Below are 144,179 nucleotides of genomic sequence, written 5' to 3'. Positions count from 1 at the left end.
ACTTATATTTTATTGGAACTTTCCTGGTGGTCTAGTGGTTCAGACTCTGACTCCAATGCAGGGGGCACAGGTTTAATCCCTGGTCCAGGAAATACATTAGATACAGTCATTTTAGGCATAAATTTGTAAGCTGAGTTTAGACTTTGATGTAACTTAATCTATCTATCTATCCGTCAGAAGAGATAATTGAGGAGTCCTCTATATACGTCATGAGCTTCCCAGGTGGCGCTAGTGGTAAAGAACCTGCCTGCCATTGCAGAAGATGTAAGAGACAAGGGTTTGATCTTTGGGTCTGGAAGATCCCCTGGAGGAGGGCATAGAAACCCATTCCAGTATCTGCTGCGTATGTGACCCAATCATCAGGTCTTTTTAAGAGGAAGTAGCATATAATTTAATAGTCATAATTAATATGGTATTTTAACAGTAACTCAGTAGAATTTAATTTAATAATAATCATTTAATAATAACCATTATTCATGAAAATAAAAAATAATTAAAAATTACATTTTCTTCTGGAAATTGTACCACAGCAATATTGTAAAGGAAGTAAGGGATTTCCAAGATAAGAAAGCTGAGTTAAGTGCCAAGTCCATAACTGGAGGAAGTGCATGCATCTGACACATGTGGCATGTGTGTGTGCAAAGTTGCTCAGTCATGTCCAACTCTTTGTGACCCCTATGGACCATAGGGGTCACAGGCGCCTCTCTCCATGGGTTTCTCCAGGCAAGAATATGGGAATGGGTTTCTATGCCCTCCTCCAGGGGATCTTCCAGACCCAAAGATCAAACCCTTGTCTCTTACATCTTCTGCAATGGCAGGCAGGTTCTTTACCACTAGCGCCACCTGGGAAGCTCATGACGTATATAGAGGACTCCTCAATTATCTCTTCTGACGGATATACGATAGATAGATTAAGTTACATCAAAGTCTAAACTCAGCTTACAAATTTATGCCTAAAATGACTGTAACTAATGTTCTGAGGATTAGCAATACTTCATATTAAATAATGAAATTCCAATTCAGGAGACACAGGAAGTATCTAGTTTACTATGCAACCAGTGCTTTCAAGAGAAGAAAAATGATCATCTCTGCTTCCAAGCAAAAAAAAAAAAAGCTTAAATCTGACTTTCTGTAAGTAATTAATAGTTTGAATTACATAACACTTTAGGTGGACTGAAGTAAGCTTCAAGTCAGAAGATCTGTGTTTAAATATTTGGATCTACTTTTACTAGCTATGTGACAATGGGCAAGGCCACAAATCCTTTGAACTTCAATGTGATCACCTGGGACGTGAAGTTAATAGTAAGAGTTATATCTGCCTGTGTTCTTCCAATGAGTATGGATAAAATGCAACAAAATCATTAATGGGAATTTCTTTGTAAAGTACTTAAACTTATAATTGTTTAATGAACTATTACAGATAAAATAAAATGTAGCAATATAAATGTAGAACTTCATATTTTATGCAAACTTTGTGAACTATACCCAAGTTTTTACATGATTATACTTTTGAGGATAATATGATTTATCTGAAAAGACATATAAACAAGACATATAGCATTCTTCCACTAACACCATGTCAGCATGTATAAATCTCTAAAGCTCTGTGGAGTTCAGTTTCCTCAGATATAAAAAATATTGGTTTGGTGGCTTCCATGTTTTCTTGAAGCCCTAAAGCATGATTTGAGGAAAAAAATCAGAAGGGAGCTGGCATTTGAAAGTGTGATTTGGCATTAAGAAAGCAAAACAGATGCTAGTACATCTGGCTTTAACTGCAGATAAAATAATGAAAGGAACAGTAGAATGTGGTAGTATATTTAAATCATATAGTTTGTAAGAATAGTGGGTAGAATGTCTATATAACCTGCATACGAATAACAGTCAATATGAAACCCTCATGGAAATTTATCATAACCATGACAACCAAATTCCATATTGCTAACTTCTTATGAGTTTCTTTCAAAATTCAAAGGACTGTAAGATACCACACAGAGCTCCTAAGTTTTCAATTAGACTCTCAACTCTGGGATATGTGTCTCCATAAATCCATGAAACAGACACTGTACTTTGCACAGGGTCTTGTGATGCTGTTTTCAGCAGCCAGAGCATGAAAATTCTGCAAGTAGATCAGTCCTAGTCTGTCAGGCAGAACAAGGCATGACTACTCAACCTTGGGGAGCTGGAACCCCCACCCGAGCTAGATGGAACATTTCGTATATTATCTCATATGATGCTGCTAAGTAAGCTCAGTAGGTAGACTACTCCACTGTTTCCTCCATCCTTCTGTTTTATTCTTTTCTTCCTTCCATCTTCCATATAATAACATATGAAGGTGACTGCTAAGTATAGACCTGACCCAGGGGAACTCACTCTCTAGCTGAGGCAAGAGCCCATGTACCTGTTAAACCACCAAATATAAATAAAGAAGAGCAACGAGTTACTGAGACAGAGATCATGGAGAACAGTTCCCTAAGAAACACCGGAACTTACCCTTGAAAATTTACAAATTACATGACATGGGAGGAGCCAGAGTACATTTTGTAAATTTCAATTCAGTCTCGCTAATTTCTTTGCCTCTGCTGCCCCCTCTGCCTGAAAGAGTCTCCGGACCAACCTCCATTCCAAAGCTGCTGACTTTTTCTTTGAAAGTCAGATCAAGGGTAACTTTGTAAATCCTCTGTGAAGCCTTCTGTGGCTCCCCCAGACAGGTTGGCTTGCCACACTGTAGCCGCCCCCACTGCAAGCTTACGTAACTCCGCAGTATCCGTCATCACATCGCTGGTCCACACGTATCCGTGCTGTGTCCAAGCTACACTGCGTGTTATTCCTCGTTTAAATCTCAGACCATCAACAGCGCAAAGCGCTTAATAAATATGCAACATGTGTTCCAGGAATCAATAAATTGTGCATAAACATTTGTTAACTGTGTGTAATTTGGGTGGTGGATTAGTGGCTTTAAGCGTTAAGGGCTCCGTCTAATTCAGGTTATTCTTGAAAATACTACCATGTGGCTTAACCTATAATAAAACAGTTACAGAGGAATGGTTTGAGACTGCTAGACCCTCACCACTGAATGAACTATAGGCAATGCAAATATTAATTTCAAACAAGCATAAATATTCACAGAATGAGATAAATGAGGCAACGCATACAAAAACAGCATCTGAGTCTTCTGAGAGTGGTTTGTGAACACAGGATGCTTTGGAACACTATAAATAGAAGATAAAGCTATAAGAGCATTAGGTAGGTGGGTAGGTAGGCAGTACAGAGAACCTGTAACAAAGAGAATATTCACATTAGTATTCAGAAATATCTCAGGTAAAGAATTCATTTCCTGGTGAGAATGAAAATGATTCTTACTAAAAGTAGACTCATATTTACATATTGACATCTTAAGCACATTCTGTGCACTGCTTTTAAAATAAAAATGGAGCATTCTCTGATGGAAAAGGAATTTCACACAACATGTCAACCAACATCTAGAGATTGTGTGGCAGTGAGAACATAAATGTTTTCCAGCTTCACAGTAGGTCACAGTCCAGGGAAGCCTGCACTGAGAATAAAACTGAGTGTGTAAGAGGTACCCGAACTCACATGTGAGCTGACTTCCCAGTCCACCCTGCAGGAGAGGAGCTCCTTGCTACCCTAAGTAACAGGGAGGGAATAAAATCATCAGAAGTCAGAGCTGCAGCATTTATGGGGATCATCTTCTTTGGCTATACTTACGTTCAGATGAAGAAACCTTTTAGAGACCAGGAAGGTGAAGAAACTTAGCAGGTAGTAAGGGCTAGAAAATGTCAGAGTTGGAGCTAAAATCTTAGATCTCTAATTCTCAGTCCAGTATTCTTTATTCTAACCTGGTCGCAAAGAGTCGGACACGACTGAGCGACTGAACTGAACTGAAGCTATGTCAAAATCAGGCAAAAAAATAAAATCTTAAGGCTACTAGGATTTACATTCAGAAGAGTTTCTACAAAGAAATAGATTCTGCTGCATGTTTCAATGTCAAGTTTTGTTTCCTTCTTGTTAACAGAAAGAGAGATACGGACCACAGTCTCCTAGTGACATCTGGCGTCTAAATCTGGGTAATACAAAAAAACAGGAATAATAAAAAGACTTCTGTATTTATGTTTATTAACATTAATAACATTTGGTTATTAAATCCAAAACTTGGAGAGTATTTTAAAAATTTTGAAGATAGTCTTTCATGGTTTGCCTGCTCAGTAATATGTTCATAAACAGAGCTGTGTTTTATAGTAATTTTCTTTTTAATAATAATGAATTGTTGCCATGTGTGTGCTCAGTCATGTCCAGCTCTTTGCGACCCCAAGGACTGTAGCCCACCAGGCTCCTCTGTCCATGGAATTTTTCAGGCAAGAATACTTGAGTGGGTTATCATTCCCTTCTCCAGGGGATCTTCCTGACCCAGGAATCCAACCCAGGTCTCCTGCATTGAAGGCAGATTCTTTACCATCTGTGCCACCATGAAGGGCAATACTGTGCCATCTCAGCCTAACTACACAATCTATTCCACAAAGTTTTATGAGAACTTACAACATGACAGAAACAGTTCTAGCAACAAGGGATGCAAAGATAGATATCTATTACCACTTTCTTCAGGAAACTCACTGCTTATCTGAAGAAATAAACTCATCAGTTCAGTTGCTCAGTCGTGTCCGACTCTTCGTGACCCCATGGGCTGCAGCATGCCAGGCCTCTCTGTCCATCACCAACTCCTGGAGTTTATGGAGGGAACTATAATAAGTGTGATAAGGGCTAAAGTTAAGATACATACAAAATATGATGAGAAAGGAGTGACTGGGAAGTCAGGAAGTTTTCAGAGAAAATGGGATATTTTGACTTAATTCTTGAAAGGGGTTAGAATCCACCCAAATTAAAAAGCAAAATGTCTCAATTTATTCTCTCAATGTAAAAAAAAAAAGCATCTAAATATATTTTCATTACATTTGATTTCATGAGTTTGAATGTCACTGATATTTCTTTAGTACTGATCAACTTAATCTTTGTAGAGAACAAGAGTATGCCATTATTTCTGGTCAATGAATTCTTGGTATTCTTAATATTTCTTATCTGGTAAGTAGAGGAGCTGGGAGACAGAAACCAGAGTTGTCTGACTTTGAAATACTCAAGTGTTATTTATTGAGTGCCTACTATGTATCAGATATTTTCTGTGTTGCTAAATTAGTAAACAAAAGCCATGCCCTCATTGCACTTACATCCTACAGGGGAGGACAGTCAATAAATAAATAAGTAAAATATAAGTTAGTCAGATCACTATGGATATTACTAGGGATGGAAGATGGATAGTGGTGTGCTGTTCTCTGTCACTTCAGTCGTGTCCAACTCTTTGCGACCTCAAGGACTGTAGCCCACCAGGCTCCTCTATCTGAGGGATTCTCCAGGCAGGAATACTGGAGTGGGTTGCCATGCCCTCCTCCAAGGGATCCTCCTGACCCAGGGATTGAACTCATCTCTCCTGCATTGCAGGCAGAATCTTTCACCACTGAGCCACCAGGGAAGCCCCAGATAGTGCTAAGAAGGGTATTTATTTTAACTATGGTAGTCTGGGAATGCCTCCCCGAGAAACTGACATTTAATTAAAGACCTGAAGGAGGTCATGGAGGGAGATATGTGGATATTTAGGGGAAAGTGCTCCAAGTAGCAGGAACAATAAAACTCTGTGTGGGGAGAATGGACTGAGTATGAACACCAAGGAGCACATGTGCCTAATGAGTTAGACCTGGAAAAGAAGAATAAATTAGACCTGAAAAAAAAAAAAAAAGGAGGTCAGATCATGTAGGGCTTTTGGCCATTGTAAGGAGGATGGTGGGGAACCGTCCTGGAGTTCTGGGTTCAAGAGTGACATAACCCAATCTGATCTAGCTGCCATGTGCAGAACATACCCTAGAAGAATGGCAAGTGATGAATCAGAGACCCCAAAAAGACAGTATTGTATTTATCCAGGAAACAGATCAGGGCTACCTGGAAGAATTAGTGTAGGAGTGAAATAAGCAGATTATTTTTACATTTTGCAGGTATAATTAGCAGTATTGACTGATGGACAAAATGTGTATTAGAAAAGAAAAGTCACTTGTGGCGGGGGCAGGGTAACTCCAAGTTGCTTAAGCAACTGGAATAAGAAGTTGACATTAAATAAGATCAGGAAATGTACAGTATGATCGTGTCTGGAGGAGCTGGCTATCAAGAGTATAACTTTAGTTCAGTTCAGTTCAGTTCAGTCTCTCAGTCATGTCTGACTCTTTGTGAGCCCATGAATCACAGCACGCCAGGCCTCCCTGTCCATCACCAACTCCCGGAGTTTACCCAAACTCATGTCCATCAAGTCTGTGATGCCATCCAACCATCTCATCCTCTGTCGTCCCCTTCTCCTCCTGCCCCCAATCCCTCCCAGCATAAGGGTGTTTTTCAATGAGTCAACTCTTCGCATGAGATGGCCAAAGTATTGGAATTTCAGCTTGAGCATCAGTCCTTCCAATGAACACCCAGGACTGATCTCCTTTAGGATGGACTGGTTGGATCTCCTTGCAGCCCAAGGGACTCTCAAGAGTCTAACTTAGGATATACTAACTCTGAGACACTTTGCAAGTGAGGATGTCCAGTAGCAATTGAATAGAATCTTAAGGTCAGGGGAAGGTTTCCCTGGTGGCTCAGTGGTAAAGAATCTGCCAGTGCAGGAGACACAGGTTTGATCCCTGATCTGGGAGAAGGTCATATGCCACAGAACAGCTAAGCCCGTGCTCGAGAGCCCAGGAGTCACAGCTACTGAGCCCACATGCTGCAACTACTGAAGCCTGGACTCCCTAGAGCACATGCTCAGGCTCCACAGTGAGAAGCCACGGCAATGAGAAGTGTGTGCAGGGCAACTAGCAACAACCCCTGCTTAACGCTACTAGAGAAAAGCCTATGAAGCAATGAAGACCTAGCACAGCCCAAAATAGCTAAGCTCAGGAGAAAGAACGTTTGAGCACATCAACATACAGATAATATTTATTTTATTTATTTAAATTTTTTTAGTTCTACCAGTTTATTGCTACCAACTCATCACCCTCCACCCTCATGCACACATGCTCAGTCACGTAACCCCATGGACTGCAGCCCGCCAGGTTCCTCTGTCCATGGACTTTTCCAGGCAAGAATACTGGAGTGGGTTGCCATTTCCTTCTCCACAGATAATATTTAAAGCCATAAGAATGGATGACATCACCTTGGGAATGAGTGTTGATAGAGAGGGGAAGAGATCTAAGAACCCAACCTCAGTTCAGTTCAGTCACTCAGTCGTGTCCGACTTTTTGCGACCCCATGAATCACAGCAGGCCAGGCCTCCCTGTCCATCACCAACTCCAGGAGTTCACTCAGACTCACGTCCATCGAGTCAGTGATGCCATCCAGCCATCTCATCCTCTGTCATCCCCTTCTCCTCCTGCTCCCAATCCCTCCTAGCATCAGAGTCTTCCAATAAGTCAACTCTTCACATGAGGTGGCCAAAGTACTGGAGTTTCAGCTCTAGCATCATTCCTTCCAAAGATATCCCAGGGCTGATCTCCTTCAGAATGGACTGGTTGGATCTCCTTGCAGTCCAAGGGACTCTCAAGAGTCTTCTCCAACACCACAGTTCAAAAGCATCAATTCTTCAGCGCTCAGCTTTCTTCACAGTCCAACTCTCACATCCATACATGATCATTGGAAAAACCATAGCCTTGACTAGACGGACCTTTGTTGGCAAAGTAACGTCTCTGCTTTTCAACCTCAGTGAACCTCAATGGAGAGATGAGAAGAATTAACAGAGGGAGCTATAAGATGCAACCAATGGGGATAGGATAACTGAAAGAGGAGCGTCCAGAAGCCAAGTGAAGAAAGCATTTCAAGAAAAGAGTCATCTGGAACTCAATCAAAAATCGGGCAGAAGACCTAAATAGACATTTTCCCAAAGAAGACATACAGATGGCCAATAGGCCTGTGAAAAGATGCTCAACATGTTTATCAGGGAAATGCAATTCAAGTCTACAGTGAGATATCACCTCACACCAGTCAGAATGACCATAATTTAAAAATTCACAAATAATAAACCCTGGAGAGGGTGTGGAGAAAACGGAACCCTACTACTCTATTAGTGGGAATGAAAAATGGTGCAGCCACTATGGAAGTTCCTTAAAAAACTGAAAATAGAGTTACCATATGATCCAGCAATCTTACTCCTGGGTATATATCCAGAGAAAACTCTGATTCTAAAAGATATACGCACCCCAATTTTCAGGGCAGCACTATTTACAATAACCAAGACATGGAAGCAACCTAAATGTCTTTTGACAGATGAATGCCCTTTGCAGCAACATGGATGGATATAGAGATTGTCATACTAAGTGAAGTAAGTCAGACAGAGACAGGCGAACATCGTATAATATCACTTATATGTGGAATCTAAAATATGATACAAGTAAACCTATTTAGAAAACAGACTCACAGACTTAGAAAACAAACTTATTTTTACCAAAAGTGAAATGTGGGTAGGGGTAGATTAGGAGGATGGGAATAACATATACACACCACTATAGATAAGATGAGGGCTTCCCAGGTGGCCCAATGGTAGATAAACTGACTGCCAATGCAGGAGACGCAGGACACATGGATTCAGTCCTTTGGTAGGGAAGATCCCCTGGAGGAGGAAATGGCAACCTGCTCCAGTGTTTTTGCATAGAAAATTCCATGTACTGAGGAGATGAGTGGGCTACAGTTTATGGGGTTGCAAAAGAGTGGACTTGACTGGGCATGCATGCATGCATAGATAAGATAGATAACAAGGTCCTACTGTATAGGACAGGAGCTATATTCAGTATCTCATAATGAGCTATATAGAAAAGAATATGAAGGGAATATATATATATATATATATAATTGAGTCGTTTTGCCATATACCATAAACTAAGCTATGGAGAAGTTAATTAAGAGAGAGACTGAGGATTTACCATTGAATTTAGCACAGTGGAAGTCATGCATAAACTTGAGAAGGTCTCCTTTTTTGTGTGTGTGGAGCCCTTTTGGAGTAGGTTCAAGAGAGAGCTGGAGAAGAGGGAGGGGACAAAGTGAGAATAAGAAATCTCTTTCAAGGAATTTTTGATGTATAAGGAAGCAGAGAAATCAGGTAATAGTTGGAGATTGTTTAAAGCCAGGGGTTATTTTTTAAAACCAGAAGATACTATGTATGTTTGTGTTGGCAGAGTGCGTAATTTCCTCAGTTCAGTCTCTCTGCAACAAAGATTTGGAACTGGTGGACCAGTGTTCAGCTCAGTTACAGGTCAGAGATTTACTTGGTAAATAAAGGATAATACACCCCCAAGGTGTGAGGGGAGACCAACCCTGAAGAGAAGGCCTCAGCCCATCTTGGTTCCCTCTTTTTATACTTTTTGTCTTCTTCCCTGTTCCAGCTCCCCCCACCACGCCTCCTCTATGCAAATTAGGGCTAGCAATCATCACTAATCAGGAAGAGGGTGAGTTTCACCTGAGGTTCCCACTCCAGTCCACGGATTTCTCCTTTGTTCCCTTTATTTGGGCTTTCCCCTTTTTTTCTCTTTTAGTTATCACCACTTTGGACTCCTTGTTCATTTTCTAACTGCTTAACTCCCTCCCTCAAGAGATAGGAGGGCCAATTCTTTAGGAACAGGGGCATTGAGGTCTCTCTGGCTACTTCCTGCTGAGCTGGGATGGCGAGGGGCTTTGGGCCTCTCCCTCTCGCCAGTGTCAAGCCTGAGAGTCCTTATAGTGGTGTCTGTCTAAGTACTAGGGAGTTTCCTTGGCTAAGACAGAGAGACAGCAATGTAGCCCAGGCTGAAGCAAGAGCTCTCCTGATAAAGTTTATCACCAGAAACTTAATTTTTTGCCTGTTCATTACAATGGCACTTATTTGTAGTCCTGAATAGGTAGCAGAGATCACCCAGGGGCTCGCAGGTGTATTGAGTGTCCTCTTCTGTGTTTTTCCACAGCTTAATGACTGAGTAGTGAATCCAGGAGTCATGTGCCCTGGTACCTTGACTGCTGTGGGGGTAGAAAGCATTAAAGGGTAGGGGCCCTTCCATGTGGGCTGGAGTTGAACCTTTGTGGACCCATCTTTCCAGACCTCTGTGGTCTTGAAATTGGAGACTGCTGCATATACTGCTCTCCTTTTTCCATCTAAGACAAAGGTGCTTCCATCAGTGTGCTGATTTCCTCAGGATTGGTCAGAGGATCTTCTGATAATCCCTCTGGGGGTTTTTGTCCAATGGCCCAAAGTTTCTAGGCAAGAGTGAAAGGAGAAAGAGCCCTCAGGGGGATAGGCAGGATAGGATAGGTTAAGAACCTCACAAGGGGATATACTCAGTACAGGATTTTCCATCAGCATTGTCTGGTATTTGAGGATCCTTTGATCAGACATAAATAGGTGGCCTTTGTCATTCAGAAGTTGTTTCATTTGGTGGCTAGTAAAAATAGCTTTCTCCCAAGAGTTTTACAGCATCTTCTATTAGGATTGCAATAGCTGCAAGATTTCAAAGACAGGGAGACCAGCCTCAGGTGATTGGATTCAAGCCTCTTGCATAAGTAAACTATTGGCTGGAGCTCAGGTCCCAACCTTTGAGTTAACACTCCCAAGGCTATTCCTTCCTTTTTGTGGACATACAGTTGGGCTGTGGACATACATTTGGGCTTTTTCTGGATCTGGCAACATAAGGCGGTGCTTGGGGTAAGGCCTGTTTTGTGTAGCCTCTGCCTTCTTTTGAGGAGGTCCTCATGTCAGTGGGATTGAATCGTCCTGTCACTTTAAGTTTTTATATCAGGGCTGAGTGATTTGGCCATAGTTGGGTATCCAGAGTCTACAATAACTGGTTAGCCCCAGGAAAACACAAATGTTTCCAAGTCACAGGGGAAGGCAACTGGAGGATTCTTTGTACTGGCCAGAGAACAGCCTCCTGGACCTGTGTATAATCTGAAAACCCAGATAAGTGACCTTTGTCTGGAGCACCTGTGCCTTAGCACAGGAGACTTTATGTCCCCTCTCTGCCACAAAGTTTAGAACCTGAATTGCATGTTGTTGGGCATTTTCCTCATCTGGAGAGCAGATTAGTAGGTCATCTACATATTGCAATATTTTCCCATTAGGTCCCAGGTCCAGATCTAGAAGATCTCAGCTAAGAACCTGTCCAAAGAGGTGGGAGCTATCTCTGAATCCCTGAGGTAATACTGTCCAAGTCATTTGTTGTTTTTCTCCTGGAGTCTCCCACTTCAGGCAAAAGATATTGGGATTCTTTAACCAGTGGAATGCAAAAGATTATGTCCTTAAGATCCAGGACAGTAAACCACTTGGCATTGGGTGGGATATCTCCCAGATTTACATAGGGATTTGGTACCATGGGATGCAGAGGAACTACAGCTTCATTTATGATCTGGAGATCTTGAACCATTCCCCAGGCCCTGTCTTTTTTCTTTACAGGGAGGATTAGGGTTACATGGTGAATAGATGGGGACCAATAGCCCACAAGCAAGGAATTTGTTTATTAGAGGCTGTAGTCCTTCCTGAGTTTCTCTTCTGAAGGGGTATTGTTTCCTACTTGGAAACTGAATGGAAACTCAGAGGATAATGACAACCAATTCAGCTTGATGGGCTTGTCCAGGTGTCCCCTGGTTCCACACTTGGGGGTTAATTTTGTTCTCCCATAGTTTTTAGTCCCTCTCTATTGGAGAGGGCATAATGGGTTTCTCAGTAGTAACCAGGAGTTGAAGGGCTCTAGGGGCTGAAAAGTTTCCCATCACAAGGGTGGTCCCCAGCTTGGTGAGTATAGCTCTTCTCAAAAAGGGAGTAGGGCACTCAGGGACCATCAGAAACTGATGGGATAATATCTGTCCATCCCAGCAACAAAGAAGTGCTTGGGTGAATATTTTTGTAATTGTTTTCCCTGTAGTACCCAAAATGGTACAGATTTGTGGGGAGAAGGCTCTGGAGTAGGAGGTCAGGACAGAGTATGTAGCCCTGGATGTCAACCAAGAAATTTTCAGAGCTACTTGCCACATTCAGTTGCACCCTTGTCTCCAACCCCTAGATGGTCATCCATGACAGGTGGGCTGGCTGGTGTGGGCTGCTTCCATCCTCTTGAACCATCATAAGTGAAGGCTTGGCACTTGACGTTGAGGCTCTTGGGTCCCCAGGGCAGAGTGCTGCCCAATGTCCCAGTTGATGGCAATTGTAGCAAGCCGTTTTAGAAGACTTGTCATGGTTTGGCCACTCTTTGGCCCAATGCCCCACCTGTCTACAGATTAGGCTTTTCTCTCCTGCCTTGTCCTTCAGGGACTCGGGGTTTGCCACAGGGCTTCTCTAGAGGGCAGCCAGCATTTGGGTATGCCTTGTCTCTTTCCATTTCTCCCTTTCCTGGCCTTTGGCCCACCTCTCCCACTCTCTAGTATAAAAGTATTGGTGGCTTTCTGGACCATCTGGTCTAAAGAGACAGCTAGGTCCTGTTGCTGTAGCTGTTGTAACTTTATCCTTATGGCTGATGCGCACTGGGACAGGAATTTGTCCTTTAAAATCACCTGTCCCTCGTAAGAGTAGTCCAGATTGGTAAACTTTTGGAGGTCCTCTTTTAGCCTTTCCAGAAAGGCAATGGTGTTCTGGTTGGGGTCATGAGTTATTGCTGAGACCCAGGCACAGCACCACAACTAACAGCTTTCCTAACAGGGTGGATTTCCTTAGGGTGCGTCTTAATGAAGCTGATCCAACCCAGTACTGTTACCTCCTGGGAGCAAGACGTCCCCAGGTCAGGGTGCAGATCCCCAAGCAGATTGTGGCCTATCAACCTCCTGGAGATCAAATCCTCAGGCTGGTCAAGGCAGGTCAGCCTCCCAGGAATTGAGTCCCTGGGCAGGTCGAGGGATGTTGACCTCCTGGGACCCCCGAACTGATGGATCCCTGAGCAGGTTGAGTCATGGCAACCTCCCAGGGACTGGATCCCTGGGAATGTTGCTGCAGGCCGACCTCCTGGGATCCCCAGGCTGGAGTTGGGCTTCCCCAAGATCTCCAGCATGACTCGTGCTGGGAAGGATGAAGGGGTTATAATCAGAGCCAGGCATTCCCAGGTCAGGAACTGGGTGTCCCCAGGGATTCCAGCAGAGGGGTGTTGGATGGGCCTGACTCTTTGCTGCTTTGTCCACCTGGATGGGAATAAATAGCATGATGTAAAGCAATCTAAGCTTGTGGCCTGATACTGGGAACCTGGCAAAACAGCCACAAGACTAATTCTCTTATCACCGTGAAGGAATGTATGTCTCTGACTTCCTCCCATAGTCCTCCATTAGATCAGTTTAGGGTGGAGATTTCATCCAGGGGGTACATTCACAGCTTTAGGAAAAGAGTTGTTTGGGCCCAAATGGCCTGCAGACGTAACTCCCACAGCAGCAAACATTGTTTCTGGAAGCTCCGTTGCCCTCGAAGGGATGTCATCAGCAGGTGGACTTCTAGCAGGCATTGGGTGCCTGCCACCTGTCCAGCAGGTCCACTGAGAGATGCTCTTTTCATACATGTTGTAGGGAACCTGGACGTGAAGGCCTGACTCTCCTGACTCTCTAGAGGGATTGGGTAGTATACAATATTTCCCTTCCAAGGGCCAACCATTTTCTGGTTGTCCTGCCAGAAAGTTGCAGAGGCAACATTGTGGGTCCCGACGGGGCTCATGAAAAGAGCACACCTTCCGGAAATAAAAAGTGGATAACCCTCCCAATGCTTTGCAGAGAGTGGCATTGATGGAGGCAGGAGCTAGAGGACAGGAGGAGAAAGCAGCCAGAAGACCGTGCTGAGGAATCCCCTTCACAACCTGACGGGAAAGCAGCTAAATGCCTGACCTGTGCCCACACAGTTTTCATTGGCCTGAACCTCGGCACAGGGGAGATTAAGGCCAGAAGAACCCTCACCCACTTGGGCAACAGCTACTGGGGTGAATGGACAGTGGGGCCTTCAGGACACGCTGCGGAGTAGTCCCTGCCAGAGCCCCTCAGTTACATCCACAGCTGCTCGCCTGCTCGCTGAGTGTTGAGGAGACAAGAAACGAGCAATTGTCAAGGAATTACGATTTTGTTAGCCATATGGTTCTTCCAGCCATAGAGGCGAGGACCTCCTATCTTAACCAGAGGTCTTCTGGAATCTGAGACTGAGCTGCAGGAGCCTTCCGCTGAGTATGTTTTTGCGCTGCCAGTTCCTGCCACGTTCTGCTTCCTGTCACTTCCGCTGCGCTTGGCTTCCTCTGCGCTGGGTTTCCGCCGCTTTCGTTGGACTTTTGCTGCAGTCGGTTTCTACTGTGTGAGCTTTCATTGAATTGGGCTGGTTGAGACAGAGAACATTGTGTAAAGAAGTGTAACTGTCTAAGTGGAAGGGATTGAGAACCAGTGTACAAATGTTAGCAGACAGGATCATGGTTAGTTCATTCACAGTAACACGAAGGAAGAGAGAATATACACACAGGGCAGGTTAGTTGACATGGTGGTAGCAGAACAGAGGAGATATCTGTCAATTGTTCTAGGTTACAACCAAGGACCTGCGTAGCTGAAGTAGAATGGAAGTGAGAAATGGAATATGTCCTGCCATATCAATAAACAAAACGTCGCTGTCATCAACGATTGCATCCACCACCAGTAGCAGCCAACACCGATGGTGAGCTGATGGGCCCTAAGGGAACTTAGGAGGCAAAGAATACCTGCCATTCAGCAGCCATCAGACTTCAGTCTCTTCCTGTGTGTTATTAATTGCTCATTTGTGTCCGACTCTTTGCGACCCCTTGGACTGTAGCCCACCAGGCTCCTCTGTCCATGGAATTCTCCAGGCAAGAATACTGGAGTGGGTTGCCATTTCCTTTTCCAGGAGATCTTCCTGACCCAGGGATCGAATCTGGGTCTCCCACATTGCAGGCAGATTCTTTACGATCTGAGCCAACCAGTGAAGACTGGCACTCCCTACAGTGTGCCCTGAGGAAATTCAGGATGTGAGAACACAGGATACTGGTCCCAGAAAACTTATCTGCATATCAAAAGAATGACTTCAGTGAGCCCAGACTCTTGCATCTTCCCACACAGAGAAAGGATTGATGTTGAAGCTGAAGCTCCAATACTTGAGGCACCTGATGCAAAGAGCTGACTCATTAGAAAAGACCCTGATGCTGGGAAAGATTGAGGGCAGGAGGAGAAGTGGACGACAGAGGATGAGATGGTTGGATGGCATCACCGACTCAATGGACATGAGTTTGGGCAAGCTCCAGGAGATGCTGAAGGACAGGGAAGCCTGATGTGCTGCAGTCTATAAGGTCTCAAAGAGTCAGACATGACTGAGTGACTGAACACTGCAATACACACATAGAAAACCATTAAATACTTTAATTTGAGATATCTGGTTTTCCTTTAATAACAATAATCTTTTGACATTCATACTACCGGTCCTCTGTTGCAAAACTTCTATATAACCTGAGCCCCCACGCCACCCCCCTCACCTCCACCTCCTCAGGGCAGTTCTCTCAAGGTTGCTTGAGATGCTGCCTCCTGGGCTTGAAGTCCTAAAAATTCCTGCTGAATAAAACAGAACTCTCAACTGTTAGGTTGTGAGTATGTTTTAAGTTGACAGAAGTTCTCTGAAGAGGTCAGGATTTTGGAAATTTAATCCACGGACATTTATCCAGATTTACAACAGGAGTGTTGCAAAGGCTGATATGACACGCAGGAGTGTTGTAAAGACACACATGATACAATCCTGAGGCAATAAAGAAAAGTAAAAGTAATAAAATCTGATGACATGAGCGAGCATCATGCTGGGAGATTTTTAAGACAGTCAGAGGGCAAATGATCTGGAAGGGTCCAGTAGGAGAAAGAAGGACAGATAACCTCTCCACGTCTAGGTCCTGTGACAAAAGAGGCATGGGGAACAGCGACCCCTTGAGAGCACGTATGCCCTAAATTGGTTATTGATATCTTTGAACCAGCAAATGTTACTGTCCAAGGTTTTTTTGGTCACCGCACAACAGGCCAGTAAATCAGAGATGAGATGTTGAAACAAGGAATAATGACTTTATTTGGAAAGCCAGCAAACTGAGAAGATGGTAGACAAAAATCTCCAAAAGACCATCTGGGGGTCTGGATGCCAGTATCTTTTACAGAACAGAGAGGGGGAGGTGAGAAAGTAAAGTAAAAAGGCCATTAATCTTGCAAATCTCTCTTTTGAATGGTCAGCCCCTAAGGAGGGAATATGTTCAGGCAGAGAGGCAGAGTCCCTGGAGGCAGACCATTATGTATAGACAGCATTCTTTTTGCAAACAAAGGCAATGAGAACCAAAAGTTAAAGAAACAGATCCTATACAGAGTCAGATTTTGTTCTTCCCTGTGACAGAGATATTTATTGGAATGCCAAATACATCGACATCAATAAATGAGGGCAAGGGCTTCAGCATTGTTTGCTCCTGCATTTAATGTTTCACTCTATTCATATGCATTGGACTCTATCCATATGTGTGTTTTAGAGAAGATGGACACTCACATCCCTGCGTTCTAGTGAATTTCCAACTCAGGAAACCGTATTGTGCTTCTCTACATGTCTTTCTGCTATTTCAATGGAAAAAAACCCTCTTCTCTGCTTCCTCTTTGGCGCTCAGCAGAAAGAATGCTGCCTACATGTTTCCAGAGAGGGAGGCCCTAATCAAATGGAGCTTTTTTGTCTCCTAATCGTGACGCAGTCTTTTCAAAGTGCTTTCAGAGTCTGTAGAGGAAAACTACCCAGCAGACATAAAACCTGCTAGGAACTTAATCATGCACTCTGAGCAGCAGATCACTCAAATATAATTGGCTTGAGATTTCATTTAACCTTGTTTTGTTGGACACATATAGCCATCCCTGTACCCCACGTCTTCTCTCTCCCAGATGGACAAATAGTGTTTTCTTGAATGTGTTCTCTTTTTCAATTCAAACAATTCTAATGATTCTTCTTTGACAAGAGTCTTTCACTTTGACGGTCCAATTCGATACATCCACATGGTTATTATGAGCAAGATCTCAGGTCCTAGGGGAAAAAATGAATGAAAAGATGAATGAATTCTGGTCCCTGCAGGCAAAAGCTTGCTGTGAAGAAGGAAATGTAGTTCACACTGCTTCACTAATCTCTTGGCTAAGTGAGAACAGAATATTGTCTCAAGCCTCCTCACAGCAACAATTCCCTGGGTAGTGACTGGAAATAGGAATTATTAACAGACTCCTCAGATGCTTCCTGTGCACATTAAGCCATTCTAATACACCTGTATTTCTCATCTGGATCTTCCTTTTATTAAGACCTAAGGGATTCTATTCTCCTCAATTCATTCCTGCCTCAGTGTTTTAGCATGTACATCATTTGGCCACCTGATGCGAAAAATTGACTCATTGGAAAAGACCCTGAAGCTGGGAAAGATTAAAGGCAGAAGGAGAAGAGGGGAGGATGGGGATGAGATTGTTAGATGGCATCGCAGACTTAATGGATGTGAATTTGAGCAAATTTTGGGAGATAGTGAAGGACAGGGAAGCCTGGCCTGCTGAAGTCCATGGGGTTGAACAGAGTCAGAGGCGACTTAGTGACTGAACAACAAAAATACTAAAACACATTAAAGGTCATGTTATCATTTTGCCTAAGTTCTATTTCTCCCTTTGTTTACTCTAAAGTAAACTTTACAGGCTTTATCTAGGAATAAAAAGTATTCTAAAAATCTACTTGCAACCTATCCTCTGACTTTATGGCAAGGAGCAGGGGGAACAGCCCTCTTTCAGGAATAAACAGTGCATTGGAATTAGAGATCTCCTTAAAATCATAGTTATTCCTTTGAATCAGTCTTGATGACAAGTAGTGTGGTATAAAAATGTTGCTGAGAAACCCAACCTCTATTCACCAGTGCCAAATAGAAATAAGGAGACAGAACTTTGGAGGAGTAGAAAGGAGTAGCTTCATTACTTTGCAAGCAAAGTGGCCATAGCAAGCTAATGCTAAGACTGTGCCCTCTTACCTGGGAAGCTGGAAGAAGCCTTATGGTTTTAGGATGGAAAATAGGGCTGTAGATAAGGATCAAGGCTGATGTAGTCTTGCACACTTCTTCTCTAGAAGGAGAAGGGGCATTGAGACCATTAGGACTGGTGTCTGGTGATTCCAGAACAGATTCTGGTGGTCCTTGGGTTACCATCCCCTGACATTCCTTCTAGAATGAAGAGTGCTCCTAAACAATTTCCTTTAAAAACTAGAAATAAAACTACCACGTGACACAGCAATCCCCTTTCTGGGCATATACCTTGAGAAAACCACAATTAAAAAAGACACAAGTACCCCAATGTTCATAGCATCATAATTTACAATAGCCAGGACATGTAAGCAATCTAGATATCCATTGACTGATGAATGGATAAAGAAGTTGTGTTATATATATACAGTTCAGTTCAGTCGTTCAGTCGTGTCCAACTCTGCGACACCATGAATTGCAGCATGCCAGGCCTACCTGTTCATCACCAACTCCTGGAATTCACTCAAACTCATGTCCATCGAGTCGGTGATGCCATCCAGCCATCTCATCCTCTGTCGTCCCCTTTTCCTCCTGCCCCCAATCCCTCCCAGCATCAGAGTCTTTTCCAATGAGTCATGTATATATGTACAGTGAAATATTATTCAGCCATAAAAAGGAACAAATTTGAGTCAGTTCTAATGAGGCGGATGAACCTAGAACCTGTTATACAGAACGAAGTAAACCAGAAAGAGATGAACAAATATCATACATTAATGCATATATAAGGGAATCTAGAAGAATAGTACTGACGAACCTATCTGCAGAGCAGGAATAGAGATGCAGACACAGAGAACAGAGTGGTGGACACAGTGGGGGGAGGAGAGGATGGGAGGAACTGAGAGGGTAACATCGAAACATATACATTAAGATATGCAAAATAGATAGCTAGTGGGAAGTTGTCGTATAACACAGGGAGTTCATCCCAGTGCTCTGTGACAATCTAGAGGGGTGGGATGGAGAGGGGATGTGGGAGGGATGTTCAAGAGGGATGGGATATACATATTCTTATGTCTGATTGATGTTGTTGTATGGCAGAAATCAACACAATATTGTAAAGCAATTATCCTCCAATTAAAAATTAAAAAAAAAAAAAAAGAATACTCCCAGAGGAAAGGAGTGTTAGGGAATGTTGTCTTGGAAGGGGTAAACAGCACGCTCACAGTACAACTTTAACTGGAGGGCAAACATTTTCACTGTGCAATTAAGCAAGAAAGAGAGGGAAAACAAACATCTGTAGTTTGAATAGGTGGAGAGAATAAGGGCTGAATAAAGGCTAACATTATATCTACTACTGTGGGCAGGAATCCCTTAGAAGAAATGGAGTAGTCATCATGATCAACAAGAGTCCAAAATGCAGTACTTGGATGCAATCTCAAAAAGGACAGAATGATCTCTGTTCGTTTCCAAGGCAAACCATTCAATATCACAGTAATCCAAGTCTATGCCCCAACCAGTAACACTGAAGAAGCTGAAGTTGCATGGTTCTATGAAGACCTAAAAGACCTTTTAGGACTAACACCCAAAAGAGATGTCCTTTTCATTATAGGCGACTGGAATGCAAAAGTAGGAAGTCAAGAAACACCTGGGGTAACAGGCAAATTTGGCCTTGGAATACGGAATGAAGCAGGGCAAACGCTAATAGAGTTTTGCCAAGAAAATGCACTGGTCATAGCAAACACCCTCTTCCAACAACACAAGAGAAGACTCTACACATGGACATCACCAGATGGTCAACACCGAAACCAGACTGATTATATTCTTTGCGGCCAAAGATGGAGAAGCTCTATACAGTCAGCAAAAACAAGACCAGGAGCTGACTGTGGCTCAGATCATGAACTCCTTATTGCTAAATTCAGACGTAAATTGAAGAAAGTAGGGAAAACCACTAGACCATTCAGGTATGACCTAAGTCAAATCCCTTATGATTATACAGTGGAAGTGAGAAATAGATTTAAGGGACTAGATCTCATAGACAGAGTCCCAGATGAACCATGGACGGAGGTTCATGACACTGTACAGAAGACAGGGATCAAGACCGTCCTCATGGAAAAGAAATGCAAAAAACAAAATGGCTGTCTGGGGAGGCCTTACAAATAGCTGTGAAAAGAAGAGAAGCAAAAAGCAAAGGAGAAAAAGAAAGATATAAGCATCTGAATGCAGAGTTCCAAAGAATAGCAAGGAGAGATAAGAAAGCCTTCCTTGGTGATCAATGCAAAGAAATAGAGGAAAACAACAGAATGGGAAAGACTAGAGATCTCTTCGAGAAAATTAGAGATACCAAGGGGACATTTCATGCAAAGACAGGCTCGATAAAGGACAGAAATGGTATGGACCTAACAGAAGCAGAAGATTTTAAGAACAGATGGCAAGAAGAACTGCACAAAAAAGATCTTCACGACCCAGATAATCATGATGGTGTGATCACTCATCTAGAGCCAGACATCCTGGAATGTGAAGTCAAGTAGGCCTTAGAAAGAATCACTACGAACAAAGCTAGTGGATCCAGGTGATGGAATTCCAGTTGAGCTATTTCAAATCCTGAAAGATGATGCTGTGAAAGTGCTGCACTCAATATGCCAGCAACTTTGGAAAACTCAGCAGTGACCACAGGACTGGAAAAGGTCAGTTTTCATTCCAATCACAAAGAAAAGCAATGCCAAAGAATGCTCAAACTACTGCACAATGGCACTCATCTCACATGCTAGTAAAGTAATGCTCAAAATTCTCCAAGCCAGGCTTCAGCAATATGTGAACTGTGAAATTCCAGATGTTCAAGCTGGTTTTAGAAAAGGCAGAGGAACCAGAGATCAAATTGCCAACATCTGCTGGATCATCAAAAAAGCAAGAGAGTTCCAGAAAAACATATATTTCTGCTTTATTGACTATGCCAAAGCCTTTGACTGTGTGGAAAATTCTGAAGGAGATGGGAATATGAGACCACCTGACCTGCCTCTTGAGAAACCTATATGCAGGTCAGTAAGCAACAGTTAGAACTGGACATGGAACAACAGGCTGGTTCCAAATAGGAAAAGGAGTATGTCAAGGCTGTATATTGTCACCCTGCTTATTTAACCTCTATGCAGAGTACATCATGAGAAACGCTGGACTGGAAGAAGCACAAGCTGGAATCAAGATTGCTGGGAGAAATATCAATAACCTCAGATATGCAGATGACACCACCCTTATGGCAGAAAGTGAAGAGGAACTAAAAAGCCTCTTGATGAAAGGGAAAGAGGAGAGTGGAAAAAGTTGGCTTAAAGCTCAACATTCAGAAAACTAAGACCATGGCATCTGGTCCCATCAGTTCATGGGAAATAGATGGGGAAACAGTGGAAACAGTGTCAGACTTTATTTTGGGAGGCTCCAAAATCACTGCAGATTGTGACTGCAGCCATGAAATTAAAAGATGCTTACTCCTTGGAAGGAAAGTTATGACCAACCTAGGTAGCATATTGAAAAGCAGAGACATTACTTTGCCAACAAAGGTCCATCTAGTCAAGGCTATGGTTTTTCCAGTGAACATGTATGGATGTGAGAGTTGGACTGTGAAGAAAGCTGAGCGCCAAAGAATTGATGCTTTTGAACTGTGGTGTTGGAGAAGACTCTTGAGAGTCCCTTGGACTGCAAGAAGATCCAACCAGTCCATTCTAAAGGAGATCAGTCCTGGGTGTTCTTTGGAAGGAATGATGCTGAAGCTGACACTTCAGTGCTTTGGCCACCTCATGCGAAGAGTTGAGTCTTTGGAAAAGACCCTGATGCTGGGAAGGATTGGGGGCAGGAGGAGAAGGGGACGACAGAGGATGAGATGGCTGGGTGGCATCAGTGACTCGATGGATGTGAGTCTGAGTGAACTCTGGGAGTTGGTGATGGACAGGGAGGCCTGGTGTGCTGCAATTCATGGGGTCGCAAAGAGTCAGACACGACTGAGTGACTGAACTGAACTGAACTGAACTGAAAGGCAGGGGAATGGAATGGCTACCCACTCTAGTATTCTTGCCTGGAGAATTCCATAAACAGAGGAGCCTGATGGGTTATATAGTTCATGAGATTGCAAAGACTCATGAAATATATATAAATATATATATACACACCCACAAGTATATATATATATATATATATATATATAGAGAGAGAGAGAGAGAGAGAGAGAGAGAGAGACATACAAAGATATATATATATATATATATATATATATATGTGCTGCTGTTGCTGCTAAGTCGGTTCAGCAGTGTCCAACTCTGTGCAACCCCATAGACAGCAGCCCACCAGGCTCCCCCGTCCCTGGAAAGAACAGTGGAGTGGGTTGCCATTTCCTTCTCCAATTCATGAAAGTGAAAAGTGAAAGTGAAGTTGCTCAATCATGTCTGACTCTTAGCGACCCCATGGACTGCAGCCTACCAGGCTCCTGCATCCATGGGATTTTCCAGGCAAGAGTACTGGAGTGGGTTGCCATTGCCTTCTCCATATATATATATATATATATATATATATATATACACATACATACATAAACACACACAAAGATACTCGACTGAGCAAAGAGTCAGATATGACTGAGTGACTAATAATATTCAACAACAAGGGCTAACATAATGGGGTGCCTCAACTAGTTTCTGCTACAATAGCTTGAAATCAAAGCAATGTTTGAGCAATCTTCAAAATCCTCATCTGTAAATTGAGACAATAGGACATGTAAAAAGCCTGTGAGAGTAAATAACATAATATAAACCTTTATTTCAGTTTCTGGCACTTCAGGTCAGTGGCTCAGTCAAGTCCAATTCTTTGTGACCCCATGAACTATAGCATGCCAGGCTTCCCTGTTCATCACCAACTCCCAGAACTTGCTCAAACTCATGTCCATCTCATCCTCTGTCATCCCCTTCTCCTCCTGCCTTCAATCTTTCCCAGCATCAGGGTCTTTTCCAATGAGTCAGTTCTTCGCATCAGGTGGCCAAAGTGTTGGAGTTTCAGCTTCAGCATCAGTCCTTCCAATTAATATTCAGGACTGATTTTCTTTAGGATTGACTGGTTTGATATCCTTGCAGTCCAAGGGACTCTCAAGACCACGGCTCAAAAGGATCAATACTTCCGTGCTTAACTTTCTTTATGATTCACCTCTCACATCCATACATGACTATTGGAAAACCAGAGCTTTGACTATGTGGGCCTTTGTTGGCAAAGTAATGTCTCTGCTTTTTAATAAGTTATCTAGGTTGGTCATAGATTTTCTTACAAGGAGCAAGTGTCTTTTAATTTCATGGCTACAGTCACCAATTGCAGTGATTTTGGAGCCCAAGAAAATAAATTCTGTCACTATTTCCATTGTTTCCCCATCTATTTGCCATGAAGTGATGGGACCAAGATGCCATGATTTTTGTTTTTTGAATGTTGAGTTTTAAGCCAGCTTTTTCACTCTCCTCTTTCACTTTCATCAAGAGGATCTTCAGTTCCTCTTCACTTTCTGCCATAAGGGTGGTGTCATCTGCATATCTGAAATTATTGATATTTCTCCCATCAATCTCATTTCCAGCTTGTTCCAGCTTGTGCTTCATCCTGCCTGGCATTTCGCATGATGCACTCTCCATAGAAGTTAAATGAGTAGGGTGACATATAAAATTTTTTATTTCATATGATAAATATACTAAAAGTTTTAAATATAAAATTTATAGTGTTCATTTTATATAATAAAAATATAAAATTCATAAAAGTTTTTATTTTATATTTTAATCTGTAACCAAACTAAATATTGTCATGTATATCTAGAATATTGCTCACTTAACATTTCAGTTATTTTCAGTTACCCATGTCAGTGATTTTTTGCAACTCCAGACACATAGAAAATAAGCAATAACTGTTATAACATCTTTATTTCTGTTATTCAAAAAAAATTGTCATTACTATGTGCTGTTTTATTTTCAAAGATTATATCAGAATTTTTACAGCAGCTGTTACAGCTTGTTAAGGAAATAATTAAGAATGAAAGTACTAAGAAATTTAAGTAATTTTAAAAGCGAAATAGTTAAAAAGTGAGAGGAATTGACATTATTCTATTATCACTTCTTTTATACCACAGCACTTGATTCCTGGTGTGGTGTTCTTTTCATTAAACAGCAAAGTCCAGTTAGTTGGCTTAATTCTTCAACCATTCTAGAGAATGTCACTCTCAAGTCTTTGTCACACTCCCCACTCCTCTCCCCTCTCCTATGATTCACTTGCTATGAAAAGGAAGAGCTAGAACAGAAGAACAGATTAAGTTCCTCAACAGAAAGAGCAAAAAATAATGATCTGGATTATAAACATTTCATTACTATCACTTCATATGATCATGTCAGAGCCACAGTAGATGAGCCAACGCTGAGGAACAGCTTGATTTTCCTGCCACTTCTGAAGGATAAAGAGGTCTTTCTCCTCCAAAGCCATTCTAGCTAGTAAACTTATAATGCACAAAGAACATTTTTTTTAGCATATTATTGATCAATACCTCAAAACACTTCTTGTTTGGTTCAGTTGCTGGAGGAAAAAAGCATGGAAATTCATAAACTTTCTTAACCAAGATATAGTACATTTTGGAAATGGACTCAATCATAGTACAGATGTTTCTGAAGAAAATAACAAATATTCTAGTGCAGGAGGGCATTGAGTACCCCAAGTACCCACAGAAAACTGTGAAACAGGTCACAAACAACCTCTTCTAAGCCCTCAAACGATTGCTTGATAAACTACTACTCCAACAACAACAACAAAGTCCTTATAAGCCTAAATAACTTGCATGAGAGATATCATTGGCAAGGGACCCTTGCCTGATACTGACTTGACTTGCAATAAAATCCAAAATCCTGAACAGATAGATGAGCAGTGGCCATTAGAGTTTGTGGCCCTATTTCATGGTGGCCCATGTAAGCAAAGCCAAATCTAGTCCTATAAATGCTTCAGTCAAAATGCTAAGCACAACCAGTCATAAACAGGGAGCAAACCTCAATCTATACCCAAGGAGTAATTGTCTTACTTCACTTCCACCTTTTCTCTAGAAAAGCTTCTCCCTGTACTCCTGTCTGTGGAGCATTCCTAACCACTTCTGGTTTGGTGCTGCCAGATTCCATTTGATTTTTGCTCAAATTAACTCTTAAAATTTTTAATATACCTGAGTTTATATTTTAATGGTTCTGGTATCAGAAGAGGGAACCAAAGGAGATTCCCTTCAACTAAAGCTCCCAGGAGCAAGAAGCAACCAACCAATCAAAAGTAACTGCTGAGACCCCTGAACTCTCTGCTTTATCAGTGTCTCTAGAGATGGTGGGTTGTTGTTGTTACATAGTCATGAAGTCATGTCCAACTCTTTGTGACCCCATGGACTGTAGGCATGCCAGCCTCCTCTGTCCATGGGATTTCCCAGGCAAGAATAATGAAATGGTTTGCTATTTCCTTCTCCAGGGGATCTTCTAGACCCAGGGATTGAACTCTCATCTCCTACACTGGCAGGCAGATTCTGCGCCACCTGGGAAGCTGGAGATGAGAGTTACTTCGTCTTTAATCCTAGCTCTGCAGCTTTTATAGAATTAGCTTCCAGACTTTATCTGTGCATTTCTTTTTCCAGATCAGGTCCAGAAATTGGCCAGAGTCAGATTGGGTTTGACTAACTGGACTGGATCTGGAGTTGGGGTGGGTCTGAGTTAAGTCTTGGTAAGTAAATTTTGTCCTAAGGCTGAACAAGCAGTTAACCTTACCAATGAAACTTCTGAAGTACAGTGACCATAGTGGAGTAACTTTAATTTATATAAACTTATCTATTTATGAGGTGTCTTAGAGAAAAAGAGGTCTCAGCTAAGAACTCATCACAAAGGGTAGAGGGAAAATTTTTATTCCTGTTACCATTTCTGGTGACCAAGATGGGACCTGCTAGGACATCCTGTTATTTCCAGAGCCTGCAGGTGGGATCTTAGGAAAACTGGCAGAAGCCAGCAAAGGGTGAGAATTCTTACCTAAGTCAGCTCTCTCATATCTCTGCCTGTGGTGCTTGGTAGAAAGAAAAGTAAATTTTACATTGTTACCTCCTTTCCAAATTCAGATTTGAAGGAAAAAATGGTAAGAATTAGATCTTTGAATTTTGATTCATGAATTTGCTTTCAGATACTCACTGGTTGTCAGTCCTTTCTTTCCCAGGAAGAGCTATTATCTTTTTTCTGTCTTGTCTTGTGTCCTGAGAACTTGGTTTGACAACTGTCAGGTTGGTCCCCCCACATATGGCCAGAGAGAAATGTGAGTTACACTTTATTTGTGGCTGGATATAGCGGAACAGCCTGGAGGAAGGAATGGCAACCCACTCCAGTATTCTCGCCTGGAGAATCCCATGGACGGAGGAGCCTGGTGGGCTACAGTCTATGGGGTTGCAAAGAGTCGTACAGGACTGGGTGACTAAGCATAGCAGAGCATAGAGGAACAGAAATGTGGGTTGTGCTTCATTTGTAGCTAAGGTCCTACCATCGTTTGAAGTGGCTCTGGATATCAAGAACATAGTATCTTTCGCATCCCTTTGGGTCATCAGGAATCAGGAGGACACTGAAAAATGTTAGATGGCTGAAGGTATCTGTAAACACTTAAGTTTGTGACAGTCTTTTTTCCTAAGTCCTAGCTTGCTTCAATAATAGCAGAAATTAGGAGGACTTTGGTTTTGTCTGGGAACTTCAGGTTTGGGAATCTTCATTTGATGGAGTTGAAAATTAAAAATTTCAGCAATCTTTTTCTTAGATGACTCATCTTGAGTACAAGTGAGCTGATTTGCCAAGTTTACTAAATCTGGAGTGGACATAGTTTCTTGTTACACCCTGGTCCTTTTAGCTTAAAAAGAAAGATGCCAGTTCAGCATGTTAACAAACAAAGAGTTAAAGACTACCCAAGTAGATTCAACATCTGAAGGAAGATGAGACTTTTCTCTGAAAAAAATCTGGTTGATTATAATAGCTATGAGATGGTTCATTGGATTTTTGTGTGCTAACCTGAATTTTGTTCCAATCAATAGGCTTAAGAAAAGCCACTCTAAGAGCTGGGTCGATTTCTCAAGAGAATGTTCTAGCTTCTTGCCAAAAGTTAGGAATTTGTTTTTCTAAATCTCTTTCAGGAAGTTCTCTCTGGACAAATTTCATCCAATGTTTAGCTTGACTCTCACCAAAAAGCATGTAAAGTAACAGACATAGATCAGAAAAAACAAACAAAAAACAGGTTGGAAAGTTTGATAAACAAGTTAAGTTCTTCAGCAAACCTGTGGAGAGGGTTTGGTCCTTCGTTACTTTTGGAAACTCTTTAATTATGGCTCACAATTTGGCCTTAGTCCAGGGAACATAAAAAACTTGGGGTTTGTTTGGCTTCTCAGAAGAGTTAACTTTAAAGGACAGGTTCTAATAAGTCCATAGGAGGAGGAAGTGGGGAAAGGTTTAGGGGAAAAAAAGGGAAATTTGGTGAGAGAAATGGAATGAAGAAGCAGAAGTTATAGAGAAGGTGTAGACAGTGCAGAACAGAAAGAGAAAGATGGCGGTGGAGGGGGGCCTGAGCACAAATACGGCGGCCATGCATCTGGATAAAAAGATCTGGGGCAGGGGGACGGAGAGAGAGGCCTCAGAAGCCATCTTGTCTTCAACTATTTGTTTGCCTCAGTTAATTTGAAAATTGTATTTTGCAGAGAGACAATTTTAGATGTCTGGTAACACCTGGAAGCCTTGAAATACCAATTGAAATAAGCATCCCATTCAGTTCTGACAATTTTAGAGCCATGGCTGTCTAATTTAGGTTTAAGAAAAGTAGGTTTGGGGAGTTCAAAAAGTTCCCCATAATAGAGATCAATGTTCTACATTACTTTTGGTTAAGTAGGTCCATTTAGATAGAAATTTGCATGAGGAGGGACTATTGTTTTTATTCATAAAACCAGCTGGAGTCTCTGAAATGAGAGGGCAAGATCAAAACTTTTAGATAACTTGGACTCCATTTCTTAGAGGTTTTACTCTAGAGAAAAAAAAAAAAAGAAAAATCCTAAACAGCATAGTTTCAATAGGAACAGCCTGGTTCCAAAGGAATCCGACCAAAGGCTTAGCACACATTTCCAATAGAAGCAGCCCAGTTTCAAAAGATTCAGGTCAAAGTGCCAAATGAGTACTCACAAAAAAGGCAAAGCCTTTAACAGAAGGGACAAAGCCTTCAAAAAAAAAAAAAAAAAAAAATCAGGTCCCTTAAATAAAGACTGGAAAGTTTTAAAATGCAAATAGAGCAGAGCTCCAGGGTCTGCAAAAAAAAACCCCAATGAGTTTGAACACAATTTAGATCCAACTATTACTCTTCTAAACTTGTGAGTTTTGTATTATTATATTGTTACCAAAAAATAGGATTCGCCTCCTGGTGGGTGTCAGCCAAATGGCACAACCATTTGTTGTGGGGAGTGAAGAGTGGGGAGAAGGAAGTATTTATTACTAGCAGCAAGTACGGAGAATTCTGGGGATCTTTCTCCCAAGGAAGTTTCTTTCTGAACAGCAAAATAGGGCAACTTGTAAGCTAAGGGTACATACATACTCATGAAGGGATTTGAGCAGAGGAGAATTCAGTATAGAATTGGGCAAAGTTTGACAGAATCCAAGTTGTAGTTGATGGAGTTCAGAAAGGGTCAACATCATCATTTCTTAGGTTCCAGCTGATTAAGTGATTGAGTCCTCAAGGGGGTTTGAATTCTGCAAAACAGCTCAAAAATGTGTTTCTGGTTAATCTTTACCATTGTAACAGTCTTTACAACTAATTTATTATCTTCATTATTGTTACTTCTCCTGCCTGATAGCAAGAATTAATTTGTTCTTATAAGATCATTAATTACTGATACCTGTCCAAGAACAAGCATTGTGGCCAAGCTTCAATCACAAAAATGGCTTTTCTTACATAAAGAAATCCTTGTCTGGTTTTCTTTCTTGAGGGACCCCTACCCTATCTGCTTCTTGGCTAAAAGTTTAGAGCCATAAGGTCTGTGTTTGTGTCTGCCTGTACATTTATGTACATCTATCGACAGAGGATGAGATGGCTGGATGGCATCACTGACTCGAGGGATGTGAGTCTGAGTGAACTCCTGGGAGTTGGTGATGGACAGGGAGTCCTGGCGTGCTGCGATTCATGGGGTTCGCAAAGAGTCAGACACGACTGAGCGACTGAACTGAACTGAACTGATGTATGTATAAGTGTGTGATATTTTTCTACTTCCAATGATATTGCCAAAGTTAATTTTTAAAGAACTCTATTTGATTGGCTTAATGACAAACATTTCTATAAATTAGAAATACTCTCAAAATAGAGACTAACTCAAATAGTTTTCAGAATTAAAAGCCATTCCCGCATAAAAGCCATTCCCGCACTTGAGTTAGTCTAATATGAAAGAAAAGCTTTCTAGAGTGATTTCATTTCCTTCACACTGTAACAGATATGTAGGTGGCATACTACAGCAACACAGAAAATGAAAACATCTTCTTACCAAAGTCCAGAAAAAGTGGAAAGCAGAGATGATATTTGAGAAGAACCTTAATGTGTAACCAGAACACTCCCAGAAAGTTAAGTGGTAATGGACATTTGAGGCAAATGAGACAAATTTTACAAAGTTCAGTGCCACAAAACAGCCAAGAATGTTTCAGAAACCACTTACAATTCTGTGTGACAAGTTTTTTATGATAGGTGATAGCAGAGGAGAATGGGGGAGTAGTGTTGAATAAGAGATGTGGCTGGAGAGCTTAATTATTGAGGATTAAATGTTGCTAGTAAAATAAAGTAAAGTTAGTTTCACTAAAAGGGAGAGTGGGCAAAGGGTAGGTGTTTATTATGAGGATAAATAAGAGTATCTCTCAGAACCCGAAGGTAGGAACAACACTTGGTCTCAATAAAACCTGGAATCAAGATCTTGAAGGTCAGGAGTTAAGGGAATACTCCATTTCTAATACTATTTCTGCTCCTCCCTGGTCATGTGCTTTATTCTACTTTCTAGTTAACCTTAGTTCTCTGTGAACATGTGGTAGCCAGAAGCTGACTGGGTACATACATAACCCTTCCAGCCACCTCAATTTCCAATTCAACACCACAGCAAAGAAAGACCTTCCTCTAAGCTGAATTAGGCATCTATTCTTCATTTAACTATTAATAACTGCACCCAGAAGCATGAGGTTTTCAAGGTGTCCACTATAAGAATAGATTTGTATAAGGTCTTGGGAAAAAATTATATATATATCTTGATGAAAAAAATTACAGTTTATTTTGTAGGGAAAAAGAGTAAAGGTGAAGATTTTCAAGCAAGAAATCAAATGTGAAGGACTTCCCTGGTGGTCCAGTGGCTAAGACTCTGAGTTCTCAAGACAGGGGGCCCAAGTTCAATCCTCAGGCAGGGAACTAGATCCCACATGCTGCAAGTACAAATCCCATGTGCTGCAACCAGGACCCAGCAAATCCAAATAAAATAAATAAATAAAACAAATATTTAAAAAAAATCAAATGTGATTGTATATATCTTTTAGGAGGACCCTGTTGGGGGTCAGGTTTGACTGAAAGAGAGAAGAGCTACCAGGTTTATTTTGTTTACTGTTGTATATGCTGTACCTGGCATACTTCCTGATGCAGAGGAGACTCTCAATAAATATTTCATAAGTAAGTGGATAAAGAATGACTTTGGCGTTTATCCTGAACAACAATGGAGAATGGTGTCATTTATTCAGATAGAGCCAACAGAGAAGTCTGGCTGGAGATGGGGTGATGTTGGAGAGCGGAAAGTGAAGGTGTTGGGGGTGGTGGTGAAGTGAGTGATCAACTTAACTGGACTAAGGGATGCCCCCAGAGCTGCAGAGCATTAGTACTGGTTGTATCTGTGAGGGTCTCTCTGGAAGAGACTAGCATCTGATCCAGTAAAATGAGTAAAGATTCACTTTTACCAGTGTGATTGGGGTCTTAATTGAACAAACAGGTGAAGGAACGGTGACTTTCTTCTTGCTCATCTTTTCCTGCTCTCAGCTATCAGAGGAAGTGGTTCTTGGGCCTCAGACTTGAAGACTAGAGACGTATCCCCCCACACCCCTTCTCAGGCTTTCAGACCAGGACTAAATTTTAACATCAGCTCTCCTAGCTCTCCAGCATTCAGACAGCAGACTGTGGGACTTCTTGACCTCCATAACCATATGAGCAAATTCCCATGATAAATCTCCTCTTCCATATATTTCTACATAGCCTTTTAGCTTTGCTTCTCTGTAGAACCCTTACTAACACTGATTGTCAGTCACTCAGCTATGCTCTGTTCATGTGAAGTTTGAGTGGCCTGGTAGACGCTCAGGTGGAGATCTCAATTCAACAATGGAACGTTTAATTCTGGATCTTGGGTGTGAAGTCTTGGCAGACAACAAATGTGAAAAACTAGAGGATTCTATCGAGATAAGTGAAACTTAGTGACACTGACTTCTGTAATGTATCTATTGGATTAAAAAATTAGAAGTTTTTTTTTTTTATAAAGTCCAACGGACATTCTTGAGTGCTGGTCATTCCTCCAAACAGTGATTCAGAAATTGATGCTTTTTGTATTTTGAGGCTATACCATTCCCTAGAGCCTCTGATATCTCTGCTAGATCTTGCGTATTCAGCCACATAATTGAGGTGAATAGAGAGAGGATTATGTAGGAAGTATTAGCTTGGCAGTGGTATATAATACTTTCTTGTATATTTTATTATCTCTTACACAGTAATATAGGCCTACTTAACTTCAAGGGAGAATGAGACTTGTGGTCTAAGTTGTATGCCTAGGAAATAGGAAATATGTTTGGTGAGCAGTTTCTGCCAGGGCATGATGGTGCTTGGAGTTTAAAATCACCTCAAGGGATGCTACAGAAAGAAGAGAACCCAGAGCCAAAGGCAGAGGCTTAAGGCAGCCTAACAGTTAAAGGGCTGGTAAAGGAGGAGCTGGCAAAGGAAACTGAGAAGGAATGCCAGACAGTTTAAGAGAAGTGATGTCATCTAGTCCGGAAGAGAAAGTGTTCATTGGGGAACTAGCATTTCACCTTACTAAACTCTCTGAGGATCTGTGTTGCAATATTTTAAAAATCTTTTTAAATGTCCTTAAGGGAAGGTTTTATATATATTAAAAAATCTATTCAGAATTTTACTTCAACTTTTATAATTATTATTTGGTTGATTGAAATTAGAAATAAAAAAAAAACTTGTTCTTTAACTTCCTTAATTTCTGCATATGTATCTTATTCAATTTGTAAATCTAATAAATTTTAACAATAACTCTGGGATCTTTTATAATTTTAGTATTATGTTTACACACTTAGTTAATTAAATACTATTAAACATTTTAAGCAGCATTTATACATGTAATGTATTCTGTTAATTTTTAGGCAATTCAATCATCTAACAAATCTTATCAGGAACTTAAAATTAATTCTCATCAGTCTAAAATTTTAATTTGTAATTATGGAGAATATTAACTTCTTTTACATATTTCAGAAAAAAACTGCATATAAAGATAGTAGGTAACTGAATTATTCAATTATATAGCTTATATTAGAATCAAGTCTAATTGAATAGACCAAATTCTCTTAAATATCACAAACCACAGTTTTGAAATACTAAGTAATTAATGGAATAATACATAATCTGATTACCTAAACATTTCTATGTTTAAATCTAAATATTCTAGAGTTTAAAATCTACTTTCTCAAAAATGAAACATTGGTGTCATTTCAAAGATTCTTCAAGGATACTCTTATGTGTTTGGCGTATTTACCTGAAATGCTGACCAAGACACTGTGCCTATAATGCTCTATGTGTAGTTACTATAGCAACTCATATAACAGTCTTGTAGATCTAATAACCAACAGAGATTACATACTTGGGTTTAGATTGTACTTAATTTTTCATCTCACAAGACTTTGCAACCTGTTTTTGCCAAAGTTCCAGGAGTAAGAAATCCCAACTGAAGCAAAGAAAAATCTTATTAGTTTGGTGTTTGTGACCCAGACCAGTTCTTGGCCCTTGGTGTTAATTTTAAGAAATGCTTTTCAGAATGAATAAAATACCTTTATGAGCATATAATAGTAAAGGACAAAAATACTTTTTCTCATTACTGAATTAAATAATAGATAGATTGTATTTTGCACTATACTGTTTCTTGTTTAAAAGAGTTTTGTAACTAGGTAGTAACTAGTCATCATCTAGTAGTTGCTGTACACTTCATGCATTTAAAAGCTTTTATTGTATAAGTATTAGGTGACAGAGTCTTCCCAGGCGGCACTAGTAGTAAAGAACTTGGCTGCCAATGAAGGAGACATAGAAAGACCCAGGTTCAATCCTTGGGTCAGGAAGGTCCCCGGGAGGAGGGCATGGCAACCCACTCTGGTATTCTTATCTAGAGAATCCCATGGACAGAGGAACCTGGTGGGTTACAGTTGATAGGGTTGCAGAGCTGGACACGACTGACGCCACAGCATGCACGCATTATGTGAGAAGCGCTCTGCCAGGCCCGACAGGCGGAGTTTTCAGTCGAGAGATGCTGTAAGACTTGGTCACTAATACAGATGCAACTACTACGTTTTCATGTACAAACACTATACTTGCGAGTGCTGTTTCCTTCATTTAATATTTCTATTCTAAATATATTATTTCATGCACCGGAAGATGAAGAGGATGGTCAGGTCACATTTTAGCTTATCTTGTTCACCTACCTAAAAAGTTATGCCACACAATTTTTGTGTGTATGGATGGGCATATGACACTATGAAATATTTCAAGGTATTCTTCAAACAAACACTAATGAGGTTAATATGAATCATTAGGTATAAATGTGGAGCCCATAATGCTTCCTGAACATCAGCTATTGCTATTCTTCTTGGCTCATAATCTTTGCTTTCTGGTATTGTAATTTATCTGTCTATTTAGGCCTTATCTTCCTCCTTTGAATAAAGTTCTTCAGTAATAGAAATCATCTCTCATACCTCATAATTGCTTCAACTCTTAGTATAATGTCATCCAATCATTCAAAAGGATGTTTCTATATACAAAGCATTGTGATAACTCTGGAAAATAGATGGGAACATGATATTGTTCCTGGTACCAAGAAGCTTAAAACCTGAAAGGGAATAAGAGAATAAAATGTGCAAAAAAAGGTTAACACATAAAATTAAGGAAAACTAGAGATCAGTGTGTTCGGAGAAGGCAATGGCACCCTACTCCAGGACTCTTGCCTGGAGAATCCCATGGATGCAGGAGCCTGGTGGGCTGCAGTCCATGGGGTCGCTGAGAGTCGGACACGACTGAGCAACTTCACTTTCACTTTTCACTCTCATGCATTGGAGACGGAAATGGCAACCCACTCCAGTGTTCTTGCCTTGAGAATCCCAGGGACGGGGGAGCCTGGTGGGCTGCCGTCTATGGGGTCGCACAGAGTCGGACACGACTGAAGCGACTTAGCAGCAGCAGCAGCAGAGATCAATGTGTTAGTAGCAAATGTCTATGAATATCAAGAACACAACATAAGTGTTTTTAAGCAGGCTCTTAAGAGAAAATATTATGCATATAAAAGTGGAAATAAGAGTTGTATTTTGCAACTTGTTTGTATTTGTTTTTCCTTGGGAATTTGTGAATCATAATCAATGTGTGGAGGAAGTAAGTGGTTCAAGGTTGGGGAGAGTATCGTATGAAATCAGTGCTTTTGAAAACTCAAATAGGTACCCAGGCAAGGTATAGGGATGACAGACTCTTCATTTGTCACTAGGTGACATATTACATAGTGAATTAGCAAGCAAAAGGCTTTCCTTTTTAGCATTAAAATTGTTCTTCAATCATTCATTTATTTGTTTAATGAATGCATATTTATCAAATAGTTATTTTGTGCCAAATATTATGGGTATAAACATGTGTCAAATAAAGTACCTGACCTCGAAAAAGATCACAATATTCAGGAAGATAAACATATAAACACAGTTACAATATAGAATGATAAATGTTATAATCAAGAGAAATAAGAGCATGTTCCACTGGATTTTGGACTTTTCTACAAGTCCTTATATAAAGGTCATCTATAATCTTTCCTCAATAGTCAAAGAAAGAAGTATAATGTGATCCAACACTTATCAAAGAAAACACGTGTGTTTTTGTAGGGGAGGGAGTAATTTAACTTCACTAAAGCTTAGTTTCTTCAGCTATAAAATGGAAATAATAAAAATGACAATAGAAAAATCTAGTGTGGCTTGTAAAAGCAGTTCTTAGAGATTTCAAATTCTTTTGGGCAAAATCTTGGTAATCAAATAAAATTACCTTTCAAAGCATATAGTAAGTGCTTACCATATAGAATGTGCTCATGATATTAATTAGTCATTAATTACTCATAAAAGCTTTGTCTTTCCTGCTAAACTGTATGCTTCATGAGGGGAGAAGGAGTCCTTTCTATAAGATGACAAATTATCATTATCAAATGTAGCCTACCTCATCATAAAGGGTATTAACTAAATTGTCATGTAGTTCTTACATTGTTCAAAAACACTTCTTGTATTTAATAAATATAATTTGCCTCATTTACAGTCACATATGACCTTCAGAACATCTTTATCAACAGTTCTTAATAATGTTATTAGATGATCGTCTTTCTTTTTTTTACAAATGAGATGATACATTATGTCATTCTTGAGGATTTAGGGTTTAGACAGGACCAGAACTGAAGCTTATGTCCAAGTCTTCTGACTTCAAGCTCAGTGCTCCTCCCAATATAAGCAGAGCTCTTAGCAAATATATCCCATGCTCAGGGTAGACAGGACAGTGATTTAGAGTAAGATAAGCATTGGATTATGTTTTAGCTTTGTGACTTTGAGTAATTTATTCCATCTAATTAAGTTTCAGTTTTTCTATGTGTAAAATGAAAAAAGTGATAGTATCAACTATGAAACGTACCAATGATTAAACAAGTTAATGTATATATAAAGTGTCTTGTTTAGAAAGTGCTCAGTGAGTATTTCTTCCACCATTCTTGGTTAGATTTGACAACAAGAACATTAGGCAACATTCAAGAAATAAAAGGTATTGTTAGAAAGATATTAAGGGTTAGGATTAGGGTTCCCTAACCCTAACCTGTCCTAGGTCATCTAGTAGTTGACTTGGTTCACTGTTGACATTTTAATTCTCCCATATCTCTTCACTTAGCTCAGAAATTCTTTATATACAGTACCTGAGACTCTCTACCATCTAGCCCTGCCTCTCCTCACTCTCTGCCTTTCCCAAAGTAACCTGTCTGCTTTCCTTGACTACCCCTCCAGCAGCTCCCAGGGCCCAAAGTTTCTTGTTATCTCCAGCAGGTTCAAGCTCTGCTATTTCCAGGATTTGTTAATTACAATGTTCCCATTAAGCACTCCCAGCTAAAGGCCATGCATGCAGTTTCCCTTGCAGATTTTAAGAACATCATTGATTTTATAAAGCCTGTGGTTATTGTCATCCTTTAGATACCAACTGTTTATTTAACTTATATGCAGAGTACATCATGAGAAACGCTGGACTGGAAGAAACACAAGCTGGAATCAAGATTGCCGGGAGAAATATCAATAACCTCAGATATGCAGATGACACCACCCTTATGGCAGAAAGTAAAGAGGAGCTAAAAGCCTCTTGATGAAAGTGAAAGTGGAGAGCGAAAAAGTTGGTGTAAAGCTCAACATTCAGAAAACGAAGATTATGGCATCCGGTCCCATCTCTTCATGGGAAATAGATGGGAAACAGTGGCAACAGTGTCAGACTTTATTTTTCTAGGCTCCAAAATCACTACAGATGGTGACTGCAGCCATGAAATTAAAAGATGCTTACTCCTTGGAAGGAAAGTTATGACCAACCTAGATAGCATATTGAAAAGCAGAGACATTACTTTGCCAACAGACGTCCGTCTAGTCAAGGCTACGGTTTTTCCTGTGGTCATGTATGGATGTGAGAGTTGGACTGAGAAGAAGGCTGAGCGCCGAATGCTTTTGAACTGTGGTGTTGGGGAAGACTCTTGAGAGCCCCCTTGGACTGCAAGGAGATCCAACCAGTCTATTCTGAAGGAGATCAGCCCTGGGATTTCTTTGGAAGGAATGATGCTAAAGCTGAAACTCCAGTACTTTGGCCACCTTATGCGAAGAGTTGACTCATTGGAAAAGACTCTGATGCTGGGAGGGATTGGGGGCAAGAGGAGAAGGGGACGACAGAGGATGAGACGGCTGGATGGCATCACTGACCCGATGGACGTGAGTCTCAGTGAACTCCGGGAGTTGGTGATGGACACAGGGAGGCCTGGCGTGCTGCGATTCATGGGGTCGCAAAGAGTCGGACACGACTGAGCGACTGATCTGATCTGAACAAGGGTAAAATTATGTGCGATGTCGCACAGAGTCAGACACGACTGAAGCGACATAGCGCCAGACTTGCCAGGTTAATTCAACAAAGACTGATTTTCACGCCCACAACGTAATAGAGGGCCAAGTGCAGCTGGGATATGAAACGAGATAAAGTCGCCGCCTTCAGCAAATACCAGTATCATTTCTTAAAAAAAAAAATGGCTGTGTAATGTAAAGGCAGGAATAATTTCCTAATAGTTTATTAATATCAGTGATCTTCACTAGGAAAAACTGCAGAGCGCTAACTCACATTGACATCAAAGTTCACTCCCTGAATCCAAATCAGTGCCAAAACAGGGCACCACCGTTTTCTACTGGATTTTCCTCATTCAGTTCAGTTCAGTCGCTCAGTCGTGTCCGACTCTTCGCGACCCCATGAATTGCAGCTCGCCAGGCCTCCCTGTCCATCACAAACTAATTACAGGGCTGTAATAGTATTTAATGGGGCTCCCGTGATGGCTCAGTTGGTAAAGAATCCGCCTGCACTGCAGGAGACTCCGGTTCCATATCTGGGTTGGGAAGATACCCTGGAGAAGGGACAGGCTACCCACTCCAGTATTCTGGCCTGGAGAATCCCGGTTTCTCCAGGAAAAAGTTTATACAGTTTACGGGGTCGCAAAGAGTCGAGTGGGATCTCAGGTCCGAGAAAAAGTTCTTGAGAAATAATTTAGCCTACCAACTAGCCTGGAAAATGTGTTTTCCTAGACAGAAAAAAATAGAGGACCCTTCCATTGAATTCCGCTTGAAGCAGTTTTCTTTCTGTCCATAGGACTGTGGCCTGGGAGTGTAGAAAGGAGAAGCGTTTGTCCTCCGCTTCCTCCTTCCCTTTGTTCCTCCTTTTCCTTTCATTTTAAAATAAGGGCTAGAAATCCTCAAGCTAAACTTTTTCTCTTTTTTAAGCACCTCTCCGCGGAGTCGGGGTTTGCTCCGGGACGGCTCCTCCTCTCGCTCTCCCGGATTGGTTGAGAATCGAGCGGACCGAGTCTCGGGGCGGAATCCGCGGAGCCCGGGCGGGGAGCGCACTCCCGGCGGCCGGGCTGATCCGCGCGGGGCGGGGAAAGGCGCTCTTGCCCAGCCGCCCACGAGGCTGCAGCGGTGCCGCCGCAAGGTCCCGGAGGCCCCGCTGCCGCGCGCCGTGATGTGGAACCCGCTTCACGAAACCGACTCGGCCTCGGTGGCCTGGCGCCGTCCGCGCCGGCTCTGCGCGGGGGCCGTGGTGCTGGGCGCCGGCCTCTTCGTCCTCGGCTTCCTTTTAGGTACGAGGGGAGGACGGGGGTCCGCGCCATGCTCGGCCCCCGCCCGCCCGGCTGCCCCGCGGCCCGCCGGGCTCCGGGGCCCCCTGCCACGGGGGATACTGCTGCTGGGCTCCGGGGCGGGGATCGGGCTGGGGGGCGTGCGGACCAGCTCCCGCGAGTTAGGTGGGACTTAGTTGCCGGGGACGGTGCACGTTTGCGTTCTGAACGGGCTGCTGTAGGACAGGCACCCAGGGTCAGGAGGAGAGTGCAGAAACCCTGAAACTGAACTTGAGAAAGTTCCACCGGCTGCAGGCCTGCGAGAAATTGGCACCTTTCTGCAGGATCTGGGGGGCATTTGCTAGGTTGTCCAAGAAGCTTTGTAAGAAACGACTCTTACCTCTTCGGGGTCTTTATCTAGTCTTGTGTACATTGAGGAGAGCGCTGAGCATTGCTTCTCAGGAGCCCCTTTCTCTCTTTTTGGAAGTAAGTAATAGAGGAACAGTTAGTAACTGGCTGACCTTATTGTCAGTGCTCTGAACAGAACTTTAACAGCAGTGCTTTCAAGTTTTCCCCTGTGTACTAATTTGCAGACCTAACCCAACTCTCCAAGGTAATCAGGGAGCAACGCTGAGATTTTTCTTAAAGACTCTGCAACTTCTTCCTGACCTTGAGCAAGTGAGGAAGTCTCTTAGCCTCAGTTTGTCAATCTTTGAAAGAATAATATCTGTAACTTACTGGGAATAGTAAATTGGCACTTTATTCTTTCCTGGTGAGGAGATGCTTCTAATTGTACTTCAATGCACAAGACTAGTGTAAGGTATCCCCAGGTAGTTTACCCCTACTATGAATTCTGGGCTCTCTTTCTGGGATTTAGAAGACCAGGGCATAAACTTGCTAGGAATAGTAGTTTAGTCGCTAAGTCATGTCCGACTCTTGCAACCCCATGGACAGAGGAGCCTGCCATGGGATTCTCCAGCATAGAATACTGGAGTGGGCTGCCATTTCCTTCTCCAATAAACCTGCTAGGTTGGCTCGAACTCAGTCTCTTTTTGCTTGCTTTGTGCCCTTTGAACCACATTGTGCTCATAACTAATGTGGATATCAGGGTTGCTGTGGGGCTTAGGTGAGATAAGTGTGCTCATTAAGGACACCGGCCACCTTGAGTTTCACTTGTCTCAACTGAAAATGTGGGAAATTCACTCGGCAAGATTAGCACAAAGATTAGGATTTTATGTGTCTTTTTTTTTTTTTTTGGCCACAATGGGTCTTGCTGTGCTCGAGCTTTCTAGTTGCCAGGAGTGGGGGTCACACGGCTCAACAGTTGGACCTCTTGGCTTCTAGGTTCAACGGTTGTGACACTGAGGCTTAGTTGCCCCTGGCATGTACAGTCTTCCCGAACCAGGGATCCAGCTTGTGTCTCCTGTGTTGGCAAGTGGATTCCCATCCATCGTACCACCAGGGAAGTCTTCTCTGTCTTTTAGAAGCATTTTGTGCTTCTTAGTGTTGCCCTTGTGCTTCCCAGGTGGCTCAGTGGGTACAGAATCAACCTGCAATGCAGGAGACTCAGGTTAAATCCCTGGGTTGGGAAGATCCCCTGGAGGAGGGCATGTCAACCCACTCCAGTATTCTTGCCTGGAGAACCCCGTGGACAGAGGAGATTGGCAGGCTACAGTCCACGGGGCTGTAAAGAGTCAGACACGACTGAAGCGACTGAGTGTGTACCCAGTGTTGCCCTGGCCCCATACAGTGGCTTACACAGAGTGCATTCTTTATTAATGTTAATTTTTCCCTAGGATTCTCTGCTCCTTCCCTCCCACAGCCTCCATCCTCTTTATCCAACTCATTTTTCAGATCTCGATTCAAGCATTTCATCCCCCATGTGCTCTGATCTTAAAGTCATTTCCAAGTCCCTTTTTTCGTTTGTTAAACATACTGGTGGAACTGTATTTCCATTTGCTGCCAACCGTTTATTTCAATACACATGTATATATGCATGTGTGTAGCATGTATGTGATTAATAATTGGAAAGCTCCATGAAAGCTAGCTGGGTGGTTTTGGTAACCATTTATGCACAAATCGTATCATTTAGCTGAATATCTGTCATGAAGCCAACTACAAGGGATCATGGTCTTGGGCGAACTGCCTGCCCGTTGCCTCTAGCCTCTGTCTTGCAGAGATGTTGGGTGTCTTGCAGTTTCATTGTAGCTCTCTGAAGTTGGACTTCTCAAGCCTGCCTTCAACTGGAAGCACAGAATATTTTATCACACTTTGTTTTAATGTCAGAACCAGAACAGATTACAAGACTGAATTGCCTTCAACTCTTTGAAATGATTTATGTACATGAAATATGTTCATAATTCATTAAACATCTACTAAATATTTCTTCTGGGTCAGCAGAGGAGTAGTCACTGGGGATAGAAGCTTGAAGGAGAAAGAAGGTGGATCTCCTTTCGGCTTTCCTTTTCCCCATTAGTTGAAGTGTATTTAATTTTAGTGCTAATATCATAAAGCATTTCTTAGAATAACAGCAATACATAATGAAATTGGATTAAAATATATTGTGACTGATTTGTAATTAAGTCTGTCTGCATGATTTTTTTTCCGATGGAGGTAGGCAAGAGAAAACTTTAGGAAATCTCAGTTAATGCCAGAGGTCATGGACAATTTGTGTTTTACATATGATAAATAAAATAATAAGGAAAAATATGCTCTGTCTGTAAGCTCATACCCCATTCCTATATTTGTTTGTCTTTTGCAGGATGGTTTATAAAGTCCTCCAATGAAGCTACTAACATTCCACAGCATAATGTAAAGAAAGCGTTTTTGGATGAGTTGAAAGCAGAGAACATCAAGACCTTCTTGTAGTAAGCAGATACTTCAAAGTTTATATCAAGTTGAAAAATTTTGTTATTCTGTTTAGAAGCTTGATCCATTATTTCATAAACAGAAACTGACTTTAAAAAAAAGTCTTATTATTGAAGATCTTGTATCACATTTCATCTCAAAAGGATGGTACCCTCAGCTGAACTTTATCATGATAGATGTTTTAAAGCAGGTGTCAGCATACTTTTCCTGTAAAGAGCCAGCTTAAAACATAGTTTGCTGACTCCTGTTTTAGAGGAAGATAATGTATTTAAGTCAAAAGAATAAATTTGGACTTTGAAGTCGGACATTGACAAGTTTAAATTCCATCTTTGCCTATTGATATTAACATAACTTTGAGTGAATATGTAACCTTCCTGAGCTCTCATTTTCACATCTGTAAAATGGGAATAGTGATACTGTTATGATAAGCATGAAATTAGAGAGCATATGTGTGACCTAGTGTAAAAACCTGCTGTCTATTTCCTGAAATAGCTATCCCTGGTATGGAGAAAAAGAGTAAATGAATAAATTTAAAAGGTATTTGCAAGACAACTAAAAATAAAACACTTTTATTGAGTAATTGATTGGAATACTTAGACTCTTTCAAAACAAAATACTTGAAGTCCTGATAATGATTAAAGGATTCCTTTATGAATGCAAGTTATGCTATGCTATGCTATGCTAAGTCGCTTCAGTCGTGTCTGACTCTGTGCGACCCCATAGACGGCAGCCCACCAGGCTCCGTCGTCCCTGGGATTCTCCAGGCAAGAATACTGGAGTGGGTTGCCATTTCCTTCTCCAGTGCATGAAAGAGAAAAGTGAAAGTGAAGTCACTCAGTCGTGTCCGACTCTTAGCGACCCCATGGACTGCAGCCTACCAGGCTCCTCCATCCATGGGATTTTCCAGGCAAAAGTACTGGAGTGGGGTGCCATTGCCTTCTCCAGTGCAAGTTATAATTTTATATAAAAACAGGCAAGTGAACAGATAGATAGATAGCCAATGCAGCAGACCTGGGTTTGATCCCTTTGTTGGGAAGATCCCCTGGAGAAGGGAATGACTACATTTTCCAATATCTTGTCTAGAGAATTTATGGATAGAAGAGCCTGGTGGGCTGCAGTCCATGGGATCACAAAGAGTTGGACATAACGAGGCAACTAACACCAGAGAGAATATACACATAGTCTTTAAATTTAAAACTATGAATAAAATTTGCTAGGGCATCTGTCAAGTCTTTATAAGGGCCATTTCTGGTGAGAGATATGGAATTAAAAATTTTTTTTTGTGGAAATTTTTCTGCCTCTTGCATGTCTTTTACTGTAGTTATGTATAATAGATGTAATGAAAGTGGAAGTCTGGCTAGACATAATCTTCACTCCTAGACAGGTGCTACCTCTGCTTCCTTTTTCCTTTTCTGACCTGTGACACGGTTGTTGTTATTCAGTCGCCAAGTCATGTCTGACTCTTTGGGACTCCATAGACAGCAGCACGCCAGGCTTTCTTGTCCTTCACTATCTCCCGGAGTTTGCTCAAACTTATGTCCATTGAGTCAATGATGCCATCCAACCATCTCATCCTCTGTGACGTGGAGTGGCCAGCAAAGAAGAAAAATGAATACCTTCTCACTTTCTGGGCCCTCAGCTTTTTGCTTATTCTCCATGGCCTTGACCAAGATCTTCTGTTTATGTTGCCAAAATCTTGCCTCTCTGTGTACCGATGATGAACAGGAATATGGAGACAGTTATGGAGGAGGAAAGAGTGACTTTATTTCTTTGGCAGGCAGAGGGGGAGTACCTCAAAAACTGTGCTCCTCTCCCTGGAGAATAGTATAGTGTATAGGGTTAGTCGCTCAGTCCTGTCCGACTTTGTGACCCCATGGACTATAACCTGCCAGGATCCTCTGTCCATGGGGATTCTCCAGGCACAAATATCGGAGTGGGTAACGATTTCCTCCTCCAGGGGATCTTCCCAACCCAGGAATCGAACTCGGGTCTCCTGCCTTGTAGGCGGACTCTTTACCATCTGAGCCACCAGGGAAGCCCTGGAGAATGGAAAAGGTTGAATAGTCAGATAGGGTTATGTGACAAGGATCAAGGTATTAGCATTCTTCTGCAAACTGACAAGGTTAGGATGTGTACAGGGTCTCAGGTGGTTGGGTCTCCTAAACTTGATGAGTTTTTCTGGTTCCTTTAATCTCACCATATTTCAGGTGGTTTCCTGGCTGTTCCTCTCTTAATTAGCAGCTGTTTGAGTCTGCACTTTGGAACTCAGGGAAGGTCATGAAGGTAGAGTCTTGCCTAGAGAAGTGGGGGACAAAAAGGCCTCCATGCCTGAAACCCCGCAGGGCCCTGCTTGGCATCATTTAGAACTCAAGAATTTTCACCATTAACACAAAAAGAGATGAAGAGAACCCCCACTCACCCCTCCAAGGGCCACAGACTTTCCAGAAGCCTCCTGAACTCCCCATAATTCCAGTTTGCCATTTGTCCATTGGAGCTGTTCAGTCTGTTTATACCTGTAGGTCAGGGGTCATTAAAGGCTCAGATCTGTCTTTTCCCCTTTTCTAACCCTTTGCTTTACTGCTAAAGATTCTTTACTGTTTCGAAGTTACTTGACTCTGGGAGGATTAAGGACGGACTGCCTTTTCAGTCTCCCTTGGCGTGCAAGGTTGTCCTGTGTTTTCCTTTTGTTTTGTAATACCTGGTAAGAGTCTCAGATTTGTTCATTATTTTGCATTCTTCCTCCACGTGTTATAAAGGACAAGGTTATTTTAGAGGAATGTTTTAGAATTTCACTGATCTGCATTTGAAAACCGGTTCTACCTTTCACTGGTTGTCTTTAAGTCACCTAATGTCTCTAAGCATTGTTCATTCATAAACCAAATGTAGTGTATTAAAACATACATCAATAGCTCCCTTTATTAATTGAGATGACATAATGATACTTAGGACATATTTAAAGTTTTTTAGCCAGACAGAGATGTATGTGCCTATTTTTTAAATGCATGATGTTAGCTATTTTGGATAGTTAATAAATTATTCAAATAAATTAAAAAATAACTTGATATTCTAGTAGGTCAAGAAATTGTGACACACTTCTCAATTGATTAAAACAAAAAAATAGGAACTTCTCATTGAGCCTCAGATCTTTGTGTATTAGTGAGGTAGCAATTTTCTCCTTCTGTATGAATGAGAGGGCTTCTCTGATGGCTCAGAGGGCCAAGAATCCTGTCATCTGCAATGCAGGAGACACTAGAGCCTTGGGTTCCATCCCTGGGTTGCGAAGATCCCCTGGAAGAAGAAATGGCAACCGATTCCAGTATTCTTGCCTAGAGAATCCCATGGACGGAGAAGCCTGTGGGCTACAGTCCATGGGGATCTTCAAGAGTCAGACATGACTGAGCCACTAAGCACTCACAATGAATGAGAAATTTAAGACATGGCCAGGATCATATAACAAGACGGTGGCAAAACCTGTAGTACACCGATTTTGTGGCAATTGATTTTATTTATCCTTGGAAACACATCTTTTTTTCCTACTTGTTATTTTTAGGATCAACTTTTCTCCAAATGAATGGATTCTAACGCTGATCATAGCATGCTTGTTGTATGTCAATTGATAACAACAGAACTTTTACCAGGAATTTCACTCATCATGTTACCTGATGAAACTTGGGTCTGCTAGCCTGATGGGCAGCAAAGTCAATCTACTGACACTGGGTTGAGGAGAAGGAGTACGGTGTTTATTATAGGGTGCCAAATAGAGAAAACAGACACCTCAAACTCAAATGACCGGAAATCATAGATGGCTTTCAAGGGGAGGGTTTTTAAAGACAACATTTGAGAAGCTGGTTGCAGCTCATGGACTTTCTTCTGATTGGTTGGTGATGAGGTAACCAGATGTTGTTTCAGAAATCTGAATCATCAACTTTGTGGTTCTAAGTAGTCTCAGGTCTATGTCCTTGTGGTCAACACATAGTCACCATACTCCAGCTATGTGGGGGTCTCAGTTTCTGCAGAACAGCTCAAAGATATGCATCAGATTGTTATATTGTTTCAACTATCATTACTTTTCTTGCTTTACCACTTTTCCTTTATTTCTGTATTCGCTCACTTCCATAATGGTAATTTCTTGTGTCTGCTCTTTGGAACTCAGGGAAGGCCTAGGAGATTAAAGCCTTTTACTACAAAATATAAATGGGGGCACCGTGGGGCTTTTGTATCTGGGAGGGCCCTTCGAGGTTCTGCTTGGTTTCAGTCCGCCTTTTTCTTTGACACTCCTTAATGCTGACAGGAATAGAGACCAAATGTGAAAAAGGAATAAAGTTTTTTGGATAGAGAGGTTCATCATGAATTTGGCAGGGGAATTTAGTTTTAGGGGAGTCATTTCGATAATAAAGTCTGATAATGATCTCCTGTGTGTGTGTCTGTGTGGGCAGGATCAAGCCTCTCATAACAATTCTTTCATGTAAGAATAGAGTTATAGCTATGACTTCAGGAAATTTGCAAACTTTGCATCTATTTTAGTTATGTTACAGTTTGGATTTGTGTAATAGGGAATAAAATAGCAACATGTTGGCTGTGTAATGTTTTCTTTCCAGGTCGATGAGGAAATGCATAGATGCCTCAGCTGCCTCTTAAAATTGTGTTCTTTTCATTACTTTATTTTGCAAATACACATTAGAAATCCTGTGTAGGGTTTTAAACTTCTAAATATTTATTGAATGAGAATTGTAATACTGTTTTTGTAAATAACAATTTAAATGATTTTACTCTAATTATAAAATTAATCCCAGGACTCCCCTTCCTTCCTTATTTTTTTTTTAAGGGATTCAACACTTGAAATTAGGATGACTCTAGCTATGTTAGTTATTCGTTTTTTTTTTTTTAATCACTGTAAGAATGGAAGTAGATTGAGTTTAGAAAAACCTACATAATTAGAATAAGAAATTCATGAAGCTCAAGACATTTATAAGCTAGAAATGAATAAATGTCGTTTCATGACATATGATGCTTTGTCATATGGGATTTTTTTTCCTTGAAATGATTTAAATTGAAAATAACAGTGAACTGAATCTTCAAGAAAACAACAAATTTCCAAGAAAGAGAACTTTAAAACAAAAGCCCCAGTATCTACACATACTAAATGAGAAATTAGTCTATTCTTGAAAATATTTGTGATAGCTAAAATTTTAGCCCCATAGTTTGTTATTTGTTAAAGATATTCTTGGTCAGACTAATTCTCATTGTTGATTTTTAGTATTATACTTAGAATGCATGGTGATTGGAATATAAAAGATTCAGTTTGAGCTTGTGTAAATATGTCCAAATTACTTCTTAAAGAAGACAGTTTAAAATGGCTGCTAATCAAAAGGTTTCTCACTTGGCTATAATGTTCATTATTTTAAAATAAATGTGATTATCAGTAGTTCTTGGAATGTCACAGCTTGATCTTTGGCTGAAAATATTTTTTACTTTCCAATTATATTTTACAAGGTGAAATAAATAGATAATTCCATGAAAGTTCAAATATGCCTGAGTCTTAAGGAAAGAATAGAACACTTTCCTCATCTAATATGGAGAGATCCTCTACAGGTGTACACATACCAATTCTCTATGAAGATCAGTTTTTCTGATTTTTCTCTTGAATGAGTACAAATTAGAGCATGAAGATTTTAAAACACTTTATAATCTATTTGACGTCATAATGGTACCACTTTGCTTTTTTAAGGTGTAGCATTTGAAAGTATTTTTTTTAATGTAAATCTGCTTTATTTGGTTGTTAACTTAAGACAAAGGCTGACTAAACAATTTCTAACTACTTTCAATTTTTGTTCAACAGTAATTTTACACGGATACCGCATTTAGCTGGAACAGAACAAAACTTCCAGCTTGCAAAGGAAATTCAAGCTCAGTGGAAAGAATTTGGCCTGGATTCTGTTGAGTTAGCCCATTATGATGTCCTGTTGTCCTATCCAAATGAGACTGTTCCCAACTACATCTCAATAATTGATGAAGATGGAAATGAGGTAAAAAGAAAGAAAAAATAAGCTCCCCCATCTTCTCTTTTGAAATGCCTTCTGTAAAAGAATGCCCTGTGCCATCTCCAAAGGCTGATAGAAATCAGTATTGACACTTGTGAATGATGCCTTTAATGATCTTACTATTGGTGCCAACTCTTTCTTAATGATGTTTGAATATAACGTGATGTTGAAAAGATTCTGAGAAATTGATGCTTGATGGCAGTTGCTATTTTCTTCTTTTTAACTATTGTTCACTAACAAAATATGATATGTTAGTAAACTGTGGCTAAATTAGATACACTTTTGATTGGTTCAGATGATAAAAGATCATGCATCAATTTGAGGATGCTAGGAAATTGAGAGATGTGTTGTTTGAGCCAGTAGGTTTTTATTGGTAATTCATGATTATATTTCCTATGATCATGTATTCAGCTGTGTACCCAGAACTTGGGTGTGGGCATTTGGAAAGAAGAGAGTTTGGAGAGAAACACTCGAGAATTACATCTATGCTAAAAATTTGCAATCTTCTTTGCTAGTTAGGGCACATAATTGGAAAAGAAGATGATACAAGTAGTTGAGATATTTCATATCATGATGTATATTCAATATGAAAACTCATAAAATATAACTCACATATTCATCACTATTTGCCTTAGAGCTACCATATCCATATCTAAAATAGCCCTTTTCCTCTAGATAGCTTTCTTGAGTCCCCTTCGCTGGAGCTTCTAAATTGCATATAGCTTCAAATGTATCCAGTTTGATTGGTCAGCACAAAATATCATGTGATTTTTGTACATACAAATTTTTAATCACCTCCTCTTATTGACTAATGAATCAGCCTTGTCTTAATGATTAATATGCTATTTTGTAGTCAGTGATATAATCCCATGGTAAATTTCCTAATATGAGTTGAAACTTTACATATTCACTCTTTTTAAATTATAGTAGTTAATACAGTTTAACTTTTAAAAATACTGTCAAACCATTTCACAATTATAAAAATATTTTTAAGGTTGGTACGGGGAATACCAATATACTCCATAAAATTCCGTAGCCTTTATAAGTGGTGACATTATCTATATAATTATTAAAGAGTCTTTAAAAGTATATTTAGGAAGAGTATTTGATCACGTAGTAAAATGCCAGTAATATTAAAAAATACGTGGAAACAGTGGGGGAGGGAGAGAGTGAGACGAATGGAGAAAGTGGCATCAACATATATACACTATTGGTTTAAGATGGACAGCTGGTGAGAAGTCCCTGTGTAGCACAGGGAGCCCAGTCTGGTGCTCTGTGATGACGTGTATGTATAATTAAGACTGATTTGCATTGTTGTATGTCAGAAACCAAAACTACACTGTAAAATTAAAAAAAAAAATTAAGGTTAAAAAAATACAAGGTTAAAAAAATGCATTAAACCAAATTTGATTTCTCAAGTTTGGTGATTGTATACAATGAGGAAAATAACAAACTTTCATTTTTCTTCTCTTTTCTTCCTCTTCACTTCCCAGTTTCATCCCTACCTTTGCTTTTATTCCATTTCATTATTTGTTTTTCCTATTATAAGCATTTATGAAATTTCTAAAGCCTGTCGCATAACATAAACATATAATTAGAAGTTTCATTTTGGAGGTTTTCCTGAATGGGGTTAGCTGCCAAAAGCTTATTAACTTTTTTGAAAGTTATATCATTAATTCAGTTTTGTTTTTATCCAGTTATACCTGCACATAAATATTCACACAGTTCTTCAAAGGGCCTTGCTTCTTCCCTATTTCCCTCTTCCCTGAGGGAGTCACTGTGCAGCCCTGAGTTGATTCTTTTGATGTATACCTCTGCTTCTTTAAATGATGCGCTTGTAGTGCTTGTGTTTCAGATTCAGGCATTTTCTTTTGACCTGGTGACAGTTCAGCTCTATTCTCACCCCTCTGCCAACTACAGATACTCTCTTACTGGGTCCCCATCTCCCAGATCAGTTAATGTGACTGACCGTTCATAGCTAAGCTAGGTAAACGGCGAACTTTACTGTCCTGCGTGGCACAGGCATGTTCTCCTTCCCACAGACAACAAATATGATTAATATTTTATAGATTCTACCAGAAATGTTTTCAATACATATTATGCATTATTTTCTCTTTATTTATGTAGGGACAATGTGCCATATAGATTGAACTATATATATATATATTGCCTTTTTATGTTGCAAAAGTTAAATAAAAATTTGTAAACCAAAATTATTTTAGTTATACTCAGAATACATAGTTTGAGGCTATGTTAGTGAATGTTGGATAGTGAACATTGCTCAAGGGTGTATTGTCTGTCTTTGATGAAGTCACCCAAAAGAGTCATTTCCTTGACCATAAGAAACTTTTCCCAGTTGTTGGAATAACTCATAAACTGGATGTGAAGTCCACCTGCTCAGTGGTGCTGTAAAATTGAAGGTTACCATAAAGGCAAATCAAGTGAGACCAGGTTGAAGACTCCCTTGACTGAAAGACTTGCTGATGTGATGACTTTGTCTCAAGGTGGATTCTTATTGCACTTTAGTATAGTTTTTCTTAGACTCTCCCCCAGTGATTCAGTTCAGTTTGTTCTCTATTACAGAGAAAAATTACAGGAAAAATGGAAGATGTGGGAATTTTTGAAGAGTAGTAGTTGATTTGGTTTCATTTGAGATTCTGTCAGCACCTGAAGTAGGTAATTGGTGCTTCAGTATAGTGTCAGCTCAGATTTTCTCTACATCTCCCAGCACCTTTAAATTACTGCACTGGCCAGGACCTATAGTTTAATATTGAAAGGAAGTGAAGACAGCAGGTGTCCTTGACTTGAATGTCTTTAATGTTTCACCTTAATTTTGATATTTATGTCAGCTTACCTTAATTCAGGGCTTTCCAGGTGGCACTAGTGGTAAACAACCCGCTTTCCAATGCAGGAGACATAAGAGACGTGGGTTCGATCCCTGGGTCGGGAAGATCCCCTGGAGGACGGCACGGGAACCCGCTCCAGTATGCTCTTCTGTCCCGGGGATCACAGAGATTGGAGACAACTGAATCGACTTAGCACAGCATGCTCTAATTCACTTTACAAGTTCACCAAGACTTTTTTGTCATGAATTTATATTGAATTTTATCAGAAATTTTTTCTTTTTCTAGATAACTTTCGAGATGAGCATATAAGTTTTCTTTTTCACAATGATAATTATAATAAATGATGTACTATTAGATTAGTTTACATTTTTGAAATGTATAATATTAGTCTGTAGTAGAGTTTTCAACTCATATCTGTATACATTTATTATATTGATAACATGTTTGGCCTGTATTTCTGCAATTTGCTTATTTGGTTATAATTTCTAGATTATACTTGTCTTATAAAATGAGTTTTTAATCTCTGAAATAGGTTGTGTTGTATTTAAAAAATCTTTTAGTATTTCAGATCAAAGGAAAACCACTTGGTTTTGATACTTTGTTTTATGGAAGATTTTAAGCTACTGATTCAATTTCTTTTTTGTTATGGGACTATTTAGATTTGTTTAAAATGCACTGTTATGTCAGTTTAATTTTTTTTAAATGCATTTTTCCATTTCATCTAAGTTTTCAATTATTGGCATAGTTCTTCCTAGTATTTTCTTACTATCTTTTTTGCAAGATCTATAGATATGCCTGTTTTTCTACTCCTAATACTATTTATTTGTATTACATTTTTTTCTCAAGTTCCCCTTTTACCTTCCTAGTCTCTATTTTGCTGTTTTTTGTAAATTTTCATTTGAATACTTAATTTATTGATGTTGGACCTTTCTTCTTTTCTAATATGAGTATTTAAAACCATACATTTCCTTCTAAGAACTACTTCAACTAGATCTCACAAGATCTGATTTTCTAAATTAACTACATTGTGAACAAATAATTGCAATTTGTATGACACTAATCCTTTGCAGTCATTTCTTTAGTCTATTATGTCATCAATTTTTATAAATGTTCTCTTGTTATTTGAAAAAAATATTTTCAGTTGTTGAGTTTAATAATTTTATATTTGCTTATTAGTTAAAATTTGTTAATTGTTTGGCTAAAATATCCTTTATCCTTGATGTGCTCTCATTTTGTCTATTTTTATTAATTACTGGGAAAGGAATATTAGATTTTCTCACCATAATGGTGGATTATTTTTATTTCCATTTTGAATTCTGTCAATTCCTGTAGTTTGGAGCTCTTCCCATTAGATATAAACAGTATTTGTTTAGTGTTTCTTTTTCTGCATTGTTACTTTCAGACTTACTGTGATCATATGTTTAAGTAACTTCTTGTAAAATGGTACACAGTTGAATTTATCTAGTCTGACATACTAAGCTTTTTTTAAAAATTAAAAAAAAAATTTGTTATACTGACTTACAGTAATACTACTTATATGAATTTTACTTTTACTTTTTCCCCCTAATGTTCCTTTTCTCTCTCCTTTTTTAAAATTTTCTTCTTTTTGGGGGGTGGGGTAATGGTTAATTTTATTAATTTTATTTCTTTTAGTAGTTTGGAAAGTAAAATAATATTGATTCCCACTTAACAGTGTCAGTGATACACTTGAAAAATTATGTTTGGTTAGAATTGAATTTAACCTTTAATTTGTTTATAAGTAATTAGCTTAACATTTTTATAAGTGAGTAATAACACTGCTGCTGCTGCTGCTAAGTCGCTTCAGTTGTGTCCGACTCTGTGCGACCCCATAGACGGCAGCCCACCAGGCTCCCCCGTCCCTGGGATTCTCCAGGCAAGAACACTGGAGTGGGTTGCCCTTTCCTTCTCCAATGCATGAAAATAAAAAGTGAAAGGGAAGTTGCTCAGTTGTGTCTGACTCTTCATGACCCCATGGACTGCAGCCTATCAGGCTCCCCTGTCCATAGGCTTTTCCAGGCAAGAGTACTGGATGGGTTGCCATTGCCTTCTCCAACTAATAATACTATATGATGTTATTTTTTTATTTGGAAAGTGAACTTTTCCTTCTAAATCAAAAGCTGGTGCTTGTAGACCCTCTGAGGGTCTGTAGTTTATTCACCTCTTGAACTCCTCACAGCGTCTAGCAGAGGTCTGGCTCTTTGATTTGCATCTTTAAAATACAGAAATCTTGATTAACCCTCTCCTGGCGAAAGAGATGATACACATTTCTTTGCTTGATAGTAGTAATTAAGCTTTACCTGATTTGATTCTAATTATTATGTTTTGCTTCTCTAGATTTTCAACACGTCGTTGTTTGAACCGCCTCCTCCAGGATATGAAAATGTCTCAGACATTGTGCCACCCTTTAGTGCCTTTTCTCCACAAGGAATGCCAGAGGTAAAAATGCATGTGATAAAAATAACAAACAGAACTCCCTTGTTCATGCAGGCAATAGTTAAAGGGGTATTGTGGAGGTTTTTGATGTAATCCAAATTTATCTTTTTCTACATTTAAGAAATAGAATGTCTTAGTAATAAGAAAGAATATACATTTTGCATTCATAGTGTTTTTTAGGATAAAATTTACCACACTGAGATGGGGATATCCAAAGTGAACATTTATTTGACAAATGCATTCACCTATGTAATTAAAGCACCATCTACACATAAAATATTACTGTCACTTCAGAATGTACTTCTAAGCCCCTTCTCAGTCAGCCCCACACACTCCCAAGGCAGTCATTCTCATTCTCCCATGTTTTGTTTTTTTTTTTTGGCCACCTTTGATTAGTTTTGCCTATACTAGAAATTCATATAAATGGAATTGATAGCATTTGTAAGTATAGGACCTGTGAAAATTCACATGTTTTGCACTTATCCATAGATTGTTCTTTTTTTTATTGCCAATTAATTTCCACTATATGGAAATACTACATATTTTGCTACCATTGTAAGACTTGGATTGATTTTATAAAGAACCTGAATGAGAATTTGAAATTGTTGCCATTTTCAAATGAAGAATACAGACATCCTTTTTAGAAAATTTGTATGGTTTACTTAATAAGGCAGTGTGCATATTTATTATCTGAGTTTTCACGGTAGATCCCTAGATTCTTAAATAGTACTTTGTTTTTTATAAGAAAGCTAAACTTGAAAGAGTTGAATATAATTTATTAATGTCTTTTAAAATGTTACCTCTCCTGCTATAGTATTTGACATCAGATAGATTCAGTTTTCGGAGAAGGCAATGGCAACCCACTCCAGTACTCTTGCCTGAAAAATCCCATGGACAGAGGAGCCTGGTAGGCTGCAGTCCATGGGGTCGCACAGAGTCGAACAGGACTGAGCGACTTCACTTTCATGCATTGGAGAAGGAAAGGGCAACCCACTCCAGTGTTCTTGCCTGGAGAATCCCAGGGACGGGGGAGCCTGGTGGGCTGCCGTCTATGGGGTTGCACCGAGTCGTACATGACTGAAGTGACTTAGCAGCAGCAGGTTCAGTTTTGGACATATAGAGTGTGAGGTACCTAGGATATTCCAAGAAGTTGGAATATTGAAGTATCACTCAATAGAGAGATAAACACTTGACTATTATCAGAAACATCCCTAGTAAAAAATTTACATTTAGAACTGAATTGATATTTAAAGCTCCAAGGAAATAGCAGCCCACTCCAGTGTTCTTACGTGGAAAATCTCATGGACAGAAGAGCCTGCCAGGCTACAGTCAAAGGGGTTGCAGAGTCAGACACAACTGAGCGACTAAAACACTTCACCAGTCAGTTAATGTTTATTGTAAAAACATAGGCAATAAACCTATGTTTTTAATTAATTATTAAACTATGATTTAATATTAGGCAATGCTATATTTTTTAATATGAAAAGTTTAAAAACATACTCTTTTTTATTATTTTCTAATGCATTTGATTAACTTATATTTAAAAACTCTCACAGGTTTAGAGTATTTTCTACAGTTGTATGAAATTTGTTTCAAATGAATAGTTAACATCATAGTTAATGGCACAATATTAGAAAAATTCTCCCCCAAATTTGTACATAAATAGGTTCCTTACAGTCATTGTAGTTACTTTGTAATTGACATGACATAGAAATAAAGGATATAAAAACTGGGAATGAAGAGATAATATATTTTAGATCTCAGGTGTCTAGAGTTACATAGACTTTATCTTCTGGGTAAGGCACATTACCATCATGGGTCCATGTAAGATTCCTAATTTAATTTCTTACCTTTCATCTTTTATCCTTATTTTCAATCTCATTCCTTATCTCCACATCCCCTATACCCTGCCATCATCCGTAATGTATTTATACTTTTAGGAATATATGTATTCTTATAAAAACATGGGCTTATTAGTGATTGGTATATTTTGAATATATGCAAATACTATATCTTAGGTCTTGGTCCATGACTATTTTCAATTAGCTATTTAAAAAAAATCTATTTTATGTCAGAGTGGTTCATTACTTTTTACTGTTGCATAGTACCCCCATGTTATGTGCACACCACATGCAGCTTATCCATTCTCTTAGTGGCAAACATGTGGTTTGCCTCTAAATCTAAATTACCACAAACAGTGTTGGAGAGCATGTGCTCATACATGCCCCTGTGTGGGCTTGCAAGGGTTTCTCTGTGTACAGTAAACCAGTAGTGGGATTGCTGGTTTGTAAGGAACACTACATTTCACAGTGTTCAGACTGCAGCCGTTTATCGCTCTTTGCAACACTATATATGAGCGTTCCTTTTCCCTCACATTTTCATCAACAATTGAGGTTATATAACTTTCTAAATTTTGCCTATCTAATTGTGTTCTTTTGTTAGTTTGGGATTCTCAAGGCAAGAATACTGAAGTGGTTTGCCATTTCCTTCTCCAGTGGCCCACGTTTTGTCAGAACTCTCCACAATGACCCATTCATCTTGGGTGGCCCTACATGGCATGGCTCATAGTTTCATTGAGTTAGACAAGGCTATTATCCATGTGATTAGTTTGGTTAGTTTTCTGTGATTCTATGAACAAAGCTAGTGGAGGTGATGGAATTCCAGTTGAGCTATTTCAAATCCTAAACGATGATGCTGTTAAGGTGCCGCTGCACTCAAATGCCAGCAGATTTGGAAAACTCAGCAGTGGCCACAGGACTGGAAAAGGTCAGTTTTCATTCCAATCACAAAGAAAGGCAATGCCAAAGAATGCTCAAACTACTGCACAATTGTACTCACTTCACACACTAGCAAAGTAATGCTCAAAATTCTCCAAGCCAGGCATCAACAGTACGTGAACTGAGAACTTCCAGATGTTCAAAATGGGTTTAGAAAAGGCAGAGGAACCAGAGATCAAGTTGCCAACATCTGTTGGGTCATAGAAAAAGCAAGAGAGTTCCAGAAAAACATCTATTTCTGCTTCATTGACTACACCAAATCCTTTGACTCTGTGGATCACAAAACACTGTGGAAAATTCTGAAAGACATGGAAATACCAGACCACCTTACCTGCTTCCTGAGAAATCTGTATGCAGGTCAAGAAGCAACACTTAGAACCAGACATGGAATAGTGGACTGGTTCCAAATCAGGAAAGGAGTTATGTCAAAGCTCTATATTGTCACCCTGCTTATTTAGCTTCTATGCAGAGTACATCATGCGAAATGCTGGGCTGGATTAAGCACAAGCTGGAATCAAGATTGCTGGGAGAAACATCAATAACTTCAAATATGCAGATGACACCACCTTTATGGCAGAAAGTGAAGAGAAACTACAGAGCCTCTTCATGAAGGTGAAAGAGGAGAGTGAAAAAGCTGGCTTCAAACTCAACTTTCGAAAAACAAAAAACTATTCTGTTTTTGTATTTGGTCCAGTCACTTCATGGAAAATAGATGGGGAAACAATGGAAACAGTGACAGGCTTTATTTTCTTGGGCTCCAAAATCACTGCAAATGGTGACTGTAGCTATGAAATTAAAAGACGCTCCTTGGAAGAAAAGCTATGACAAACCTAGACAGCATGTTAAAAAGCAGAGATGTCACTTTGCCGACAGAGGTCCATATAGTCAAAGCTATGGTTTTTTCAGTAGTCATGTATGGATGTGAGAGTTGGACCATAAAGAAAGCTGAGCACCAAAGAATTGATGCTTTCAAACTGTGATGCTGGAGAAGATGACCCTTGAGAGTCCCTTGAACACTAAGGAGATCAAAACAGTTAATCCTAAAGGAAGTCAATCCTGAATATTAATTGGAAGGACTGATGCTGAAGCTGAAACTCCAATACTTTGGCCACCTGATGTGAAGAACTGACTCATTGGAAAAGACCCTGATGCTGGGAAAGATTGAGGGCAGGAGGAGAAGGAGACCACAGAGGATGAGATGGTTGGATGACATCACTGACTTGGTGGACATGAGTTTGAGCAAGCTCCAGGAGTTGGTGATGGAAAGGGAAGCCTGGTGTGCTGCAGTCCTTTGGGTCACAAAATGTTGGGCATGACTGAGCAAATAACTGAACTGGATTGTGTTATTGTTGTTCTGCTGTGAAATGATTACCAGCCATCTTTTCCTGTTGAATTTCTGGCCATTTTCTTACTAACTTCAGTGGTTTCTTAAATATTTTAGTTATTCGTCCCATATTGGTTTAAATATTGCAAACATCTTCTAATTTTATTCATATTTGTTCATGTTGTCTATAATGCTTTTTACTGAAAAGAATTCTTTTATTGTGACATTATCCAGTGTTCTCTTTATATTTTCACACTTTGGGTCTTTCTTAATTTCCTCATTCTTTATTTACAGTGATACAGTCAGAATATCCCCAAAATACTAATAGCTCTTTATTTAAAAATAGCCATGATATTACCAATTAAATATAAGGACAAATGATATGTAATAGCAGAAAATATAACAAATATGTAGTTTAAAATAGCCCTCAAATATAAAATGAATTGTAAAAATTATTAAATGAGTGTGAACTGGTTGAAGAACAGTGAAATTTTTTGAGCAGTGACAATATTATGTATGAAGAAGATCATGTTTCTGGCTGGGAAGACAGAGTTTTATAAGATAAGCACTCAGTTTATAGGTTTACTCTATAATCAATGAAAATTCCCCAATTAGTTTTGTACATTTTTTTTGTTTCTTTTTGTTTTTTCATTTGTTTTCTTCTAGTTTTCAGTTGAGTTCAGTCGCTCAATCATGTCCGACTCTTTGCGACCCCATGAATTGCAGCAAGCCAGGCCTCCCTGTCCATCACCAACTCCTGGAGTTCACCTAAACTCATGTCCATGGAGTTGGTGATGCCATCCAGCTATCTCATCCTGTGTTGTCCCCTTCTCCTCCTGCCCCCAATCCCTCCTAGCATCAGGGTCTTTTCCAATGAGTAAAATCTTCACATGAGGTGGCCAAAGTACTGGAGTTTCAGCTTCAGCATCATTCCTTCCAAAGAACACCCAGGACTATCTCCTTTAGAATGGACTGGTTGGATCTTCTTGCAGTCCAAGGGACTCGCAAGAGTCTTTCTTCTCCAACACCACAGTTCAAAAGCATCAATTCTTCGGCGCTCAGCCTTCTTCACAGTCCAACTCTCATATCCATACATGACCACTGGAAAAACCATAGCCTTGACTAGATGGACCTTTGTTGGCAAAGTAATGTCTCTGCTTTTCAATATGCTATCTAGGTTGGTCATAACTTTCCTTCCAAGGAGTAAGCGTCTTTTAATTTCATGGCTGCAGTCACCATCTGCAGTGATTTTGGAGCCCCCCAAAATAAAGTCTAACACTGTTTCCACTGTTTCCCCATCTATTTTCCATGAAGTGATGGGACCAGATGCCATAATCTTAGTTTTCTGAATGTTCTAGTTTTACTGAGATATAATTGGTATCTCAATAAGACTATAAGTTTGGGGCTTCCCCTGTGGCTCAGTAGTGAAAAATTTGCCTGCAATGCAGAAGACATGGGCTTGATCCCTGTATCAGGAAGATCCCCTGCAGAAGGAAGTGGCAACCCACTCCAGTATTCTTGCCTGGAGAATCCCATGGACAGAGGAGCCTGGCGGGCTACACTCCACAGGGTGACAAGACTCAGACACGACTCAGCAACTAAACAAGAACAACTGTACGAGCTTAAGATACACAACATAATGATTTGACTTTACATACATCATGACAAAATTATGACAATAAATTTAGTGATAAAGGTACAAAGAAATAGAAAAAAAAATTTTTTTTCTTGTGATTAAAACTCTTAGTATTTACTCTCTTGACAACTTTCCTATATAAGATAACAGCAGAATTAATTTTATTTACCGTGTTGTACATTTCAAGTCTAGTACTTACTTATCTTTTAACTGGAAGTTTATACACGTGGACTGCCTTTCTCCAGTACCCACTACCCCTTACCCTCCATCTCTGGTAACCACAGATCTGATCTCTATGCATTTGTTTTTGAAGTACAGTTGACCCATAACACTCTATTAGTTTCAGTTATACAACATGATTCATTATTTTTGTATATTTCAAAACGATCACCACAATGAGTCTAGTTACCATCTCTCACTACACAAAGATATGATGTATTAATAGTTACTGATTATATTCTCCAGACGGTACATTTCATACCTGTTTCTTTATTTTGTACCTGGAAGTTTATACTTCTCAATCTCCCTCACGTATTTCTCTCATCCTTTCACTCCCTCCCCTTTGGCAACTACCAGCTTGCCCTCTGTATCTATGACTGTTACTGTTTTGCTTTGTTTATTCATGTGTTTTTTAGATTCCACATGTAAGTCAAGTCATCAGGTGTTTGTCTTTCTTATTCTGACTTATTTCACTCAGGTGAATACTCTCTAGGTCCATCCGTGTTAATGCAAATGACAAGATTTCATTCTTCTTATGGCTGAGTAATACTGCATTGTAGATTATATTATATTTACCACATCTTATTTATCTATCTTCTTTGATGGGAGTTTAAGTTGCTTCCATTTCTTGACTATTATAAATGATGATGCAGTGAACATAGGGTTGCATGTGTCTTTTTGAATTGGTGTTTTTGTTTTCTGATAAATATCAGGATTGGATATGCCCCAGGAGTGGAATTCCTACATTGTATGGCAGTTCTATTTTTAATTTTGGAGGGAACCACCATGCTGTTTTCCATGGCGACTGCCCATGCCAGTGTGTGTGTGTGCTCAGTTGTGGCTGACTCTTGGCAGCCCTATGAACTGTAACCCGCCAAGCTTCTTTGTCCATGGGATTTTCCGGGCAAGAATACTGGAGTGGGTTGCCATTTCCTCCTCCAAGGGATCTTCCTGACCCAGGGATATTTTCTTGCATTTCCTGCAGTGTCAGGCAGATTCTTTACCATGGAGTCACCTGGGAAGCCCACCAACTGTGCCAGAGTGTTCTCTTTTCTCTGCATCCTCACCATCACATTATTTGTTGTAATTTTGGTGATAGCCATTCTGATAGGTGTAAAGTGTTATCTCACTGTGTTTTTTCTTTTTTTGGCTGTACCTCACAACATGTAGGATCTTAGCTCCCCGCCTGACCAGGGACCACACCTGTGCCCCTTCAGTGGGACCATAGCGTGTTAACCACTGGACTGCTTGGGGACTTTAGTCCCTCGTTGTGGTTTTAGTTTTCATTTCCCTCATGGTTAATGATGTTAAACATTTTTTCATGTGCCTGTTGGCTATCTGTATGTCTTCTTTGGAAAAATGATTATTCCATTTTCTGCCCGTTTTTTCAATCGGATTGTTTGTTTGTTTATATTCTTTGTATATTTTGGGTATTAGCCTCTTATCAGATGTATCATTTGCAAATACATTTTCCTATTCAGTAGACAGCCTTTTAGTTATATTGAGAGTTAGTTCCCTTTGTTGTGCAAAACTTTTTTAGTTTGAGGTCGTCCCATTTGTTTACTTTTGCTGTTTCCCTTGCCTGAGGAGACCTATCCAAAAAAATATATTGCGAAGACAGATGTCAAAGAGTGGGCTACCTATGTTTTCTTCTAGATATTTTATGGTTTCAGGTCTTACATTTAACTCTTTAATCCGTTTTGAATTTATTTTTTTTAATGGTATGAGAAAGTGGTCCAGTTTGATTCTTTGAAATGCAACTGTCCAGTTATGACAGAATTATTTTACTCATAAGAAAATTATATTATAGAGATGATTAACTCATTTCTTTCAAGTAGATTTAAACTTTCTATATTAATGCAAGGCTGGAAGATACATGGGATTCTCCAAGGGATTCTCCAAGGACTTGTGTATGTTCAAATACTAAATTGGTTTGCTGGCTGGTGTGTTTCATTGGATTACCTATAACCCAGGCAGTGGAATGTTAGTTTTGTTTTTTAATTATGTACGTCTGTATGTGTTCTTAGGATATTTCACCGTGAGCGTCTATGGATCTCGGGTAGCTCAGCTGGTTAAGAATCTGCCTGCAATGCAAGAGACCCTGGTTCGATTCCTGGATAGGAAGTTGCCCTGGAGAAGGGACAGGCTACCCACTCCAGTATTCTTGTCTGGAGAATCTCTGTGGACAGAGAATCCTGGTCTTAACTAAGCGACTAAGCACACACAGTCTGTGGATCTACATCTGAATTCTCTGAAAGTGAAAGTCGCTCAGTCGTGTCTGACTCTTTGCGACCCCATGGACTATACAGTCCATGGAATTCTCCATGCCAGAAAGAATACTGGAGAGTTTAGCCTTTCCCTTCTCCATGGGGTCTTCCCAACCCAGGGATCGAACCCAGGTCTCCCACATTGCAAGGGGATTCTTTACCAGCTGACTCACAAGGGAAGCTCAAGAAGATGGGAGTGGGTAGCCTATCCCTTCTCCAGAGGATCTTCCTAAACCAGGAATTGGACTGGGGTCTCCTGCATTGCAGGCGTGTTCTTACTAACTGAGCTATCAGGGAAGTTTTGCTTTAGGTTATTTGAAATTAGCAATTCAACAATGTCTGTAATTATAGTTTAATTCAGTGGTTCTTGACTGTAGCTTGTATCACAGTAATCTAGAGGGCTTGTAAAACACAGATTCTGATTCACACCCCCTAAATTTCACTAGATCTTGGGTGAAGCCTGAGAGTTTGTTTCTGGTAAGGTCCTAGATGGTATTGACTCTGGGTTCAGGAACCATGCTTTGAGAACCATTGATCTTATGTCCCAATTCTGTCTCTATTAACAAGAGCAGGAAGATGGAAGCTTGAAAGAAATGGAAAATTCTAACAGTGCAACATTGTTAATTATTTCCAGTTATAAAACAATTGTGCAGTGTAAATTTTACAAGAAGGTCATTGTCTGAAAACAGAGATTTTTTCTAACTAGCAGTGACAGCTTGCATTTGTGAAGTGCCAAGAGGACCTGTCTGCCCACACTTGTTTTCATTTTCAAAGTTTTCTGTCATTTTCAAACTAATTTCTTCTCCTGTGCCTTCTCCATCCCAATTTGTCCTGTGAGATGTGCAGATTAAAAGGTAGCTACAATTTACAGGCATTTAAAGAAGTAGTCAGTTTTCCCAAAGTTGGTGATACTATATATGAATAAATTTCAAGTAGAACATTTATGCTAAACAGAATTCACTGGAACCAAATTGGTTAATGGCTATGTATTCACAGTTGGAATAAAAGAGTGCTCTAGAGAAGGCTAATGATTATAAACCAGACATACAGTGCTATCATCAATAGTTTGTTAATCTTGCATCGATCTTGGGAAGAAAAATAATAGCTAAAAGTAATCCTTTTCCTGGAGCAAAGATTCAAATGTCACTTTCTCAATAAGCTTTCTTCATTGTTTTTGGAAATTGCACACAGCTGAGTACAAGGTCTGTTTGCTGACTATATTTAAACTTAATTTTTTTTCTCTATAGAACTCATCACCTTTTAATATGGTATACAATTTGCTTTCACCAGGACTTCCCTGGTGGCTCAGACGGTAAAGCGTCTGTCTACAATGTAGGAGACCTGGGTTCAATCCCTGGGTTGGGAGGATCCCCTGGAGAAGGAAATGGCAATCCACTCCAGCACTATTGCCTGGAAAATCCCATGGATAGAGGAGCCTGGTAGGCCCCAGTCCATGGGGTTGCAAAGAGTCAGACATGACTGAGCAACTTCACTTTCACTTTCACAAGTTGCTTATTACTTTTATGATTTATCTCTGCCTTCCACATGAACACAAGTTTCTTCAAAGGCAGGGATTCTCTGTATCTGCAGTTCCTAGAATGATATGTCTTCAATATATTTGTGGAAGGAATCCGAGAGTCAGCTTGGAAACAACCTTATTGCAATACATTATAAATCTGTTGTGCACGTGTTATGAGACATAGTCAAAGAGGAAAACAATAACCAAAATAAAATGATGGGAAATAGTGTGAGACAGGAATAGGATATAAGAAATAGTATAGGATGGGGACTTCAAACACTAGGGTATGTAAAGACTTTCCAAAGGCAGATATAGGATCATTTAAAATAAAACAGTCGCATTATTTGTTTCTCAGTAGACTCTTCATGGAATTGAGAACTAGCCTGTGGTAAGGCTCTGCTGGTCCCCTGTTCCCACCTCCCTGATTTACAATTATTTATTTCTTATATTATGAATGAGAGACATCACTCATCCATCCTGAAACATATCTCTGAGTTGTAAAAAAAAAAAAAAAAAATCTCTAGGCCTCCAAACAAAGATGCTAGTGACAGATTCTAATAGCTAGGTGACAGAAATTTGTCAAGTCAAATGGTTTATAGTAGAACAAAATTAAAAATGAGTCTAATTGAGTTTCCAGCTAAAACCATTAGAATTAACTTGGATAACAGATCAGTGTGAGATTTAGGGGTTGTAACTTGGAAAGAGTTAAAATAATTCAGGGAAAATTCCATAACAACTTTTTTTTCATTCATATCCTAAAATTTCTCAAAACATGTCTAACAATGAGAAATGTGAATAGAACTGATAGTCCTGACTTATTCTGGAAATAATTTATTCATCCATAGATCCATGACCAAATGTTTTAACATCCCATAGCACTGAAAGCTGTATTTCAAGCAAAATTTTATGCTTAGGCATTGTTTATGAAAGTGTAATGATGCTTAGACTCACTTTGATACTGCTAATAATTATAATAGTAAGTCACTTGAAGAATTTTCCTAAAATGTACAGCTTGTCATAGGAAATAAATATTTTTAAACACTATACACATGATTCTTAATCAAGGCAGGTTTGGCAGTGATTAAGATTTACAAGCATTATCCAGATTTCTAGGCAGCAGAAACTGAAATGGAATTTGCCATGCTAGGTGTTAATTAAGGAGTGTTCTCTTGGGATCAATATCTGTGGCAGGGAGGGGAAGGAAGCTGGAACAGACAGAGGGAGAAATTGCAGTTCAATGCCAGTTCAAGGACAGCCTCAACTGACCCAGTGGGCTGCTCTGGAGTCAGAATAGCCCTTCAGAATGCCCTGGGCTGGACAAAGATGACCAGATCTTTCTGTTCCCACATGGATCAGTCATTGAGCATGTGTATCCTGGAAGGGCATGATCTCGAGCAGCGTGGCTGTGTGTATCTGGTTTTGAGCAAGGGCTGACTTTGAAGATGGCCTGCAGAGAGCCTTCCTTCCCTGGAGCAAGGACATCTTCAATGAAGAGGAATCTAGGCAGCACACCCTGGTGTCACCTTAGTATATAGTAAGATGCTTTAGGCAAGGGGGAAGATACAAGTTCAAGGAGAAAACTTGATGATAAAATTCTGACTGAAGAGTGTGGCTTTACAATGTTGTTGAATGATGTTGAATAATAAATCATTATAGTATTTAAATTCTTTTGGATGTAAATAAAAGAGGTAAAATTGCTTCTGAAAATGTTAATGTTTATAATGTGCTGGAAATTGTATTCTTTATGGCAACTTAAAGATATGACAAACAATTTCAGATGTGAACCTAAAAATAAAGGAGAGATACATTGCTTTTCAAAATTAATTTAAGGAGTAGGTAAGCAAAAAAAAAAAAAAACTGTGTGAAGAACACTGATCTAATCTAGCAGGCCATTTTACAAATGATAATGTTGAGACTCAGAGATTTCCTTGTGATTATTATAATGATATGAAGCCAAATTTGTAAAGTAGTGGCATTACCTGACCATTATTTCTTACCTGGTTGTGTGAAGATGCATTGTGAATATACTTCAAAGAGAATAAAGCTCCCATGAAGGGCTTTTTAACCTAGGGAACCTGGCCCCCTCCAAATTGCATAGGACAGTGTATATATTTATGTGCATTTTCCTGGGGAATGCTTCTCTGTAGTTTTATAGTCACTACAGAGGAGACATTTACATAAACAAGACTTAATATTTAATTAATTAAGTCTCTACCTAGCTAATTGCCTTCTCAATTCAAGTTCATTTCTCCCCTGAATCTCTTATCAGAGGCTTTTTTGACCCTCTTACGTATTCTTGCTTCTTTTCTCTTTCAAAAACGCAAAACAATCTTCATGCTGAGAAACCTCTTTTATGAAATCTTTCTTGTACTAAGTCATCTATGTTCTCAACAGGGTGACCTAATATATGTTAACTATGCACGAACTGAAGACTTCTTTAAACTGGAGCGGGACATGAAAATCAATTGCTCTGGGAAGATTCTGATTGCCAGATATGGGAAAATTTTCAGAGGAAATAAGGTAAAAAAAAACACAACTCTTTGTTTTTCTTTTCAATAAAAATAAAAAGTTATATTGTATCTTGGGCTTTCCTGATGGCTGAGACGGTAAAGAATCTGCCTGCAATGCAGGAGACCTGGGTTCAATCCCAGGCTCGGGAAGACCCCCTGGAGAAGGGAATGGCTATTCACTCCAGTGTTCTTGCCTGGGGAATCCCATGGACAGAGGAGCCTGGTGGTCTGCAGTCCATAGGGTCGCAGAGAGTCAGACATGACTGAGGGACTAATGCTTTCTGTTTTTCATATTGTATCTTACATGGGTAAGATACTTAAAATTTTTTGATGACCATGATTTTCCCATACTCTTTACCATTCCCGCCTAATAGGGAGGGTACATGTGCTAGTTTATAGGCAGGTTTTAACCTGGGTCATTGGAATTTGGCCTCTGTAGAAGTTCAAGGAGAACAGCACAGGTTTTTCCATATCTACACATTGTCCCTGTGGTCTATGAAGTAGCGTGCATTGGATTTGGTGTTAGTCTTTAGTATCTTTAAATATCATCTTTGAAATATTTGCTAAATTAAATTTTGGTGTTAATTCTTTGTTAGAGGTAATGAGACAAGCCAATCTATGCACAGCAGTTTTGAAAGTTACCAGCACTTGATCTGGGGCTTCCCAGGTAGGATAGTGATAAAGATTGCGCCTGCCAGTGCAGGAGATGCCAGAGATGGGGGTTCGATCGCTGGGTCGGGAAGATCCCTTGGAGTAGGAAATGCAGCCCACTCCAGTATTCTTGCCTGAGAAGTCCCATGGACAGAGGCGCCTGGTGGGCACAGACCATGGGGTCACAAGGAATCAGATACGACTGAGTGACTGAGCACATAGAGCACTTGATTTTTTTTTTTTCCTCTTTTCTGGGAAATTAATTTAAAAAAATATTCTCTTTCAACCATAGAAGAAATGGGAATCTAGTCTGTGAAATCTACTTGTTTATTGTGCTTCTAGACTAGAGGAAGGAAACAGCAGGTACCTGTTACCACTGATAGGTACATTAAAAAATATCTGCGCCAAGGGCTAATCCAGCCCTGGAAACTAGGTTTCAGAGCTTGCATAAGAAAAAGACAAAACCAATTCTGTGAGACGTCCTTTGTTGTAAGCATAAGGATTAAAGATAAGGACTGAAGATAAGTTTTAGTTACTTATTTAAGTGTAATTTCAAACAACCAACCTAAAATAAGAAAGACTGTTTTCCAGGTTAAAAATGCCCAGCTGGCTGGGGCCAGAGGGATCATTTTGTACTCAGATCCTGCTGATTACTTTGCTCCTGGGGTGGAGGCATATCCGGATGGTTGGAATCTTCCTGGAGGTGGTGTTCAGCGTGGAAATATCTTAAATCTTAATGGTGCAGGGGACCCTCTCACACCTGGCTACCCGGCAAATGGTGAGTGATCAGGCTTCAGTCAACACAGAAACTTTTAACATTTTGAAGTGATTTTATCAAAAGATTTCCTTTGACAAAAGGATAAAGTATGTCATTTTTTTACTGTCTTTGCATCTAAGAATAAATTAAAGGGTTTTGAAGTTGGAAAATTATTGGTTTGGGTCCCTTATCCCTTGTTTGGAACCATTGCATCTGGTAGGTTTTGAAATGCAGACATTTTCAGATATTTAAAAGTAAGATGGTGCATATACCTTACTGCATAACATTCACATAGTCTGGGACAAAATGTGGGAAGCAAGCATGTAAATATTTTACAGTAAAATGTATGAATAATCATTTTAAGCAGAGGGTACATAAATAATATAAATAGCCTCAGGTCTGTTCAAGTTAGATCTTGCTGCCAAATTAGTTTATATCAGATCATGTTTTGTTGCCAAGTATTAATAAATGCCCTCTGACCAGTTAATGGATTTTACAGTTTTTTAAAATTTCTAATTGTAGATAAGGGACAGTAAAACAAACTCTATAAATCCCTGAAATGGCATATTTTGAACACAGAGTCTGGAAAATGCTTATTGTGTCATTACTGTGTAAAGACAATAGTGATCACTTTCAAGGAGTATTTCCAAAATTCTAGCTTTTAAATGCATTAACGACCCTATAAGCTTTGTTGTATTATTATCTCTACTTGACAGATGGGGAATGTGAAACCAGAAAGAAGTAAACAGTTGCCTTGTTCATTGCACCATTAAGTGAGGAGTGGGGATTCAAATTCAGATTATCTGGCTCCAGAGTCCATGTATTTGTCTCATGCTGAAATGCCCTGCTGTATAATTATTAACAAGAGAACTTGGAGCATGTTTTTAATGTACTCAGCTATTTGATAACGTTTACAAAAATCTGTCATCATTTAGTTTGTGTGGTTTAAAATTAATAAAGGTTTATAACTTGGATAAAGTAGGTTACCCAAGTATTGGTGGTATTTCCATATTTATTTTTCATCTTGGATCCTTCTATCTAATTGTAGACTCCTTTAAAGCTTATGTATTTGGCTTTGTAAGTTTTTAAACATAGTACATTGTCATAGTTTTTTTTAAGCAATACGTATTATCCTGTGATAAAATCATGTGTCTACCTGAACTTTACTAACTTAGCCTTTTTATTCCCAAGTTTTGAAAAATGCAACTTCTCCTAAGCTCTGTTTGTTATAAAAAGCTAAAATTATGAACATAAAATAAAATCAACTGGAATATTTCTGTTTACTATGCTCAGATTTAAAAGATGACATTGTAGAAATGTTATCCCTATGAAGCTTCCATTTGTTGAATTCCCTTTTGTGTCCTATTCTTTCTTATTTTTCTTTTAATTTCACTCTTTATTATGGGATAGTTCTGACACAAAAAATTAGAGATAATGAATACCATTTTGTCAATGTTATTTTGTCTATTCATTGCCCTTTTTTGATTATTGCTCTAAATTAAAAAAATCCCATGTAATGTATTATTATGTCATTTTGCCATAAAAAGACTAGCTTTTACGATCACCTACATCAAAAGAATTCCAGAAAAACATTTACCTCTGCTTCATTGACTACACTAAAACCTTTGACTATGTGGATCACAACAAACTGTGGAAAATTCTGAAGGAGATAGGAATACCAGACCACCTTACGTTTCTCCTGAGAAACCTGTATACAGGTCAAGAAGCAACATTTGGAACCAGACATGGAATAACACACTGGTTCCAAATCGGGAAAGGAGTACATCAAGATTGTATGTTGTCACCTTGCTTATTTAACTTATATGCAGAGTACATCATGTGAAATGCCAGACTAGATGAAGCACAAGTTGGAATCAAAATTTCCGGGAGAAATATCAATAACCTCAGATATACAGATGACACCACCCTAGTGGCAGAAAGCAAAGAAGAACTAAAAAGTTTTTTGATGAAGTTGAAAGAGGAGAGTGACACAGCTGACTTAAAACTCAACATTCCGAACGCTAAGATCATGGCATCTGGTCCCATCCCTTCATGGCAAATAGATGGAAACAGAGGCAGATTTTATTTTCTTGGGCTCCAAAATCACTGCAGATGGTGACTGCAGCCATGAAATTAAGAGATGCTTGCTCCTTGGAAGAAAAGCTATGACCAACCTAGACAGCATATTCAAAAGCAGAGATATTACTTTGCCAACTAAGGTCTGTCTAGTTAAAGCTCTGGTTTTTCCACTAGTCATGAATGGATGTGAGAGTTGGACAGTAAAGAAGGCTGAGTGCGGAAGAATTGATGCTTTTGAACTTTAGTGTTGGAGAAGACTTGAGAGTCTCTTAGACTGCAAGGAAGTCAAACCAGTCAATCCTAAAGGAAATCAACTTGGAATATTCATTGGAAGGACTGATGCTACAATTGAAGTTCCAATATTTTGGCCATTTCATGTGAAGAGCCAACTCATTGGAAAAGACTCTGATGCTGGGAAAGATTAAAGGCAGGAGGAGAAGGGGATGACAGAGGACAAGATGGTTGGATGGCATCACTGACTCAATGGACATGAGTTTGAGCAAGCTCTGGGAGATGGTGAAGGACAGGGAAACCTGGCATGTTGCAGTCCATGGGGTCGCAAAGAGTTGGACATGATTGAGCAGCTGAACATTAACAATAAATTTCTTGTGATTTGAAATCTTGGAGAAAAAAATGGAAAAATAGCTTTTATTTTTCTTAAATCTGGAGAAATGACAGGATGTGTGTTTTTATTTTGAGGTAGAGTTTACATGTAATGACATGCAAAGATCTTAAGCATTAATTCACTACATTAAAAAAGTTGTATGTATCTGTGTCACTCAAAATAAGATATAAGACATTTCTGTGACTTCAGAAAGTTCTCTGGTGCCCATTTTTGGTCAGTTTTTACCATAGCCCCACCCCTAGAAGCAGCCATTTTCTCATATCTTTTGTCATTCATTAGTTTGGTTTTGAACTTCATATAAATTGAATCACATTATATCTGTTCTTTTGTGTGTTGACAGAAAATCAAGTAACAGTAAAGCTAAGAAGAAAGAAAAGAGAATGTTATTTATGCCAAACTGAGGAGTATAATCCAGGGAACAGATTCTCAGAAGCTCTGAGAACCATTCTACTGGTTGGGAGTTAGAGATGCAATTTTATACGTTTTTGAGAAAAGAATTTATGCATCATACTGACAGATTAGATTTGTACATAAAGTTGACCAAAGATATTTTGATTCAGTAATGCATGTATAGAATAGGCCTTTGGTCAATATGACTCCATGTATGGTGTGAAAAAGAAATATTAACCTTAAAATGTCAATACTGACATCATAAGAAAGGATCCATTTTTCTCAGAGGTTGATATTATTCTACTTTGAGGAGGTCTGGTTAATGTACTATGCAGATGCACATTTAACACTTGCAAAGACTGCCATAAACAGAGCATGTTATCCTTTTTCCTTCTCAGTTTAATTGTCTTGTCATAGAAAAATCTGTGATTTTTTTCCTCATCATTTGTTTTGCTGCATTCACTCAGTATAACAAGTAGAGATTAGTCATGTTATTGTGTGTATTGATAGTTCCTTCCCTTTAATTGCTGAATAGAATTCTATTATGGGACTCCTTTATAAATTGCTTATTCATTCTCCTGTTTGTGAACAGCAGGATGGTTCCCAGTATTGGCTACCCAGATTCAGCTGCTATGAGCAGTCTTGTGCAGGTCTTTCTGTGAACATATGTTTCTGTCTTTCTTGGGTAAATACTAGGAGTGTAGTTGTTGTGCCATAGGGTATAATTTTCTGAATAACATTAATTTTCAAAGAAGTTGTTTAAAGTGACTATAAAGAGTATATACACTCTTAGAAGAAATGTATGCGAGTTTCAGTTGCAGCACATTTTTGATAACATTTGAAGCTGTCTTTTTAACAGTTCTAGTATATGCAATTTAAAAGTGTGTTTAGTGTGGTTTGGCTCAGCTGGTAAAGAATTCTGTAATGCAAGAGACCTGGGTTCGATTCTTGGGTTGGGAAGATCCCCTGAAGAAGGAAAAGGCTACCCATTCCAGTATCCTGGCCTGGAGAATGCCATGGACTGTATAGCCCCTGGGGTTGCAAAGAGTCAGACATGACAGTGACTTTCACCTTATTATTATTTTTTTTTTTTACTTTCACCTTAGTGTGATTTACAGAGAACGTTTTGAAAGGGACTCCATTTTTATTAGAAATATGTTCAACTTTTTCAGAATATGCTTATAGACGTGAAATCGCAGAGGCTGTCGGTCTTCCAAACATTCCTGTTCATCCAATTGGATACTATGATGCACAGAAGCTCCTGGAGTAAGTTTGTAAGAAACAAGCAGATGGTTATTTGAGTAATTCTCTTTACCGACATTCTTCAGGTGTCATGCTTTTGTCTTCATTATTCCATACCAAAGTTCTCTGTGGTGGGTGGAATATACAATTTTAGCACTGTTTTATACAACAGTGATTCTAATCTGGGATTTGCTTTAAATACTGATAATAAAGTGAAATACCACCATGAAAGTGAGTCTTTCCAGATCATCAACTTCAGGGATTGTAACAATCATTTGATCCACTGTGCTTTTTTTCTTTTTTGGTTTTTTAAAAAATTAATTTATTTTAATTGGAGGTTAATTACAATATTGTAGAGGTTTTTGCCATACACTGACATGGATCAGCCACGGGTGTACATGTGTTCCCCATCCTGAACCCTCCTCCCACCTCACTCCCCAGCCCAACCCTCTGGGTTGTCCCTGAGCACCCTGACTCAGGCAAGGAACCTGGACTGGTAATCTGTTTCACATATGATAATATACATGTTTCAATGCTATTCTCTCAAATCATCCCACCCTCACCTTCTCCCACAGAGTCCAAAAGTCTGTTCTTTATATCTGTGTCTCTTGTGCTGTCTGGTATATAGGGTCATCATTACCATATTTCTAAATTCCAGATATATGCATTAGTATACTGTATTGGTGGGTTTCTTTATGACTTACTTCACTCTGTATAATAGGCTCCACTTTCATCCGCTCATTAGTATTGACTCAAATGCATTCTTTTTAATGGCTGAGTAATACTGCATTGTGTATATGTACCACAGCTTTCTTATCCATTCATCTACTGATGGTCATCTGGGTTGCTTCCATGTCCTGGCTATTGTAAACAGCGCTGTGATGAACATTGGGTTACATGTGTCTTTTTCAATTCTGGTTTACTTGGTGTGTATGCCCAACAGTGGGATTGCTGGGTCATATGACAGTTCTATTTCCAGTTTTTTAAGGAATCTCCACACTGTTCTCCATAGTGGCTGTACTAGTTTGCATTCCCACCAATAGTGTAAGAGGGTTCCCTTTGCTCTGCACCCACTCCAGCATTTATTGTTTGTAGACTTTTTGATAGCAGCCATTCTGACTGGCGTGAAATGGTACCTCATTGTGGTTTTGATTTGCATTTCTCTGATATTGAGTGATGTTGAGCATCTTTTCATGTGTTTGTTAGCCATCTGTATGTCTTCTTTGGAGAAATCTATGTTTATTTCTATGGCCCATTTTTTTATTGGGTCCTTTATTTTCCTGGTATTGAGCTGCATGAACAGCTTGTATATTTTTGACATTCTTTGTCAGTTGTTTTATTTGCTATTATTTTCTCCCATTCTGAAGGCTGTCTTTTCACCTTGCTTATAGTTTCCTTCATTGTGCAAAAGCTTTTAAGTTTAATTAGGTCCCATTTTTTTATTTTTGCTTTTATTTCCATTACTCTGGGAGATGGGTCATAGAGGATCTTGCTGTGATTTATGTCAGAGAGTGTTTTGCTTATGTTTTCCTCTAGGAGTTTTATTTTTTCTGGTCATATATTAGATCTTTAATCCATTTTGAGTTTATTTTTGTGTATGGTGTTAGAAAGTGTTTTAGTTTCATTCTTTTACAAGTGGTTGACCAGTTTTCCCAGCATGACTTGTTAAACAGATTGTCTTTTCTCCATTGTATATGTTTGCCTCCTTTGTCAAAGATAAGGTGTCCATAGGTGTGTGGATTTATCTCTGGGCTTTCTATTTGTTCCATTGATCTATATTTCTGTCTTTGTGCCAGTACCATACCGTCTTGATGACTGTGGCTTTGTAGTAGAGCCTGAAGTCAGGCAGGTTGATTCCTGCAGTTCCATTCTTCTTTCTCAAGATTGCTTTGGCTATTCGAGGTTTTTTGTATTTCCATACAATTTGTGAAATTATTTGTTCTAGTTCTGTGAAAAAATACCATTGATACCTTGATAGGGATTGCATTGAATCTATAGATTGCTTTGGGTAGTATACTCATTTTCACTATATTGATTTTTCAGATACATGAACATGGTACATTTCTCCATCCATTTGTGTCATCTTTGATATCTTTCATCAATGTTTTATGGTTTTCTATATATAGGTCTTTTGTTTCTTTAGGTAAATTTATTCTTAAGTATTTTATTCTTTTTGTCACAATAGTGAATGGGATTGTTTCCTTAATTTCTCTTTATGTCTTCTCATTGTTAGTGTATAGGAATGCAAGGGATTTGTGTGTATTAATTTTATTTCCTGCAACTTTACTATATTCATTGATTAGCTCTAGTAATTTTCTGCTAGTATCTTTAGGGTTTTCTATGTAGGGGACTTGTCATCTGCAAATAGTGAGTTTTATTTCTTCTTTTCCAACCTGGATTCCTTTTATTTCTTTTTATTCTCTAATTGCTATGGCTAAAACTTCCAAAACTGTGTTGAATAGTAATGGTGAGAGTGGGCACCCTTGTCTTGTTCCTGATTTTAGGGGAAATGCTTTCAAGTTTTCACCACTGAGGATAATGTTTGCTGTGCGTTTATCATATATGGCTTCTATTATGTTGAGGTAAGTTCCTTCTATGCCTGCTTTCTGGGGAGTTTCTATCATAAATGGATGTTGAATTTTGTCAAAGGCTTTCTCCGTATAGATTGAGATAATCATATGGTTTTTATCTTTCAATTTGCTATGTGGTGTATCACATTGATTGATTTGTGAATAGTGAAGAATCCTTGCTTCTCTGGGATAAAGCTCACTTTGTCATGATGTATGATCTTTTTAATATGTTGTTGGATTCTGTTTGCTAGAATTTTGTTAAGCATTTTTGCATCTATGTTCATCAGTGATATTGCTCTGTAGTTTTCTTTTTTGTGGCATCTTTGTCTGGTTTTGGTATTAGGGTGATGGTGGCCTCATAGAATGAGTTTGGGAGTTAACCTTCCTCTGCAATTTTCTGGAAGAGTTTGAGTAGGATAGGTTTTAGCTCTTCTCTAAATTTCGTTAGAATTCACCTGTGAAGCCATCTGGTCCTGGGCTTTTGTTTGTTGGAAGATTTTTGATTTTTGTTCTTGTGATGGGTCTGTTAAGATTTTATGTTTCTTCCTGATTCAGTTTTGGATAGTTATACTTTTCTAAGAATTTGTCCATTTCTTCCAAGTTGTCCATTTTATTGGCATATAGTTGCTGATAGTAGTCTCTTATGAGCCTTTGTATTTCTGTGTTGTCTGTTGTGATCTCTCCATTTTTATTTCTAATTTTGTTGATTTGATTCTTCTCCCTTTGTTTCTTGATGAGTCTGGCTAATGGTTTGTCTATTTTATTTATCTTCTCAAAGAACCAGCTTTTAGTTTTGTTGATTTTTGCTATAGTCCCCTTTGTTTCTTCTCATTTATTTTTGCTATGATTTTTATGATTTCTGTCCTTCTACTAACTTCATTTCTTCATTTCTTCTTTTTCTACTTGTTTTAGGTGTAGAGTCAGGGCATTTATTTTTCTCTTTTTTCTTTAGGTAAGCTTGTATTGCTATGAACCTTTCCCTTAGCACTGCTTTTACTGAATCCCATAGGTTTTGGGTTGTTGTGTTTTCATTTTCACTTGTTTCCATGAATATTTTGATTTCCTTTTTGATTTCTTCTGTGATTTGTTGGTTATTCAGAAGTGTGTTGTTTAGCCTCCATATGTTTGTATTGTTAATAGTTTTTTTCTTGTAGTTGACATCTAATCTTACTGCATTATGATCAGAAAACATGCTTGAAATGCTTTCAATTTTTTGGAATTTACCAAGGCTAGATTTATGGCCCAGAATGTGATCTATCCTGGATAATGTTCCATGTGCACTTGACAAAATGGTGAAATTCATTGTTTTGGGGTGAAATGTCCTATAGATATCAATTAGGTCTAACTAGTCCATTGTATCATTTAAAGCTTGTGTTTCCTTGTTAATTTTCTGTTTGGTTGATCTATCCATAGGTGTAAGTGGGGTATTAAAGTCTCCCACTATTATTGTGTTACTATTAATTTCTCTTTTCATACTTGTTAGCATTTGCTTTCAGTATTGAGGTGCTTCTATGTTGGGTGCATATATATTTATAATTGTTATATCTTCTTGGATTGATCCTTTGATCATTATATAGTGTCCTTCTTTGTTGCTTTTCATGGTCTTTATTTCAAAGTCTATTTTATCTGATATGAATATTGCTGCTCCTGCCTTCTTTTGGTCTCCATTTGTGTGAAATATTTCTTCTGCCCTTCACTTTCGGTCTCCATGTGTCCCTTGGTTTGAGGTGGGTCTCTTGTAGTTAGCATATATAGGGGTCTTGATTTGTATCCATTCAGCCAGTCTTTGTCTTTTGGTTGAGGCATTCAACCTATTTACATTTAAGGTAATTATTGATAAGTATGATCCCATTGCCATCTTCTTTGTTGTTTTGGGTTCAATTTTTTTTTATGTATACATTTTTTTAAAATTTTATTTCAATTTTATAAAACTTTTCTTTGTTTCCTGTCTAGAGAAGATCCTTTAGCCTTTGTTGAAGAGCTGGTTTTGTGGTGCCGAATTCTCTTAGCTTTTGCTTGTCTGTAAAGCTTTTAATTTCTCCTTCATATCTGAATGAGATCCTTGCTGGGTATAGTAATCTAGATTGTAGTTTTTTCTCTTTCATCACTTTAAATATGTCCTGCCATTCCCTTCTGGGCTGAAGAGTTTCTATTGAAAGATCAGCGTTTATCCTTATGGGGAGCCCCTTGTGTGTTATTTATTGCTTTTCCCTTGCTGCTTTTAATATTTGCTCTTTGTGTTTGGTCTTCATTAGTTTGACTGTTATGTGTCTTGGGGTGTTTCACCTTGGGTTTATCCTGTTTGGGACTCTCTGGGCTTTTTTTTGGATTTGGGCGGCTATTTCCTTCCACATTTTAGGGAAGTTTTCAACTATTATCTCAAGTATTTTCTCATACCCTTTCTTTTTGTCCCATCTGGGACACCTATGATTCAAATGTTTGGGCATTTAACGTTGTCCCAGAGGACTCTGAGGTTGTCCTCATTTATTTTAATTCTTTTTTTCTTTTTCCCTCTCTGCTTCATTTATTTCCACTATTCTATCTTCCACCTCACTTATCCTATCTTCTGCCTCAGTTATTCTGGTTCTGTCCAGAGTCCTTTTGATCTCAGCTATTACCTTATTCATTATTGATTAACTCTTCTTTATTTCTTCTAGGTCCTTGTGAAACATTTCTTGCATCTTCTCAATCCTTGTCTCTAGTCTATTTATCGGTAACTCCACTTTGTTTTCAAGATTTTGGATCATCTTTACAATCACTATTCTGAATTCTTTTTCAGGTAGACTTCCTATCTCCTCTTTTGTTTTGTTTGGTGGGCATTTATCATGTTCCTTTACCTGCTGAATATTTCTCTGCCTTTTCATTTTGTTTGGATTGCTGTGTTTGGGGTGCCCTTACTGTAGGCTGGAATTCGTGGTTCCTCTTTATTGTGGAGCCTGCTCCCTGTGGGTGGGTTGGACTAGTGGCTTGTCAGGGTTTCCTGGTTTGGGGAGTTTGCACCTGTGTTCTGGTGGGTGGAGCTGAATCTCTTCTGTCTGACATGCAATGAAGTGTACAGTAATGAGTTTTCGGGTTTCTATGCATTTGACATGGCTTTGGGCAGCCTGTCTTTTAATGCTCAGGGCTTTTAATGCTTTGCTAGAGAGTTAGTGTGGTATGTTTTGCACTGGAACTTTGGAATTTGGGTGGAGCTTGGTTTCTGTGTAGGTATGGAGACTTTTGGGTGAGCTCTTGTCTATTAATGTTCCCTGGAATCAGGAGTTCTCTGATGTTCTCAGGTTTTGGAGTTAAGCCTCTTGCCTCTGACTTTCATTCTTTCTCTTACAGTAGCCTCAAGACTTCTCCATCCATACAGCACAGATGATAAAACATCTAGGTTAGTGGTGAAACAATTCTCCACAGTGAAGGACACCCCAGAGAGGTTCACAGAGTTACATGGAGAAAAGAAGAGGGAAGAGGGAAATAGAGGTGACCAGGAGGAGAAGAGGGGAAGTCAAAAGGTGAGAGAGCAGTCTAGCCAGTAATCAGTTCCCTAAGTGCTCTCCACAGTCTGGAATACCCAGAGAGATTCACAGAGTAAGTAGAGAAGAGAAGGGGAAGGGAGGAGATAGAGGTGACCTGGGGGAGAGTCAAAAGGGGAGAGGGCAATTAAGGCAGTAATAACATCCCTAATTGAAAATCAGTACTGGAGATTAGATTCTTAAAGGTACAAAATTGATAACAAATACCAAAAAGCAAAGATTAAAAATCTAGAGTAGAGGTTAGACTCTCAAACATACAATATAAAAAACACAAAGCAAAATCAATCACAAAATTTAAAAAGCATATATATATGAAATTTGCTTTTAAAAGTAGGGTCTTCTGTTTGCAAGGTAATAGTAGGTTATAAAAATGAAAATTAAAGGAATTATAAATAAATTTAAAAAATTAAAAAGTGATGATAGTAAAAATATATCCAGGAATTTCTCTGGAGCTATTGTGGGCAGTGTGGGGTGAGTTCAGTTGCAGATAGTTCCTTTTTCCAGCTTGTACTTCTTCTCAAGGTCTATAGGCCCCTCCAAAGCTTAGTCAGTGTTAGCTACAGGGTTTTAATGTGTTGCACCTGTCACTTCCAGAGCAATTACCTCCTCTTTGTTTATTTTGCTTCCTCTGTTTTCAAGTCTCTTCAGTGTCTAATTTGCACCCTGACACAAGGCACACTTGTTCAGTTGTGTTGTGGGGAGGGAGGAACACTGTAAACAAATATTGTTGGCATGTGTGAGGAGTGCTCGCAGTGTGTGGACCATACTGGGTTTGCACCAGCTCATGGAAGTGTATGCTTCCCGGGTCTACACTGCTCAGGCTCCAGGGTGCTCTGCAAAGGAACTGTCCAAAGCGGGCCCTGCGTATCGTGCACTTCCTAGATCTAAGCTGCTCAGGTTCTTGGGTACTCTGAAGGGCACAGACTCAGTTGGGCCTGCGTTTTGTGCTCTTCCAAGGTTCAAGCAGCTTAGGTGACCAGGTGCTTGGAGAGTGCACTGTCCCAGGTGGGCTGTGCATCTTAATCACCTTCCTGTTCCTGGCCGCTCTGTTTCCTGGGTGCGCTGCGAGAGCACCATCTCAGGTGTGCCGTGTGTCTCCTGTGGAAAGCTGATCTTAGGCTGCGACCCTCCTGGCAGATGTCAACCATCCAGGATCCCAGGAAGATGTGGTTAGCAACTGGGAGCCTGCTCACAGTTTGGTGGAGAATGCCATCTCTGGGGCTAAGATTGCCCCTTGCCTTCCAGTTCTGGCTGTCGCCCACCTGCCTCTCTGCCTCCAGCATGGGGAGGGGCCTGTGTGAAGCCGGCCAGCTCTCCTTTGGTATTCATTCAGTCCTTTTTTCTGTGAGCAGGCCAGGCTGCGTGTTAGAGCCTTATGCAGGAAAATTCAATTTTTTTTTTTCTTTCTGGTGATTCCACAGTTTGGGTTGCTATCTCATGTTAGCTCCCTCAGATTGTCCTCAGGGCATTCAGGCCTGGTCCTTACCCTAAGCATGCAGACCGTGCCTCCCTGTCCAGCCCCCACTCACTTGTGGCAGACATGAGCATCTGTGCTACTTCTCCACTGACGGTTGTGGTTAGGCATGTATTCTGTAGGTTTTTTTTTTTTTTTTTCCCTCCCAGTTATGTTGCCTTCTGAGATTCCAAAACTCCCCACAGACCCACCTGTGAGAGGGTTTTCTACTGTGTCAAAACTTCTCCTTCACAACTCCCTCCCAGGACAGGTCTCCATCCCTAACTCTTTTGCCTTTCTGTCTTTTATATTTTGTCCTACCTCCTTTCGAAGAGAATGTGTTGCCTTTCTGGGTGTCTGGTGTCCTCCACCAGTGTTCAGAAGTTGTTTTGTGTACATTGCTCAGCATTTAAATGATCTTTTGATGAATATGTGGGGGAGAAAGTGGTCTCCCTGCCCTATTCTACCATCTTGGGACCACCCCTCCACTGCATTTTTTAAAATTAATCTTTGGCTGCGCTGGGTCTTCGTTGCTGCACATGGGCTTTCTCTAGTTGCTGCAAGTGGGGGCTATTCTTCATTGCAGTTCATGGGCTTCTCATTGTGGGGGCTTCTCTTGTTGAATAGCACAGGCTCTAGAGCGAGGATCAGTAGTTGTGGCTCCTGGGTTTAGTTGCTCTGCTGCAGATGGAATCTTTCCAGATTAAAAAATCAAACCCACATCCCCTGCATTGGTAGGAGGATTCTTAACCACTGGACCACCAGGGAAGTCTGCTCCACTGTGCTGAAGCATTGTGCTAAATCTATCACCCCCTATTTGTGTCAAGGCCATGCTTCCATTATATGCTCCCAGTCAGGAACTAGATGCCACAAGGATATTAAATGAGGCCCATTACTGGGAGACATGGACTCCTCTGATGGGAGGGATAGAAATGCTGAGAGCAAGGCTCCTGGGATTCTGCCACCAACAATCTTCTCTCTTTTACTCTCTATCTGGCTTTCTTGGCCTTTCCTAGCGTCCTTGTTATTTCTTTCATTGGCCTTTCCCCTGATAAATCTCTTACTTATTGAATTCTCTTATTGACTATTTTTTCATGGACCTAGAATAACACCCTTTGAAAGCATCTTCCATTGATTATCATCTTAATTCATTCCTCTTCCTCCTCTGCTTTCATCACTGAAGCTTCTTCGAAGTTGTTATTGTTTAACCTGATGTTGGAACTCTTTCCTCTTTCCTGTCCTGCTTTCTACCGTCTTTCTGTCCTTTCTTCTCCATTACTCTCGAGCAGGGTTCAAGAAGTCATCACTGATTTCTCTAGTGATTTATCACTAGATACCAAAGCATTTGGCTAATTTCTTTTCTTTGAATTCAAGGCAGTCTTAGTAACTATTTTAGAATGTATGAGAAAACTTTTCATGACCTAGTGCAATGCCCTCATTGTAAGTGAGGAGGCTGTCATCAGACAGCTGGAGGAATTTGTCCAATTTAACGAGGTTTCCCAGGTGGCGCTAGTGGTAAAGAACCCACCTGCCAAGGCAGGAGACATAAGAGACTTGGGTTCAATCCCTAGGTGTGAAGATCTCCTGGAGGAGGGCATGGCAACCCACTCCAGTATTCTTGCCTGGAGAATCCCATGGACAGAGGAGCCTGGTGGGCTGCAGTCCAGAGAGTCACGAGGAGTTGCATATAACTAAAGCTATTTGGCATGTACTCATGCATGGTCCATTGAAGGGCAGATTAAGAAACAGCACCCTGGTCTGTTTTTCTGTTGAACTCTTAACTTTGCCATGTGGGTTAAGGCTCAGGATGGAGCACAGTTTTTGAGGGCACCATAGACTATGTATTTGTCTAAATATAGAGTCTAAATATTCATTGCATTTAAAAGATGAGTGTGATTATAGCATTACTTGTAATAGTGGAAAACTATAAACAATACAGAACTTCAATCATTGATAAGTAGTTAAATACATTGCTATGATAGTACATGAAGCTATTAAAATATATATTGTACAAGAGTATTTAATGATGTGGATATATGCTTATAGTATTGAATGGGAAAAACAGTTTCAAAAATATGTATGGTGGTGGTTTATTGGCAATGTCGTGTCCAACTCTTCTGTGACTCCATGGACTGTAGCCTGTCAAGCTCCTTTGTGGGATTCTCCAGTCAAGAAGACTGGAGTGGGTAGCCATTCCCTACTCCAGGGGATCTTCCTGACCCAGGAATCAAACCTGGGTCTCCTGCATTGCAGGCAGATTCTTTACTGACTGAGCTACAAAGGAAGTCCATAATTCTAAATGCTGTACAAAAGTAAACCTGTATTATTGTAGTTAGAAGAAGAATGCATGGAAGGAAAAAAGAAGGGATTTTATGGAATTAGACATGAGGTTTGTTTAATCTAGTGTCTACCATTTGACTAGGGTAAACTAGTCAAATTTGGCTATGCTCTAACTGTGTTACTACAGTAATTACTTAATGAAAAAATTACCAAATGTGTTTAAGTCAGCTTTAGTAAGTCATTTTGTAAATGCAGTCATTAATATCATAACTGCTATGGAAGTATACTTTGCATTCAAGACAGTGATTAAAAATGAATTTTGGAAAGTACAACATAATTTTTGGAAGGAGGCAATGATCTGCATATACAAAGGCAATAAGATAGTTTCCATTTCTCCATCCATATATATACTTTGTAAGGGCTTTCCTGGTGGACAGTAATACAGACAAAAAAATCGGAGTCAGACACAACTGAGCGACTAACACTTTATTTTATACTTTGTAAGATATAATGAAACACTATACATGATTAGAATTTAATCTTATTAAAAATGTAAGAACATACAATTTGTGAATTTCACTGTGAAAATTTACTCCCTCTGCATAATTAAGGAATGTGGTATGTGTCCCTGATGGTCAATTCTCATATTCCCACAAATGGTTAGCAATGTAATACTATGAACTAATTAGAAAAGACAGTATTTTATAAATTAGATATATCATAAAATGAAAGTTTCTTAATAAATGTTTAAGAAGAAAAGAGACATAAAGTTATATAATGGCCCAGGAATGCTGAGAACTTTATAAAAAGTTGATGAAATTTGAGTTATAGTAAAATTTTAATTTACCTGGGTGGGATGTTCATACTCTTTTTTACTCTTTTATACTAAAGTGAATGTGGTTATATGGCTTCTGTTTGCCTCCCTGAGTAACTACCAGGATTGTGACAGCAGGAGCAATCATAATAAAGACAGGGACAGTAGCATTAACATACATAAAGTGCTCATTAGGCTCTAGCACTTACACTCTGCTAAATGCTTTACATATTTTTTATCAATTTACTTATAAAACAGCCACATGAGTTAATATTGTAATAACTTATTTTACAAATAAATCAAAGTTCAGAGAATACGTGGTAGATCTGGGATCCAAATTCATGTCTGATGTAAAAGTCAACTTTGGTGGTGGTGTTCAATTGCTCAGTCATGTTTGACTCTTTGCGACCCCAGAGACTGCAGTACACCAGGCTTCCCTGTCCTTACCTATCTCCTAGAGTTTGCTCAAATGCATGTCCATTGAGTTGATGATGCCATCCAACCATCTCATCCTCTGTTGCCCTCTTCTCCTCTGGCCCTCAGTTTTTCCCAGCATCAGGGTCTTTTCCAATAAGTCGGCTCTTCCCCTCAGGTAGCCAAAGTACTGGAGCTTCAGCTTCACCTTCCAATGAATATTCAGAGTTGATTTCCTTTAGGATTGACTGTCTTGATCTCCTTGCTGTCCCAGGGACTTTCAAGAGTCTTCTCCAGCACCACAGTTTAAAAGCATTAATTCTTTGCCACTTAGCCTTCTTTATGGTCCAACTCTCACATCCATACATGACCACTGGAAAAACTGTAGCTTTGACTATACGGACCTTTGTTGGCAAAGTAATGTCTCTGCTTTTTAAGATGCTGTCTAGTTTTGTCATAGCCTTTTTTCCCAAGGAGCAGGCATCTTTTAATTTCACATCTGTAGTCACCATGGTGTAAGGGTTAAATGGTATATCCTATGCAAATTGTACTAGAAGCTATTATAAGCAGGCATTCAAGAAAGCAAGTTCAGGGACTTCCCTGGCAGACCAGTGGTTAAAACTTTGCCTTCCAGTGCAAGGGGCACAGGTTTGATTCCTGGTCAGAGATTAAGATTCCACATGATGCACAGTGTGGCCAAGCAATCAAACAAAAACAGAAAGCAAGTTCTTTGACATTTTAACTTATAACCTCAGAATTAACTATCAGCTAATAATATTTTTTTATGTTCAACAGAAGAATGGGTGGATTAGCACCCCCAGATGACAGCTGGAAAGGAGGTCTTCAAGTGCCCTACAATGTTGGACCTGGATTTATTGGAAACTTTTCTGCACAGTTAAGAGATTGTTTTTATTGTAACCCTCTTTAGGGGGAGGAAACCTTTTTTCAAAAAAAGGTTTTTTTTGAAAATTTTAGAGGATGACTCAAAAGTAAAATCTACTATCAGCAGGAGATATAACAACAGGTTGGAAAGGGTATCACAATTGGACAATTATCGCTTATGTGAATTTAGAAATATTCAAAAAATAGAAGATTTAGAAAATGTGGGTGGCAAGCTGTTAACCAATATTGTTAGCTTGTGTCCTCTATTTTTGCATTAGAAAAGTCAAGATGCATATCCATTCCAACAATAAAGTGGAAAGAATTTACAACGTGATTGGAACGCTCAGAGGGGCAGTGGAGCCAGGTAATTTAGTCATTTGTTCAGCAAATATGGATTGGGCAATTCTTTGGTGCCAGATACTGCGCTGAACTCTGGGAATGTAGAGTGAACAAAGCAAGGCAACTCTTAGTCCTAATGGAACTCGTGTAAACACAAAACAGATCCATAGGAGGTAATTTTGCATTGTGATGCATGTTGTGAGTAAAGGTTGGGACTAGATTGGTCAGATGAGCAAGCTTGGTGAAAAACTATACATGCTTCAATTAAAGGAACAAGGGAGGAGGAGCAGGGAGAGATCGTTTCTAGGTGTTTAATCTGAGCATTTTTTCTTTTTAAAGAACTCCAGTTTTCTTTACTGCATATTTTGCATGGAGAAATATCTTCATAATAATGATAAATAACACTCTTACGAAGTTAAGATAACTTCAAGTTAATGAATCCTGTACATGGATTTATTTTTTTTTTTTACACTGAAATTGGTAAAATGCATAAACATGTGATTTTCATATGATTTCAGATAACCTGCTCAGTGATACATTTGAAAATAATCTTACTTTATTATGTTTTGATTCCTTAGGACCTATAAATTTATAACGAAAATAGAATTAAACTGCATATCTTTCATACAAGCAGCCAGTATTTTCTTTCAGGGGTAAAGAATATTGATATGCCTTCCAGTGAGCACTAAGTGATAAACAACTATTTATTGAACCTCACTGAGTACATGTTTTGTGCCAGCTCTGTGCTAGGCTTTGGGGATGGAGGGATTTTTATAAAAGACCCAGACCAGGGACAAGGAGCCCCCTACATTTAAGTGTGGTAAATGCTTTATCAACATGAAAAGACTGCCTTGAAAGCAGGGTAGTGGTGTGATTCCCTCTCCCTGTAGAAATGGGAGCAGATTATAGAGAGGTAGAATTTGTGAGCTGTACCTTAAAAACTAAGTAGAAAGAGTAGAACGTGGAGAACTCATTACATGGCCACTCTATTCTTTTACTCTGAAAATACTGAAAGCAGTGTAAATTGGTAAAAGAGGAGCAACAGAGAAGTAAAGAGGTGGAAAAGGATACTTTTATATTCACTTATCATTACTTATATAGTTATAATTACTATAATTCATTGAAGTATTTACATTTGCTTATCACATGTATATTTTCTTCATACATCACATTCAGAATAGTGATATATTTATGTAACTCTTTAGGAATGTTGCTATCTTGAGTCCTTAGTGCCTTGTGTTTAGATGCTATTGAGTCATTTGCTGTTTGCTCTGTTCTTGACCTGGAATGGCAAGTAATTTTGCAATGATGCTTTCTAGACAGATACGTCCTTCTTGGAGGCCACCGTGACTCCTGGGTATTTGGCGGCATTGACCCTCAGAGTGGAGCAGCTGCTGTTCATGAAATTGTCAGGAGTTTTGGAAAGCTGAAAAAAGAAGGTAATGTAAGCAAAAAGTAAAAAGACCATTTTTTCTGAATCTCAGTTTGGTCTTCAGTAAAGTGAGTGTAAAATTACCACCTCAGTGGTTTGTGTGAAACAGGAGAGGCTGCATGCAAATTAAATCATAGTAGTAGCATACAATACATAATAGCGGTTAGGAGCAGAGAGTAGCTTTCAGTAGTTAGCAGCTATATTACTTGTGTTCAGTTACTTAGTTGTGTCTGACTCTTTGCAACCCCATGGACTGTAGCCCACCAGGCTTCTCTGTCCATGGGACTCTCCAGCCAAGAATACTGGAGTGGGTTGTCATACCCTCCTCCAGGGGATCTTTCCAACTCAGGGATCAAACCTGCATCTCCCGCATTAGAGGTAGATTCTTTACCAACTGTGCCACCTTATATTGGTTAATAATATTGTTTATTCTTTTATATATTTATTTGTAATAATTCCTTTATATATAATATTCATATTACTTATGTTTAGATATTAAATTATAATCTGAAATAAAGGAATTATACTGTTCATGGTTTCTTTTGGCAACAAAGAAGATGGAAATGGGTTTCTTCGCTGGAGAATAGCCATCAGAATTAGATTATAAGCCACTGTGTCCTGGTCTGAGAAGTGTGAACAGGAGTTCCTTGGTCTCTTCCAGCCTAAGGCCTCAGGTCAAGGGCACTAAGTGACTGAGGAGATGAAAGCTTATTCAGAAAAATGCTGGTCTTCTTGCTTAATAGGATGCTGTCAAAAGTTTCATATCTGCATTCTCACATTCCAGCTTTGGTTTCTTTCGCGGACTTTCAGATTATACTATACTATTAGACTGACCATTACTTCAGTCATTTTAGAACATTTTTATGAAACCAAAATAAAATTTAGTTCAAATGGTTGTTTTTTAAAATGAACATTGCACACTGAGAACAGAAGGTCTACTTTGTTTACTGCTCCTGCAGACAAGGTGTCTGTGGGCTGGAAATGTGATCCATAATTTTTCTTTTTTCTTAGCAACAGTGAAAACAGTAAAAATATGTTAAGTTTAGTAAAAATATGTGATGTTTGCCTGGTACCTACTTTCTCAGAGAAACAATGTTATTATGTGTGCTATCTGTTTTGAACACATAGCACCAGGGAGATGTTTACCTAGTTATTTCTCATTTCGATTTACAAATATATTAACTGATGGACTTCCCTGGTGGTCTAGTGATTAAGACTCCATGCTTCCAGTGCAGGGGGCACAGATTCGATCCCTGGTTGGAAAGATCCCACAAAGCAAAAATAAATGAACTGAAGTGTTTCAGTTCAGTTCAGTTCGGTTCAGTTCAGTTCAGTTTGGTTCAGTCACTCAGTCGTGTCCAACTCTTTGCGACCCCATGAATTGCAGCACGCCAGTCCTCCCTGTCCATCACCAACTCATGGAGTTTACCCAAACTCATGTCCATCGAGTTGGTGATGCCATCCAGCCATCTCATCCTCTGTCATCCCCTTCTCCTCCTGCCCTCAATCCCTCCCAGCATCAGGGTCTTTTCCAGTAGTCAGCTCTTCGCATGAGGTGGCCAAAGTATTGGAGTTTCAGCTTCAGCATCAGTCCTTCCAAAGAACACCTAGGACTGGTCTCCTTTAGGATGGACTGGTTGGATCTTCTTGCAGTCCAGGGGACTCTCAAGAGTCTTCTCCAACACCACAGTTCAAAAGCATTGATTCTTTGGCGCTCAGCTTTCTTCACAGTCCAACTCTTACATCCATACATGACCACTGGAAGAACCATAGCCTTGACTAGACGGACCTTTGTTGGCAAAGTAATGTCTCTGAATATGCTATCTAGGTTGGCCATAACTTTCCTTCCAAGGAGTAAGCATCTTTTAATTTTATGGCTGCAGTCACCATCTGCAGTGATTTTGAAGCCCCCCAAAATAAACTCTGCACTGTTTCCCCTCTTTCCCCATGCCATGAAGTGATGGGACCAGATGCCATGATCTTAGTTTTCTGAATGTTGAGTTTTAAGCCAACTTTTTCACTCCCCTCTTTCACTTTCACCAAGAGGCTTTTTAGATCCTCTTCATTTTCTGCTGAAGTGTTTAGGATTTAGTAATTCACCCAAGGTTGTGTAGCGGGTGTGTGACAGAGTCTGGGATTGAAATTCAGATTTCTGGCTCCCAGTCCAAAAAACCATGACATCTCTCTTTGAAATCAAATTTAAGAGTGCTCTATTCTTTTTACCACACAGTTTTCTTATTATTTAAGAAAACAGAATTATGGAAACTAGAATTTATATAGTTTGTGAAATTAGGTTCTTTTAAATATTATGAAATGTTTCATTATTTTGCAAGAAGGATCCCTGTGGTAAATATAAAACATGACTATGACAGTTTCAGGGTATGCCTACAGACTGCAGTGATGAGGAATAATAGTTATTAGGGGATGTGAATAATAACTATTAATACTCTTAACAAACATGAAGCACTTGACTCAATAGCCAGAGGGATATTCAGTCTTAATAAGCACAAATGAAATATGTACTGAAACAATGACAGCTTGCACTGTTTAGAGCACTTGTTTAATGCTGTCTTTATAACTATTATGCCATTTAATCCTCCCAACAGTCAAAGAGTATCTTTATCTTTGCTCTGCTCTTCCTGGTATACAGATGATGAAACAGGGATTTAGCAAGTTTGAGTAACATTCCCTTGGTCATACTGCTAGTAAGTAAAAGAACCAGGGCTTGAATTAAGATCTTTTAAACTCCAAGGTCAGTGTTTTTAACTCCAAGCCATATGAGCTTCCTACTGAATGGTGTACTTTTCAGCAGCAGCAGACCCTGTTGTTGCAAACGGAGCTTCTGTTGACTAATTCTGGCAGAGAATGGAGTGAAGTCACACAGCCAACTGACACTGAACAATTGTTTGTGTGATGCCAGTGCAGCTCGGAAGAGTTGTAAAGGATTTTCTCTCAGTTCTATTGGCTGTAAGACCATAGTCTACATCTAGCACTTTCTTTCACTCCAGGCAGCTGCAGACCACAGATGGCTTCCTATTCTTAGCTAGTCATTGTAAACCTATTAGAATGTTTTATGAACTCATAGAATATTAAAAAAAAATTATTTATTTAAATGTATTTATTTTTAATTTAAGGATAATCACAATATTGCTTTGGTTTCTGCCATACATCAACATCAATCAGCCATTTGTATACATATGTCCCTTCCATCTTAAGCCTCCCTCCCACCTCCCATCCTATCCCATCCCTCTAGGTTGTCACACAGCCCCTGTTTGAGTTCCCTGGATCTCACAGAATTTTTACCATTCCCCCCCCTTTTCAATACAAATGATCTAATTTGTATTGACAGATCAGGTTTAAAATCATTGGGAAGGAAATTAAGATTATCACCATAATTCACCCTTCCTAAGCAACCAATGAATTTTTGCTGTTGTTATGCTGTTGGGCATGCTGATGTCTTGTCTATATTGTGCATTTTCCCAGCTTTTATCAGTTCAGTTCAGTTGCTCAATTGTGTCCAACTCTTTGCAACCCCATGGACTGTAGCACGCCAGGCTTCCCTGTCCATCACCAACTCCTGGAGTTTACTCAAACTCATGCCCATTGAGTCGGTGATGCCATCCAACCATCTCATCCTCTGTTGTACCCTTCTCCTGTCTTCAATCTTTCCCAGCATCAGGGTCTTTTCCAGTGAGTCAGTTCTTTGCATCAGGTGGCCAAAGTATTGGAGCTTCAGCTTTAGCATCAGTCCTTCCAATGAATATTCAGGACTGATTTCTTTTAGGATGAACTGGTTGGATCTCCTTGCAGTCCAAGAGACTCTCAAGAGTCTTCTCCAACACCATAGTTCAAAAGCATCAATTCTTCATCACTCAGCTTTCTTTATGGTCCAACTCTCACATCCATACATGACTACTGGAGAAACCTTAGCTTTGACCAGACGGAACTTTGTTGGCAAAGTAATGACTCTGCTTTTTAATATGCTGTCTAGAATGGTCATAACTTTTCTTCCAAGGAGCAAGCATCTTTTAATTTCATGGCTGCAGTCACCATCTTAGTTATGCACATATATTTCAGGATGGAGGCCTCGAAGAACAATTCTGTTTGCGAGCTGGGATGCAGAAGAATTTGGTCTTTTTGGTTCCACTGAGTGGGCAGAGGTTAGTTGATAATTCAATGTAAATATATTTTCATAATAATAAAGCAGATAATATTTAATTCACAAGAATGTAAGAATAATGTCAATCCAGCAAGAAAATATTCAAACTTTTTTTCAAAAGTCTGAAACAACATATTCATGTTCAAAAATCTTGTCACATGAGAACTAAATTGTACTTGAACTTTTACAGCCACTTAATGTCAATTGTGGAAATAATTTTTGCTTTCTGAGAATGTGCTGGTAGCTAAATAAATCCACTAGAAACTGTACATCATAATAAGATACCAGGTTTCAGTTTTTTCAGGTTAGCTGCTAAAGCTATTCATATTTAAATACTCCTTCAGCTTGTACTGTCTTCCTCATATCATAATGACCTACTTTAAATCATGCTAAGAGTGAGATGGAAAAATCTCACCACAGAATATTTATGAGGCTTCTTGCAAAGTAATTTTACCTGCATGCATTATCGGCTGTGGGTAATAGCAGCATTGCTGGTAAAGTAAATATATGTAAAAATAACATTAATTACATTAACTTCTAGTCATGATATAAATATTTACTTATCTCCTATTACCTTTAAATTATGAGAAGCCATGTGTACTTATATTTTCTTTGAAGTTTACCAAGAAAAAAATGGTGTTCCTGTAAAGGAAGTTTTATGCTGGTGTCAAGAAGAGCCAAAATATCTTGATTTGCCTCTTTCATATTATTTTTTTCACTTAGTTTCATGTTTTTTCACTTTTTTTTTATAGTCAGGACACAGAAAATTGCTTGTTTTTGAGGTTCAGAATCTACTTCTATCAAAAAAAATCTTGCTACTCTTTGGCAGTGTTTTAAAATTGAAAACAATGTTTTAAAGTTTTGACCAGTAGGTGGTACCGTAACACAGAAGAACTTAGCTTCTAGGCTTAATGTGTGATTAAGAAATCAACTTTTCCGCTCACCATATTAAGAATGTGGACAGTTTCATCTCAAATTTTAGTCTTAAAAATGTTTTGCTTGTTATTTCTTGCCAAATTCTTTCAAACGTTGAAAATCTGGAAAGTCTTATATGTCAAATTTGGTGTGAAATTGGGCCTTCATTCACACACCATACAGTAAATGTATATGTGCATTTTTTTTTAAGAAGGGAGTTATGACTATATGTTTATTAATTTATTTAACTTTATTTATTTATTATAGGAAAATTCCAGACTCCTTCAGGAGCGTGGTGTGGCCTATATCAATGCTGATTCTTCTATAGAAGGTGAATATCATCAGTTTCATAGGAAAATACATATGATCTTGGTAGTAGCAGCAGTTTAGTTCATAAATCATGCACTGACAAGGAATAGAAATCCAGGGACAGGTGGTGAGGGAATCTCCTGCTGGTTTGTTGTGCTCACGGCAGCTGTGAGCTCTAGGATGCTAATTTGGACTCTATTTTGATTTGCTTGTTTCATCTGGCAGATACCATATCTATGGTAGGAATTCAGTGATTGTTAAATGAATAAATCAGTTATGGAACTAGAGATTTCTGTAATTTTAGAGTGGGGTATCAAAAAGCTATGATTTATGTTTAACTCCTGTCATTATCTATCATGCATACAAATTTTGAGGACAGATACTGGCTTCCAAGATTTCATCTTTCACCAAGATTTTTTTCTTCTAGATTTTTTTTCTTCAATTCAAATACTTACTAAGCACCCCTCTATGCAATGAACTTTCCAAGATTTCAAAAGAATTAGGGGTTGATATAGAACAATCTAATACTCGAGAGTTTAAGATTTAGTATGTGCTGTGCTGTGCTTAGTCGCTGAGTCATGTCAAACTGTTTGCGACTCCATGGACTGCAGCCTGCCAGGCTCCTTTGTCCATGGGAATTCTCCAGGTAAGAATACTGGAGTGGTTTGTCATGCCCTCATGCAGGGGATCTTCCCAACCTAGGGATCGAACCTAAGTCTCCTGCTTTGCAGGCGGATTTTTTGCCATCTGAGTCACTAGAGAAGCCCAAAATTTAGTATAGATGATAAATCAGTCTAGGATTCTGATATATGCAGGTACTCTCAGAAAGATATTATTGTACTGATCTTGGAATTCAGAGGACAGAATGATAGCAAGTTCAGGAAAGGCTTGAGAAATGAGATAAGCATTGAAGACAGGACTTTTGAATGGGTTTGTTTTGATAAACAGAGATTCAAATGAAGAGACAACCTCAGGTCAACTTCCAAGAAACCCAAACAGTGCATTGTCACTCACTGCACCATGTGATGGTTTAGTTGCTAAGTTGTGTCCGACTCTTGCGACCCCATGGACTGGAGCCTGCCAGGCTCCTCTGTCCATGGGATTTTCCAGGCAAGAATACTAGAGTGGTTTGCTATTTCGTTCATCAGGGGATCTTCCCAACCCAGGGATCAAACCCAGAACTTCTGCACTGCAGTCAGATTCTTTAGCGACCGAGCTACCAGGGAAGCTGGTATGAATCACACTACACCATCAGATCAGATCAGATCAGTCACTCAGTCGTGTCCGACTCTTTGCGACCCCATGAATCTCAGCACTCCAGGCCTCCCTGTCCATCACCAACTCCCGGAGTTCACTGAGACTCACGTCCATCGAGTCAGTGATGCCATCCAGCCATCTCATGCTCTGTCGTCCCCTTCTCCTGCTGCCCCCAATCCCTCCCAGCATCAGAGTCTTTTCCAATGAGTCAATTCTTTGCATGAGGTGGCCAAAGTACTGGAGTTTCAGCTTTAGCATCATTCCTTCCAAAGAAATCCCAGGGCTGATCTCCTTCAGAATGGACTGGTTGGATCTCCTTGCAGTCCAAGGGGCTCTCAACAGTCTTCTCCGACACTAGCCCTACCCATCTTTCTGTTCCTTGACCACATGTAACTTGTCAGCCACTGTGACTGCTGTTCTCTATACTCAGATTACTGTTCAACACACCATCTGTTTAATTCTTTTTTCCAGGAAAAAATATGTTTGTAATACTCATCACTGCCATTATTAAGTAATTATTTGTTTTAGAAACTGCCTCCCTTTCTAGACTATATTCTTCCACCAGGAACAGGTGGGATCATACTTCTTCATCCCTGGATTCTTAATGTCTCATTAAATAAATGTTATTTGCGTGGGTGCAACAAATGAATGAAGGGTGGACTATAGAATATTTTCTTCAGTTTATTAGTAAGTCTGCCATGTCAAAAACAGTTGGGACATGGCATATGATGGAGGCACATTGGCATTTACATTTTCTTCTTTGTCCATGTATCTGAGCTGCGTTGTCTCCTAAGTTAGTGCATTTCGGTTATCTTCCTCTCCTTCCTCTGATTTTCCTTAGTTAGTGGCTCAGAGGTTGGGCTTATATCTGGCCCTTCTACTTCTTAATTATGTGACCTCAGGTTGTTGCTCTCTGTGTCTCAGTTTTATCAGCTCTCAATAGGTTTATTAAGATCACATATCTCAAAGGTTCTTGTAAGGGTAGAAGTTAATAATTACAAAATTCCCAGAGTTGTCCCTTGCACAGGGTTAATGTTCAGAAATGTTAACTTGGATTATTATCATCCTCGTTTAAACACATATGAAGATGAAATACCTTGTCACACAGAATGAGTTTTCCAAACATATCTTCTTCAAAAGTAGAATAACATTTTATTGCTGTTCTTTTAAGATTTTAATGCATTTTTTTTTAATCTGTGGTTTTGCTGATCATGTCATTCTCTGACTTAATGTTGTTTTGTTGTTTCCCCATCCTTTTTAGGATCAAAAGCAAATAATACCTCTATTAATCTGTGATTGGAACACAGCTTATCTCACTTTGTTTTGTATTTAAAATTTTATTAACTGTTCCTTTCTCAAATAATACAGTAAATCATGCATTGGCTTCCTAATGTTAAGATGCAGAATTTACGAAGAAAAAATTTCTACTGAAACCATTCTGAAATAACTCTCCAAAGACACTACTATCCTTAGTTTAGGGTGTTGACATTCACATACAAAATTTAGCTCAAGTGCCAACAATGGCAAATGCTGTTAAACATAAACATTTACTTTAAATGTTTTAAAGTAAAGCTTTAAATATAAACATTTATTTGACACAGTAATCCTGTGAGGGAAGTACTTTTATTATCTCTGTTGTATAGAACATTTGCTTTGGCAGAGTAGAAGGTGAAGATTTGGAAAGGTGAGAGGTGATTAGAGATTGTTTCATGTGTTGCACCAAGGGTCAAGATAAGGATGAATTTTATCCAGGGATGAATTGGAGAGTTTTGATCAGATTTGAATCCTATTTATTTATTTTTGGCTGCACCTCAGGGCTCCTGGGATCTTAGTTTTTGGTCAGAGATCAAACCCGTGCCTCCTGCAGTGGAAATGCAGTGTCCTAACCTTTGGACTGCCACGGAAGTCCCCAGTCAGATTTTAAAAGGGTCATTCTGGCTAAGAAGTTAGGAATGGTCTTTGAATGGAAGAATAAAATAAAGTAATGAAATAGAAAACAACCTTCTTCTTGTCTTTCAGGAAACTACACTCTGAGAGTTGATTGTACCCCACTTATGTACAGCTTGGTATATAACCTAACAAAGGAGGTAAAAATAATTACATGGAATTTTAAGTTCTACAAATGTTTTCCTGAGGTGGCATTATTGTGTTTATTATGTTGAACAACTGTTGTTTTATAACTTTTTTTTTTCCACATAGCAAAGATCCACTCCTAGAAATGTCTTACAAATGGTGGATGCTATCCTGTTTTGCCCCACATCAGTCTGAGGCAGTCTATGGGGAGCATTGAGTATGCCATATCTATTTGAAATGAAAAAACAGAGCTCAAAAAGCATTAGCCATTGAAGTCATACAACTTGTTCAGTACCTGCACCATGACTGAGTCCTGTGGTTTAACTTCTTAGTTTTAAAACTGATTTTTACTCTTTAATATGATACCAATTAATTCAGGACTCAGGAAAAGTTGATATTTCTAACTTGTTGAGAAAGAGTAAGTAAATCACCACATGCAGAGTCCTGGGACAGAGACTGGAGCACATGGGTTGAATGTACTCAGTTCATGATTTCGTGCTGTGGCTTTCAGTCCACTGAGCTAAAGTTGCCTTATTCCTTCTGACGGCAGCACAAGATACTGAACCTGGTGGCGTCTGAATTTCTGCAGGACTGACAGGCAGCTCTTCATTTTAGTTCTCCTGCCCCATAAAGCCTCTGGTCCTAGAGTTAGTCATAATGAATGAGCTTTTGCATGGCAGATTTTTGTTTTTACTGCTATTTGCCTCCTTGGAACAGAAAAAGGATTAAAAAAAAAAAAAAAACAAACAAACTTGCCTATTTAACAGAGGGCTAACAGAATTACCAACTGAAATGTATTTACTAAGAAAAATATTTGTTTACCTTAAGTAGGGATTTTAAATAGACCCTAAGCATATGGTTAAGCTTTGGCTTAACAAGCATGGCATTTAATTTATTGGCATCTTCAGTAGGAGTGGAAAAGTTTAATTTGGCACTAATCTATTCGTATGTTACTTAAGAGTTCCTTCAGGATCTGCAGTTTTTAATCAATTCCTGTGATGTGTTTACAAAATTAAATATTTGAAACATTGCATCTCAGAGAATTCCCACCATTTATGGAATTTAAAGTCAATGCTAAGGAAGCTTGGCAGTTATATTTACTTACCAGGTAGATTGGTGGTTCTCTGTGACAAATGCAAAAACACTACTTCTAGGTTAGGTATGAAATTATGTGATACTTGGTAATTTTGGATTTTTAAAAATTATGTTTTGTTTATTTTGAGAAGATGATTTGCAGCATTTCAAATTTTAGTGATAAACTAAGCAATCTAGTAATATATTTCTACATTATTCAAAAATTCATATATCCTAAAATAAATGGAATGTTTCTGCCATTTGTAGCAAAAAGTTTGGGGTAAATTTATAAGCTTGAATGAAGTTATTTTGTTGCTTTACATACTGACATTTTACCTCATGCTTATGTAAATTTAATTGTGTTCCCATTGACCATTGCACATCCCTGTGTTATAGCACCTAGCACATGAAATCCACACTTTTATTTACAGTTCCTACTAGTAGATGATATGTAATGTGTGTTATTATACTTTGTATTGCTAGCATCTACAAAAAGTCTTCCACAGCATAAGTAGTCTAAATTTTTTTGAGTTGAATCTGTTAAAAAAAATATAGGACTTTTATTAAATATAAAATGAATATTTTTTATACCATATACTAGTCAATTACCAATAATAATGCAATATTAATTGCAATTTAGTGTGCTAAATGTTTTGGCATAACATTTAGTGCTCTGAAACTCACATTCAGTAGTAGGGCATATTTTACTCCCTTAGTTTTCTTATCTGTAAAATCTAAAAATTCGTTAAAAGCCCTGTGTTTAACATAAATACAATATACACTCAACTAAGTAAAATATTAGTGCATTTATTTTCTTATGTATTATTAATGACTTTGACAACCTTGTTGGCACAAAACAATATTAAAACAAAACAAAAATCTTCCCTTAACCAGCTTGTTCCTTTTCATTTTTTTTAAGAGGAGAAGGAATGGATCATTGAAAGTAGCCTCCTTTAATTCAGAAGAATAGATTGAAAAAAATCTTATATTATGACCATTCATCTGAATTTAATGGCTTGGTAATAATTTGGTGTACCCTTTCTTTCCATACACTCCATGTATTTTTTTTATAATAGGTGTATTATATATAGTAACATTTTCCCATATCATCAGAAACTCAGTGCTGTAATTCTTAATGACTGCTAATGTATGAATTACTTCTCATATTTTACTTAATATAATTTAACTACTCATTCCCTGGTTAATAGGTATTTAAATTTTGAAACATCTGATTTATAAGTATACTCTCTTTTTCCCCCCATTTAACTCATGTAGCTCCAAAGTCCTGATGAAGGTTTTGAAGGCAAGTCTCTTTTTGAGAGCTGGAATGAAAAAAGTCCTTCCCCTGAATTCAGTGACTTGCCAAGGTAAACAAACAGAACTCTGTATGGAATTTAGTAAGGAATTGTGTGAAAAATAAAGGATAGCTTCTTTTAATAAATAATAAAAGTTTAAAATTCTCTAACATCTGATAAAGATTAAGCAATGCTTAGGTTCACAAATAAAATTGTTACATGAAAACTGGGTTTGCCTCTCAAGGGGTGTAGAGCCAAAAGACACAACCAAATCAAAGAACTGGAGATGGAAGGATGAATTACTTGCAGCAAGTTTGGAAAACATTGGGTACGCTTAGTCAGTCCTCTATGACTCTTTGTGACCCACTGTGGGGGTGTAGCCCACCAGGCTTCTTTATCCATGGGATTTCCCAGGCAAGAATATTAGAGTGGGTTGCTGTTTCCTTCTCCAGGGGATATTCCCAACCCAGGGATCAAATCTGCATCTCCTGTGTCTCCTGCATTGCAGGCAGATTCTTTACTCGCTGAGCCATCATGGTAGCCTCAAAAACACTGGGGATCTTTCCCAAAGCAGTATCTCCCTGAACAGTAAAATCATAGATGTTTTAAGCTAAGAGTACATGCATATTCATAAAGGGGCTTCAGCAGAGTATAATTCATAATAAAATTGGGACAAAATTTGAAAAAGTCCAAACTTTAGTAGACTGAGTTCAGAAAATGTTAACATCATCATTCCCAGCTGATCTGGTGGTTCAGCACACATAGGGGTTTATGTTCTGCAGAGCAGCTCAAAAATGTTCTTTAGGCTAATATTTACCATTGTAACTGAACTGAAAGTCTTTACAACAGGCTTATTATCTTTGCTGTTGTTACTTCTCTTGCCCAGGTCATTTGTTCCTAAATTTTCTTGTTGCCTTAAAATCATTTATTACTGAGACCTGTTCAGGAATAAGCATTGTGGCCAGGGCTTTATCACAAAATGGCTTAGATCAAAAGTGAGTTGTCTTATGTCAAGAAAGCCAAACCTAGTTCTCTTGTTCTAGGGGCCCCCTACCCTGTCTGCTTACAAAGTATTGATATGTGTTTTGAAATTAAATCTTAGGCCATCAAAATGTGGTTTTCTTTTGAATAGATTATGCACATGGTGCCTAAGTCTGTCCTCTTGCTGCTTAATAAATTTCCTTTTTTCTGAACATCATGCAATATTTTGGTTACTCTGAGAAGAATATAAGCATCATATCAGGTTTAGCCATATCTTCACAAGCAAGGGATGAGGAATAAATATTTCAGTAGTTTGAGATTAAGATAACGGTATGAATAATTTAAATTTTCAAGGATAGAATTTATAAAAAGAATACATGTGAATCAGTTCTAATGAGGTGGATGAAACTGGAGCCTATTATACAGAGTGAAGCCAGAAAGAAAAACACCAATACAGAATACTAACACATATATACGGAATTTAGAAAGATGGTAACAATAACCCTGTATACGAGACAGCAAAAGAGACACTGATGTAAAGAACAGTCTTTTGGACTCTGGGAGAGGGAGAGGGTGGAATGATTTGGGAGAATGGCATTGAAACATGTATAATATCATATATTAAACAAGTTGCCAGTCCAGGTTTGATACACGATACTGGATGCTTGGGGCTCGTGCACTGGGACGACCCAGAGGGATGGTACTGGGAGGGAGGAGGGAGGAGGGTTCAGGATGGGGAACGCGTGTATACCTGTGGCGGATTCATGTTGATATATGGTAAAACCAATACAATATTGTAAAGTTAAAAAATAAAAAAAGAAAAATAAATAAATTTTTAAGGATAGGATTTAAATCTGAGTTATCTGAAAATTTTCTGATTCTTTTAACTGTATCATGTACAACAAATAAAGATAATAAAATAAATCAGTGAAGGAAAATACTTTCCAACTTCAAGAATTTTTAATAGTGCAATACAATTCTTCTTGATTCTCTTAAAGAGCTCCTAAAATCCCTGGAATTTTCTAAGAGGTGAGAGGGGCAAATGTATCTTTTGTTTTGTTAATGAGGTAACATAGACCCACACTTAAAGTGGGGACTGGTTGCCAGGAGAACCAGTCGAGTGATTTGAGGGTTGTAACTCTCAATCTTGCCCTCAACATCCCTGGAAGGGAGGCAGCCTGAGGTTGACTCAATCATTGGTGTCCAATAACTTAACTGATCATGACCATGTACTGAGGTTTTCATAAAACCTCAAAACTATAGAGTTTGGGGGAGCTTCCTGGCTGGTGAACATGTGGAGATGCTGGAAGAGTGGTGAGCCTGGACAGGGTTGGGAGTTCTGACCCATTTCCCGTACCTCATCCTATGCATCTCTTGTATCTGGCTGTTCTGAGTTACAATTTTCCACAATAAATTGGTGATCTAGTAAGTAAATGCTTCTCTTGGTTCTATGAGCTGCTCTAGCCAATCCAAGGAGGTGTTTGTGGGACCCTCCTCTCTGTAGTGGTTGGTCAGAAGCACAGGATTCTGAGTTGGGGGTGGGACAGTCTCTGGTGGCAAGCCCTTCATGTCTGGGACCTGACTCCAGGTGGGCAGTGTCAGAACTGAGTTGAATTGTAGAACACCCAGGTGGTGTCCTGGAGAACTGTGTGCTGTCGGTGTGGGAAACCCTCCCCTCCCCACATAAACAGGTTGGAATTGGGTCCAGAAACTCAAAAGAACAATGATAACCCCTCCCCAAAATAGTCTTCTGGGAAGTAGATATTTTGTGATAAAAAATGACATTCCCTGTTTTGTTTTTTTTTTTTTTTTTTTGCTGCTTCTCTAAAGGCAATATATCTAAAAATTGTATTTATAGTATTGAGTGGAGATTTAGTTTAATTCATTTTGATCTGTAGTCAATGAAGAAGTTACTCAAATAATCCTGTATTTTATCTCTAAAAGGATTAGCAAATTAGGATCTGGAAATGATTTTGAAGTGTTCTTCCAAAGACTTGGAATTGCTTCAGGCAGAGCAAGGTATACTAAAGATTGGGTAAGTCTATTAATAAGTTCTTCAGGATTAATTATGAATATATTTTAGCTAAACAAATAATTCTGGATCAAAAAAAAATGACTTAACCACCATGCTCGCTACATCCCTGATTTTGTTCAGCAACTTAGAATTCTTCCCATTTTTAATTGGTTTCTTCTGATGTCTGTTTGCTCAGATCGGTAAAGCGTCTGCCTGCAATGCGGGAGACCGGGGTTCGATCCCTGGGTCGGGAAGATCCCCTGGAGAAGGAAATGGCAACCCACTCTTAGTACTCTTGCCTAGAAAATTCCATGGATGGAGGAGCCTGGTGGGCTACAGTCCATGGGGTCGCAAAGAGTCGGACAGGACTGAGCGACTTCACTCACTCACTTCACTCAATCATATACTTCGGCTGTTTCTTTCTTTTTCAGTTTTAGGTATTATCCATTTACTTCTTTCTAGGGAAGCTAGGCATTCAGTTCTCTTATATCACATCCTCTCCCAACCCCCAAATACTTACCTTCATGGCATTGTTTTCAATATCATATTTGTGCTATGCTTGTTGATTAGAAGGCATTTTTTTCCCCTCCATGTACCTACAAACTTCTAGTATATTCAAACTCATCAAGTGATCTGGCAGAGTTCATTTTCCCTGTTGGGGCTCTTCTGCTCCTCTGGGTTCTCTGGTTATTCTTTCTGCCTGTGGCACAGTTCTTGCCTAAATTTTAAAAGAAAGCTGAGAACATCTTCATTTCACTTATACTTTTGATTTTCTGTTTCCCAGATTTTATGTCTTCCTTTTTCTTACTTACTCACCTCTTTTTTTTTTTTTTCTTGGATCACACCTTTCAGGCACTTCTTGAAAAGAGTGAACAAAAGCTAAATACCTTGCATGCTTGTTACACTACACAGAATTCTTCAATAATTTGGGAAGAAAAATTTTGTTGCAAATTCTATACCCTTAGAATTTTGATCTTATTGCTTTATTGTCTCCCAGCCTGTTGAGAGATGTTATTTGTTCCCTGATCTGTTGTTTCTTGCTTTTTATTTTTAAAGGAAAATTTTAGTATCTACTCGTTACGACTGTGTTGCCCTTGGTGAACAAATGCGCATTATGTCATATTTTAATATGGTGAACTGGGCACAAGTTATACCCTTTGTTGTGGAAACCTATGGATTGTAGTTGGAGGAAATGTTTTCTCTTTGATTATTCCCTCTTTTCTCTTTCTCAACTCTTATGAATTTGTTTAGCCTCTGGGGGATTCTTTTCCAATACCTTTATCTGTTCTCCTGCATTCCTATCTGTGTCTTTTTTTTACACTCTGCAATGTTTTCTTCAACTATGCCATTCATTTATTTATTTTTTAATTAAGTTTCCCTCCATTCCCTGTAGTACCTCCTTACTCTGAGATGATTTTATTCTAGTTTGCAGGCTGGATCTATAACTTTCAAGTTAAAAGCTGTCTTCAAATGCCTGGCCATCTTTGGCTATCTCTCTTGTATGGGAGTGAGACTAGAGAAAGCTCATATGTGGGGTGGTGCATGTTGAAGGGGAAGCTTCACAAGAGAGGGACTGGGAGTGCCTGTCTAGTTGCTTCAGTGGGAGACAGCTAACACTGAGGATCTGTAGTCTTTTGTCTTGGGTTGGTTATTCTGCCCAGACAGAAAATCTCTCACCACTGGGGTTGGTATTGAGGGTAGACGTAAATATCATCTACATTTTCTTATGAGAAAACTGCAGCAAGAAAGGTTAGTAATTCTGGGGTTAATAAACTGCCAGAGTTATTTGGGGTAATAAGTTCTGAAGCCTGGATTCAGACTCTGGCAGGCTAATTCCAGAGTCCCACTCTCAATACACCTCTATATAAAGTGTTCTATTATATCACTTAAAAAAAAGGCAAGCATCTTTAAAAAGTGGGCAAAAGGCATAAATCAGCAACTCAGAATTTGAAAAGTTGTTCCCTCTTGCCTTTTGTGTATGTTCTTGTATTCTTATAACCGTCTAAGCATTACTTCTCTCTTTAGTGAGATTTCAGATCTACTACTGAACCCTCACTGTTTAGACTCTCACTCATCAGCACACTGCTTGTCAGAAAATTACTCTTTCAAGGAATTTCAGTCAGTAAACAATTTGCACCATTGCCCTATATAATATATCATGCTTATTTTCTTGCCTCTAACAATTCTCTGTGTTCTTAAATTATTTTTACACACATGCAGCATTATCTTGTCTTTATTTGAGGAAGATTTTTACATCTCCTGTTTTCTTAAAGGCAAGAGTGTTAGGTTTCCTCCAAGATCATTTTTACAGTATTGTTTATGTTATGTACACATACTTTTTTACTAGTGAAAACCTGGGGCAGATTTTAATAATATTATAATAAACATTTAATAAGTGGCTTATTGAAGTACTTAGATACTTCCTTTATTCATTACTGACAAAAACAGTCTTACTAATAGTAACTGTGATACTATGTATTTTATATAAGTTATCTTACAAGGGATACATTTTGGATTTTTTTTTTTTGTAGGAAACAAGCACATTCAGCAGCTATCCACTGTATCATAGTATCTATGAAACGTATGAATTAGTGGAAAAATTTTACGATCCAGCATTTAAGTATCACCTCACTGTGGCCCAGGTTCGAGGTGGAATCATCTTCGAAATAGCCAATTCCATAGTGCTGCCCTTCGACTGTCGAGATTATGCTGTTGTTTTAAGAAAGTATGCTGATAAAATCTACAATATTTCAATGAAGTATCCACAAGAAATGAAAACATACAGTGTGTCATTTGGTATGCTACCTTTGCTCTTTCAAAACTCTCCATCTGTAATCTCTAAAATGTAATGACTTACCTTAGGTCCATTTGTTATTTATTGCTATTCCACATGATCAAATATTTTATGCATATAAATGTTTTCTCTGTCTCACTGATGCCCATCTTGCAATATACAAAATATACTTACCTTGTTAAATACAAAAAGGAACAGCTTCCTGTATGGTTCCCCTTGTTTAAACTATAAAGCAATGCCGTTTCATTAGCTTCTCTAATTTCTTTTTTAGATTCACTCTTTTCTGCAGTGAAGAATTTTACAGAGATTGCTTCTGATTTCAGTGAGAGACTGCAAGACTTGGATAAAAACAAGTATGTTCTGCATATATACAGAGAGACAGATAGATATGCTATGCATTCACTGTATATAATGAAAAAGAAATACTAGTTGATGTCTTACTGTTGAACTATCTTTGGAAAGTGTTTTTCTGCTTTCTTTCTATTCTAACACACCCTACACAGGGCTGCCATATCTCTTAAAGCTATATTTTTGACATTCAGGTTACATATGTGCTGTTGAGAATGCTGGTACCTCCATTACTATGAACTGAGTAGTAGTAACAAAATTTCCACCTTAACGTTGAAGAATCCTTCACCATATGTCCCCATAATTTTCTTGTTTTTTTTTTTCTTGTTGTTTAAATATCTGTACATCATATTTCAACCAAACTCTTCTTTTCCCAAAACACACCTTCTTCTTCCCTCTCCTTAATGTCATTACTCCCACAAACACTTCATAATCTCCACTGCCACCTGGAAAAATTCTCTATATCCAGAATAGCACATAAGATAAAGCCATTTTTTTTTTCCAAAAAGTAAAATTTTGAGAGTGAATATCAATTAAATACATAATGATACAAATATCAAATTCTTGGGGGCTGATGCAAGAATACATGGAAAGAGAGAGTGCAGACAGATCAAAAGTTAGACCAGTGATATATACGGAAGTATTTGTAATGAAGGATACATTAAAATCAAATGAGAAAAGCATTCAATAATAATAATATTGTATAAGCTCTTTCAGGAACTGGTAAAAAAAAAAAAAGTGAATCCAAAATCTCACTTCACATTCTATGCAAAGATAAACAACAGGTATAGAAGAATTTTTTAATAAAAATTGAAATATCTTAGAAATGAGATTCAAAGTTTAGAAATGACAATGCAGTCAGATTTGTGAATATTAAAATGGTTAATAATATGAAAACTAATAATCCAAATGAAATATAAAAGATTGGAAAGTTTGGATGGTGGGTAATAAAGACCCAGAAAATATGAATAGGGGTAATACAGATATTATAAAAATTTCAAAATTATATTTTTATATTTCAAAAATATAAAAATATATTATAAAAATTTCAAAATTATATTTTTATATTTCAAAAATATAAAAAATTTTTGAAAACTGATAAGAGAATCGAAAAGACAAAGTGGGAAATATTGATACTGACAAGCGAATTAAAAAAATAACATATCATCTATACAGAAATAGAAAAAAAATTCAAATTTACTAGTAATTCCAAAACCACAAACGAAAATGTATTATTTTCATATGAAGTGAGTAGCAATTTAAAATTTGTTTGTGCAAATTGCTGCGGGCGGTACACTGAAGCTGATGCTCTTGGGCTTTATTTTTTCTGATAGCATTGAAATTGCTATTGCTTTAAGCTATTAAAAAACATAAACATATATTGTTACAATTTCTAGAGCAATGACAGTGTTCTTACACTCTGCCATAGTATTTCTATTTCTTGAAATTTTTTCCTTCAGGAAAGGGTCTCAAGTTTGAGGGAATGAAATGGCTTCTCATAGAAAAATTCAAATTATAATATCAAATAACGCAAAGCAGCCTTAATACCTATGAGGACAGAAGTTACTAAACAATCGGATGTCCACCAATTTAAACATTTTGTAAACATTAAAATTGATAATTATGAAAGAAGTTTATTAAGATATAATAATATGTTAAGCAAACAAAAAGGTCATAAAATTGTTCATATACACTATTTTATTGAATACACAGAAAATATTACAAGAAAGCAATTAGTATAATAATCATGTTATCCTTGGGTGAATGTGAAGATTTTTTTCCCTATACTTTATAATTCTTTTCAAATTTTTATCTAAGTAAAAATAACCAATGATAAATAAATTTTAGAGTAATGTCAAACACTGTATAGTCGGGAAGATCCCCTGGAGTAGGAAGTGGCAACCCACTCCAGTCTATAAAGCTGATTTTCTGTCATTAAATAAATGATGTTTCTTCCTTGTGGGGGAACTGCCTGATGGCATAGCATGGTAATCTGGCACACTGGGCTTTCACTTCCTTGAGTATTTCTGGATTTGTCTTACCATCTCTAAATGATAGTTCAGGTACAGTTTGTATCTCTATATTATGTATGCATACCCTGAAACACCTGGAGCTGTGGTTTGTACATAACAAGAGTAAGTGCTGGCTAAAATAAATTAAGGTGGATGCAGAATTTCTTAACCAAACTTTGAAATCTGTGGAAGAGACACTTCTTGAATCCTGCTTTTCTTCAGTCAGTGTCTTAACCCATTGAAGAAAACAGAGTGTTGACTTCTTGGTACCTTTATGGTCACATAGTTTTCAACCTCAAGACCTAGCCTCCTCCATTCTGTGTAGGGAGGCCAGCATACTTCTGGTGGAAATAGATCCTGTTTACATAAGTCTGATGCTCTGAGCATTTACCTCCCAGGGATGTTTTAGTTTGAACCCTGCAACGTGGCGCTAGTGGTAAAGAATCTGCCTACCAAGGCAGGAGACAGGAAACGCAAGAGACTCAGGTTCGAACCCTAGGTCAGGAAGATCTCCTAGAGTAGGAAGTGGCAACCCACTCCAGTATTCTTGCCTGGAAAATCCCATAGACGGAAGAGCTTGGCAGGCTACAGTCCATGGGGTTGCACAGAATAAGACACAACTCAAGTGACTTACTGTGCTGAACAAGGAACATCCGAATGGGGTGTGTGTGTGTATCCACATGAGTTTCTGTGTTCTTAGCAATGCTTTATGAATTTGGTTCAGAAACTTGTGATACCTTATTCAAGTTATGATTCATTCAATTTTCCTCTTTATTAGTTAATGTGGACTGTTCACAGGTAAAGTCTGTGCCCACAGTTTACCTTTATATTATCACTTAACCTGAGTTCTTGATGCTAAATAAATGAATGTTGAAAATAGCTCATATCCAAATTCTGTGGCCTTTAATTATTCGATTTGCCTTTTGTTGACATACTGCAGTTGAAGGAATAGTACTGACCTCCTACTGCTGCTGCTGCTGGGTCACTTAAGTCAGGTCCAACTCTGTGTGACTCCATGGACTGTAGCCCACCAGGCTCCCCTGTCCATAGGGATTCTCCAGGCAAGAATATTGGAGTGGGTTGCCACGCCCTCCTCCAGGAACTCTTCCTGACCCAGGGATAGAACCCATGTCTCTTACATCTCCAGCATTAGGTGGGTTCTTTACCATTAGTACCACCTGGGAAGCCCAGTGAGCTCCTATTTCACTCTAAAACTTTCTAGATGTGAACTTGGGCAAGTTATTTCTCTACTGAATCTGAATATCTCATCTATGGAATGGGGCTTCTAATCGTGCATAACTTGAAGGATTGCTCAGATGATTAAAAGGAATATATTTTATAAACATTCAGAATAGTAATGGTCACATAGTTTTCTTATTAAAACTAAGACATAACAAAGCTAGAGATAATTCATTTTTATATAAAGTAATTTGATTCCTTATGGTAATGATTATTTTTCATTAGTTAATTAAATTATGACAATACATTGAACTTAACAACATATTGCTGCCCTACTCCAGGACTGCTGTTAAATTTTCAGGTATATTGAGGCATTTTTATTACAGTAACTCTCCTGCACACTTTGGAATGTGAACTCTGTAAGCAGGAAGAGTCTGATACCTAACAGGCGTTCAAATATCGTTGAAAGGATGAAATAAGCAACATCCCTGTGTTCATGTAGGTTTGTCTTTAAAAACAATAAAACATTATTAGCCATCATTTGGTAAATGTAATTCTCTAGGCACCCTACTAAATATTAATATACTAATCCATTTCAATATTTAAATGACTATTATGAACAGATTATTAGGATACTTAAAATGAAAAACTCTTGCCTATTATTTGAATACCTAGGTTTATAGTTAGTTATTTCAGTGTAAATAAAAATTACTATAATTTTTTCCATTGGCACATTGAACATTTTCAGTGGTTTTTTTGGTTTGTGTTTTAAAATGGGGGTATAGTTGCTTTACAATTTTGTGTTGTGTTAGTTTCTGCTGATACAGAAATGAATCAGCTATATGTATCCATATATCCCCTCCCTCTTGGACTTCCCTCTCAACCCGGCTCCTGTCCCACCCATCTGGGTCAGCAAAAAGTGCTGAACTGAACTTTCTGTGCTTTGTAGCTGTTCCCAGTAGCTGTCTGTTTTATCCATGGCAGTGTATATTTGTCAGTCCTAATCTCCCAGTTCATCCATGCCTTCCTGCCCATGCCCCTGTGTCCACACTTCATTCCCTACACCCTCTATTACTGCGTTGTAGATATGTTCATCTGTACCATTTCTCTAGTTTTCTCAGATATGCATTAAATATATGATATTTGTTTCTTTCTTTCTGACCTAATTATAAGCCTCAGCAGAATATTACTTTATGGATTTAAAGAAATATAACTATGCATGCTACTGTTCTTAATTTGCATGTTATAGGAATTTTAAATTAGCTGTGTTTAGATTTGCTTTGAATGTTTAGTTTGCTAGGTAGTGCACCTATTTTCGTGAAGCTGCAACTTATGCCTTTCCTTTTCTAGCCCCATATTATTAAGAATTATGAATGATCAACTGATGTTTTTGGAACGAGCATTTATTGATCCTTTAGGATTACCAGACCGGCCTTTCTATAGGTAAGGATAAAAATATGGCTCTTCATTAAAAAAAATTTTTTTTCTTATTATTTGCATTGTGGCAAAAATGTATTTGATTTCTTGGAAACAAAAGATTCCAAAACATATGTAGTAAATGGTAAATATTATTTATTTATATAAAATGATTACTACAGGTTTTTATTATCTTTTTTGATTGTTTCTGTATATAAACGAGTATATGCTCATTGTAGGAAATTTAGAAGACCGAGGAAGTCAGAAGTAGAAAATAAAAGTTTCCCCCTTGGTATACATAAACTTTAGCCCCTTTTTATTTTATTTTAAATGTGTATTTATGCATATACATAAGGCATAATAAATAAATACTTATTTACAATGTTGATACTCAGTTTTTTCCCCTAATTTTTGATAACCATTAATTATTTCTGATAACCATCAACTGTCCCCAGGTTGATCTTACTAAGAATTCAGAAGAATTAGATCATTGACCAGCCAAAACTGATCCCATCTTTGTGTGCAGGGATTATTTGTGAAGAACTGGAACTGAGACCAAGGGTGTCATCCAAACGGAGCGCATGGTCTCCCCTGGTGGCAGCACTGTGCCCCTTTCCTTCTTTGTCTTTTTACTGTGGAACTTGTCCTTCTCTTCCGGGGTTATTATATGCACTTCCCTCATAGCTCAGTTGGTAAAGAATCCGCCTGCAATGCAGGAGACCCCGGTTCAATTCCTGGGTTGGGAAGATCCGCTGAAGAAGGGCTAGGCTACTCACTCCAGTATTCTTGGGCTTCTCTTGTGGCTCAGCTGGAAGAAGATCCCCTGGAGAAGGGAAAGGCTACCCACTCCAGTATTCTGGCCTGGAGAATTCCATGGGCTGCATAGTCCATGGGGTTGCAAAGAGCTGGACACAACTGAATGACCTTCGCTTTCACTTTCACTAGCTCCTTCAGTAAAACAGCACCTTCTTTCGAGGTCATGTTGAATGTTACGAAACTGTTTTTAATGATTCTTACCGGGGTCCAGCCCCAGCAGATCCAGGGAATTCGAAGGGGAGATGGCTTCGGCGATCAGGATACAATAGCTTTAATTAAATATTAATTAGAGATATAAAGAGTAATAGAATAAGGATAGCTCAGCAGGAAAATTCAGTGGAGAAAAGAGGCTGAATACCTTGGTTTACATGGAAAGCTAATAAAATTCCAAGGCAAGGAATTTACGTCACCTACGTAGGCTGCAGGCGTCCTCCCGTTCTCCCGAAGGAGAGGAGACACTAAGGCCTCCCCGGTCAGATCTTAGAAGCCCAGGCATAATTAGTAGGCTTGACGAGCCTCCACGTTCCAGATGGGAATTCAGCCAGAAGGTGAGAGAAAGAACGACATGGGGAGACCAGTCTTTCGAGGAACTGATCCCATTTTTTATTTTCCAGGGTCCGCTTTTATACACAGAGATGTAATACAAAAGTCACGTGGGGTCAGCAGTCCTGACTTTTATCAAAATCAGGTGCTTCATACAAATGTATACAGGGGTCTTAGGGGTGTTACATCATCTTCTGGCCAGGGGGGCCTGCTGACAATTTATGACCCTCTCCTTGTGACAGCCGTCAGTCAACCAGAACACTTATTTCTCCAGGGGTGATTATTCTTAAAACAGACGCCACCTTCTGAAGGTACCAGATAAAGTTACATTCCTATAGGATGAGGGTATAGTGGGTTTTAATTAAGGAAAGAATTTGCTTAGCCTAAAGTCTAACGTGATTAATATCAAAGGTTAATACTTATTTATTCTGTATATTCATTAATGTGTGTAAGGGCAGGGGATGTGGAGACTTAGCAGCAAACATTGGCTCAACAAATGAAAAACCCTTCACCAATACAATTTCTAATCAGCCCACTATAGTTATACTAATAGTTTTCTAACTTCTCTAAAGAACTTGTTTTTAGAAGGTTTAAAGCATCTTGTGCCTCTCACGGTTGGGAGGCTGTGAACAATCACATGTGGCCGGACAAGCCTGTCAGGCAGGCTAGAGAGCCTTCAGAGGAGTTTGTAGGTTGAAACATTCCTGTCACGCCCAGGAATTATTATTAACTGGAGCTCTAAGTTAACTCCTTCTCCGAAAGAGGTGGTGGGGGACAGCCCCCCATAAAGTCAGAGGTGTAGGTGAGAGCACAAAGTAGTAAAGTAGGCAGACTCTGGTTTTGGGGGTAGATGCTCGAGAATTTCCAGGGGGACTCCTGAGGCTCGATCCTGCCTTTGTGTATGTCGAGCCTCCTTCCTCATGACCTTTGCCACGGGCGGAGCTCCTCACGCCGGCTCCCGGCAGATTCTGGCTTGATGCTAGGTATTGCAGCATAACTTCTTCTTTAAGTAGGAGAAAAGCATAGTGACAGGTTGCCATTACTGTTGTTAGTCATTAAGTCGTGTCCAACTCTTTGCAGCCCCATAGTCTCCTCTGTCCACAGATTTTCCAGGCAAGAATATGGAGTGGGTTGCCCTGCCCTCCTCCAAGGGATCTTCCCAACCCAGGGATTGAACCCACGTATCCTGAAATGGCAGGCGGATTCTTGACCTCTGAGCCACCAGGGAAGCCCATACAATAATTGATTGGCTGGGTCACAAATGAGACCCTATTGTGCTGCATTTCAGAAGATAGAATGGTATTTTCAAGTCATCACTTCTTTACTGTATACACTAAGACTCATCACTTCATCTCCCAGACCACAATTTCCTCGTCTTTAAGATGTTAATATCAATTTTGTACAATTTAGTTTCAAGAATTAGAAAACTTATGGTGGTTTACTCACTAAGTCATGTCTGACTCTTGCGACCCATGGACTGTAGCCTGCCAGGCCCCTCTGCCAGTGGCATTTCCCAGGCAAGAATACTGGAGTGGGTTGCCATTTCCTTCTCCAGGGGATCTTCCCGACCCAGGGATTAAACCCGGTGCTGCTATGTTGCAGGCAGTCTCCTGCATTGCAGGCAGATTCTTTACCACTGAGCCACCAGGGAAACCCTTTAGAAAAACTATAGGTGAATAATTTAATGCCAAGTGTGATACATAGTAGGTGACAAGCTGCTGTTGCTATCATTGTCATCATTTTTGTTGCTCTGAGCCACTTTAAGTCATTGTCTAAAGTCAAAATATAGTTAATATTATAGTTATTATTATAGTTAATAATAACATACTTCATAATCTTTGGAGATTGAACTTGGAAGTCTAGTTGACAAGTGGCAATTAGAATTATACAATCCATGAATTGTAGAGTGCCCTTGTTTTTTCCTTTGTATATGTAATTTGAGCAACTGATAGCAAACTGTTTCTATCAACAGGCATATCATCTATGCTCCAAGCAGCCACAACAAGTACATGGGGGAGTCATTCCCAGGGATCTACGATGCTCTCTTTGATATTGAAAACAGAGTGGACCCATCCAAGGCCTGGGAAGAAGTGAAAAGACAGATTTCTATTGCAGCCTTCACAGTGCAGGCTGCAGCAGGGACTCTGAGAGAAGTCGCCTAAGAAATTTCTTTGTAAAACGCATACTGAGTTGGTGTGATGAATCAGAAAGAATCATGTTGGATATACTGATAAACTGAAAAGTAAAGTTGTGTACATATGTATACATAGGTATAGATAGATACATACATCTACCTTGGTGTTTCTTTTCTTCTTATAGATCAATAAGAAAGATGGATATTTTTCTTCTAAAATTATAGAAAGTTATTCTGAAGTTGAACTAAATGATAAAAGTAAGAAGTGCCTAAAATTTTAATACACTTAGGTGGCATTATCAGAGAATCATGTCTCCTTCAACACTTCCAGATCTATTTCTGTCACTGCACATGTAGAAAGCATCAGTTTGTTACAGAACACAGGGGAAAATCCACAGGGCTTCTTCAAGCCTGGGACCTCAGTCTGCCTGGCCTCCCAGGGCTGAGAGGATTGCTGTATTAGCTCAGTAGTTGAGCAACTCTGGTCTAATCACCCTGAAGATAAATGTTTTGTTTTATTATTGTTATTTAGTCGCTAAGTCATGTCTGACTCTTAGCAACCCCACGGATTTTAGCCCACTAAGTTCCTCTGTCCATGAGATTTCCCAGTCAGGAATACTGCAGTGGGTTGCCATTTTCTTCTCTAGCAGATCTTCCCAACCCAGGGCTCAAACCCATGTCTTCTGTGTCTCTTGCATTGGCAGGTGGAGTCTTCACTGCTGAGACACTAGGGAAGCCCTAAAGGTAAATATGTGTGCTTGGTCACTCATTCATGTCCAGCTCTTTGGAACAGGAGCCCACCAGGCTCCTCTGTCCATGAGGATTCTCCAGGGAAGAATATTGGAGTGGGTTGACATGCCCTCCTCCAGGGGATCTTCCCAACCCACAGATCGAACCCAGGTCTCCTGCATTGTTGGTAGATTCTTTACTGTCTGAGCCACCAGGGAAACCCGAAGGTAAATATAGTTCCTATATAAAATAAGGGATAATTGTTTTTTTAAAAAGTTAGGAAATATGTTGTTTATACCAAAGGATATATGTAACATATATGTACAGTGCAAAGTAAGCATTTGTAAACCTCCTCCAATAACCAGGTTAAGAAAAGGAACATTACCAACGTCTTTGGATCGCCCATGTACTGCTGACATATGCCTTCCCCTTCTTTCAGATATACTCACTTTCTTGAATTTTATGCTTTTACCATACATTGCTTTATCCCATACATGTGTTTGATTTTGTGTATTTTTAGAATTTTTGAAAATAAAATTGTACCGCATGTATTTCACTATAACTTGGTTTTTTTTACTCACCCTTGACATTTCATCCATCCATGTATTATTGTGGCTGTAGGTCATCAGACTTCACTGACACAGAGCACTGCCTTGCATGGATATATCACGTATCCATTAAATGCATTCAGTCAAGGCAGAGAAACAACACAGAAATGTAAACAAGTAACGTTAATATAAAGAATGATTAATTATAATAGCACTGGAGCTACGAAGTATTGTTTCAGTTCAGTTCAGTCACTCAGTCGTGTCCGACTCTTTGTGACCCCATGAATCACAACACACCAGGCCTCCCTGTCCATCACCAAATCCCGGAGTTCATTCAAACTCATGTCCATCGAGTCGGTGATGCCATCCAGCCATGTCATCCTCTGTCATCCCCTTTTCCTCCTGCCCCCAATCCCTCCCAGCATCAGAGTCTTTCCCAATGAGTAAACTCTTTGCATGAGGTGGCCAAAGTACTGGAGTTTCAGCTTTAGCATCATTCCTTCCAAAGAAATCCCAGGGCTGATCTCCTTCAGAATGGACTGGTTGGATCTCCTTGCAGTCCAAGGGACTCTCAAGAGTCTTCTCCAACACCACAGTTCAAACATCAATTCTTCGGTGCTCAGCTTTCTTCACAGTCCAACTCTCACATCCATACATGACCACAAGAAAAACCATAGCCTTGACTAGACGGACCTTTGCTGGCAAAGTAATGTCTCTGCTTTTGAATATGCTATCTAGGTTGGTCATAACGTTTCTTCCAAGGAGTAAGTGTCTTTTAATTTCATGGCTGCAGTCACCCTCTGCAATGATTTTGGAGCCCCCCCCCAAAAAAGTCTGACACTGTTTCTACTGTTTCCCCATCTATTACCCACGACGTGATGGGATCGGATGCCGTGATCTTCGCTTTCTGAATATTGAGTTTTAAGCCAACTTTTTCACTCTCCACTTTCACTTTCACCAAGAGGCTTTTTAGTTCCTCTTCACTTTCTGCCATAAGGGTGGTGTCATCTGCATATCTGAGATTATTGATATTTCTCCCAGTAATCTTGTTTCCAGCTTGTGCTTCTTCCAGCCGTGTTTCTCATGATGTACTCTGCATAGAAGTTAAATAAGCAGGGTGACAATATACAGCCTTGACGTACTCCTTTTCCTATTTGGAACCAGTCTATTGTTCCATGTCCAGTTCTAACTGTTGCTTCCTGACCTGCATATAGGTTTCTCAAGAGGAAGGTCAGGTAGTCTGGTATTCCCATCTCTTTCAGAATTCCCCACAGTTTATTGTGATCCACACAGTCAAAGGCTTTGGCATAGTCATTAAAGCAGAAGTAGATGTTTTTCTGGAACTCTCTTGCTTTTTTGATGACCCAGCAGATGTTGGCAATTTGATCTCTGGTTCCTCTGCCTTTTCTAAAACCAGCTTGAACATCTGGAAGTTCACGGTTCATGTACTGCTGAAGCTTGGCTTGGAGAATTTTGAGCATTACTTTACTAGCGTGTTAGATGAGTGCAATTGTGCAGTAGTTTGAACATTCTTTGGCATTGCCTTTCTTTGGGATTGGAATGAAAACTGACCTTTTCCAGTCCTGTGGTCACTGCTGAGTTTTCCAAATTTGCTGGCATATTGAGTGCAGCACTTTCACAGCAGCATCTTTCAGGATTTGAAATAGCTCAACTGGAATTCCATCACCTCCACTAGCTTTGTTCGTAGTGATGCTTTCTAAGGCCCACTTGACTTCACATTCCAGGATATCTGGCTTTAAGTGAGTGATCACACCATCGTTATTTTCTTGGTCGTGAAGATCTTTTTTGTACAGTTCTGTGTATTCTTGCCACCTCTCTCTTAACGTCTTCTGCTTCTGTTAGGTCCATACCATTTCTGTCCTTTATCGAGCCCATCTTTGCATGAAATGGTCCCTTGGTATCTCTAATCTTCTTGAACAGATCTCTAGTCTTTCCCATTCTGTTGATTTCCTCTATTTCTTTGCATTGATCACTGAGGAAGGCTTTCTTATCTCTTCTTCCTATTCTTTGGAACTCTGCATTCAGATGCTTATATTTTTCCTTTTCTCCTTTGCTTTTCACTTCTCTTCTTTTCACAGTTATTTGTAAGGCCTCCCCAGACAGCCATTTTGCTTTTTTGCATTTCTTTTCCATGGAGATGGTCTTGATCCCTGTCTCTTGTACAATGTCACTAACCTCACTCAGTCCATCTGAGTCATCAGGCACTCTTATCTATCAGAGCTAGTCCCTTAAATCTATTTCTCACTTCCAATGTATAATCATAACGGATTTGATTTAGGTCATACCTGCATGGTCTAGTGGTTTTCCCTACTTGCTTCAATTTAAGTCTGAATTTGGCAATAAGGAGCTCATAGTCTGAGCCACAGTCAGCTCCTGGTCTTGTTTTTGCTGACTGTATAGAGCTTCTTCATCTTTGGCTGCAAAGAATATAATCAATCTGATTTTGGTGTTGACCATCTGGTGATATCCATGTGTAGAGTCTTCTCTTGTGTTGTTGGAAGAGGGTGTTTGCTATGACCAGTACGCTCTCTTGGCAAAACTCTATTATCCTTTGCTCTGTTTCATTCTGTATTCCAAGGCTAAATTTGCCTGTCACTCCAGGTGTTTCTTGACTTCCTACTTTTGCATTCCAGTCCCCTATAATGAAAAGGACATCTTTTTTGGGTGTTAGTTCTAAGTGGTCTTGTAGGTCTTCATAGAACCGTTCAACTTCAGCTTCTCCAGCATTACTGGTTGGGGCATAGACTTGGATTACTGCGATATTGAATGGTTTGCCTTGAAAAGAAACAGAGATCATTCTGTCATTTTTGAGATTGCCTCCAAGTACTGCATTTCAGACTCTTGTTGACCATGATGGCTACTCCATTTCTTCTAAGGGATTCCTGCCCACAGTAGTAGATATAATGGTCATCTGAGTTAAATTCACCCATTCCAGTCCATTTGAGTTCGCTGATTCCTAGAATGTCAATGTTCACTCTTCCCATCTCCTGTTTGACCACTTCAAATTTGCCTTGATTCATGGACCTAACATTCCAGGTTCCTATGCAATATTGGTCTTTACAGCATTGTACCCTGCTTCTATCACCAGTCACATCCACAACTGGGTATTGTTTTTGCTTTGGCTCCATGCCTTCATTCTCTCTGGAGTGAAGAAATTCATCATATCTCCACTGATCTCCAGTAGCATATTGAGCACCTACCAAACCGGGGAGTTCCTCTTTCAGTATCCTATCATTTTGCCTTTTCATACTGTTCATGGGGTTCTCAAGGCAAGAATACTGAAGTGGTTTGCCATTCCCTTCTCCAGTGGACCACATTGTGGCAGACCTCTCCACCATGACCCACCTGTATTGGGTGGCCCCATAGGGCATAGCTTAGTTTCATTGAGTTAGACAAGGCTGTGGTCCTAGTGTGATTAGATTGACTAGTTTTCTGTGAGTATGGTTTCAGTGTGTCTGCCCTCTGATGCCCTCTTGCCACACCTACCGTCTTACTTGGGTTTCTCTTACCTTGGACTTGGGGTATCTCTTCACGGCTGCTCCAGCAAAGCACAGTCACTGCTCCTTACCTTGGACAAGGGGTATTTCCTCACCGCTGCCCCTCCTGACCTTGAATGTGGAGTAGCTCCTCTAGGTCCTCCTGCTCCTGCGAAGCCACTGCTCCTTGGACGTGGGGTTGCTCCTCTCAGCTGCTGCCCCTGACCTCCGGCGTGGGGTAGCTCCTCCCTGCCGCCGCCCCTGACCTCGGACGTGGGGTAGCTCCTCCCTGCCACCGCCCCTGACATCGACGGGGTATCTCCTCTCTGCCGCGCTTGTGCGCCATCACGGCCGCCCATGCTGTATTGTCTAGTATAAGGTAAATAAAGGCTTAAAGAATGTAGGAACTACAGATACACAAAACAATCACTGTTCTTGGGTTGAGGACTGCAGGAAGAGGTAGCTGTTTCGTTAAATAACTTTGGTCATTGTATAAATCAGAAAGATTTCAGCTTGTGTTTATACCTACAATAACCTAATCTTCTTTAAAAATATAGTATAATACCATAAGAAGAATGTAGTCTGGAACTTCTACAAAAGGGCTAAAGAATATAATTCGCATTATCCAGAAGATAAAGATCCTCACTGGTGGACATTAGGGTGCCAAGTACAGTTGCCAGTGAGTTCTCTCTTATAAAGCAAACAGCCTAGCTGACTTTACTTTTTGTCTAAAACTATCACATGAAAATGTTTATAATGCTCATTTATTGATATGGAGTTGGAGATAGTGGGGTCCAGTCCATTTTGTCTTCCTGAGACAACTTTAAATTGTTCTGTCAACTGAGGGTTTGAAAATAAGGTATCTCCCATGTAACAAATGGTTTGTCTAACTCTATCACTGGTGACAAAGGTAACTATAGTCAAAACTATGGTTTTTCCAGTAGTCATGTGCAGATGTGACCATAAAGAAGGACCATGAAGAAGGCTGAGTGCCAAAGAATCGATGCTTTCCAATTGAGTTGTTGGAAAAGACTCTAGAGAGTCCCTTAGGTTACAAGGAGATAACACCAGTCAAGCCTAAAGGAAATCAACCTTGGATATTCTTTGGAAGGACTGATGCTGAAGCTCCAATACTTTGACCACCTGATGTGAAGAGCTGATTTATTGGAAAGGACCCCGATGCTGGGAAAGATTGAAAGCAAAAGGAGAAAGGGAGAGTAGAGGATGAGATGGTTGGATAATATCACTGACTCAATATGAATGTGAGGAAACTCCAGAAGATAGTGGAGGACAGGGAAGCCTGATGTGCTGCAGTCCATAGGGTCCCAAAGAGTCAGACACAACTTAGTGACTGAACAACAACAATAATGTCTAACAGGGTAGCCACATTTAGGTTTCAGGCACTTGAAATGTGACTAATCTGAAATAAACTGAGTTGTTACTATAAAATGCATGCTGCACATCAAAAACTTAGTATAAAAAAGAATGTAAAATAGTTCATTAGTGTTTTCAATATTATGTTTTAATGATATTTTTGAATATATTGTTGAAATTCATTTCAAATATTTTAAATACTTTTTATAATGTGGACACTAAGAATTACTTTAAAAATACATGTCTGACTGATTTTATTTCCAGAACATTATTATTATATAATTCTAAATATTTTTTGCATTGAGCATTTTAGTTGTATTTTACTAAATCTTGGATTAATTTAAGTGTGTTTCCAAAAATTGTTTTGTGTTTTCCTTTATCTAACAGTATAATGGGGCTTCCCAGGAGGCAATAGTGGTATAGAACTCTCCTGCTAATGCAGGGGACATAAGAGATGCGGGTTCAATCCCTGGGTCGGGAGGATACCCTGGAGCAGAGCACAGCAATCCACTCTAGTATTCTTGTCTGGAGAATCCCCATGGACAGAGAAGCCTGGTGGGCTACAGTCCGTGGGGTTTCAAAGAAGGACACAACCGAAGCGACTCACACACAACTGTGTGGTATGTTTTCTGGGGGACAAGGCTGACTATCTTGTTTGGTTCACCTGTATGAAGGCAAAGATAAACTGGATGACTGAGTTGAATCAATAGGGAACACAGGTAGTGAAATGCAATGCTTCATATATCTTTAACATGTTTAATTTATAGATGTACCTTTAAATAAATTTTAGCTAGTTTAAAGTGAAAGTGAAAGTGAAGTCGCTCAGTCGTGTCTGACTCTTTGCCACCCCATGGACTGTGGCCTACCAGGCTCCTCCGTCCATGGGATTTTCCAGGCAATAGTACTGGAGTGGGTTGCCATTTCCTTCTGCAGCTAGTTTAAACAAATATTTAAACTTGCTGATTGACAGCTCTGAAAAGTGAAAGTGTTAGTTGCTCAGTCCACTCCACCTCTGCTAGTCCATGGGCTGTAGCCTGCCAGGTGCCTCCATCCATGGGATTTTTCCAGGCAAGAATACTGGAGTGGGTTGCCATTTCCTTCTCCAGGGGATCTTCCTGACCCAGGGATTGAATCTGGGTCTCCTGCCTTGCAGACTGATTCTTTACAGTCTGAGCCACCAGGGGCAGCTCTGAATTATATGTAAATCAAAACCTCTGGAACAAAAAAGAGACAAAAAGTTATGCTCTCCTCTGAGAAACACAAATAGGGCATACTTAGTCCATTTTAGAAGAGATTACTTCTCTTACATTACATTTACTTCATTTCATAAGGGATAATTTGTTACCTGGAACTGATTAGCATTTGTAAAAAATTTATTTATTGGCTGCATTGAGTCTTAGTTGTTCTATGGAATATGGGATCTTAGTTTCCCAACTAGGGATCCTCTGGTTGGAAGGTGGATTCTTAACCAGTGGACCACCAGCGAAGTCCCTGATTCATATTTTAACTAGTGGTCTTGAAGCTTTAAAATATGAAATGCAAATGGATAAGTAAAACTCAAAAAAATTCTGGGCATTTAAAAAAGAGGGAATGTAATGCAAGGAATTGGTTATACTGGTGAAATAAGAGGGGACAATAGAGACAAGAGATAGTAGAATCACCCAGAGATTAGCATCGGCAAGAAAGCCATCACCAAACTAGGCTGTGGAGATAGGGTAGTAATGATATTAATTATCCTTAGAGTCAGAATCAGAGTCAGTTCCAGGCTGAAACCATGAAGGAGATGGTGCCTGAGGTAGAGAGGAAGAGAAGAAATAACAGCAATTTCTCTCTTTCTCCTACCCTCTAATGTCCTTCCAGAGCCTGCTGGAAACAGGCTGTAGTGTCTGGCTACCTGAGATAAAGAACAAAGTATGGAGAAGATGTGCAAAGATTCTGAACACATTCAAGTCCCAGCCTTGACAGTTTATTCTTTTTGGCACTCAACATCTACTTTCCTCCTACTATGCATTTCTTAAAAAAATTTGTTTTCCCTAATTTTACTTACCTATTTTTGGTTGTGCTGAGTCTTCATTGCTGCATGGGCTTTTCTCTATTTGTGGCAAGTGGGGGCTACTCCGCATTTTGGTGCACAGGCTACTCATTGCTGTGACTTCTCTTGTTTCAGAACACAAGCTCTAGGCAAATAGTCAGTAGTTGCAGCATGCAGGCTTAGTAGTTGTGGCTCCTGGGTTCTAGAGCTTGGGCTCAGTAGTTGTGGTATATGGGCTTTAGTCACTCTGAGACATGTGGAATCTTCCAGGACCCATCAACTTGTGTCCCCTGCATTGGAAGGTTGATTCTTATCCACTGCACCACCACGTTAGTCTCCACCATGTATTTGTTATACAATTGCACAAATTAAAAAAAAAACAGTGATGCAGTATTTTAATTGAATAATATTAAGGATTTTTGTTCAGTTACTCAGTTGTGTCTGACTCTTTGTGACCCCATGGGCTGCAGCACAACAGGCTTCCCTGTCCTTTACTATCTGTCGGAGTTTGCTCAAACTCATGTCCATTGACTTGGTAATGCCATCCAAACATCTCCTCTTCTGTTGCCCCCTTCTCCTGCCTCCAGCATCAGGGTATTTTCTAATGAGTCAGCTCTTTGCATAAGGTGACCAAAATACTGGACCTTCAGCTTCAGCATCAGTCCCTTCAATGAATATTCAAGGTTGATTTCCTTTAGGATGGACTGGTTTGATCTCCTTGCTGCCAAGGGACTCTCGAGAGTACCACAGTTCAAAAGCATCAATTCTTCAGCACTCAGCCTTCATGTTCCAACTCTCACATTAGATCCATATCAGATCTAATCCCTGAATCTATTTGTCACTTCCACTGTATAATCATGAAGGATTTGATTTATGTCATACCTGAATGGCCTAGTGGTTTTCCCTACTTTCTTTAATTTAAGTCTGATTTTGGCAATAAGGAGTTCATGATCTGAGCCACAGTCAGCTCCAGTCTTGTTTTTGCTGACTGTATAGAGCTTCTCCATCTTTAGCTGCAAAGAATATAATCAATCTGATTTTGGTATTGACCATCTGGCGATGTCCATATGTAGAGTCATCTGTTGTATTGTTGGAAGATGGTAGAAGACCAGTGTTTTATCTTGGCAAAACTCTGTTAGCCTTTCCCCTGCTTCATTTTGTACTCCGAGGTCAGACTTAACTGTTACTCCAGGTGTCTCTTGACTTCCTACTTTTGCATTCCAGTCCCCTATGATGAAAAGGACATCTTTTTTTGTGTGTTAGTTCTAGAAGTTCTTGTAGGTCATCATAGAACCATTCAACCTCATCTTCTTCAGCATTAGTGGTTGGGGCATAGACTTGGATTACCGTGCTATTGAATGGTTTGCCTTGGAAACAGAGATCATTCTATTGTTTTGAGATTGTATCCAAGTACTGCCTTTTGGACTCTTCTGTTGACTATGATGGCTACTCCATTTCTTCTAAGAGATTCTTACCTACTGTAGTAGATATAATGGTCATCTGAATTAAATTTGCCCATTCCAGTCCCTTTTAGTTCACTGATTCCTAAAATGTCAATGTTCACTTTTGCCATCTCCTGTTTGACCACTTCCAATGTACCTTGATTCATGGACCTAATATTCCAGGTTTCTCTGCAGTATTCTTCTTTACAGCATAGGACTTTACTTTCACCACCAGACACATCCACAACTGGGCTTCATTTCCATTTTGACTCAGCCTCTTCATTTGCTCTGGAGTTCCTTCTCCACTCCTCTCCAGTAGCATATTGGACACCTACTGACCTGAAGGGTTCATTTTTCAGTGTTATATCTTTTTGCCTTTTCATGAATGGATACAGATGATGTCGATGTCATATACAATGTAATATTACTCAGCCATAAAAAAGAACAAAATGCCATTTGCAGCAACGTGGATGGACCTGGATATTGTCAGGAAAAGGAAGGAAAGAAGTCAGAAAAAAAAAAAGGAAAAATATCATATGACATTACTTATATGTGGAATCTTAAGAAAATGGTAGAAATGAAGTTATTTTAAAAAGATACACATGTAGAAAACAAATTTATGATTAGCAACTTATAAGAAGGGGCAGAAAAATTGAGAGATTGACTTATATCCATTATAATATATAGAATAGATAATAAATTTGTATGCAGGTCAGGAAGCAACAGTTAGAACTGGACATGGAACAACAGACTGGTTCCAAATAGGAAAATGAGTATGTCAAGGCTGTATATTGTCACCCTGCTTATTTAACTTATATGCAGAGTACATCATGAGAAACACTGGGCTGGAAGAAGCACAAGCTGGAATCAAGATTGCTGGGAGAAATCTCAATAACCTCAGATATGCAGATGACACCACCCTTATGGCAGAAAGTGAAGAACTAAGGAGCCTCTTGATGAAAGTGAAAGAGGAGAGTGAAAAAGTTGGCTTACAGCTCAACATTCAGAAAATGAAGATCATGGCATCTGGTCCCATCACTTCATGGGAAATAGATGGGGAAACAGTGGAAACAGTGTCAGACTTTATTTTGGGGGGCTCCAAAATCACTGCAGATGGTGACTGCAGCCATGAAATTAAAAGACGCTTACTCTTGGAAGGAAAGTTATGACCAACCTAGATAGCATATTGAAAAGCAGAGACATTACTTTGCCAACAAAGGTCCGTCTAGTCAAGGGTATGGTTTTTCCAGTGGTCATATACGGATGTGAGAGTTGGACTGTGAAGAAAGCTGAGCGCCGTAGAATTGATGCTTTCGAACTGTGGTGTTGGAGAAGACTCTTGAGAGTCCCTTGGACTGCAAGGAGATCCAACCAGTCTATTCTGAAGGAGATCAGCCCTGGGATTTCTTTGGAAGGAATGATGCTAAAGCTGAAACTCCAGTACTTTGGCCACCTCATGCGAAGAGTTGACTCATTGGAAAAGACTCTGATGCTGGGAGGGATTGGGGGCAGCAGGAGAAGGGGACGACAGAGCATGAGATGGCTGGATGGCATCACTGACTCGATGGACGAGAGTCTGAGTGAACTCCGGGAGTTGGTGATGGACAGGGAGGCCTGGTGTGCTGCGATTCATGGGATTGCAAAGAGTCAGACACGACTGAGCGACTGAACTGAACTGAAGGGCCCACTGTATCACACAGGGAACTCTACTCATCACTCTCTATTGATATATATGGGAAAATTTTCTTTAAAAAACAGTGGCTATATGTATATGTGTAAGTGATTCACTTTGCTATATAACTCAAACTAAAACAACATTGTAAATCAATGATATTTCAATAAAAATTTTAAAGTAAATAAAGAAATTTTCATGTCTACTCTCCTTCCTTGAGTGAAGCACTATGACCCATCTTGGGTTAAAGTAAGAAAGTGTTTTTGAAGGCTAGAATGAAAACACAGTAAAAAAGAAAGCCTTAAGAGATAGCTGCCCATACTTAACAGTCAATATCATATTTCTTTCTCAAATTGTCTAGGACTTTTTTAGTCAATCATACTTCACTTTCACTTTTCACTTTCATGCATTGGAGAAGGAAATGGCAACCCACTCTAATGTTCTTGCCTGGAGAATCCCCGGGACGGGGGAGCCTGGTGGGCTGCCGTCTATGAGGTCGCACAGAATCAGACACGACTGAAGTGACTTAGCAGCATAGTATAAAACTATGATGTAATCACTAATTTTGCAACAAACTATCAATCTTTCTATTCTTGAATGAGTGGGAATGAAATCATATGCAGGGAGGGAAGAAAAGGGACAGTTTTAGAAAGCAGTCATTAACAGCTATTGTGTGTGCAGTTACGGACTGAAAAAAGGCAATAGTGTGTAACCAAATATGCACATACAAAACAAACAAAAAAACCCAAATCTTAGAGGAAAGAATTTCATGGAGGACTGAATGAAAAGAATAAAATTTGAGAGAAATTCAGTTCAGATGAGGTTGAGAACAGTCATCGTCACCAAAGAGTAGAAGGTTATGAGGACCAGAGCAGTGGTGTTATTGAGGAGCTTGGGGGTTGAAAAACGGAATGCGAAGGATTCCACGTTCTGAAGGGTTGTCACGGAAGGAACGCAGGCAAACTCAGACATACATAAATTTAGTGGGTGATGAGTCAATGCAATTAGGACTATAATATAGTTCATTAAATGGAGAGAGGAAATTCATATTTGGGGAGTTCATTTATTTTCCAAACAACAACTTCATGGATTACAAGTGTAAAGTAATGTCATTACATTTTACCAAAGCTTGGATCATGGGGATTGGATTAAGTAGGTTTCAACGGTTTGACTTCAATAAATGGCATCCAAAATCTAATCAATCAACTTTTCCAAATCTAATCATGTGCACCTATAAGGGCTAATAACTCTATAGCTTGTTAAGAAATGGGCGTGGTCCTCAGATCATATATAAAGCATCCAGCAAAGATCCAAGCTCTTTTTCTCCAGACGTCAGAGCTGTTGTGTTTGGAGTTGGCTGGTCTGTAGATACTTTTGAGTTTCTGCCACAAGAAGGTGAGTACCTAAACTCCAACCTGAATATAACAGAGTTACTTACTGCATAAGACTGGAAAATTTCATTAACAGAACCCAAAGGTGAATTTGATGAAGGTACAATGATTCTTCTATGTTCAATTAAGTAAACTGTAATGGTAATTGTGGACAAAAAATATTTTTTTAAATTTCAACAGTAATATCTATATGTGAGCACTGAATCAAGCATTTATTCCATGTGAGATTTGTAGACAAATTACTTATTTTACTCACTCTATGTCAAGTCACTTCCTTACAGATTGGGGGTAAAAATAGAAAACTGGTTAGCATTGTTCAGAAGATTAAAATAGTTATATATTACACATGTGTAATATCATGTATGAAACGAGTTGCCAGTCCAGGTTCAATGCACGATACTGGATGCTTGGGGCTGGTGCACTGGGATGACCCAGAGGGATGGTGTGGGGAGGGAGGAGGGAGGAGGGTTCAGGATGGGGAGCACATGTATACCTGTGGTGGATTCGTTTTGATGTTTGGCAAAACTAATACAGTGTTTCAGGTTTAAAAATAAAATAAAAGAAAAAATAAATAAATAAAATTATATAACTATTTTATTTATTTATTTTTTATTTTATTATTTAATTTATTTAAATATTTATTTTATTATTTAATTTATTTAAATAAAAATAAATTATTATTTAATTTATATAGAAATTTTCCAGTCTTATGCAGTAAGTAACTCTGTTAAATTCAGGTTGGAGTTTAGGTACTCACCTTCTTGTGGCAGAAACTCAAAAGTATCTACAGACCAGCCAACTCCAAACACAACAGCTCTGACATCTGGAGAAAAAGAGCTTGGATCTTTGCTGGATGCTTTATATATGATCTGAGGACCACGCCCATTTCTTAACAAGCTATAGAGTTATTAGCCCTTATAGGTGCACATGATTAGATTTGGAAAAGTTGATTGATTAGATTTTGGATGCCATTTATTGAAGTCAAACCGTTGAAACCTACTTAATCCAATCCCCATGATCCAATGAAATTGGATCTAATGAATTGGATCTAATGAAATTGATCTAATCCAATGCCTAGAAATAGTAAGCAACACGTATTAGGTTCTCCTATTATTTTCATATTATCATGATCATTAATGTTATCAGTATAGAAGTGATTATATTCATAATGAATTCTTTGCCAGTTTCTAGCCCATTCTAAACTGAGCTTACTGTATTTCCTCTTCATCAAACTCTGTCCTTATTTGATGGACATTTTAGTCCATGGCGTTAGGTTCTATACTACTGAACATTTTGTGGTCATTGATCAGAAGTCTGTAATGGCCCTCTCAATAATTTCTACCTATAAATATAACTGCACACATCACTGCTCATAATTTTTCCAAAGGCATCTTAAACCTGATGTTATAATTGTTTAATTAAGCAAGGGTTTACTTTCTGTCTCTTTTGACCAGAGCTAAATTTTCAGCCTTGGAAAGAAGTAGCCTGTTACATTCAACTTCTCATAGACAGGGAAGATAACAAGAATCGTGTAGTTAAACCAAATACTTAGTCACAATGTGTGATAACTGAAATTATATCTTCATGCCCACTTTCCTTTATCCAAATATTTTCCATTTAAATATTTGTCTTAATTAAATCTTTAATTTAATTAAAGATTAGATTGGCTCTTGTTCAAGCAAGCAGGTAGTTTTCTTAGGTTTGGAAGATGACACCAATATTGAAAATATCTGTTGCAGATATTTTATCTGTAATATTAAGTTATTTAATCATTTTTATTTTCCACTACCTTTTAGGTCATTAGATGTGTTTAGGTCTTAAAAGACATTCCTAAAAACATGAGTATTTATAAAACCCATAGAACTCCTAAAGTGTTCAACATGATGTATACATTTCATAGACTTTACAAAGAAGAGCATGAGTTAAATGGGCGAAATTAATCAGAATACCTTCTTGTAAAGATCATACTTGTTACCTTTTTAAAACCATTAGTTTGCAGTCTGGAATTGAAGTTTTCAGAATGGATCCAATCAACCAATAGGGACTCCCAAGAAGTGGCATTTGTCAAAGAAAGAAATATTAGAAACAAAGAGGATATGAAATTGCTTACATTAACTACAACTCTGGAATTTCTAGTGTAGACAGGAAACCTTGTGTACATTCAAACATTTTTCTTTTGTTTTAAAAACCAGCTGATTAATTTTTAGTGATTATTGTTGTAGCTTGAATGTTCACTAGTTCAAAATATGACCAACTCTGATGATCTAAACTGATTTCAGGAAAAATAGTTTTCCTGAACTAGATAAAACATATTTTTTTTTATTTCTTTTTGTCTTAAAGGAAGGAGTTTTACTATTTAAGTTGGAAGCAAACACTGAAATGTTTATAGTTTCAGAACTTCAAAATTAAAGCCAGCATTGATTATATTAAGTTTAAAATGTTTGCAAACAATTTTACTTGTCTTTAAAAGAAGCACATGTTATACTTCAAAGCAAAAGAGAACATTAGCGTAGAGATGAAGTGTGTGCAGGTTCAGGATCTAGTCAGTGAGTCATGAAGAGCCAGAAAGAAAGATAGAGACAGACTGAGAATACATATGTACTTCTAAACCAATCAGCTAATAAAAGTAACTCTGGAATCATCCTAACATTTACCCTCTGATCTAATCTTTAGCTTTTCCATGTAATTTAGGTATGACTGAGATCATGGTTTATTTTATACAAAAAAAGATGTTAGGGGCTCTCTATCTAATTTCATCATTTGTATCAAACCATGATCCCAACCTCTCTGTATTCAACATTTCTAGATTTGTATTGGGGGGTAAGTAAATATGGAAATTAATTAGGAGTTCAAGACAAGACTTTGTCCAAAGGATTTATTTTCCCTGATCAGGGCAGAAGAAAGACTTTCTCTCTCTTGTACTCTCTATTTCTCTCTTTCATTTTTAGAAACATGGATTCAGACACACTGGAAGCCTTCCAGAGTGAACTCACCTGCTCCATCTGCATGAACTGCTTCTTGGACCCCATCACCATAGACTGTGGGCACAGCTTCTGCCGTCCCTGTCTCAGCCTTTGCTGGGAAGAAGGCCAGACTCCAAGGAGCTGCCCTGAGTGCAGGGGAATAGCAGAGAGCCCTGATTTCCAAACCAATATTGTCCTCAAGAGGCTGGCTTCCCTTGCCAGACAGACCAAAGTTGACCACGACCACAGCTCTGAGGAGCAGATCTGTGTGACACACCAGGAAGCCAAAGGCCTCTTCTGTGAGGTTGACCAGACCCTGCTCTGTGGGCCCTGCTCTGAACGCCCCGAGCACGCAGCTCACAGCCACAGCCCAATACACAGGGCTGCTGAGGAGTCCCGGGTAGGTGATGCCTCTAGAGCAGTTTGGGATCTAGAGGCTCCTAAGTCAGAGAGGAAGACGAGGATGCTGTGATGGTGGTGGGGATGGAGATAGTGGAGGTGGGATTTCTGAATGTGGATCCTCACATATAATGTGTGCTCTCAGTGTTGTTGCCCAATTGTCCACACATGTAGAAATGCAGCATCCCGGGAAGGGTGGCGCCAGGGACACAGGCTTCTGATGGGAGCTTGAGGCTTTCTTACTTGCGCTGTATTAGAGTCTGAGTGTCAATTTCTTAGGAAAAGGATTTCATCATCTTTTAAGTTCCCCCAATTCTCTAGTATGCGTTTCTGTCACTTTAACACTGAAATGTTCCAATCAAATTAGATTCAGTGGGAAAACAGGACCACAGTACTCTAACTCAAGATTTCTGTGTTACCAACAACTGCCTTTGCTCATGAATAAGGGGATAAAACTTATGATGTCATCTTTCATGTCACTAAATCTCATGGGTATTTTTCAGGAGAAACTTCTGAATAGAATGGATTATTTATGGGGAATGAGAGAAAAAGTGCAACTCATTCTGACTCAGGAAGCTAAAAAAGCTCGGTCATTTAAGGTAAGAATAAAAATATTCCTATTTATTTGTATAGATATTGATAGAATGCTAGCTTAGATGTTTAGGTCAATATAAGTTCCCCTTAAAGGATATTGGTCTCTTTTTTGGAAAAGTATTGTTTTCAAATGACCTATCAGTAATCACAATTAGAACAGGCCTATGCATTCTAGTTCGAAGAATACTGGTATGTAGGAGAACCAAAGCATGAAAAGCATGCCTAGGCCAATTTTGAAGGTTTGAATGAATGTTCTCAGACTTGAAGTATAAGACAACATTGCACTCAGTGTGACTGAGAAGGAGAGGAGAGTAGTACCTAGAGGGAAAACAGAGCATATTTTAAAAACTTTACTAAGTGGGATTTGCCTCATAGAAGAATACTTGGAAAAATCAGGGAAAGAAAAAAAGACAAAAACAACATTCAGGTTAGAAAGGAAATAATTGATAGAGTAAGAACCCTGAGGTTTTGGAGAAGACTCTTGAGAGCCCCTTGGACTTCAAGGAGATCCAACCAGTCCATCCTAAAAGAAATTAGTCCTGAATATTTTTTGGAAGGACTGATGCTGAAACTAAAACTCCAGTGGTTTGACCACCTGATGGGAAGAACTGACTTATTGGAAAAGACCCTGATTCTGGGAAAGATTGAGGGCTGGAGGAGAGGGGGATGACAGAGGCTGAGATGGTTGGATGATCACTGACTCGATGGACATGAGTTTGAGCAAGTTCTGGGAGTTGGTGTTGGACAGGGAGGCCTGGCGTGCTGCAGTCTATGGGATGGCAAAGAGTTGGACACAACTGAGGGACTGATCTGAAGAACCCTGAAGAATCCTCCTAGGAAGAGAGCCTGGGACCACTCATATTGCTTGATTTATACACAAACAGAGACTAAGCACTAAGAGAAAGGATGGACAGGAAGGACCAACAAATATTCAAGACTTTTTGATGTGTTAGGCAAAAATTTTTCAAGAGCTTTTTTGATGATATTTGGGAAATAATATTTGAGATTTTCTTTTGAATGTGAACATAATCAATGCTTTGAATCCACTATCCCCTCAGAAGTTTGTGGCCTTAAGGAAAGAGATGATCAAACTTGAATATCAGAGGATGCATCCAATGCTCCAGGGGGAGGAGCAACTGCACCTGGAGGCCCTGGAGCGAGAAGCAAACGAGATTTGTCACCGACTCAAGGAGAGTGTGTTCACATTGTCTCAGTACAGAGAAAGTCTGAAAGAAATGTACAGAGAGCTGACTGAGTTGTGCCACAAGCCGGACATGGAGCTGCTCCAGGTGAGAAAGGAGGGTTTCAGACAGAGAAACACTCTTCTGGACGAGCTGCTGTGCCACTGAAATGTTCCCTGCATATGCTGTTACTCTCAGCTAAGGGATGGTGCTCCCTGACCCCCATTATTGCGTTTGTCAAATCCCCTGTTTTATCATATCATGGTAATCTTAGGAAGATTTTTGCCCTTTTTCTAGCTAACATAGGGCCAGATATGTTCGGTTTGATCCAGAGTACTATTCAGACAGATGATCCAAAATCAGCAATATTCTGTGACCAGGGGTCAAGTTAACTTCTTGGAATAAATCTCAGTAGATGTTATCCTAAACCTCTGTCACTTGCTGTTATCCCAAACTTAGTGCAGACATTAAGGTTTTGCCCATTTTCTAAGCAAGATTGTCAGAATTGGTCATTAGTTTCAAGGCACTCTAGAGTTCGTCTTATATGGTTCCCATTTTTGCTTTAATTGTTATCATAGATGGTGAGATCGCTCCTTGGGAGTGGCATGGGCAATGAGTGACATTGGAATCCTAGATGTGGCTGCATCATTGAACACACTCTTCCTGGCCTCCTTCCTTCCTTAATGTGCCCCGAGGAAGCCCATCATGTTTTACTTTAAGCTCTGTTATTAAGATGGCTTCTGATTGTTCCTTAGAAGAGAATTAGAAAAACAATACGTTATTGAACAATCAGGAATAGTACAGAAGATGTGAAAGGACAGAACTCTCATGATTAACATCATCTTTTTTTTTTTTTTTCATTGCAGGCCTTGGGAAATGTATCAGAGATGTGAGTATAAATTAATGATTTTTAATTCTGATCAACTTTCTCTGTTTGATTAAGTGGGTTACACATTTCTTTCTTGGTACCATTGGAAATTGCTTTCAGCTCCTCCTGAATATCTAAATTCCAGAATGCAAAGTCTCTTATTGAAAATGCATAGTATTTGCAGATATCTTATAAGCATGCTCCCATACACTTTAAGCCATTTGTAGACTACTTATGTGTGTGTGTTTGTGTGTGCTAAGTTGCTTCAGTCCTGTCCAACTCTTTGTGACTCTATGGACTGAAGCCTGCCAGGCTCCTCTGTCCGTGGGATTCTCCAGGCAACACCTAATAGATAAATGCAATTTAAATAATATGTAAATAGTTCATTGTTATTTGGCATTTTCAAGTTTTACCTTTTGGATCTTTCTTAAAGTTTTTTCTAAGCATTTTCCATTCAGAACCAGAGTGGAGGGATGGTTGGAGTGATAGTTTGAGAATATGGAATTGACATATATATGCACTAAGCCGTGTCTGGCTCTTTGTGAGCCCATGGATTGAAACCCTCCAGGCTCCATGGAATTTTCTGGGCAAGAATACTGGAGTAAGTTGGCATGCCCTACTCCAGAGGATCTTCTTGACCCAGGGACCAAACCCATGTTTCATGTCTCCTTCATTGGCAGGCGGGTTCTTTACTACTAGCACCATCTGGGAAGCTCACAATAAACTTTAGTGAAGGGAATTTTCTAAGCTATCAAAAAGGAAGCACCTACCATAGGGAGTTGGAAGACGAATAAGAGAGTGAAGAGGGAGATTCCCTAAGAATGGAAAAAAGTGCTATGATTTTGTTCCTAGGAGTAGCAGTGACTCAGCCTGTTTCATCACAGCAAGCCCTCTTGTACGCAGGACCTCAGAGGGAGGGCTTCCTCGTGTTCTCTGGGATACTAGGCTTCCAGGACCAGGGAAGCCAGGCTTGAATTGGATTCCCTTGCTGGGCTGACAAGAGCAAAGCTGTCTCGCTCAGTGAACTCTTCCTTGTGTTAATAGAATGTATCCTTGATGACTACTTGCTATCTCAAGTCTCAAAGGAATTTCCTGAATTTTCTGGTCTCTGTAAACTGCCCAGGATCTTTGCATTACCTGAGATGGAATAGAGGGAGGGAATGAAGTTCAATGAGTTGAAAACTGAAATCATGTCTTGGAAGAATGGGGAAGTTGCAATTTGATATAACTTACATTTAGAAAAGAATATAGTAACATTTTTATATTCCCAAGTGTGTAGAATATAATACATATGCAATTAACCAAAAAATAAGAGAATTATGACAACATATACAGGAATAATTTTTTTTTTTAATGTTCATATGATTAGCCTTTGGCCTTGACATATATTGATGTCATTTGTTACAGGACTGACTTGGTAGAGATGCAGAAGCCTCAGTCAGTGAACCCAGAGCTCACTTGTTGGCCTGTCCCTGGAATCCTAGACATGCTGAACAACTTCAGAGGTAAGAGTCATCCGTGTGGTGATCAGGACTGTGTTTCATGAGAGCTTCCTAGGAAGGAACTTTCTTCTCTTATTTTACTTTTTCTGACATCAAGTTAGTACATAACTTTACAAAGTTGCTACATATTTTCTGCCTATATTAATACGATTGCAGTTGAGCTTTGCAACCTACAGTTTACTGACGATTTAAAGCCAGACATATATTTATGTCATAGACAGAGCAAGAAAAGAACAACCAGGTTGCTCATGTGATTACAAAGAAATAGAATTTAGTTTTGTGATGATCAATTAATCAAAATATCAATCAATATTTTGTTTACTCAGTTATTTCACTCTTGAAAGTTAAATATGTCCTTGCTGGGTTCTAATATGCTCTATATTATAACTGCCTTTATAAAAAACTGCATTGTAAAAGAATATTTGCTATCAGAAAAAATCAACAAGAAAGACTAAAATGGCTTAAGTAGAATGATTGTATTGCTATTGGATCAATCTCAAAACAACTGAAGGATATGTGAACATGGTTAGCCAGAACATACTTTTATTTATTTATTTTTAATTTTTAAAAAATATTTTATTTTATTTGTTATTTATAAAATAATATTTTTATTTATTTGTTTTTACTTTACTATATTGTTTTGGTTTTGCCGTACATCAACATGAGTCCGCCACGGATGTACAAGTGTTCCCCATCCTGAATCCCCCTCCCACTACCCTCCCCATACCATCCCTCTGGCTCATCCCAGTGCACCAGCCCTGAGCATCCTATATCATGGATCAAACCTGGACTGGTGATTCATTTCACATATGATAATATACATGTTTCAATGCCATTCCCCCAAATCATCCCACCCTCACCCTCTCCCAGAGTCCAAAAGACTGCTCTATATATCTGTGTCTCTTTTGCTGTCTTGCATACAGGGTTATCATTACCATCTTTCTAAATTCCATATATATGCTTTATTATACTGTATTGGTGTTTTTCTTTCTGGCTGACTTCACTCTGTATAGTAGGCTCCGGTTTCATCCACCTCATTAGAACTGATTCAAATGGATTATTTTTAATGGCTGAGTAATATTCCATTGTATATATGTACCACAGATTTCTTATCTATTCATCTGCTGATGGACATATAGGCTGCTTCTGTGCCCTGGCTATTATAAACAGTGCTGCAATGAACATTGGGGTATACGTGACTCTTTCAGTTCTGGTTTCCTCGGTGTTTATGCCCAGCAGTGGATTGCTGTGTCGTTTGGCAGTTCTATTTCCAGGTTTTTAAGGAATCTCCACACTGTTATCCATAGTGGCTGTACTAGTTTGCATTCCCACCAACAGTGTAAGAGGTTCTGTTTTCTCCACACCCTCTCCATCATTTATTGCTTGTAGACTTTTGGATAGCAGCCATTCTGACTGGCGTGAAATGGTCCCTCATTGTGGTTTTGATTTGCATTTCTCTGATAATGAGTGATGTTGAGCATCTTTTCATGTGTTTGTTACCCATCTGTATGTCTTCTCTGGAGAAATGTCTATTTAGTTCTTTGGCCCATTTTTTTGATTGGGTCGTTTATTTTTCTGGAATTGAGCTGCAGGAGTTGCTTGCATATATTTGAGATTAGTTTTTTGTCAGCTGCTTCATTTGCTATTATTTTCTCCCATTCTGAAGGCTGTCTTTTCACCTTGCTTATAGTTTTCTTTGTTGTGCAGAAGCTTTTAATTTTAATTAGGTCCCATTGCTTTTATTTCCAGTATTCTGGGAGGTGGGTCATAGAGGATCCTGCTGTGATTTATATCAGAGAGTATTTTGCCTATGTTCTCTTCTAAGAGTTTTATAGTTTCTGGTCTTACATTTAGATCTTTAATCCATTTTGAGTTTATTTTGTGTATGGTGTTAGAAAGTGTTCTAGTTTCATTCTTTTACAAGTGGTTGACCAGTTTTACCAGCACCACTTGTTAAACAGATTGTCTTTTCTCCATTGTATGTTCTTGCTTCCTTTGTCAAAGATAAGGTGTCCATAGGTGCATGGGTTTATCTCTGGGCTTTCTATTTTGTTCCATTGATCTATATTTCTGTCTTTGTGCCAGTACCGTACTGTCTTGATGACTGTGGCTTTGTAGTAGAGCCTGAAGTCAGGCAGGTTTATTCCTCCAGTCCCATTCTTCTTTCTCAAGATTGCTTTGGCTATTCGAGGTTTTTTTGTATTTCCATACAAATTGTGAAATTATTTGTTCTAGCTCTGTGAAGAACACTGTTGGTAGCTTGATAGGGATTGCATTGAATCTATAGATTGCTTTGGGTAGTATACTCATTTTCACTATACCGATTCTTCCAATCCATGAACACGGTATATTTCTCCATCTATTTGTGTCCTCTTTGATTTCTTTCACCAGTGTTTTATAGTTTTCTATATATAGGTCTTTTTTTTCTTTAGGTAGATATATTCCTAAGTATTTTATTATTTTCATTGCAATGGTGAATGGAATTGTGTCCTTAATTTCTCTTTCTATTTTCTCATTATTAGTGTATAGGAATGCAAGGGATTTCTGTGTGTTGAGTTTATATCCTGCAACTTTACTCTATTCATTGATTAGTTCTAGTAATTTTCTGGTGGAGTCTTTAGGGTTTTCTATGTAGAGGATCATGTCATCTGCAAACAGTGAGAGTTTTACTTCTTCCTTTCCAATTTGGATTCCTTTTATTTCTTTTTCTGCTCTGATTGCTGTGGCCAAAACTTCCAAAACTATGTTGAATAGTAGTGGTGAGAGTGGGCACCCTTGTCTTGTTCCTGACTTTAGGGGAAATGCTTTCAATTTTTCACCATTGAGGATAATGTTTGCTGTGGGGTTGTCATATATAGCTTTTATTATGTTGAAGTGTGTTCCTTCTATTCCTGCTTGCTGGAGGGTTTTTATCATAAATGGATGTTGAATTTTGTCAAAGGCTTTCTCTGCATCTATTGAGATAATCATATGGCTTTTATTTTTCAATTTGTTAATGTGGTGTATTACATTGATTGATTTGCGGATATTGAAGAATCCTTGCATCCCTGGGATAAAGCAAACTTGGTCATGATGTATGATCTTTTTAATGTGTTGTTGGATTCTGATTGCTAGAATTTTGTTAAGGATTTTTGCATCTATGTTCATCAGTGATATTGGCCTGTAGTTTCCTTTTTTGGTGGCCTTTATCAGGTTTTGGTATTAGGGTGATGGTGGCCTCATTGGATGAGTTCAGAACATACTTTTAGAAGCTCCCAAATTATTCATTTATGCCTTTTCATAAAATTTTGGACCTTTGAAAATAATTGGTACAGAATATACCCCAATAAATGTCCATATGATAGTAACATGTCATCCACATGTTTCATGGTATTAAAGACAAAGGAGGCCTGGTGTGCTGCGATTCATGGGGTCACAGAGTCGGACACGACTGAGCGACTGAACTGAACTGAACTGAAAGACAAAGGAAATAAACAATTTCTAACAAAAGAAAAAAGAATGTTTAGGTTAGTCCTGCAGCAAAGTATCAAGAGACTGATATTAAATCAGATTTCACACAGTTCTTCATATGTCTTTTTTTCCTTTTGCTAGTTGATTTGAGGTGTTTCTATATGCTGTTGCTGCTGCTACTGCTGCTAAGTCACTTCAGTCGTGTCCGACTCTGCGACCCCATAGATGGCAGCCTACCAGGCTCCCCCGTCCCTGGGATTCTCTAGGCAAGAACACGGGAGTGGGTTGCCATTTCCTTCTCCAACGCATGAAAGTGAAAAGTGAAAGTGAAGTCGCTATATGCTGTAGATACCAATAATAATTATTCTTCACAGAAAACCAGTCTGAACTTCATCTGCCCTTTGTTTTTTGTTTCCTTGGAGGAAGGAAAATGAAAGAATTTATTGAGTCGAGAGATTCTATCTCTCATGACATGGAAATCCCAGTTGCTGACCTGATTTTTGTTCTCTCTGCAGTGGATAACGTTCTGCATCAGAAAATGACCTTTCATAATGTGAGCCTTTCTGAGGATAATACAAGTCTGATGTTTGGAGATGACGACCATGGCGTGTCCAGACAGCCCCAGGGTGGGGAGAGTTTTGTGGCCTGGGGAGCTCGGGCCTTCACCTCCGGCAGGCATTACTGGGAGGCGGATGTGACGCAGTCCTCCAACTGGATTCTGGGAGTCTGTAAAAACATCTTGACAAGTGATACCAGTATCAGCATTGATTCTGAAGAAGCATTTCTTCTCTTTTATGTGAATGTGAATGATCATTATAGTCTCTTCACCAACACTCGGCCCTCAGTTCAGTATGTGAAAAGGCCTCTGGGTAGGATTGGCGTGTTTCTGGATTATGACAATGGAGGTGTGAGCTTCTATGATGTTTTCAGGAGTTCCCTCATATATAGTTTCCTTCCTTCCTCCATCTCCTCCCCTCTGAAGCCTTTCCTTTGCCTTAGGTCTCCATGATTTTCCCACTTCTGGGACCATTTATTGAAACAACTTCTCTGGGAATATTGTCGCCCTTAACCTCATGTGAGGCCACAGGATACCTGACTGTCCGAGAACATTGTTACTTAAGGTAACATAATGATTGTATGTTTACAAAATGGCATAACCATGCTCTATGCATTAATTTGTTAATTAAACTTTCTTTTAATAAAAGTTTTTTATGGAATATTTAATAGAATATAATCCATTGCCTTTCTTCCTTTTTAAGTAACAATTCTATTAAACTAAAAATTATATACCATAAAGATCACTGCATTTAAACCACATGATTCAATGTCTTCTAGAAATATATAAAAAAGTGTGAAACCAGAAATATCTAATTCCAGAACATATCAATCACCCCCCCAAATTTCCAATGCCCATTAATGTTTACAAACTCTCTAAGCATATACCATCTCATCATAACATTGAGCAAACTTTCCTCAAATTAGTAGATAATTTTAGTACTTGATGGAAATTTCCAAGAAGGAAAAGACGGTATTTATCTTTTGTGGTGGTTTAGTCGCTATGTCATGTCTGACTCTTTTGTGACTCCACGGACTGTAGCCCACCAGGCTCCTCTGTCCATGGGATTCCCCAGGCAGGAATACTGGAGTGGGTTGACATTTCCTTCTCCAGGGGATCTTCCCAATCCAGGATTCGAACCCGGGTCTCCTGCATGCGAGGCACATTCTTTACTAGCGGAGCTATTAGGGAAGCTCTAAAATACTTTACTTATTTGTTTGCCTGCACTAGGTCTTAGCTGTGGCACGTGGCTCCAGAGCAGGCAAGGTCAGTAGCTGCAGCACGCAGGTTTAGTTGCTCCGGGGCAAGTCATCCTAGTTCCCTGACCAAGCGTTGAACCCGCCTTTGCCTGCATTGTGGGGAAGATTCTTATCTACTGATCCACAAGAGATGTCCTAAAATAGAATTTTACAGTAGATATTTTAAACCTCAAAATAATTGAATTTTTTGTGAATCTGTAAATCAGTTTCCTCTCTTTTGTTGACATCATCCCTAGCATTTTATGTCTATTATGTTATATATTTATCTTTTATGTTTTCACTATCCAATGCAGTATATAGAATACAAGTATTAGGTGGATCAATGAAAAATGCCTGAATTAATGAATTCATATAAATATGTATTAGTCCACCATTGACAAGGTTTTCTAAAATGTAGCTAAAGTAATAGACTGAGCTCAACACTTCACATTTAGTAAGCAAAATAAATGGGCTTCACTAAGTAACAAAGTAATTAGAAGAGACCATTTGAGCACAGGTTAGAAAGTGCTGTTCAGTGGTGTAATCCTATCTTCTTTTGTGATGATATGGTGGAAAGAGTGCCCTTAGAAGTCAATGGAATCCAAACAGAACTGCCATACGACTCAGAAATCCCACTGTTGGGCATAAACACCGAGGAAACGAGAACTGAAAGAGGCACGTGTACCCTGATGTTCATCACAGCACTGTTTACAATAGCTAGGACATGGAAGCAACCTAGGTGTCCATCAGCAGATGAATGGATAAGAAAACTGTGGTACATATACACAATGGAATATTACTCAGCTATTACAAAGAATGTATTTGAATCAGTTCTAATGAGGTGGATGAAATGGGAGCCTATTATACAGATTGAAGTCAGTCAGAAAGAAAAACACCAACACAGTATATTAAGGCATATATATGGAATTTAGAAAGATGGTAACAATGACCCTATATGCAAGACAGTGAAAGAGACACAGAGATAAAGAACAGACTTTTGGACTCTGTGGGAGAAGGCGAGGGTGGGATGATTTGAAAGAATGGCATTGAAACATGTATATTACCATATGTGAAACAGAGCGCCAGTCCAGGTTCGATGCATGAGGCAGGGTGCTCAGCGCCAGTGCACTGGGATGACCTTGAGGGATGGGATGGGGAGGGTGGTGGGAGGGGGTTCAGGATGGGGAACACATGTACACTCAGGGCTGATTCATGTCAGTGTATTGCAAAAACCACCACAATATTGTAAAGTCATTAGCCTCCAATTAAAAAAAATTTGTTTAATTAAAAAAAAAAAGTCACTGGAATCCAAAAAGCAGGAAACCATATCTGAATACGATATATATGGAAATGTAATAAAAGTATACAGTTCCACATTGCTGACCCTAAAATATTCTTTCCTTTTATAGTAGCCTCTAAACATGATGGAAAAAGCAAGAGAGTTCCAGAAAAACATCTATTTCTGCTTTATTGACTATGCCAAAGCCTTTGACTATGTAGATCACAATAAACTGTGGAAAATTCTGAAAGAGATGGGAATACCAGACCACCTGACCTGCCTCTTGAGAAACCTATATGCAGGTCAGGAAGCAACAGTTCGAACTGGACATGGAACAGACTGGTTCCAAATAGGAAAAGGAGTCTGTCAAGGCTGTATATTGTCACCCTGCTTATTTAACTTCTATGCAGAGTACATCATGAGAAACGCTGGGCTGGAAAAAGCACAAGCTGGAATCAAGATTTCTGGGAGAAATATCAATAACCTCAGACATGCAGATGACACTACCCTTATGGCAGAAAGTGAAGAGGAACTAAAAAGCCTCTTGATGAAAGTGAGAGTGGAGAGTGAAAATTTTGGCTTAAAGTTCAACATTCAGAAAACAAAGATCATGGCATCTGGTCCCATCACTTCATGGGAAATAGATGGGGAAACAATGTCAGACTTTATTTATCTGGGCTCCAAAATCACTGCAGATGGTGATTGCAGCCATGAAATTAAAAGACGCTTACTCCTTCAAAGGAAAGTTATGACCAACCTAGATAGCATATTCAAAAGCAGAGACATTAGTTTGCTAACAAAGGTTTGTCTAGTCAAGGCTATGGTTTTTCCAGTGGTCCTGTATGGATGTGAGAGTTAGTCTGTGAAGAAAGCTGAGCGCCAAAGAATTGATGCTTTTGAACTGTGGTGTTGGAGAAGACTCTTGAGAGTCCCTTGGACTGCAAGGAGATCCAACCAGTCCATTCTGAAGAAGATCAGTCCTGGGTGTTCTTTGGAAGGAATGATGCTAAAGCTGAAACTCCAGTATTTTGGCCACCTCATGCGAAGAGTTGACTCATTGGAAAAGAGTGTGATACTGGGAGGGATTCGGGGCAGGAGGAGAAGGGGACGACAGAGGATCAGATGGCTGGATGGCATCACCGAGTCAATGGACGTGAGTTTGAGTGAACTCCGGGAGTTGTTGATGGACAGGGAGGCCTGGTGTGCTACAATTCATAGGGTCACAAAGACTCGGACATGACTGAGCGACTGAACTGAACTGAACTGATACATGATGGAATAATGGTGAAGAAATTGTCAAATGAATGTTCTGTTTCATAACACCAAGCAATCATATTCCCACTTCGAATCCTCTATTGACAATCCTGACCCAGTTCTAAGCTCCTCTCCCATAAAGCTAATCACACCTTGGTGATTAATATACCCTGACACTATCAATTTTTGAAATGCTTTTGTAAGTGAAATCACATACCATATACTCTTCTTTGTGTAGTTTCTTTTCTTTAAAATTATGTTGGTGAGATTCATCCACTTTGTTGCATGCAGTGTTTTTATTATTTTGTTTCATGATAGTTCTCTATGAATATACCACAGTTTACTCTCTCTACTACTGAAGAACATGTTCATTTCCAATTGAGTGAGCATAGATACTGCTATCATGAAGACATTATACATATCTTTGTATTGAAAGAGAAGTGATACCCAGTGTGTAACTAGGAGTGAAATAGTTGACTCGTAAAGCGTATACTTAACATTTTTCCAAAGAGACTACATCAACTTTCATACTTTTAAGCAATCGATGATTGCTTTGTTTCCTCCAATTTCTTGATAACATATGTCATTATCTGTCTTAATTTCTTTTAATTTCATGGCTGCAATCACCATCTGCAGTGATTTTGGAGCCCAGATAAATACAGACACTGTTTCCACTGTTTCACCATCTATTTCCCATGAAGTGGTGGGACCGGATGCCATGATCTTCGTTTTCTGAATGTTGAGCTTTAAGCCAACTTTTTCACTCTCCTCCCTCACTCTCATCAAGAGGCCTTTTAGTTCCTCTTCACAATCTGCCATAAGGGTGGTGTCATCTGCATATCTGAGGTTATTGATATTTCTCCTGGAAATCTTGATTCCAGTTTGTGCTTCTTCAAGCCCAGCGTTTCTCATGATGTACTCTGCATATAAGTTAAATAAGCAGGGTGACAATATACAGCCTTGACATACTCCTTTTCCTATTTGGAACCAGTCTGTTGTTCCATGTCCAGTTCGAACTGTTGCTTCCTGACCTGTATATAGGTTTCTCAAGAGGCAGGTCAGGTGGTCTGGTATTCCCATCTCTTTCAGAATTTTCCACAGTTTATTGTGATCCACACAGTCAAAGGCTTTGGCATAGTCAATGAAGCAGAAATAGATGTTTTTCTGGAACTCTCTTGCTTTTTCCATGATCCAGTGATGTTGGCAATTTGATCTCTGGTTCCTCTGCCTTTTCTAAAACCAGCTTGAACATCAGGAAGTTTTGAGCAATACTTTACTAGCATGTGAGATGAGTGCAATTGTGCGGTAGTTTGAGCATTCTTGGCATTGCCTTTCTTTGGGATTGGAATGAAAACTGACCTTTTCCAGTCTTGTGGCCACTGCTGAGTTTTCCAATTTGCTGGCATATTGAGTGCAGCACTTTCACAGCATCATCTTTCAGGATTTGAAATAGCTCCACTGGAATTCCATCATCTCCACTAGCTTTGTTCATAGTGATGCTTTCTAAGGCCCTTTTGACTTCGCTGAATTCCAGGATGTCTGGCTCTGGGTGCCTGATCACACCATCGTGATTATCTGGGTAGTGAAGGTCTTTTTTGTACAGTTCTTCTGTGTATGCTTGCCACCTCTTCTTAATATCTTCTGCTTCTGTTAGGTGCATATCGTTTCTGTCCTTTATTGAGCCCATCTTTGCATGAAATGTTCCCTTGGTATCTCTAATTTTCTTGAAGAGATCTCTAGTCTTTCCCATTCTGTTGTTTTCCTCTATTTCTTTGCATTGATCACCAAGGAAGGCTTTCCTATCTCTCCTTGCTATTCTTTGGAACTCTGCATTCAGATGCTTATATTTTTCCTTTTCTCCTTTGCTTTTTGCTTCTGTTCTTTTCACAGCTATTTGTAAGGCCTCCCCAGACAGCCATTTTGTTTTTTGCATTTCTTTTCCATGAGGATGGTCTTGATCCCTGTCTCCTGTACAGTGTCATGAACCTCTGTCCATGGTTCATCTGGGACTCTGTCTATGAGATCTAGTCCCTTAAATCTATTTCTCACTTCCACTGTATAATCATAAGGGATTTGACTTAGGTCATACCTGAATGGTCTAGTGGTTTTCCCTACTTTCTTCAATTTACGTCTGAATTTAGCAATAAGGAGTTCATGATCTGAGCCACAGTCAGCTCCTGGTCTTGTTTTTGCTGACTGTATAGAGCTTCTCCATCTTTGGCTGCAAAGAATATAATCAGTCTGGTTTCGGTGTTGACCATCTGGTGATATCCATGTGTAGAGTCTTCTCTTGTGTTGTTGGAAGAGGGTGTTTGCTATGACCAGTACGCTATCTTGGCAAAACCCTATTTGTCTTTGCCCTGCTTCATTCTGTATTCCAAGGCCAAATTTGCCTGTTACCCCAGGTGTTTCTTGACTTCCTACTTTTGCATTCCAGTCCCCTATAATGAAAAGGACATCTTTTTTGAGTGTTAGTTCTAAAAGGTCTTGTAGGTCTTCATAGAACCGTTCAACTTCAGCTTCTTCAGCATTACTGGTTGGGGCATAGGCTTGGATTATCGTGATATTGAATGGTTTGCCTTGGAAACGAACAGAGATCATTCTATCATTTTTGAGATTGCATCCAAGTACTGCATTTTGGACTCTTTTGCTGACCATGATGGCTACTCCATTTCTTTTGAGGGATTCCTGTCCGCAGTAGTAGGTATAAGGGTCATTTGAGTTAAATTCACCCATTCCAGTCCATTTGAGTTCGCTGATTCCTAGAATGTCAACATTTACTCTTGCCATCTCCTGTTTGTCCACTTCAAATTTGCCTTGATTCATGGACCTTACATTCCGGGTTCCTATGCAATATTGCTCTTTACAGCATCGGACCTTGCTTCTATCACCAGTCACATCCACAGCTGGGTATTGTTTTTTCTTTGGTTCCATCCCTTCATTCTTTCTGGAGTTATTTATCCACTGATCTACAGTAACCATATTGGGCATCTACCGACCCGGGGAATTTCCCTTTCAGTATCCTATCATTCTGCCTTTTCATACTGTTCATGGGGTTCTCAAGGCAAGAATACCTAAGCAGTTTGCCATTCCCTCTCCAGTGGACCACATTCTGTCAGACCTCTTCACCATGACCAGCCTGTCTTAAGTGGCCCTCCACATGGCATGGTTTAGTTTCATTGAGTTAGACAAGGCTGTGGTCCTAGTGTGATCAGATTGGCTAGTTTTCTGTGATTATGGTTTCATTGTGTCTGTCTTCTGATGCCCTCTCGCAACACCTACCATGTTACTTAGGTTTCTCTTACCTTGGACATGGGGTATCTCTTCATGGCTGCTCCAGCAAAGCTCAGCTGGTGCTCCTTACCTTGGACGAGGGCTATCTCCTTATGGCCGCTCCTCCTGGCCTTGGAGGTGGAGTAGCTCCTCTCGGCCCTCCTGCACCACCTTAGGCCAAACAACTAACAGGGAGTGAGTACGGCACCCATCGGCAGATAATTGGATCAAAGCTTTACTGAGCAAGGCCCTGCCCACCAAAGCAACACCCAGTTTTTCCCACCACCAGTCCTTTATCACAAGCTTACCCAAGCCTCTTAGCCCCTCCATCAGAGGGTATAGAGAATAAGCCATAATCCCACAGAGGCTAGAAGAACATTACAGAAAGTTCATTATGATGAAAAAGCAGAAGGTTATGTTCCAGATGAAGGGACAAATAAAAGTCAAGAAAAATAACTAAATGAAGTGGAGATATGCAACCTTCCAGAAAAAGAATTCAGATAGTGAAGATAATTCAGCATTTCAGGAAAACAATGGAGAAGATGTAAGAAATGTTAATCAAAGACCTACAAGAACTAAAGAACAAGCCAACTAGGTGAATAATATACTAGTAGGAAATCAATAGCAGAATAACTGAAGCAGAAGAATGGATAAATGACCTGGTGGACAGAGTGGTGGAAATCCCTGCCACAGACAGAATTTAGAAAAAAAGAATGAAAAAAAAAGAAAATGAAGACACCTCTGGGACAACATTAAACACACCAACATTCACATTATAGGGGTCCCAGAAGGAGAAGAATGAGAGAAAGGACCTGAGAAAATACTTAAAGAGATAATAGTTGAAAACTTCCCTAACGTGGGAAAGGAAATAGTCAACCAAGTCCAGGAAGCACAGAGAGTCCCAGGCAGGATAAACCCAAGGAGGAATACAACAAGATGCATAATTCTCGAGCTGACAAAAATTAAAGGCAAAGATAAAATATCAAAAGCAACAAGAGGAAAATGACAAATAACATACAAGGGAACTCCCATCAGGTTATCAGCTTATTTCTCAACAGAAACTGTACAAGCCAGAAGGGAGTGGCACCACATATCTAAAGTGATGAAAGGGAAGAATCTACAACCAAGAACACTCTATCCAGTAAGACTCATTCATATTTGATGGAGAAATCAAAAGCTTCCCAGACAAGCAAAAGTTAAGAAAATTCAGCACCACCAAACCAGCTTTACAACAAATTCCAAAAGGACTTCTCTAGGCAGGAAACACAAGAGAAGGAAAAGACCTACAGAAAATAAACCAAAAACAATGAAGAAAATGATAATAAGATCATATATACCATTAATTATCTTAAATGTAAATGGATTAAATGCACCAACAGAAAGACATAGACTGGCTAGGCGGATGAAAACATGTGCATGTATGCGCTTCCACTTACCATATCACTGTGCTTGACCCTTCAAAATTGCATGTAATTATTTTGGTTTTGATTTAGTCGGTAAGTCATGTCTGACTCTTGCGAGCCCATAGAGCCTGTCAGTCTCCTCTGTCCGTGGGATTCCCCAGGTAAGAATACTGTAATCGGTTGCCATTTTCTTCTCCAGGGGATCTTCCTGATCCAGGGATCAAGCCCAGGTCTACTGTGCTGCAGGCAGTCTCCTGCATTGCAGGTGGATTCCTTACCAACGGAGCCACCAGGGAAGCCCTTTCTATTGTAATTATTTAACATAGAGAAACAAGCCATTCTAATTCTAGCACTCCTGTTTAATTTATAAGGCAAGGCAAGGTTGAATGGTCACCTATACTCTGCTGGTAGATATCATCCATAATAAAAGTGAAAGTTGCTCAGTTGAGTCTGACTCTTTGTGACCCCATGGACTATACAGTCCATGGAGTTCTCCAGGCCAGAATACTGGAGTGGGTAGCCATTCCCTTCTCCAGGGGATCTGCCCAATCCAGGGACTGAACTCATGTCTATCACATTGCAGACGGATTCTTTACCAGCTAGTCAAAAGGGAAGATATAATAAAAGCATTAAATAAAAATGATCAAGCCCTACCGGAACATAACAGTTCATATTTCCTTTGAATAACACTGAATATAGCACAGATTTCCCCTTTGCTGGGAGTCCAGTCTTTTGAGAATAAGAAAGCTGTAGCTGAAGTGCTTCACTTTTTTTTAATAGAACAAAAGAAGTTGATGCAGTGTTAAAGGTGTGATTTGATTATATTTTGCAAGACAGAAAGCATTCAAAAATTAAGCCAATGTTTCGAGTTAGGATTGTTTTTTTTTTCCCCCATTTAATGTGCATTTTAAATAGACTTTGTTCACAGTATGCCCCTCAATCCACTGGAGCCCTGAGTTTTTGATAAACAATTTTATGAAAGAGGGTTCAATGGACACACATTTTTGGTAAATAATGAGTTGTACAAAGTTGCTCAGATTTTTTTTTTTTTTAATCTCACATGTTCTGTAATATGCCAACATGAACTGCAAATACCCAAGATGGTGTTCCTCAAAGTTACTTCTAGATTAATTTGATTAACTTGAGGTACATTTCAATAAGCTTCCCAGGTGACTCAGTGGTAGAGAATCCTCCTGATAAGCAGTAGACATAGGAGATGCGGGGTTTGATCCCTGGGTTGGGAAGATTCTCTGGAGGAGGAAACATCAACCTATTCCTGTATTCTTGCCTGAAAAATCCCATGGTAAAGGAGCCTGGTGGGCTAGGCTGGACTGTATGATGATATTTTACTTTTATCCAGTTTGTTTCACTTTTTATATTTCATGTTCAGTGCTCCCATTTCATTTGGTTTACATTTTCCAATTTCTCCATCTCTTCTTCTTTTTTTTCTTTTTCTTTTTCTTGAGGTTCTTTCTGAAGACTTTATCAAGTACAGTCAAAAAGCTTTTGGGTTCATATATATATAGTATGCATAATATATATATATTTTAGAAAACATAAATT

At 39.2% G+C, this 144,179-nt stretch overlaps 2 protein-coding genes across 2 annotated transcripts; both read left to right on the top strand.

Moving 5' to 3' along the window:
• Positions 1 to 38,511: 38,511 nt before the first annotated feature.
• On the top strand, positions 38,512 to 110,120 carry FOLH1B (folate hydrolase 1B). Its single transcript, XM_006075174.4, has 19 exons — positions 38,512 to 38,766; positions 41,504 to 41,609; positions 47,450 to 47,636; positions 52,853 to 52,954; positions 65,088 to 65,213; positions 66,446 to 66,632; positions 70,878 to 70,971; positions 82,795 to 82,893; positions 83,160 to 83,245; positions 84,540 to 84,659; positions 88,730 to 88,812; positions 89,994 to 90,057; positions 93,312 to 93,379; positions 95,715 to 95,806; positions 98,660 to 98,750; positions 101,261 to 101,525; positions 101,795 to 101,876; positions 106,413 to 106,505; positions 109,810 to 110,120. The coding sequence occupies exons 1-19, from the start codon at positions 38,649 to 38,651 to the stop codon at positions 109,997 to 109,999; spliced, it is 2,253 nt and encodes a 750-aa protein (XP_006075236.2). The 5' UTR covers positions 38,512 to 38,648; the 3' UTR covers positions 110,000 to 110,120.
• A 12,437-nt stretch (positions 110,121 to 122,557) lies between these two features.
• Positions 122,558 to 134,842, top strand: LOC102406679 (tripartite motif-containing protein 64-like). Its single transcript, XM_044943410.1, has 7 exons — positions 122,558 to 122,741; positions 125,605 to 126,019; positions 126,522 to 126,617; positions 127,671 to 127,901; positions 128,660 to 128,682; positions 130,069 to 130,166; positions 134,129 to 134,842. The coding sequence occupies exons 2-7, from the start codon at positions 125,609 to 125,611 to the stop codon at positions 134,620 to 134,622; spliced, it is 1,353 nt and encodes a 450-aa protein (XP_044799345.1). The 5' UTR covers positions 122,558 to 122,741; positions 125,605 to 125,608; the 3' UTR covers positions 134,623 to 134,842.
• The last annotated feature ends 9,337 nt before the right edge of the window (positions 134,843 to 144,179 follow it).

Source organism: Bubalus bubalis, chromosome 5, assembly GCF_019923935.1.
Source record: "Bubalus bubalis isolate 160015118507 breed Murrah chromosome 5, NDDB_SH_1, whole genome shotgun sequence".
In the NCBI taxonomy this organism is placed as follows: Eukaryota; Metazoa; Chordata; class Mammalia; order Artiodactyla; family Bovidae; genus Bubalus; species Bubalus bubalis.
The sequence above is the reverse complement of the archived record's forward strand: the minus strand, read 5'-3'. Positions and strand labels throughout refer to the sequence as shown.

Bases quoted from the DNA above. Each gene is read 5' to 3' on its own strand.
- FOLH1B (XM_006075174.4), top strand. From the start codon at position 38,649: ATGTGGAACCCGCTTCACGAAACCGACTCGGCCTCGGTGGCCTGGCGC. The intron at 38,767-41,503 runs GTACGAGGGGAG...TGTCTTTTGCAG, and splicing joins CGTCCTCGGCTTCCTTTTAG to GATGGTTTATAAAGTCCTCC. The intron at 70,972-82,794 runs GTAAGTTTGTAA...TATGTTCAACAG, and splicing joins GATGCACAGAAGCTCCTGGA to AAGAATGGGTGGATTAGCAC.
- LOC102406679 (XM_044943410.1), top strand. From the start codon at position 125,609: ATGGATTCAGACACACTGGAAGCCTTCCAGAGTGAACTCACCTGCTCC. The intron at 126,618-127,670 runs GTAAGAATAAAA...CTATCCCCTCAG, and splicing joins AAAAAGCTCGGTCATTTAAG to AAGTTTGTGGCCTTAAGGAA. The intron at 128,683-130,068 runs GTGAGTATAAAT...CATTTGTTACAG, and splicing joins TTGGGAAATGTATCAGAGAT to GACTGACTTGGTAGAGATGC.